Source organism: Myotis yumanensis, unplaced genomic scaffold (assembly GCF_028538775.1).
Source record: "Myotis yumanensis isolate MYYU_CA2020_CCGP unplaced genomic scaffold, mMyoYum1.0.hap1 SCAF_17, whole genome shotgun sequence".
Taxonomy (NCBI): domain Eukaryota; kingdom Metazoa; phylum Chordata; class Mammalia; order Chiroptera; family Vespertilionidae; genus Myotis; species Myotis yumanensis.
The window spans coordinates 2995015-3139193 of record NW_027223768.1 but is presented as its reverse complement, the minus strand read 5'-3'; the positions used below and the strand labels follow the sequence as shown (position 1 = coordinate 3139193).

Here is a 144179-nt window from a genome sequence, read left to right as displayed (position 1 = left end):
GGAACACCTGGCCCGCAGGCTGTCTAAGGCCCTTGAAATCATTTGGTCTGGCCCTGCCAAGGCATGAGGGGTGAGTTCATTAAATGTTTGACCAAATAGAGTAGGCTAATTTTTAAGTAGATAATTGTGTATGGCCTGCGGATGATGTTATAAATATCCATATGACCCCTGGCGGTAAAAAGGCTCCCACCCCTGGTTTAAAGCGTAACCTGGCAGCAGCAGGCATGGCACGCCGGACTCCATCTGCGGGCTTCACCGTGCTAATGGGCAGGTGCCATCACTCGCAAGATGGTCAGAGCCCACGCGAGTGACACGGGCACCAGATGGGACCTACTCAAGGACAAGTCCCAAAAGCTTTCTCCTTCTGTCTCTCTAAAAAATTACCAACAATATTTATTGTACGAAATAGAACCAGAGGCATGGATTCATGGAACAGACTGCAGATGCCAGAGGGGAGGGGAGGAGGGAACTGGATGAAAGAAAGTGATTAGCCAAAGAATATATATATTCCTGCACAGCCCATGGACGCAGACAACAGGATGGTGAAGGCCAGGGGAGAGGGGGGCAGGGCTGTGTAGAGGTGGGCAAAAGGGGAAGTAGGAAATGGGGAACATTTGTAATAGTGTCAACAATTATATATATATATATATATATATATATATATATATATATTGAAATGGTATTTGTTATAGTGATGGAAAGTACATGAATTGGAAAGGAATTGGAAACACACACACACACACACACACACACAGCATACAGCCCATTTAAACTTCCCAGAATTTTTAATCCTTGCACTGGCCTAAAACTGTCATATCATCGAAGACACAACATGACCTACTGACTTGGTCCTAACCAGCAGGCGAGGATATACCTCTCTTATACTTTATCTTTTGTCCCCCATCTGCCGCAAACACTGACTCCTGTCACTAGCTCATTAAAGCAATATGCATTATCTTCAGTGTTTTGATGATTTTCATCATAGTTTCAAATTGTGTGCTGCAATTTTTACGTAACTCAAAATAGCATCTGCAATTTCTATTTTTAACATCTATTTGCAATGTGTTCTTTCGTAAAAATCCCCTGTTGGCGCTACCCGTCTTTCCTTGCATGTTGCCTGCTTTTTCCATCGGAGACCTCAACATATTCATCTTCGTTATTTTAAATGTCTGACAATGACAAAGTCTGTGTCACATCCAAGTTCAGCTCACTTTGGGTCTTCACTTTCTTGCTTTTTGGCAAGACTTGACAATTTTTTTATTGAATGGTGGATGTGATATGTCAGGAAATGTACTAACTATATATATTTTTCAGCATGTGGAATTGTCCACAGCATTTTAATCACCCTGTTTCATCATATGACAACAAAATAATCTATACTTAGTTTGTTTTATTATTAAGTTTTATATGCATGTAAAATCAACATTGTAAAATATCCTTCTTGCTTAAAAGCATATATAAATGCTATTACACTGCTTTTTAAAATGATAGGCTATTAAAGTAAGATGGGCTGGTATAGCTAATGAATTTATAGCTTAGAAACAGGTAAATAGAAACAGCCCAGGTCATTTGGTTTACCACTCAGAAGAATAAACCCCACTAAATATGAGAGTGGGCTAGAATTATAAAAGCTTTACAAAGGAAATTTCCTTCAGCTTCGCTGTTCTCTAAGCAATTTCAATGTGCTTTGGAGTCCATTACGCCAGCATTTACATCATGTGGATCATAAATACACCTTGCTGTCGAGCAAGTTTATGAACAGAATAAACTAAGGAACAAAATAGATTCGGAGACACAGAAGCATGGAACAGACTGACGAATCTCAGAGGGAAGGGGTGGGGGTGGGGTGAGGTTACCCAGGGAACTTAGATGCATATATGCATAGCCCATGGACACAGGCAATAGTGTGGTGAAGGCCTGGAAGGGGTGGTGCAGGGTAGAAGGGGTCAGTGAGAGAAAAGGGGGACATCTGTAGTACTTTCAATAATAAAGATAACATTTTTAAAAGCTTATGGAATTGAGTGTGGCATTGCTGTCCAGTGTCTTAACTTGAGTTTATTTCAGGATCTTAGTACTATAAATCTTTTTTACTTACAAAATAATAAAACAAGCTACCTAAGTTGTGAAATATATGGCAAGCTATCTATGAAAAAAGCAACTCATAAAACTGTTCAAGTACTTAACATGACAAAAAAAAAAAAAGAGTCAATCTTCTAACATCAAATGTAATGTAAGAAAAGATCACTTTTCCTGAACTTGAACATGGCATTGAAACGTGAGAAACTATCATCGCTCCGATTGTCTTTATGAGGATAAAATGAGCTTCAGGGGATGTGGAAATAGCTCCTCAAAGTCTGAAATATCTCTAGACGTTGAGAGACGATGGGAAAAACAAGCGCGCACTGACGCTGCCGGTCACTTTTCTCTATTGGATATCAATGCTATTTCATCCCAGAACATTACAGTTCAATTACTTTGACTTTTATGAATTGTACAGACATTGTTATAAATTTTGACAACTACAGCTTCTGTTTCATTGGCAAAATATTACAACTTGTTTAGATGTAATGATAGATTATATGCCTTCCATACCAAGAATATTTCTGTTGTATAGATTTCATAATTTAGTCACTTAACTGTCACATCTTATACTTTTCAATCTCTCAGTTCTGACACAGTTCTGGGCAAATTACTGTCATTCAATAAAGGTTGACACAGTATGCCATTTATATTTCTGAAAAATGACAACTGGGAATAAGAAAATGAAGAACAGAGACATGCGGGTACAGTTGTACACCTGAGAACCTAGCAATTGAGTTTGTACATCCTATTCAAACATTCAGTGAAGAAACTGAGAAAGAGATTAGTGTTTATGTGATGGATGAGGTGGTTAGGCAGTCAGATGTTTGGCTTGAATAAGATCAGTGTATCTCCACAGTTGCATCTCCGCAGCAAAGAGAAGATGGTAACAAGATAAAGGATGGTAGGGATCAGGAGAGATCTCAGTCACAGCCTGCGAGGAGGGTATGTAAGAAAAAGCAGGAGCAAGGGAGAACACCAGAGCAGGGGATTAAGGCCTGAAAGTTGGAGGCCACTAACGCTGTGAAGTCATATATATATATATAAAGGGAGAGGGAGATAGAAACATCAATGATGAGAGAGAATCATTGATTGGCTGCCTCCTGCATGCCCCACACTGGGGATTAAGCCTGTCACCTGGGCATGTGTTCTGACCAGGAACGGAACCTTAACCTCCTGGTTCGTGGGTCGACGCTCAACCTGAGCCACACCAGCCGGGCAAAGTCAGGTTCTTAATGTAGGTTGGAGGGATGACAGGTGCTGCAGATCAGTACAGGTATCTCACCTAAGGTGACAGCTCGGACACTGAAGTCAGGCAGCGTGAAAAGAAAGTTTAGCAGGTGCTCCTGAAGCCAGGCCAGGTGCCTGGGACATGAGGGTGAGTTCCCGAGCACAAAGTTCAAGTGGCAGGTGACAGGTGCAGGAGAGCAAGGCCCTCAGAGGCGAATCCATTCCTGACCTTGAGAAGGGAGGTTCACATATCATGATGGCTGACTGTCAACACTGCAAAGCCCGGGGTCTGCAAACACTGGGATGTCTTCAATTATTCCAACGGAACCCACATACTGTTCCTCTTCAGTAGGAACATACCGGGGAGATGTGGGCATGCAGTCGGCGGCAAGCACACTAGTAAAATACAGTAAACATAACTATTTTTAGGATATCAGCTTATTTTAACACTTGTATTATGACCAGGCGTCATATGCCTAGAAAAGCTGGCCAGTTACATAGCTCATATTAAATAGTTACTGTCTACAGAGAACTACTTTCATATTTCAAGACAATAATTAAAGAGTGGTCGGAAAAATTAATTGTAGAATGAGAGACCAATGGAAAAGTAAAATTTGATGTCCTGAGAGAATTAGAAAGACATACTATTGTGTAATTATGTTATGTAATAAAAGTGTCTAATTAAAGGGTTCAAGATCAATATTGCATCAAATGTGTCCAGGTACATGTTCCAACATTTCCAATTAAATGCCTCAGCTAAGTCTTGACCTTAAAGCAGTAGGCTACATTATAAATGTATTCATCTTGAGATTATAAAATAGCATATTGATTTTTTCAAAAAGTTACATAATTAATCCCAACTAATTGCAATTGATGACACCAAATTGGCCATTCCAATTTCATCTGTAATTTGGAGGGTTACTTCACTACTTTATAGTTGTAATTTTATATTATCCCAATCCCTTTAAAAACTCATGAACGGCTGACATAGATTGTCAATGTCAAAATAGTGAAGTCCAAAGTGCAGTGCTACTCACGCCCTCGAGTTTGTACTTGTGTGTTTCCAATATCAACATCCTCTTACCATTGCTCATCTACTATATCAGAAGACGATCCTAGCAACTCTAGTTATGCAAAATATGTCCATGTTAACAGTCCAAGAGCCTTTAGCTGCATGTGACCTCTTTTGAAATTCTATGTCCCTATTGCTCCTGTATCCATGTAACGTGTTTGTTTTCTTTGGCCATGTGACATCTCCAATATTTTTAAAAGTCTGGTCAATAAATGACTTCACAGTGTCTTGTTCTGAGGTCATTTTTCTCCCCTGCCCCCTAGACCATTTTTAATTTTACATTCCATGGACACAGCTCGCATAATAATGTGTATTCTTTTACTTGCTGGACCGAAATGTGATAATTATCAACACCCTCTTATAGAACTTTCCCTTAGTATGCGTTCCATTCCATTCATGTACATCAGCCTAGTGGCTTACAAAAAGCAACCATTTCTATTGGCCCACGCCCAATGGGCTTCGGAAGACACATATAGGGACCAAGTGCAATGAAATGGAGAACTGTTTCCAAGGCCATGACGAAGGGCTTCATTTGGTACCTGGATGTGACATCTACTGTCTTTGTCACGGAGCTTGCAGCACTTGGAGCTCCTCCATCTCTCCTGTCATGTACAGTAAATGTTAGGTTCTGGAATATGTGAGATATACACGTGATTTTGAACGAACTGTTGGTTTGCTGTCAGAGTCTCTCTTTCTCACTGTGGTCCTACACATACCTAGTACTGACCTTCAGATGTTTTTGAAATAGTTTTTAAAAAATAACACTATTTTATTTAAAAAGGTAAGCTAGAATTTTAAGCTATAGATCCAAGGAAATGAATATGAAGAGTAGCATGTTTGGTGGTAACAGTAGTTCAAGGAAATAAATGATACTTCGACCAGTTTTGTGCAGCCTTAAATTCTGACCAACTTGGATTTGCTGCTAGTTCAAATGCGATGCATTTTTTTAACATAAAGCAAAATTATTCCGCATTAGCTATAGTAATGGACTGTTTGCCTGTCGATGCCATATGTTGTTGAAATACTAAACAAACCTGGAACTTGGGATAAGCTGTCTACCATCGTTATTTTTAGCAATGCCCTTGGGAGATACACAGCACATGAGAAAACCACACACGCGTATCAAACGGAGCTGATCAGAATCGAGTACAGAATCTTAGTGGTCTTGACTAGGCCAACTTTTTCCACGTCTGGAACCAGGTAAAGCTCAGTTAGAGATGGAACAATACAAGGCAAAGGGAGACACGAACTCCTACTGCTACTTGGTAGCTAATAAGCCTGAGCTCATCTGCAAGTGGCTCTTCTCTCTTATTCCTAGTTGGACTTGGCATGATTTTCAGACGATCATTTCAGCCAATAGATAAGCAATTACCCGGGGGGAGCCCAAGTAGGACAGTATAACTGGGGAGCGGGGTGGCACAGGGCTTTTTCCAGAAGGCATGACTGAAGCCTTATTAAGTTTATCTTCATGGAAAAAATACTCTATCAATGTCTTTCGTGTACACACTTGAACAGGAACATCACTGCACTTTCCTCTTTGATAGTGATCAATTATAAAAGCTATTAGTAAACATTTTGTGCAAAGTGGCACATTCTGCCATTCGTGTACTTATTTCCACTGTCTTCTGGGAAGAAACCCCTTATCTAAAAGTGTTTACAAATTCTCCTTCTATAGAGCTTGAATTTGTCATATATTTTAAATGTCATGAAAACGCCCTTTTTTAACCCTTGATTTTTCTCCTGCCTCACTACTGTGACTATGAAGCCTCAATTAAAGGGCAGAATTTGAATAGAGGCAAGTGAGTGTATGTCTACAATTCGACAGATTTGGAAAACAACGTGTGCGTGTGTGTGTGTGTGTGTGTGTGTGTACATCTGCACATGAGTTGAGAAAGAGAGGAGAAAACGAGAATGCAGAAAAGATGAAACAAAAGCAAATATGACAAAATGACAACTTTGAGGCAATCTGGTTGAAGGCTAGGCAGAATTCTTTGTACTGTTCTAGCAACTTTTCTGTAAGCCTGAAATCACATCGAAATAAAAAGATAAAAGAAGGAAAATAAAAGGCCCACTTCCTAAAATTCCGGGACTCCGCTGAGCTGTCGGGTAGGAAGATAAAAGCAGACACGATTTTCGTGACATTTTAAAAATATGACAAATCCAAGCTCTGTACAAGGAGAATTTGTAAACACTTTTAGATAATGGGTTTCTTGCCAGAACACAGTGGAAATAAGTACACGAATACCAGGATCTGCCACTTTGCACCTAATATTTACTAATCGCTGTTTCTTCTGAGCAGAATGCTGTTCTCCGATGCTCCAATCTAGGAAATGCGTGAGCAATAGCAGCCCTTAAATCTGTCTCCGTCATGAAAAACAGAACATGGATTCTTGTGCTTTTCTCCTGGAGAACAGAAGTATTCCTCCTCTAGCATCGCTCTATAAAACAAGCGTAAGACCTTAATTAGATTCACATAATAGGAAGGGTGAGACATACAACACAAGGAAGTCAACGTCCATTTACCCTCCTGCTCTGTGATTGCCAGAACATTCAGTATCATCTATGCATGAGGAACTGGACGGTGTCACCTACACACTCTCTTGCTTGATTGTATTTCAGCTGATTGATTTTTTTTTAATCTATAGAAAAGCGGGGGATTTTTTGTTGTTCTTTGGTATTATGCATGGTTACTAGTAAACGTGTCATGTAGTAGAATAATCTTGATCTGCTGATAACAGAAACTCTAATAAATGAGAAACGGACCCTCAGAGTCTGTGTATGCTCACGAACATCCCAGTAAAGCCATCGAATCATTTACCAGCACTGACCATCCCATCATTCAAACAGGAGTCCATAAGCCATTCATCCTTTCATGTATTCATTCAACAAACATTTATTGACCCTCTCTTATGTGTCAAAGATTCTTGTAGGCACCAGGAATTTGGTAATAAAGCAGAAAAAAGTAAAACACCTGCCTTTTATTGAGCTTACATTTGAACAGAGGCAAACAGAATAAATTAATGATTAAATACAATATAGTCTATATAAAATTATGATGATGATGGATTTTAAAAATTACACAGCATACAGGGAAAGGATATGCAACACACGTGAAGGCTGCTACAGTACATGAGTGGCGAGGAAGGCCCTCACTGTAAAGTGACAGCTCCTGTCACTGAAGGAGGGATCCATGAAGATATCTGCAGAGAGAGCTTTGCAGGGCAAAGGCCTCAACACACATAGGAATCCTAAGAGGTAACCAAGAAGTAGGTGCAGGAGGAGGAGCGAGAGAAGGTAAGAAGATTGTGAGATCCCAGGAGCAGAGAGGGGGAGATCATGGAGTGACTTCAGGAGCTTTGGTTGCAACTCAGAATGAAGTGGGAAAGCCATTGGGAGGTTTTGAGCAAAGAAGTGACCTTACTCTGCCTGCTAAGTTGAGTCTAGTTCTCTGCAGTCACAGGTGGGAGAAAGATCACCTGAAAGGTTCTGGTTGCCATGGAGGAGCCAGAGCTAGGGGATTGGATCTGCCAAATGCCTATCAACTACTGCAGCCATGGTTGGGAACACAAAGTCCCTCCCAGTTTCCCCACCTAGAAAGTAAGTGAATTAGATTTGATGGCCTCGTAAGTTGTTTCAAGTCTTAGTCCCGCAATGGCCTGAGTGCTCTAAGATGGAAGTCACAGCCAATGAGAGAGGAAAATAAGTTCAATAAAACAAGCAATTTATTATTATGTATATGAAGATGCCCAGTCCTCCTCCTCCCCCTCCTCTTCCTCCTCCACCTAATATTTGTATTTGTCATTGCAGCACAGCAGTGAAATTAATAGTATATCTGTTACCATCAAAACAGAAGACAGATGGCTCACACAATTAGGATAATCTGAAGAGGGTTTATAAGTGATGTCTGAAATGCAGTATACTGTAAAATGTAATTACACTTTGCCATGGGTAGTCCCCACTGAGGGCTTGCCTTTGTATACATTCCCTGGCACAGACTTATTGCAGAATCAGAGGTAGGTACAGGGGGTGGGGGGGTGAGTGAGCTGCTGTTGGAGTGCCACCCTATCTCTATGGTTTCATTGGCCTCGAGGGTGATGCTGCATCAAGGTTTTGGAGAGCGATTCTAGTGTACAATCAAGCAACCAAAGCTACTGCTCCAGGGGATGTCCTGTTAGAGATATTTGAAATGTAAGATTCACCATAGCTTCCTTAATTAACAAACTTTATACTCCCACTACAATGAAGCAACAAGGCTATCTGCTCTCTTGGATGTTACTGCTGCTTCACACATCATTTTTGTAAGTCCATAAAATTTTCTTAAAATAATATGAATGAGGAATTAAATACAGTAATTTTAAACATATTGTTTTCCTATATGGAACTTCTCAGCTTATGTGATGGTTGAAAATATTAAAAGGTCTGAGGAAGTCGTTTTGAGGAGGATTTTCCTGAGACTCTGCCTGTCTATTATTTCATTTTGAAAATGAGACCCTTTCCCTATGTCCTACGCTGCCAAGGAGTGAAATGTAGGAAAAATTGATACTCATTGTTCTTCCTCATCATTGCACATAGAATCCAAGAAGCTTCACAATAATCTCTAGGGATATTTATGGAAAGCAGCTGTCATACTAAACCAGGGTAACCAAGTCAACTGTGCATGGTCTACCTGGCCACAGGGAAAGTCCATAAAGTATCAGACCACCTGGGGACGTTCTGTAGACAAGGGGGCAGAGCCACGGAGGGCATTTTCACTGATGGTAGAATCAGTAAAAACAGGACTGGCAGTGACAACTCTTTTTGTCTAACAGAGTTTTGTGTATTTGTTAACAGTGCACCATTTATTTTAATCCTTCAAATGTCCTTGGGATATAACTAAGCAATATCACACAGAGAGAGACGTAAGCTCGGGAAGGCTTAATAATTTGCCCCAATTCTCATAACTTGTCTCAGCCTAAAAGACTGGCTGCAGTAACCGACAAAACCAGACTACAGCATGCGTAGGAAGATGCTCTGCACTCAGTGAGACTTTTCTGATGGTAGTATAGAGACCAATGCCTGATGAGTCACTACACAGCATTCCACACCATCAGCACATCAAGACTCACCTGCAGAACTGGTTGAAAGAAATAACTCATTAAATTATAATCATACTTTTGTTTCCAGGAAAATGAAATGCTAGGTTGGTGGGGTTTTTTAAAAGATATTTTTATTGATTTCAGAGAGGAAGGGAGAGGGAGAGAGAGAGAAAAACATCAATAATGAGAGAGTCAATGATAATTGACTGCCTCCTGCACGCCCCACACTGTAGATCAAGCCCACAACCCAGACATGTACCCTGACTGGAAATTGAAGCATGACCTCCTGGTTCATAGGTCAACACTCATTCACTGAGCCACGCCGGCCGGGCTACACTGGTGCTTTTCATGTGTCTCCAACGTGTGCACGTTGGTCTACTTTGACACCAAGGACAACTTGCAAGAAATGTGATCGTTTCTCCCAGGATTTCATTTAGAGATCACAGATGTGTTCTCCGTTTTTTATTATTCCATTATTTCAACAGTCAATTCCCGATGAGTTAAGAGCACATGTGATGGCCCTCAACCTTAACACTTCTCGTGGGGTTATAGCTCCTGCCTCCGATGAGTCCAGGAGCCTGGAGACGGGGTCGCCAGCTGTGAATGTGCAGTCTCTCCCTCCTCCGCACTCCACACCCTCCCCTCGGCCTTTGTCCTCCTCACCAGCAAGCTTGAAGTTACACAGCATTTAACAGAACCGGCTGCTTTCTCTCTGAACATTCGTTTTATTTATTTGCTCCATCTCAAATGTGTGGCAGGATATTATCCTCGCTGCTATCTTCACTTGGATCCACTCCAGAGAGAAGCCGGCATTTCCAGTGGTTTTGGAAGCAGTATTTCAGATCTCGGAGTTAATTTTAAGAACCATTAAACCCATTAAAGTAAAGTACTTCAAGCATTTACCTTTGCTATGTTCTACCTCCCCCACTCATCATCTGCATGCTTTTTCTTCTTCGTGTAAAGTGGGGAAAGGACTTCGTAATCTACCCGTGGAATATTCTGGAACACTTCCATGTTGAGTGCTGTCTTCCTTCCCCAAGTCCCTACATCACTAAAGGATCACAATGGAATCATGCTATTCTACACAGTGTTCTGTATTGTGTGTGGCTCTGTGTGCCTGCATTTACACTTCCGAACAAACTACAGCCTCAAGAGAAAATGGCATGCTTTGCTTTATTTCATCTTCCTCTGGACAAAGAATGCTGCCTCCTCCGTGTGAAGTTTTTATTCAGACGCTGACAATAGCATGTCACCCCGTGTGACTGCTTGATACTCCTCTGGTGCCCAGCCCCGCCAGGCCTCCCTGCCTGCTTCCGGAAGCGAGAACTGTGCTCGGGTTCAGTGAGGGAATAAACAAACACCTCTGTGAAACCGTGACAATACCCTGGGTCAGTCATGAACTTTACAAATGTTCTCCATGTGAAGGTTTACAGTTGTTCTCACAGGACGGTAGTTCACTTTCTTTCCCTTGTGATAATCACTGCAGTTCTGGCAGCTGCACATGTAAAATAAGGACAATTGTTGGCATCTGATTTTTTTTTAACCAAGGGAAGGTTTTCCATCTTTTGTATCACATCGGAGAAATTGTGTGTCTTGCTAGATCTAAGAGTCTTTACTTCTCCACGCATTGAATTTTCATGCTTGATGGATTTGAGAGAGAGAGAGGAAGAGAAAAAACATCCACTTGTTGTCCACTCTTTTATGCATTCATCCATTGATTCCTGAATGTGCGCTAACCAGGGATTAAACCCACAACCTCTCCCTGCTCCCTAGAGTTCCGCCAATCCAGAAATGTCTAATGCGTGAAGAATCCTGAGGCTGAATCAGAATGGATGATAAAGATTAGGGTCATGGACAAAACTAAAGCAGCCACTCCCAAGGCCTGGCCAGTGGCCCTGGACATCCTCCCAGGACCGCCGAGGGGGCAGTTGGCAGCCTGGCCACCGTGGTCCTTTCACAACCGACTCATCTCCGTGGGTGCCCTTGATCCTCCTGTCAGATGATGGGATAAATAAATAGTAAAGAAAGACATCTTTTTGATGCTCATTTATTTTTTATCAACAGAAAACTGGACTCACAAAGGAGAAAGGAAGGATGCTGGAGTGTGTTTGGTGGTGGTGGGCGCAGCTGGCACAGAAGAGATGCAACTGGTCGGAGATGAGACCTGTAGTGGGCAGCGAGTCCAAGCTGGTTTTGGCCAATAGCCCTGACGGCTGAGGCTGCAGGCTGAGCCCATGTCTGCATCCTGGCGGGTGCACGACTGTGCCCTCTACTCCTGAGCACACGCCGGGCGAGGACAATAGGGTCGCCATCAGACACACGGGCGGCTTTGTTCCCAGGATGTGTTGTTTGGGATTATTTTCCACGTGACTCCTTGCCAGGCAAGGCTGAGTCTGAGACGGATGCTGTGCAGGCAGAGGTCTGCAGTGTGAATGGTGCTGCATTCACTTTTATTGACGGTCGCTGCTAAAATGAATGATTTCTGCTATTTTCTCTACAAAGCAGCAGATCTATCAGCGAAGACTCGGGGATGTATATACACACACAGGCTGTGACCGAAAGGCGGTTTATTCTGGTGAAAAACTGGGAACAGATGTCCAACAAAGGAGGCGGTAAGATGGTTAAAAACCGGCACTGTGTACGCACCCTTCCAGTCCCAGGAGACACAGCAGCTCTGCCTACTGCATGGAAGCAAACACCGGGAAGCAGCCAAAATGCGGAGACAAAGAAACATGTCCCAAAGGAAAGGAAGGGAAGCCGGCAAACTACTGCGCACAGAGTTCACACCCACGGCAGCACCAGGTCCCGGAGATGGTCTAAGAGGAGCCCTCGCCCTCCCGGGAGCTGAAGCTGAAATCCCTCTACCACCATGTGCTGACCTCTTCCAAACATCGCCTCCTGCAACAACAGTGTTCACCTGCAGGATTCCTCCCCCGCCTGCCGCACCGAGAAGAGGTGGGGGTCCCACACAAAGAGCGTCTGGGGCACCCCGGGAGGTCAGGGGACAGGTTTCTGCACAAAATGGCCTTTGTTTCACGTTTCAGGCGCAGCCCCAGGAAACGGCCACAGGAATCTCCTACTCGGAGCAAAGGCTGAGCCCTTGGTCCCCACTCCAGGTGGCCACCGGAATCACTGCGCAACCAGAACTTTCTGGTGGCGATCCCACAGTTCACCACCAAACCCCGTGTGGCTCACACTTCCAGCAGAGTCACAATTCACAGATCCTCAAACCAAACTGGGCTGTGGGTGGGCTACCAGAATGCGCCAGTGCAGCCGCCGAAGGCAGGTCTCCGCATTCCTGTTAGTTTCAGTGGAAATGTCTCAGTTCGCCTTAGAGCAGCGGTTCTCAACCTGTGGGTCGCGACCCCTTTGGCGGTCGAACGACCCTTTCACAGGGGTCGCCTAAGACCATCCTGCATATCAGATATTTACATGACGATTCATAACTGTAGCAACATTACAGTTATGAAGTAGCAATGAAAATAATTTTATGGTTGGGTCACAACATGAGGAACTGTACTTAAAGGGCCAGAAGATTGAGAACCACTGCCTTAGAGAGATGCCTCCTGAGAAAAGTCATGGACGCGCCCAGTGTCCTGTAACGCACACTGCCCTTTGGTAGCAGCGAAATGAACACAGAGCAGAGCTGCAGGCTGTAATGATGGAGCATCTTATCGGAAACTCCTCATTTCCACATCATCTCATCTGTTCTGAGTTTTAATGTCATCCCAAGAAGCAAGCAGAGCGAAGTTATTTGAGGTGATTGCTGATGGGGAGATTTGTAAAGATGTTGAGTGAAATCTTCCTTAAATTGTCTAAGTAGTTTCAGAATTCAACCACCGGTTTCAAAGTCCCTTATGTTGGAAATCAACATAAGGCCCCAAATGCCTAAGTAGTCAAGTACTGCAACCTTAAATTTCAATATTAATCTTTTCAATACAGTTTTGGAGTTTTATTTTATAATCTAAAACACTTGAGAGGAGCTTACAGTATTAGTTTATAAATTCACTCCATGTGAAGGTTGGAAAAAAATCTGTTGCAATATTCATATCTGATGGGAGGCCCAAGAGTATGATGAAAAAAAAACCTCTTAAAATATAGAAAGATAATTACTTGATACTCATATATTGGTTTAACTATTTAACTTTTTTTTAAAAAAAATCACTTTCTATGCCAATATGCATGAATTTCATCATTTTGCATGGCACATTAAATTGCTTTCACGTATTAAAAACCAATTTTTAGAAAAATCTCTCCATTGCAACACTCCACAAGAGGCAGCTAAACCGTGAAAATTCATTGAGCATGACTTTATAATTAACAATATTTACAACTGGCTTTGAAATCTATGGAGAACACAAAGTTGCTAAACAATATTACATTTTCTCACGTTCACTACCTACAGAAGCTGGTGCAGTGTTCTGAAATCCAATGAAGTGAGCAGCACACTGGAAGTCATTGATTATTCATAGCAAAGTGTGATTGGCATGGGCTAAGACACACCTGCTACAATATACATGGAAGATACTCATTAGCCTGGTGGATTATCGTTGCTAAGGACAGTGTTCTCAGTGAAGCTGAAGCTAACACTATTCTTCGAGGACAAAAGAGAAATAACTTCACATTTAGATTTAGCATGAAAAACTTAACTCGCTCTTTCAATCTAAGACAATCTACAATGGTTTCTACAATTTTACAGTTACGGCGGAATGAAAAACAATTGAACTAGATGCCTGAGAGTCACACAGGCATAGAAGTGCCCAACCTCCTGGGTTCTGGCACAGGCAGCTGAAGAAACAGGGTAACTTGATATGTGCAGCCACAGACACATCCATGGTATGGACTGCAGGCAGTGACGTCATCACTTTTAATCACGTTCTATTGGCTACATCTCAGTTGCCTGGTTGCTACTACTAAGTGCAGGGAATCTGGAAAATGTAGTTACCTGGGCTCCCTTTTCATAGGGATGGTCCTGTATTCCACACATCCAATCAAATATTCTCCTCCTCTTAGAGACTATGATTTTTCATGGCTGAGACCTTGACAGATCGCTAAGTTGGCAGGCTGGGTATAAATGTGAGCAGGATCAAATTGCTTTTCTTTTTCTTGAAATATCTTATGTTCTAAAGGCGATGTGCTCGTGGAAGACTGCATCTTGCCATCATTGAGAGTAAAACTAAGTAGAGGCAGAAGATTCTGAGAAAGCCCAGTGACCTCCCGGACTGACCCCAGCCTGGCTAAGGAGAACCGATACCTTTGCTGTGTGTGTTGGTAGGTGGTTTAACTGACTTCGGTCATCGGCAATGAAATCATTACCAGGAATCCCAGATAATTCTAGCATCTTGTGTGATGGAACTCCAGATGTCTGGCGTTAAGATTACATGCAGCAATTCTTCAATCTCCCCCAAGACATTTCCTAGCCATGGTGTTCAATGTCGTCACCAACCTTCACTGATTCACTACTGCAGGGTAATGGGAAATACAACGATCTTGGTTGTGAGCAAAAAAGTTGAGTTTTTCATCCTCACTCAGCTGACCTGATGGTCAATGACTCCAATGGAAAACATCATGAGGGGTGTGCTTTGGTCAAACTGAACACCCCGAAAGCATACCTGTTCCTCACCTGTGACCAGGCAGCCTGGTGGAGTACCACGCGGCATGAATACATTTCTCACTCCGGATTAGCAGGGCTGAGGAGGAGGTGATAGGCACTTGCTTGCCTCTACGCCATGCTGAGGCTTATTAAATCTGAAATGCTGAAGTGGACACTGAGGATTGAAAGTGAGGTTGAGGTTTCACTGAACAGTTACTTTCCAAACCAATGCCTTCGTGAGCACTTTGAAATATTGGAGTAACTCGAAGAATAAAAGTCAACCTGTTTGCTACCCCGTGATGACCTCATTCTCCCTCCATATTGCATCTTTTGGCTACGAGAGGATGTCATCTCTGTGTTCCTAAAAGCAGCCATAGGCATCACCCTGAGCTACACACAAGATGGGAACTCAGCCTCTCTAGTACTGGTTATATCATCTCTAGTACTAGTTAGATCAAAGAACATGAGATTCTTAAGGAATTCCTCTTTTTAAAAATGTTTATTCCCTGAAACCTACATAATTTTATTAACCAAGGCCACTACAATAAAAAAAAATTACTCCCGGCAGCAGAAACTGATGCAGACAGGGTGCCAGCCAGAAGTACAGGTGTAGGAATGTCATCCAAACTCTTGCCAACAATGTGCTGAGGGTTGAACACTGGAGGGAGCCATTGTGTTGTGAGAGGCTGAGTGACACTCCTCAGCCCTTGTCCTGCCCTGAGAGTGTGTGTGTGAAGCCTGCACAGGTAGAAGCACAGGGCTTTTCTATTGTTTGGGTCAAATCACTGAAGGCAGCAGAGAGCTGGGCTTGTTGTTTCTTACACGGAAGCTGTCTACAGGGTGTGGTGTCCTTGCCTGTAGTTTCAGAGAGCACAGCCTACAGTGTAATGATAACAGGACATCGTAGGAGTGTTTACCTATTCATATTGGTAAACATATTGGGTGTTTCTTATTCTCTCAAGTGTTCTTATAGATTCCAGAGATACACAGCCATTGCCCTCTAACTTATTCTATTAGTTCCCTTGGTGTGGAATGGTAGGCGGTAAGGTTTTGAAAGGGGGCAATCGTTTAAGGACGGAAGTAAAAGGGGCAGAAAGAAAACCACCATCTCCCCCAGGGCATCACCCAGAAGTGACTGAAGCCAGGCACAGTCCATTTCAGGGCTGAGGCGGGTAGTGAATGGCCAGCACCACAGCTTCATGAATAGACAATAGTTTCAGCCAACACTTTGGGAAACAAAGTCATGAGCAGATAATACAGGTTGAAAGCAGGGGCCTAAGTGGAAACAGTGAATGTCAGCACAGCAGAATCTAAGAAGGGAGCAGAGCACCCAGGAATGGGACATGGTCTCGAGTGTGTAGGGAGGAATTTAGGAGGTTTTCGGGGTGACGTCCCAATTCCTCAAGTAGCATCTTGCTTCTGCTTTCTCTTACCTCTGTTGTGGGTCAATCCCATGTAACAACAACAACAACAACGACAACAAAGCAACAACAACAAAACAGTCTTCTTGCATCTCGAAGGCTCCATTCCTCACCTGACATCTAAGGACATCATTAGAGAATCTAGTCACCTGGTTTCTATTCATTCTGAAGCATCGATGAAACACCTGGCAGATGTGGCATGACGAGCCAGGTGCCACAGGTGTGGTTATGACAAACTATCCAATGAGAGAGCCATCTGTGAAAGCCCCTTCCCCTGGACTTTTCGGTGTACTTCCTGAATACTGCTCAGGGCCTCTGTTACATCCTAGATATTTCCAAAGAGTTCCTGAACTCAAAGTCCAACAGAAAAAAGAGAAATTTTAGAAAGAGCAAAACCCAGTATGTCTTACCACAGAGAAGCAAATTCAAAGGGTGATCAACTCATAAACGATCCAGTATTCTACTTGTGCTGTGATAGAAACCATTTATCATTCTATGGTATCTAGATCTTTTTATGACTATGATCCTGGACAGTACCGGAGCTTGCCACATGCTTGGACAAAAGACATGAAGATGATGAGGAGAGTGATATGGAAACGTGCTAACCACTTCGACACACAGCCACACAGAGAGGCATCCACAAATGCTTAAGCTCGGTTACACTTACCCAACAGCTGTGTTTATAAAGACAAACTAAGTTTTAGATTCTTTAAAGGTATTAAAGTCAGCTACTGATGTTGATATTCAGCTTAGTGAATTACTAATGTGAATCCGAGTAAGAGTTATCGCCTGAAATTCTTTTTATTAGAAAAGTCAAGGTCTCCTGATAGTTCTGATTTCAAATAATCGCTCACCATCAATTTAGCTTCCCCATTGTCATATCTGAAAATGGACTCTCTGAAGAGGGGGATAGATCTTTTTAAAATTATTTGTCTTTTTTCAAAGAATTCTTCTGCAGTTTTTATTCATGATTGGATATTCGTTCTTCTATCTTTGAAAGATAATATATGCATATTATGAAGACTACAAATTCCATGAGAGAATACACAATAGAAAAATAAGACCCAATTTATTTTACACTCACAATTCTCAGTCCTGATCCCCAAAGAAAACCACAGTAATCTGACTCCTGGATATCTACTCTTTTCTATTATCTTCAACAATATATTTAGTAAATTATTTCATGTGAGGCTTTCATCAGTCTCTTAAATTTGGATAAACTAAGTCATATATTGAGCCACTGGAAAGAGTGATCAATTATATTACAGGCCAAAAATATTGAAAAGATCATTTTTCTAATTGATATCATGGTCTTGTTAATCAATTGGTTTCACTATTTCCCTGCTTGTTTGATGTTCTGTGTGTCAATTAAGTGGTCTGAATACGTAATTTTCTCCAAAGAATTGTTATTCTGTGTGTGTTGGCGGGGGGGGAGAAGGGAGGAGCGTGGGGTGGAGGAATGCATCTACTGAAAGTATTTCTACTTCTGTGACTAAAATCGGTTGATTCGTAGAGTAGGAGGATTGGCACAGATCTGAGCTGAGATCACCGGACAGATGATTAATGGGTGCAAGAAAGGGGGAGCAGACAGAGGCCGGGGCTGCTTGGAACCGGAGGCTTCCCTGACCCAGGTTTCTCTAGCCGAGCCGCCCAAGAACATCTCTCTTTGGTAACATGCCTACTGCGGTCTGTTTTTATGGCCCGAGAGACGGTACTTCTGACCACTTCACTTAATAGGCTGTTTCACCGTCCGTCTGATTTCATCATTTGGATATTGCTTCCCTGATCGTCAGCCTAACATTTTCTTTACTCGATTTTATCTGATCTCCTTTATTTTTCCTCTCTTCTCACATTATTCCAGAGAACGGGGACGGGCAGGCTTCCATGGATGTACCTTGATGCATGCTCTTAATTTGGGGCATTAAAATGATTAGGAAATTAAAACCATACAATTATTTATTACGTCTCATTAAGTGTCTTAAACATTCCCCTTACGGTTTCACACTGGTCCCCTGAGTAATGACACAAGGAAGAACTCGTTATGTGACGGGGGAACCTACACATTTATTAGATTTATTCTTGTGGGTCAGAGTCCACCGCGATATTAGCCCTGATTAATACTATTTCACTTCCCTGAGTTGCAATTAAGCTCCGAGTAATGGGTGCTCAGAATTCCGTTCCATAAAGGAGTCGTGGAGGTCGTGGCTGAACAAGTGGGATGTGGTGAGTAATAGCTCTGAGGCCTGGCGGATCTTTCACGTGGACTCCATTATTTTCCTAATGTCCGTGTCCTTCTCCTTATCTAGAAATCAGGACAGTGTTAATGCTCGGTGACGTCATGCTTCTCCCACCCCAGGGGAGCCCGAGACCTGTCCGGGCCAGGCGGGAGGGGTGGAAGCAGTGGGCTCTGAGCATCATTAAAAGCCTCCCATGGCGTGAAAAGTTAGATTTGAATTGGAGTCAGATAAGAGACCCTAAGGCACACATCTCTGCAATCCCTCCCTGCTGCTCCGTTTCACTGATCAACGTGGCCCATTTCTAGAAGAAATAAGAAAGTGTAACTTTCAGTCCATGCACAGAAAGCAGCCTGGAAGAACGTATCCCCGCTCTGGCTCGTACCCGGGTTAGCTGAGTGTTCCCAGAACACGCCTCTCTTTTCAGGAGCAGATGAAAGTCGGGGAACCGTGGGAGCCCTGATCTCTAAGCACAGCTTCTCTCTCTCTGGCGGCCTGAGTGACTACGCGCTTAGAAAACACATTGGAAGCCCAAGAGGGAAACAAGGAAAAGAGCCTATGATTTCATCCTGGGACAAGGTGTCATGGACTTTATCAGGACAGAAGATTCTCAAAAAGAAATCTAAGCCTATGAGTCACAGGAGGGAGGCAGGAACCAGAAGACATTCCAGAAGAACCTCCCTGTAGGGCAGTGGTTCTCAACCTTCCTAATGCCGCGACCCTTGAATACAGTTCCTCATGTTGTGGTGACCCCCAACCATAAAATTATTTTCGTTGCTACTTCATCACTGTAATTTTGCTACTGTTATGGATCATCATGTAAATATCTGATATGCAGGATGTATTGTCATTGTTACAAATTGAACATAATTAAAGCATAGTGATTAATCACAAGAACAATATGTAATTATATAGGTGTTTTCCAGTGGTCTTAGGCGACCCCTGTGAAAGGGTCCTTCGACCCCCAAAGGGGTCGAAACCCACAGGTTGAGAACCGCTGCTGTAGGGTCTTAGGAGAGAGTGACACCTTGCTTTCCCGGACTCGTCCATGGAGAGTTCCTGGTGTCTCCCAAATGCAGGTTTAGATCTACTACGTTCTAAGCTAGTCCAGGCACAGCCAGAAAAGAAATGGGCGACTTTACTAGTAGATGTGGTGACTAAGAGGACAAGAAGTTACCGTACTCCTCTTTGTTAGCTGGTGATCTCTCCTGCCTTTTCCCTACCCAGAGTTAGTTCTTGAATGTCTGAATCTTTGTGTCTCCCCCAAAGCCCTGTGTTGAAATCTTAATGCCCAATGTGAGGGATAGACAATTGATGGGGCGGGGGGAGGGGGGAGGGGAGGGCGGGGGTGGGGGGTGGGGGGGAGTGATTGAGCAAAACAGAAACAAGTAAGAGAACTCATGGACATGGACAACAGTGTGGTTGTGGAGGGGAGGGGTAGAGGTAGAAGAGGGCAGAGAGGGGATAAATGGTGATGGAAAAAAAGATAATAAAATAAGTTAAATAAAAAAATAAATAAATAAAAGAGCAAAATATAAAGAAAGAAATAGAATGGGCCTGAGAGAGCTCCTTTTCCTCCCCCGCAGGTGAGACACACGACACCAGGGACCTGGGAGAGGCCTCGTCTGACCACCAGGCACTCTGCCCGCAGCCTTCAGGCCTGCAGAACTGTCAAGATTTCATGAGCCACCCGCGCTGTGACACTCTGTCAGGACAGCCTGAAGATGGCTCCTATGGACAGCAGCTCCGCCGTTAAGCCCAGTCCCCTCGGCAACCCCGCTGCTGGCCAGCCAGGCACTTTCTGATCTCGGGGCGTTCACTCTTGCTCCCTGTACCTCGAGTCCCAGCTGCCCTTGTGATCACTGAAAAGGCCGTCTCAAACCATGAAGCTGTTTTTCACCCGCATCTGACCTGCTCCAGAGGTCCATGGTGGTCATTACTACCCCCTTGCCCAGCGCGAGGTGTCTGTGATCAGCCAACACGCACCTGAACTGCTCTGCCCGCGTGGGTATCTCCCCTGGAAGTCTCTGCCGTCCCTCAGGCACCCGCAGCTACTTAACGCATTTACAGCCTCTCCTACCGCGGAGGCTGCGCTGTCTTGTCTGGGCTCCCTCCCGGGTGACAGCGGTAGTGTTCTCCTAACACTGAGACCGACGTACATGCTTATTTTCATTTAGCAAGTCTTTTCCACGTCACGTGCTTGGGATGTTTCCAGGCGCAGAGCATGGGGGAGATCCCTCACTCCCTGCAGGTTACCTGGTCAATCTCAGTGCTCATTGATTTGAGTGGGCATCCGTTTCTTGCCAAACAGAAAACCTCAGGATGGGCAAAAGCTGTTGTCAGGGCGCTCCCATAACGTATTGGATGCCCTGGGGTCCTCCTCAGAGTGAAAGGATGGGGGACAGATGTGAACCTCACAGGATGCTCAGGACCCCAGGCAGAAACCAGGGAAAGGCGTTTACAATCAGTCTAGCCACGAGCTGCCTGATACCGGAACCAGGGATACGTTCTGGCACACTTGTATTCATTGCTGCTTTAAATGACGGTAAGACCTGAGGTTACCTGGAGATTAAGGAAGACATAATTGTGGCCTTCGTGAACCTTGTAATCTAATAGTGAAAACAACTGAATAATTTCGAGTATAATGAGGACTGCAAAACCCATGGAGAAATCTGACGGGGGCATATAACTACAGACCTCGCCTGGTTTTGGAGATGAGAAAGAGAAACTTGGGAAATGGACACAACAAAGCTGAGTAGGATGTCGCTAGGGAGCAGGTAGGAAAAATGTATAGAAAGAGGAGGAAAAAGTGTGGAAAACTACCAAGACGGCCTTTGCATGACCCCGGCTTGCCTAACTCCTGAGGGGCTCCTTCCCAAGGCCACACATCAAGGCCCCTGCCACGCAAACCTGTATTAAATAAACGTGTGTGCCTCTCTCCTGTTGGTGTGTTTGTCGATTTAACGCTCAGGCCCAATCAAAGAGAAAAAAAACCTCGGAGAAGGTAAAGTAAAAATTCGCCTCCACTATAAAACCGTTCTTCCCCTTTCTGTCCTTGGATTGTCAATGTCATGACATCAGTGGTGTGTTGGTCAGAGGCAACATTTACTTTTCCAAATGTTAGACCTTTTGCACTTAAGCAGAATGGCAGAATCTATCAAAAGGAATTAATTTTTCCCCAAGACACTGGCAATTTAATTGTAGGCAGAACCTGAAGATGAAAGGTGTGTGAACAACTACCATTTGAAGAAACTAAGGGAAGAATCTGACAATTACTGTTTTATGTTATGAACCTCTTCCTTCCCTGTCTATATTCATTCATGGCACCGACTAGGTGCCGATCATTGTTCTAGGTATCAGGGGAACCAGAGTGAAAGGAAACTGGGTGTTATGATACTAAAACCAAGTAAAATACAAATGTCACATAATGCAATACTTGGACTAAGGGAGGTAATAAGAAGATTATCAGCGAGACAGGGAAATGCATAGAAAGTTTGCCGTCCTGACTCTGTGCGAAAAACTATTGGGGAAGTGAGAAAGGGTTTTCCCCGAGAAATCTTCCTAGAGGAGGAATTTTGATAAGATGATTTTGGCAAATTGATTTTGGGTTGATAAATAACATTTCACTGCACTCGAAGGCACATCACTAAGAGGCATGCTGTAATAGGAGGAGATATGTAATAGCTTAAAGGAATCAGCGAAGCAAGAAGTGAACGCAGTTCTTAATGGCTGGACCAAACGCTGCAGGAAGGGAGGACGGTGGAGATGAAGGCAGAGGGAGCCTTGGTTACCTACATGCCACCAGCTTGCCGTGCTAGGGTGCCTTAGACTTACTGAACATCCTTAGTCTCCTCGGGGGGACCCCAAGGATATTAGGAGAGACAGTGAGATGATCAGGTTTAGATTTTCAGATGATAGCAGCAATAAAGAGAAACACTCGGAGGGTCACACGGAGTGGACCAGAAGTAAAAGAGGATGGAAGATATATAACAAGAGTCTGCAGCCAGAGGACCAAGGAGGGAGATGAAAGAGATGTTAAGGAAACAGAATCAAAGATCTTAGTGGACAACAGGATGGACTGATGATGGGGGGAGGAATGAGGTAGTGATGTCGCCCCTGGTTCTGGTTGGGCAATAGGTGGAATGATATCAACTGGGAGGGGAAATTGTAAAAAAAAAAAATGATCTGTAAAAGTGGTGGGAAAAGTCCAATTTTGAACTGGTTAAAGCTGAGTACAAGATATCTGTTATAATTAACAGGCATTTAATATTTTTATTTAATACTCAAGAGAATGATTTAGGTGAATGTATTTAATATGCATCAGCTCACCACCAGTACATCTTAAATAGATATAATCAAGAAAAATTGTGTTCAGAATAATTTAAAACTAGGAGGAGGGCTACCTCAGTAGGCTATTGCCACAATGCTGCTGCTCGTAAATACTTTAGTGGCACGCAACGATCCGCATTTATTTTGGCTCTTGCATCTATGGGTAAGCTGGGTTTCAGCTGATATAGGCTGTGCCCTGCTGGGATTGGTTCCAACCTGCCCGATGGGTCCAGGTTTGCTAATATAATGTGATAATTAGAATAGGGGAGGTCATCACAAGATGAGTGGCTAACTGAGCCAGGTGTGCCACTCTGCGAAAGGAATCCAGGGGTAGGACCAAACACGCGAGCATGTTTCAAGCCTGTGCTCTGATCAAATCTCTAAGCATCACGATGGCCACAGCAAGTCCTATGGCCAAGCTGGACATCAGGGACAAGACGAGGAGGGACACTGTGAACTCCAGGTGCTTACAGCGCGGAAGGCCCAGGTGATTCATCGCAGGCGATCTCTACATTCTGAGTCACTTCCATGGGGCGTAAGAAGTGAGGTAGTTGAATGGGTTTCAAAAGAGTGGTCAAGCCTGAAGAGGAAAAACATTGTTTTTCAAGAGAAGAGCTTTCAGAAGGATTTCCAGAAAATCTGGGGGAACAGGAGACAGGTGGGGAAATGAGAATTTATTGTAGCACTGAAGGCAAACGCGACGTGGATCCTCGAATCCTTCCCTGATCTCGGCAAATATTTATAACTTTAAACTCTTATCATTGCTGGTGTTTCCTTAACTGCTATTCTTCCAGCACTTTGCAGAGACTAATTTGTATTATTTGTGGTTTTATGTCAATATTCTCCCGTTCCAACCATATTATAGGCCTCTTGATAGTTGAGACCGAGTTTTATAGCTGCTTGTAAACCCATCAGCAACTTAAGTCTTTATTCTTAATGATGCTCAGTAGCATGGCATTAAAATATAATGTGATAATGTAAACGAAGTGCTTAGCACAATGCCTGGCCCCAAACAACTGTCCAATCCTTCCTGCTTTTACCCCGCAGTGTGCCTCTACATACTCATTCAAAGACTAAATGGAGGAGAGCACAGTGAACAATCAAACCGATGCCAATTTGCTTTTCCTATAAGTGAAGAGATTTGGTGGCTATGGATGCTATTGAAGCTAGAATCCTTCACCGAACACTAAGTCCAGAGCAATCCAGTTGCATAAAAAATGGGTCTGATTTTTGTTTCATTCACTCCTAAACTTTTGTCTGGTTGTTGTTATTTAGCAATTGGACTCTCCCTCCCTCTCCTGCATCCACTCTGAGGCTCCCTCACCCATTGCACCTGCTGGGGCGATCTGCCCAGTGTTTCCCCAGGGTTTCAGGCCTGATGGGGGGTTTTTCAAATGTGTGACACTTGCTACCGATAAACACCCGTGCGGGTCCAGTACCTGACAGCCCAGCAGCCTTACTACAGACATCGCTAAAGAAATCATGGTGCATCGTCTAGGCGATTTAGGTAAATCTGCAATTGCTGCTTCGTCATTTACTTCAGTTATGTGAGAGACACTCCACATGCCCGGGTCTAATGTAGACATCCAGTCAATTCCTGTTGGATGGCGCATGGAAAGCAGATTAGTATAACCTGTGTGACTTGATACAGCTAGTTTCTAAAGCCCATTTCCTGACATTCTGTGCTTAAAGAATTCCGAGAAAATACTGTCAGGATGAATCAAAGAAACCATTTGGTGATGAAGTCAACTTGGGGTAAAACTGTTCTACATTATCAGTTAGTTGGATTGCTCAGCAATACCAATCAGATCAGCCACAATACTTAACGACGATGAACATCAACCTGAATCTGTGTACTGATGACATCACACATGTATGCCTGTTAATACACACACCCCCACATAGGCATGCATGTATGTGTTCCTGTAAACCTTGAAATATGGAGCAGCAGGACATGGTCTCTGGGTGTTGAGTTAATACACTTTCTTTTCGTTACCTTAATGATATTTTTTAACAACCTACTAAGCATTGCTGTATTAACTAAAAACTGAAACAAAGAAGATACCTAACATTTTTAAACACTAACACGTGATTATTAAAGAAAGATATGGTACAAACTACTGTACTTAATTAAATAAAAAATGTATATACCAACATGGAAGTAATTGATTTGAAATTTTAAGAGAAAAAAAGTATGAGGCTGAAATGAAACACCAAGAACATAATCTTCCATATTCTTTGATCATTTCATTCTTTAATCATACCTAGAATATCTGCAAGAAAGGAACTAATTTTACCTGATTAAAAAAACTCTAGAGAGGTTCCAAAATGTGTTTGTGTTTTTAGGAAGATGAAGAACATTCAATGACTAACAATTCCGAGATTTTGCTCATTAGGCATACGGTCACGGGAGCTCCCCAGGGTAGCGTGAAACTGTGGGAAATTCACTGTCCACCTCCTCCCTGGCCGGAGGCCCTGCAGGAGTGTGTACAGCCAGGCTAGTAACAATTAGCAGGAAGATATCCTATGTTCTAATTTTCTGGGACTTGAAGAAAAGAGGCTACAAGAAGATATATTTGACTTTATAGTTGAGAAGACAGAAACCCAGGAGGGAAAGATGGTGGGTTTTTGTTGCTGTTGTTGTGCTTTTTACTGTAGAAAGAAGAAAACGGGACGTTAAATCTCTATGACAAATGAGACTTATGGAGAAAACATCCTGAGTGGGAGAAACGGGTCCTTTTTTGGGGAAAGAACAACTGCCCTCCTTATCGTCACTCTACCACCCGCTCCAAATGTTCCACTACTGAAATGAGACCTACCCGGGGCTACCAGGCAACTCCCACCTCCTGTCTCTGTTATCGGTGGTCACCCGGTGGCCTGGCTGGTGGCCTGCCTGGTTTCCTCACACAGTGAAGTCCCTAGTGGCATTGGCCCTTAGTAGGGCATTCACTCCTCCGTCCCACACCATTAAAGAGGACAGACAAGTGTCATGAATAGGGCTGAATTTGCACTCGCCTCCATCTCCTTTACACACACTTCTCTAAAAGCAAATTCTTGATTTTTTTTTCAAAAAAAAAAACACCTGTCAGATGGCAAATTAAGCAAAGTTGAGAATCCTTTTCCTCAGATATTTCTAAAAACAGTGAAAAGTGAAGGCCCACTCCAAAATTCCCTTATTCACCTATCATGTCTTTGATTTGTTTAATCAAATGCAAATATATTTAAAAACTCTCAATATGAGTCATAATTTTTTTTTACCATGACCAGAAAAATAACCATAAGCTCTCCAGTTAAACAATTCATAAAATTCAAGAGGTATAACTGATGATGTGGTGGGCTCCTCTGGCTCACCTATCAATAGTATTAAATGCAAACTAAATGATATTAAAAATTATTCTGTTTGATTGGCATTGTCTTTCTTCGTGAATGTATAGTGACTCCTCACCTATGCTCTTGTTCCCTAGGTGCTGTCACCAGCCTAGATTTCTGTCAAAGGTTCACCTCACACTGGTTTCCAGTTTGTGATTTTGTCGCTTCTTTATACGAGGAGAGGCACTGACTCATTTACCGGTATCTCCAGTCTCGCGACAACTGATTTTTTTTTATAGCTTCTCAGACATAAACACGGTGGCCCCATAGTGACGTGGAAAGCTCTACCCTCGCCGGGGTATGTGATTCATTGTGTTTGACTATAAACTACTTGTAAATGACTATGCTTCCCCCTACTCTTTATCACTTAATTAAGCATTAATCATCTCTGCTTGAAATGAACCCTTTTTTCTGTTGCTTAGGAACAGAAAAAAACTATCTAAAGGACCATCCTAAATTCTCTGAGAGAAAAGTGTGGAGCCTAAAGCCAGAGGTCCATGCCTCAAATCTTATTTCTGCCACAGTCAGCTGTGTAACCTGGGACCAGTTACCTAAGTGCTCTATGCCTTAGGCCTCTCTTTTATAAAAAGGAGAGTAGTGACATGGCACATCTCCAAGTGTTGAGAGAATATAAGGATGTAATAAAATGCTTCATATACATCATTCTTACCATTTTATATCAACACTAGAGGCCCGGTGCACAAAATTCATGCACTGGGGATAGGGGGAGTCCCTCAGCCCAGCCTGCACCCTCTCCAATCTGGGACCCCTTGGGGAATGTCCAACTGCTGGTTTAGGCCTAAACCGTCAATTGAACATCCCTCTCACAACCTGGGACTGCTGGCTCCCAATTGCTCGCCTGCCTGCCTGCCTGCCTGCCTGCCTGATTGCCCCTAACTGCTTCTGACTGCTAGCCTGATTGCCCCTAATCGCTTCTGACTACCAGCCTGATCACCCCCTCACCACTCCCCTGCCAGCCTGATCGCTCCCAACTGCCCTCCCCTGCCGGCATGGTCACCCCCAACTGCCCTCCTTTGCTGGCCCGGTCACCCCTAACTGCCCTCCCCTGCAGGTCCAGTTGCCACAACTGCCCTATCCTGCCAGCCATCTTGTGGCAGCCTGCTTGTGACCACATGGGGGTGGCCATCTTGTGCGAGGGTGTGACAGTCGATTTGCATATTACCTTTTTTTATATAGGATTATAGACTTTACCCCCAAGCTGTTTTCCTATTTCAATTTTAATCAAGCATAGTTTTTAATACTCCTTTTACATATTTAGTATTTACATATAATAAAATTAGTTAGCCTTTGTGTTGTGTGTTGACTTATCACACAAATAGTAGGCATTATTATAAACTATTTGAAACAATTCTATCAGGCATTGTCTCACACTCCCTGGCGTGTCTTTTGGACATGTGCCTTAACATTGACCTGATTAGGGAGCTAACCAAAATTTCCCTTTTTATTCATCATCAATGTTAATTATGGTTTGCATAATCAGAATTGCATCTTATAATATTGCTTCTCAGATTCAGTGCAATAATTCTATGCAGAGCCCACTGACCTCTCAATAACAATCTAAATAAAACCTATGGCTTGGCATGAGTAAGCAGATTTTTTTCAGTGTAAGTGAATTCATCTATTTCCCTTACAGTGCTCTTTATTAGGATTAGAGCTTCAGGTATAATCTATTCATCACTTAAACTAATTGCATTGTATATGTTTTTATAAGTCAAGCTGTTACAAATACGATGCTTAACTACTTTTAAAGAATTTTTGTTTTTTCTCTCCATTAACCAAATTCCTCAAAATATCATAAAATTTAACAAAGTATAATAAATGAAAATAATTTAGTGACATCAGAATAGCAAGAAAGGATGGCTTCAGGAAATTCCAGTTTGGTAAGTGCAATGAGTGTAGAAAACTCATTGGATGAAATTGAAGGAGGCACAAATTCAGAGAATTCTAGATCCTAAGATACACATAAACAAAATACGTGTAAAAAATTCCACAAAGGTAACAGCAGTTTCAGAAATTATTCAGATTCGGGAAGTCTGAGTGCAAGGGGCTCAAGAGGCTGTCAGTATAAGGAGACCAAGAACTATGAGAATGAAGCCAAATGGCTCCCAAGAGGGTCACCCCTTGCCTTTCCCCTCCCCATTGCTAACAGCACCGCAAATAATATTTTTAAAGATGTTTTATTATTAATAACTGTAGAGAGAGATAAAGGGAGATGGAGAGAGAACACTGATGTGAAAGAAAACATGCATCGACAGCCTCCTGCACGCCCCCTACCAGGGACTGAGCCTGCAACCCAGGCATGTGCCCTGACCAGGAATTGAACCAGCAACACTTTAGTGAGTGCATGGGACGATACCCAACCAACTGAGCCACACCAGCCAGGGCACAAATCCTATCTTTAGAGAGTGAAAGACCTGATAGAAATAGCATCTTGGTGGCATGCTAGGGTTGGAGAGGACAGCATACTACGAGTTCTCCCGAGAATCCACAAGACGTCTATAAATGAAACTCATAGGCAACGGGCTGACTTGTTTCTTGTCTGAGGTTCTGAGGGCTGTTTTCCGAGAGGGAGAGACTTTAAGAGTTTTTCCAAAGGCACCCTCTTCTTTCAATCCAGACTGTATCCCTTTCAATGTCACCCATCACCTCCGCATCACCCCATATGATATTCAATTATTCATCTGCTCAGCCCCATTTGAATAAATTAATCATAATCACTGCCTCCTGCTGGAGACATTCCCTTCACTTGACTTCTGAGGTACTCAGCATCCCTGCTTTTCTTACCCTATGGTGTCCCTTCCCGGAGCCTTTTCCCTTCTCTGACTACAGTCATTTGCTGGGTGAATCAGTCCATCTCCTGACTTTAAATGCCAACGGAATGACAATGACAATGTCAGGTCTATGTCCACCTGAGACCCTCACCCTCAATTCCAGGCTTGGATACCTCACAGTCTACAGGAGAGCTACACGTGGATGTGTCTAGTAGGCATCACACTTACGACCCGCAAAGCCAAGACATGAATTGTCCCCCATAAACCTCTTTCTACCTGAGCGTGTTTCTAATGTTGGTCAGGAATCCCAACTTTAACACAAGTTGCTTCAGCAGAGAACTTGGGATCATACTAGTGGACTCCTCTTCCTCTTTCACACTCCCATCCAACCAACTAGGAAGTCCTGCTCTCTCCATCCAAATGTGACTACCCAAATAGCTCACAATTCCGCTGTCACTATTTCACTAAAGGAGCAGATGCACATAATTAACAAGTATCGCTAGATATTGAAGAGCAAATAATATTCTGAGACTCAGTGGCCTCATCTGTGAAATGGGAACGATGAAGGTGGTTGTGATGATTAAATGCGCACCTTGCCTTATTCAACTCACTTAATGGTTTTATAAATCTCTCCCCTTCATTCCTCTGGTCCCAGCATATGAATGTGTAACCACTGAAAGCATTTCATGATGGGGCTATCCAGGGCCTATTTCTTTCCTCTGCTCTGGAGGGGAAGAAATCCGAGAAAGCTTTAAGAAACATCATTTGGTCAGAACTTGGAAGAATACAGAGGCTTTCCCCACAGAAACGCTAGAGGAAAAGTAACCAGGCTCCCGAAAGGCATTTTCCTTCACTTGGGGAATTCAACCTACACAGTTTTTGCTCTTGCACAACTAATTTATCTTTAATCTTTTTGACTGAAAATGTTAATTTAAGGTTATTTTCATATTTCTGGTTCATTGAAGGTTACAAGGGGTTAGAACAACAATTGCAGGGGCTGCATTTTCTTCCAGACACACCCCTCGTTAAACTTTTTGAAAAAGCCTCCGCCTATTCATGGCTTTGCTTTGTGAAAACTGAGTTTGAACGCAACAGTCATCGAGGCTCCGATGATTAGGCTTCTGTCGCTTTCAGTCTGGGTGGAAGCTGTTTTTTATTCTTTGGAAGAATAAAAAACAATGCTATTTCAAAAATACTTTTGCATATTGTGTTACTGTAAACATTATTTTCCTTGTGCATTTTCAGACTGATGTTTTAAAATCATGTTTTCCTTTTTTCCCCTTATATTTTATTATTGACATGATTACAAATGTCCCTATTCAACACCTACCTTCTTTGCCCACCTCCACCCAGACCTCACCCGCCCCCCCCCCTCACCCCGCCACCATCACATCACTATTGTCTCTGTCTACGGGTTATTATGCATAAGTCACAGCTTTTCTACAGTACAAATGTTCCCCCTTAGAATACAGTGGTATTTTAAGCTAAAAAATTTGATAACGTTAGGAATCACAAATCAACCATAATCATTTGTAAAGTTATTCATTTTAATGTGTCACGCAATGTATTTTTAAAATTCTTGCTATGAAATTATTAAGGTTCCTCGCCATCATTCTGTATACCAAAAAGATAATCTGCCATATATACTGAGATTTAGTTCATGTTCAAATAATCTTAAATACAATGAATTACCTCCGTGAATTGTTTTGGATTCTGTATGCTCTTTTCCTTGAGATGTCCCCTGTTACAAATACATTAATGCTTACTGAATTAATTCTTAGATCATAAACACTCTTTCATGGGAAAAGATTTAAAATATAAAAAACTTGTAGCATTTTAGTTGAAATCTCTTGAATTAAACATTTACTTTTTTGTTTCAATTTGTTGTTTTTTCTTTCTTTGTCAAGTGAGCCACATGGTTTTAGTCTTGATTTGGGAGATGGTACTTCATGAGATTTTAGTGGGTACATCAATATTCTTATTCAGAATTTTCCCACTTGATAACAAAATGCCTTTACTTTTCCATTTTCCTATTAGTCTCTTAGATTTGAAATAATTGGTTAATGAGTGAAGGAAATAAGAAGATATTATGGTTCAAAGGCGGGGTGTTCACGGCCACATGAAAGGGGAATGCTAGGGTAAGATTGACGAGTTACATATAAAGCTATTTAATGTAGAACAGGCCATAAGCTCCTGGGATTATCTGTAACACTGCACAGACACTATTTGCATCTATACTGGATAAATATCTACAATTTAACAAATAACTCCCTGTACCTGGAACTTCTGATCAATAGTAACAAAGGAATTTAGTCCTTTCCCCAACAGTCCTTGTGTAGTCTGTCCTCTTATGCTATTGAAGGCACGCGGCCCACCTTTTTTTGTCTCATTTTCAAGATGTGGATAATTTTTCTACACTGATAACTCTTTTAGTGCCTAAGACAGTTGCAAAACTTCGAGTTTTGCTGAAAAATTGAGGGCATTTTCATATTTTTCTTTCCTATACTGTTATTACTCTTTCATTTTCCCAAAGACCAGGGAGTGCCCCGAACAATGAACAAATCCCAACTGCCCTTTTCTTCTTAATTTCAGGACTTATTATTTTCATGTGTCTTTTTAAAATTGAATTTATTGGGGTGACATTAACAAAATCACAAAGGTTTCAGGTGTGCAGTTCTATAATGTGTCATCTGTATGTTGCACTAAGTGTTCACCACCCCAGTCACGTCTCCTTCCATCACCATTCATGCCCCCTCTCCCTCTTCTGTCTCACTCTGCTCCCCTACCCTCTTGTAGTTTTCTACTTTACGAACCCAAATCCTTTATTGTACTGTCTTACTCTAAAATTTTTCTGTGGTAATTTCATTGCAGCAAGAATTGTCTTATTGATCACAAAGGCATCAGGCCAAGAGTTTTGTGTTTGTTTGGCTGGTTTGGGTTAATGTTTTGCTTTTTAACCAGAGAGTAATAACATCCCAATTAAAATTAGAGATTATATCTTATTCCTTCTCTCTGAAGTTGAACTTCTATCAGAATTCTTTAAAACGTTTCTGCTTGGGTTGAACCCAATGGAATCGCATTGGCCGTCATTAGTAGAGAACCCTCATGTGGAACCTTGTTAGAAATGGGAGGTTGTGCTTCTAATGGAAGAGATTAGTCCAGTCTTTCTTCCTACTTCCTTTCAATTGACAAAAGCGGTCTCTGCAGTATCTCCTACCTATATGCTTGCTCATGTCTGCCCATTTAGCAAATATCAGAAACGTTTCTCATTTCATAAAGAAAAAAGAAGAGACTCGTGGTAATATGATGACTTAATTAAAAACAACTGAATGCGGAGTAAGGGGGTGTTGAAAGGAGCCTGGAGGAGTTACCTGGCAAGCGATCAAGGTGCTTTGTCTCGGAAGACAATAGTCGCATAAAAATAGCTCATCAATCTGCAAGGCCGACTGCGTTAGCAGCGCTGGGAAAATTTTACAAAAGAAATTACATGAAGGAGAAAGGGATTTCGAATGCGACTGAAATGCAGCATTGCCGAGCTTTTCCTCGTAGGTATCCCTGTGTGGCTCCCAGGAATGTTTATCGCAGGTGTTTAAAGAGTCAAGAAGAACCCCCCTCGGGGCATCTCCGGAGTATTTTAAAAACTAAAGAACTTCAGTAAGGAGACAAACCGTAAATACCCAAATAGCTTTAGGCATTTTTGCAGTGGCCTGCCTTTAATACACATAACAGCGTTGTGTGTTAGCTCTTATTCACCATGGGGATAGAAATTAATTGAGTCTTGAAGCCATGGAAAATGATGTGGCTTCAGGAGTCCCTGGCAGTCTTCGGAAGCACCAGGAGGACACACGTAGTAGCCAGATTGATGTTGACTTTCTTCATATAATCAATGACCCAGTTTAACTGAAGAACATACATTCAATATACATCCGAAATGTGACCGATTTTAGTCCGACGGCCTGAGCAGACCACCCTAGGGTATGCTGCACTCCTCTGAAGATGGGGATATACTTTTCCTTTGAACTAAAAATTATAAAACTTCACACAATAAGAAATATGCCAGGTGGACACTTTTAAGGGCCATTAGTGCCCTCGGTCAATGGAACCAGGTCTTTTATGACACTGTGTGGTCCTCAGAAATGATGAGTCGTGTAATGGTGTGCATAAACAAAGATCCCCCCTCCCCCAAACAGTATTAATGGGCTTGATGCTAGTGGAATCAAAGGAGATTCTTTCCCCAAACTTGTGTCCACGTGACCTAAATCTATCAATCAATCTATCATCTATCTATCTATCTATCTATCTATCATCTATCTATCATCTACTCATCCATCCATCCACCTAACATCTACATATCCATCCAAATAATAAAGCTGAAAATAGTTCCATAATTGTTAACATTTTGATGTGTCTTGTATCACCCGATTTCAGAACTAATCTATGACATTTTTACAGAAATAATGCAGTAGAATATCATTTGCCATCTTGCCAGAGATAATGATACCTCAGGCACATTAAGTTATATATCAATTTATGACACAGAAAGGAAAGGGCAGCATGGACTTGCAAATCAATTCCCAAATTCAATAACCCAGAAATGTCTCTTAATAATAGTGTGAGAAAGTACGATGTAAGTCCTTTCTGACAATTTTGTGGGAAAACAAGACAAGTCCTTGTCATATAATTGCTGGACTATTTTAACAAAGTAACTTCCGAAAATAATGAATAAAAGTAATACTATTGCCAGGATTTATTGCATGACAGGAAAGGGGTGCAGGGCTGGGCCAAGTCACAGGTTATAGTCCCAGCATCGACCAATGGAGGCTAAAACGTTACAGGGACCCTTTCTAAAGTTGATGCCATGAGGGGGTGGGGAGGAAATCAATAAATATTCCCATGAAGAACACGTTGGATTTACATAATAACCTATTCATGTAAAACAGAATGTTTTTCTGTAGGAAAAAACCACCCTTGAGTGAGGTTGTAGGAAAATATGCCGGTGGAGAAATGTCTTTAAGACCTTGCTTTCTGCACCTACTTCCATGCCGAGCACAGGTGAGGCATGTGGCAAGGGCACTGGAGAAAGAATGAAGCTTCCGTGGCAAAGGTAAGGCCATTCCTGGTCTAAAGGAAGCAATGGCAATGACTCGGCTCCTGTGGCACCACCTCTCCAGCCCTTCTATACGGAGGACGCTGGCATGAGTGTGTACCTTCAACCCCTTCAGTCTCCTTCATCTCCTTCTATGCAGAAGGTGACCACGGAAGCTAGTGACTCCCCATCGTGTCGACACGTTCCAAGGGCAAATCACTAGGACAAATACATGTTTATTAATGCAGCAAAATGGGTCAAGAGTATTTATCTTTTCGATTGCCCGGTTTGCATTCTGTTATGTGTGCCCCCCCCATATTATCCTGATTTTAATTTTCTTTGCTCTTAATTTATCCCACACAGCTAATCTACTTAATTACAGTTCCGAAAGAGGCTTCCTTTTAATGATTGTTCTTTGTGTATTTCACTTCCTTCAATTACAGTTGCCTAAGGAATTTCACTGGGATAGGAGCGACTATAGCCCTTAGTGGAGACCGTGTTCAATTTCAAGGGTGGCAGAAATGCGCAGAGTTCTTTCCTTGTTTTTAAGCCGATAGTGTTTTGAGAGCAAAAGAAATATTAGTCGAGACAAGCAATAAAAATTTTATATGATTTAAGAGCGCAACGCCTTCTCTACAGAATTACTGTGGTCTGCAGCAAATTCCACATCAACTCTGAAATATAAGAGAGACCTGTTACTATGTACCGTTATACTCACATTGCTTCCAAATAGAATAGATATTAATTCAGACACCTGACATTGCTTGACACCAGCACGCCATGACCTCCCTCCTGAGTCCCTTGCTTCTGTTTCTTTTAACCAAAATAGAGACGCGTTTTCTGTACATCCTCAGATGCTGATAACAGCAACCGTGAGAGGCAATTAACCTCTTGGAAAGAGTCTCTTTATCACACCCGAGAAAGGATAACGGGCCCAGGTACTGTGTGTAACCCTTTAATCATAATGTTTGAAAGATAAAACGGGGCTTTCTGTGGCCAGTGTGTTGCTATTGTACCTACAGCGTTCCTATATGTTCAAGGAGAATATTTTTAGATTGTAAGAAATTCAAGGAAATCCGCAGTAAGTTTGTGTTTGATACAAAAATAAGGGTCTTTCAACATCATTATTTTATTTGCGTCACCCAGAAATTCTCTCCATGCAGGTACGATACCTGCCCATGCCTATGGACACTTAAAGCGCTCCATAAAAATTCATTGTTCGAAAATGCCTTCCAACCAGTCAAGGTGTTGGAAAAATTTTAGACATATATCTTCCCGCCTGTAGTAAAATGAGCACTTTTAATAAAACTGAGCCTAGAATTTATGTAAGTGTAGAAAAGAGTTAAAAGTCAGTCGTTCACAAACCTTATTTCTTGCCATAATATTCTTAGGTGCAAAGCATGAACCAAGTGTAAAGGTCTATTCTATTTCCAAGATCAGAGGGCAAATTATATTTTAAAGGGAGGGAATCTTGACAAATAATCCACATTTTTTCCCCCAAATGATAATATAGCAACATTCAACTACATCTGAATAACAAACAGGATTGCTTTCATTAACATATGCACATGCAAATCACTGTCCTCCCGTGGGTCATCTCATGTAATTTTTTTAGAAGGCTCATGTCACTTGGATTTCTAGTGGGAGTGGCAGGTTTGGCTCTAGGCTGGTCACTCACAGTTCAGGGACAGCAAGGACTCACTAGGATGGGCACTTGCAACCATAATTTATTGAGGTCTTTGTTGATCAGACAGGAGATCTTGAAAAAGGACTGATGTTTAATTAGTACACGGTGACACGACACGGATTGTTTTCTGTGGGATGGGTGTCGCCGTTTGGAATCTGCAGAAGCAGACCTGTGCCCACGGTCCGTGAGCATCAGAAAACCTGTCAGCGAGCGGGTTTTGAAAACAGCCATCAGGACACGTTTCTGAAATGCTCCGCTGCAAGGCTGATTTCCGTTCCCAAACCAAGTTTTTATAGATGCTCCTGCCTGGCGTGAGCAGTCACTGCTTCCTAATTCCTCAAAAATTGTATGTTAAAATATTGGATTTCTATTATGTAAATAAAGCACCGTGAAGGACAATAAATCAGCGTGCTTTGAAATGATTAAAATACACTCTCTCTGTATCATTGAGTGAATAATTTGCTTAACTTTAGAGGGGAAAAAAGGGGAAAGTAGCCTTCTTAGTCTGGGTGGGAGATGTTAGCATAAAGTATAGGAGCAGAGACAGTCTCCCTCAGCATTTCCTCCTCTTGCTCACAGGTGAGCTGGGCTTTGAGTGTGGATGACAAAGCGATCGCCTGATGGGCCACCAAGCCAGTGGTCTTCCTGGCAGAGAGTCAGGTCATCTGAATGACACGTGGGCAAATCAGTAAGTGGCTTCTTTGACCTAACTGACTGTTTTCTCTTTTTTTTCAGAATTTATTGGGTTCTATCACTTCAGCCACCCACTGAATGATCTTCCCCGTCTCGCGCTGTCCACTGAGCGGTGTCCACTCGGACCTATGAAGTGTTCTTTTCCCTGTGCTGCTGTGACCACCTTAACTGGCGCCACAGATGCCACACACAATGTAAGAATAGCCCCTGATTGGTCCTTTGGATGATCATAAATTTGGGCCAAATGTGTGATAGGAGAGGATCCAGCTTAACTGGGCATAGAAAAATTCCAGTGTTCACCTGTGATGAGCTACATGACAATTTTAATATGTATTGGTGTAAGTCTCATAAACACAAAAAGGTGTTCAATCACTGCATGTGGTGAGTTAGGAGGTGACCATGGGAGTCTTAGGTTGGCCAAAAACTCCAGAGAGAACAACTACCAAGCAGAAAATCACTATAAAGTCTGAACAAAATATTTATTTAAAAAATCAAAAACCACAATAGCTACCTGAATGCACCAGAGGGTGAGCAGGTATAGGCAGAACAGCAGAGCAGCTGAGACTTGTGAAGAGAACAGAGCTTGGGAATTTCATGTTTTCACCACATTTAGCCAAATGATAGGCCCCCCAGTGGACACCACGTGGGTGGGCCAAGCCTCTGGTGGGAAGTAGAGGTCACCCTGGCTGGCAGAATGAGAGGGCAGTGCCAGGCGCCACAGCCACTAGAGAGGGAAGCTGGGAGTCCTTGAAAAGAGGGCACGCCGAAAGGGAAGGTCAAATGACGGGGTTGGCCAGATATCTGACTGACCTTTGAACCACACATGCACAGGGCAGACTCCAAGCAGCCATAGGTCAGAGACTGTACTTCTGTTTATGAAAGTTAAATGCTGCTTTATAAATTATTCTTTGGCAGAACCTAACTTAATTCAAATTTGCTACAATGCAGAATTAATTCACATTGTCCAAGATGACTTTTGATATTACATATCATAGGGAGAAACAAGAAAGCATGACCCATTCTTCAGATAAAAAACAAATCAATGCAATAGCGACCAACACCAGAGGTAGCCAATAATAAAATGACACAGAAAGAATTTAAGACATAATTATAACTGCTTGAGGAAGACAGAAAATGGCAAGATGGATAGATATACCAAAACAGATTGTGTTAAAAAATGTTAACTGTAAAATCAAGATTATGTTCAGTTAATATTTCTTTCAATGTTTATGGATGTTTAAAAGGTTTTCATAATTAAAATATGAAAAATAAATACTTTACAAGAATGAAAAGTATTAGAACCCTGAAGAGAAATAGTATTTGTCTATGCTACTGAAATAAAATATATTTTACTAAATTAGCCGTGTGCATATAAACAGCTTTGCTCAATCGTCCTCGTCAATGCTATTTGCTAATGGAGAGAAGGATGTATGAGTATAACTAAATTCATGTTTATATGCAAACAATTGCCTATTATCAGGATAAAGAAAAGCTATGCATAGAGTGAATGTGTACAAGCTTTGAAAGTTAAAAAATAGTTGTTTGTCTCTTCCCAACTGACACTGTTAAGGCAATTTTCTCTGAGTGTGCATTTCTTTAATTGATAAATGTAACGTTACACATCCGCTATAATCTTTGTAATAATCATTGCCTCTATTTCCCAACTGTCAGAGTCACCCCAGGACACAATGCTTTACTTCCGTTTTCCTTCATCCCAATGCATCATATGGGAGAGCTATGGGGATTGCAAAGGTAGAGTGCATCCCAGGGGTTTTCAACACCCCACTTAACAGTAGCACGTTTCTTACTGTCACATGAACGATTAGTCATCCACCCACAACATTCTTGCTTCCTGGGCAACGCAGGTGCCACTGTCAACCTGAGTTTCCCAACAAAACAAAGCCTAAAATGGAAGTCTGGGTACAAGTAATCCACTGGGGAGTGTGATCCAGGAGGCACAAATGAGGGGGAGGAGGGGGTGGGGGAACCAAAACAGGTGAGCACGTTGGAGATGGCACACAGCAGTGGTTGACGGCAGAAAAGGGTAAACAAGAAACAAAACACAGCACCCAGTCTGGTAGGTAGACTGTGGTAAGTGCTACGGAGCAGAAATGAGACAAGAAAGGGGACAGACATAGGAAAGGGTGAGTGGATTTTACAGAGAATGAACAGGGAGGTAAAACATGAAAGGATCAGGGAGGGCTGTGAGAGACATTTAAAGAAATCTGGCTCAAGTGAGATGGGAAGGAAGCTTTGGGGAGATTTTGAGAGATGTGGAATGCCCTGACTTAGGTTTTTTAAAAACAGCTTTGCCTGTCGTTTAATAGACCAGCTCTGGGGAGAGAGCAAAAGCAGGGACTACCCTGAGGTCACCCAGGGACCCTGGGGAGAGGAGGGAAGTCTTGGACCACATGGCAGTGGTGGAGACGGCCAGAAGCCATCCAACGATGGACAGACATGCAAGGCAGACCGACATGACTTCCTGACAGGTTTTATGTGGGGTCTAAGACCATGGACTTGAACAACCCAAAGGATTGAAATGGGAAGGAAAACATATTGTATGACTAGAGGCCCAGTGCACGAATTCGTGTACGGGTGGGGTCCCTCAGCCTGGCCAGCAATTGGGACCCATCAGGGCCGATTGGGACTGATCAGGGTGGCCAACCGGGGAAAGGGGCCACGGGAGGTTGGCCGGCCATGGGAGTGCACTGACCACCAGGGGGCAGCTCCTGCATTGAGTGTCTGCTGCCCCCTGGTGGTCAGTACATGTCATAGCTACCAGCCAGTCATTCAGTCATCTGGTCATAACAGCCGCTTAGGCATATATATATATCTACACTAATAAAAGAGAAAAATGGTAATTGGCGTACGACCGCTACCCTTCCCATTGGCTAATCAGCGTATCCTTATGCAAATTAACTGTCAGCCAAGATGGTGGCCGGCAGCCAGGCAGCTGGAAGCGAACATGAGGTTTGCTTGCTCCAGTGACTGCGAATTCCAACGTTCCCCCGCCTGCGCTGCCGGCCTCTGAGCTGGCAGTTTGAAACATTCTAACAAATATAGCCGGCTGGGATCTCAGAGCTGAAGTTATACATTGTTTCAATTATAGAACGGCAAACAAACCAGCAGCGGAAGCCTCAGAGCTAGAGCCAGAGCTAAAGCTGGCCCAGAAGAAAAAAAGAAAAGAAAAAAAGGAGTGGTTGGGAGCTTCCCGACAGCCTGAAAGCAGTCAAAACCGCCAGCCTGAAAGCAGCCCTCAGCCCCTCACCCAGACTGGCCAGGCACCCCAGTGGGGACCCCCACCCTGATCCAGGACACCCTTCAGGGCAAACCAGCCGGCCCCCAGGCCTCTATCCTATATAGTAAAAGGGTAATATGCCTCCCAGCACCGGGATCAGCGGAGCCGAGAGGCCTCCTGGCACCAGATCAGCATGACAGGGGGCAGCGCCCAAACCCCCTGATCGTCCTGCGGCTCTGTGTGTGACAGGGTGTGGCGTCCCAACCCCTTGATCAGCCCTGCTCTGTGTGTGACAGGGGGTGGCGCCCCAACCCCCCCCCCCCCCCACGGGCCCTGCTCTGTGTGTGACAGGGTAGAGCCATAACCTCCCCATCGGCCCTGCCCTGAGTGTGACAGTGGCATCGCCCCAACCCCCTGATCCGCCCTGCTCTGTGGGTGATAGAGGGCGGCGCCCCAACCCCCTGATCCGCCCTGCTGTGTGTGTGACAGGGGGCGGTGCCCTAACTCCCCTATCGGCCCTACTCTGTGAGTGACAGGGGGGAGCTCCCCAACCCCCTGATGGGCCCTGCTCTGTATGTGACGGGGGGGGGGGGGGGGTGCACTGCCCCAACCCCCTGATTGGCCCTGCTCTGTGTGTGACAGGGGGCAGCGCCCCAACCCCCTGATTGGCCCTGCTCTGTGCATCACAGGGGGTGGCGCCGCAACCTCCCCATTGACCCTGCCTTGAGTGTGATAGGGGGTGGTGCCCCAACCCCCCAATCAGCCCTATCCGGAGCATGACTAGGGTGGCATCGCAACCTCCCAATCCGCCCTGCTCTGTGCATGACGGGGCGGCGCCCCAACTCCCCAATCAGCCCTGCTCTGAGCCCCACCAGGGGCTGCACCTAGGGATTGGGCCTGCCCTCTGCCACCCAGGAGCAGGCCTAAGCCAGCAGGTCATTATCTCCTGAGGGGTCCCAGACTGCGAGAGGGCACAGGCCGGGCTGAGGGACCCCCTTCCCCCCCGAGTGCACAAATTTTTGTGCACCGGGCCTCTAGTATATATATATATATATATATATATATATATATATATATATATATATATATATATAAATAAATATAAAATATATAAAATGTTTCACTGACTCCCCACACCAATGGTATGGTTACCACCATCGTGGGGATGATGAAAACAGGTTGGAGAGAAGTTAAGGGGAAAGTCCAAGGCACCTGGAAAGAGGTCCACTCTTTCCTCCAAGCCAATGCCTTTCTCCCTGACTTGATACTTCCTTCTCAAAGGTCATTCCTGGGAATGGGACACAGTGGCTGGCTATTTTGGATCTTACAACATTGAATTAGAGACCCTTCTACTCTGCTTGCTTAACCACAGGATTTGGGAAGGGAAGAACTGCTGAGTATGGATGAAGTGACCTCAGTTGTGCTGGGAGTGGAGAAGCCTTACACTTATTTTGACATTAGGAGAAGTGAAGCCTGAAACTCTCAGAACTGTCAATCAAATCACCATCTTCACAACCCAAATCGTTCAAACCGATGAGTAGCTCTGCAGCTATGGGAGCCCTGGAGAAACTGGAGAGTTGTCAAGTCCTCAAAAGGACGCCTCTTACTCCCTCCTTTAAGCGACAAGTGTATCCTCCGATGAAAGAGGACACCTCCATGCACAACCATCTTGAAGGAAAGGGGAACGATCCTGGGAGGGCCAACACCCGACTTCTTGGTTTGGCAGGAGGATAGGAAGGAATCCATCCGTGTCTGAGAAACAGACCTGGGAGGATGCACCATCTGCCTTTCCTCAGGAAGTCCGTCTAGCTGCAGCGCCCACTAACCTCCGGAGGAACTCTCAGCCTTCGCTCGGCACCCCTAGGAATGCGGATCACAGGGAAATGGGAAATGCCTTGACGTGGGGTTTTTCATTCTCCGTAACCCTAAGCATTCCACAGCCTGAATGGGTACAAAGAAGGTGAATATGAAAATAAAATAAAGACTGATACCAAATTTGATGAAATAATGCCACTTGACACTGAACTCTGTTAGCTGCCTTTTAAATAAAAAGTTTTTATCTTAGTAATTAGTCACTGATTTGTGGATTGAACTCCACTGAGTCATTAAAACACAACCAAAGGTCTAAAGTCTATTACAATATGTCCTGTGCTGTTAGATATTTGTTAAGATGAGAACTTAATTTCAACTGCATTAGAAAGTCTCAGTCTTTGATTGTATTTTGAGTTTAAATCTACAATATTGTTACTTAGCCTCATCGAGACTTCTGAAAAAGAGAATTACTAATTATATTAAAATAGGGCAATATACATAGACTATTGTAACTGGGTAAATTTTTGAAGTTTCCAAATCTGTGAATTTAATAAACACTTATTACATATGACGTACATAGACAATTTATAAGACTCAACACTGATCTATAAAATAATTTATACAATATAAGAGCTATACAGTAAAAATTTTTATTTAATATGATGTGCATAATGTAGTAACATAGTACTATGTAAATACACATATAAAAAACAAAAGGATCTTTTCCCTCAGTATCTGATAGTTTAAATGAAGACGGGTACATAAATAATTAAAATTCTAGGATTAAACTGACATGGGTCATTACAGAGGTGCAGATAAAATGCTAAAGGATTTCAGAGGAAATTCTCCTCCCAGCTATGAGAAGAACAGGCACCAATCTATAGCTAAAGGCCTGGTATCCAGTGACTAGAAGTAAATGAAGTCATTTAGTAACATGTAAAGTAGCATCTTGGCAATGCAAAATCCTTCCTTAATGACTCACTTGAGATGCTGGGGAGAGAGCATGGCCAAATCCACTATACATTTCCTTCTCTTCCTCAGAGGAAGTCCAAATAACTTAGGGTAGCTTTATGCTGTGCTTTATAATTCAGTGTCTGCAGTAAGGTTAGCCATCCTTGTATACGCCAACGGGTCATTATGTAATGGCTCAGCTAAAAATGGTCCTGTCGTGAGGTTAAAAGTAAGGCAACTACACAAAAACTGGAACTTGATTTCTTTAAAAAGATGCCAACCTATCTTTTTTTTTTGAACTTGTGTCTTCAAGATGTCAATTGAAGGATGTGTGTAGTTGCTTGTATTCCTAAGTTTTATAGAATAGTTGTGTGTGTGTGTGTGTGTGTGTGTGTGTATTCTATCAGGTTAAATTCATCAAAGGCCAATGCTGTCTTTCTCCAAATGGCTTTCTCAAATGTTCTTAAACTCTTTAGCACCATTCAAAAGAGTATTAGGCCTGACTGGAATAGCTCAGTGGTTGAGCATTAAACTATGAACCAGGAGGTCACAAGTTCAATTCCCGGTCAGGGCACTTGCCTGGGGTTGTGGGCTTGATCCCCAGTGTGGGGTGTGCGAGAGGCAGCCGATCCATAATTCTTTCTTATCATTGATGTTCCCATCTCTTTCTCCCTCTCCCTTCCTCTCTGCAATATATATATATATATATATATATATATATATATTTTTTTTTTTTTTTAAAGCATCAGACTTACACACCCCGTGTAAAAAACAAGCTCCTTCGCATGAGCCTGCACCCATCATTCTAGGTCCCTTGAAACACGTCTGACCATCGTTTTGAAGAAGTGGGAGCTCACCTTTTCAAGAACGGGTGCTGCCTTCCATGTGCCCTCCCGGCTCGAGTGCCCACCCCGCCCGCCGCACCAGACACACCTCCTGCCTGTGCAACCCCGGTTTGTGCTTGAGAACCTGGTCCTTGTCCGACATCGTCTGTGAGGCTCCCCTGACCTTAGGAAAAAACTTTCTTTTTAAATCTGTGACAGGGGCAGCACTCATAGAAATGGAACAGGAAATAAGAGAGTTGGGAAATGTGATTAATGTTCTTGGTTTTACTAATTGTATGAACTTAAATATACACACTGCCTTGTAGTTCATAATAATTACTCAGCGTAACATCCGGTTCTATTTCGAGCTTCAAAAGAGCTACAGGGCTTTGAATTGGTGACATGAAAATAAATATTTGAAAGTTTTCAAGTGTTTCTTACAAAGGCTCTGTTTCCTAATGACACATTTGCTTGGCGTCACTGTGTTTTGGATGTTATGCCGTCCTCAAGGGCTTATCGGGACAAAGGCCGTCCCCACCACTCAGCGAGCCCCAATGCTTGTGTACGTGCCCCCTCTGCACTCCTCTGGGCAACAAGCTGCAGGGGTGGGCCTCACAGCTGGGGGGTTTCCCTCTCTCCTTCCCTCCCTCTCTCCCTCCCTCCCAGAGCTCGGGCCTGAGCCGCCTGCTGCCCGTATCTGAGAGCTGGTATTACACCCCATACATTTCGCCTAGATTCCTAGTTGTGTAAGTGGAAGAGTCGAGTCAGTCTTTCAGATCCCATGTGGCCCAACGTGGACATGCTTATCACAGTGTTTTACACACAATAATACCAAGAAGCATTTACTTAAGTAACGGAGGCAGAAACCTGACGCCCGCCCTGAATGTCTGAGTTATTGATTTGGGGCTGTCTTACCCTCCACGAACCAAAATAATTCTTTGGCTGAAATTTCCTGTGGGTGAGACAGATGCAAGAACATCCGGAAGGAAATAAAGATATGGAAGCAAAACTAGAGAGACACATATGAGGAAGTGAGTCAAAAATAAATGTTCAGGTGGATATTGAAGTTTGCCTAGGAGTCCTCATTCTTACATCAGTGTTTTAGGGGAAAAAGAAAAAGAAAGGAGCCTGATCTACTGAAGGGAGGAAAGACTCCTCGGAGCGAGTTTCATTTTCCCACGGGCTGTCATGAGAAATTAAACGTGTGGCCATATGGTTTTTGAGGTTCTGAGGTTTTCAATCGTTCCGATACCACACTTTGGAGTCCTGCCAAGATGAACAATAAGCAAAGCAAATCCAGAGAAGGTGCTGACCGTGCTCTTTCTATTCTAGTTTATAATTCATGAGTATTTTTCTTTCTGGTTTAAATTCTCTCGATTGCAACCTCATAACCAGTTCAATCCCAACCACAACTCTACTTCTCTCTTTCAAAGCCTCAAACGTCACCGTAGAGGGAAAAGGCCTGTGCATAAGAACGTTTAGGCACAGGAATGGAAGACCACAAACTGCTACATTCAGTAGGCAGAGTGGGATGTGTCAGTGTGCTGACATCCTGTCCCGTCTCAAAGCAGACCCGAGAGAGGAGAGGTGCCACATATTCACAGGGGTCAGGAAACCAGCAAACAAAACTTGTTTACAAAGGTTCATAAGACAGAATTAAGGACTTTTTGTACATGGATTTGCTAATATCTGTTTTGGTGTATAATAGAGGTAAATTGAAACTAGCCTAAATATTCGATAACAAAGTCCCGGTTAGGTGTATACTTACAGTAAGTACTACCTGACACCAAACACATGAAGAATGTTTTTAGTCCTTTCCTTTTCTCCACACACAAGATGTGTTGGCTGAGGTAGGCCTGACCTACAGCATGACACTGGTTCAGGTGTTTTTAAGGAGGAGGCGCTATCAGGTCACAAACGGCAGCTCCGCACTTCCGCTCTGGGGCAGGAGCCTAGTCCCCAAACCACTGGTTGCCTAGATCCGTGGTCGGCAAACTGCGGCTCGCGAGCCACATGCGGCTCTTTGGCCCTTTGAGCGTGGCTCTTCCTAAGCCTTAGGAGTACCCTAATTAAGTTAATAACAATGAACCTATATAATTTAAGTTTAATAAATTTGGCTCTCAAAAGAAATTTCAATCGTTGTCCTGTTGATATTTGGCTCTGTTAACTAATGAGTTTGCCGACCACTGGCCTAGGTGATGCTGGATGGGTGGTACTTAACCTCTTACCTCAGGTTCCTTTTCCATGAAATGAGGAAAATCATATGATTTATGTCATGGGCTGCTGTGCGCAATGAATGCAGTATCGCATAGACAGCGGTCACAGTATGCCTGACACAAAACTCAGTCAATAATCTGAGCTCTTGTTATTATTTATATAAAATTAGGATACCCGAATCCATGTGCGCAAAGTACTTAGGAATAGGACTTAATGAATTGCACTAATATGTTGAAATTAGTCATCTTAGAATGGTAAGGTTGTTGCTGTTTTTTTTGTTTTGATATGACTTTTGCTACATTTTCTGCATTTTTATACACTTACGGCTTTTTTATGAAGAAAAAAGTCACTTAATTTTTTATTGTTATTTAAGTTTAAATAAAAAAGAAATCTCTCTGAAAATTTTTGTTGACATCTCTCCTTCTAAATCGGCAGCTCTGTGTCGCCGGGAAAAATGTCAACTGTGTTTCTCAGTTACACATTGGAACTCTAGGCTATAGCTATCCTAATTTGTTAGAGATGAATATATTTTCAAAAGAAATGACGGGGACACAATTTCATATTCTCCTCGCTTCTCAATTAGAGCTCAACAGGTATACCTCTTTTTCTCTCTCTGACGAAAAATGTACACTATATGGCCAGCCATGTAACATTCTACTGGCCATTTTTCAAAGACTTCATTTCAAAACTACATTTCAAAACTAATCAGCACAAATGGAGGAGGAATTCAAATATAAAATGACTTGCTCCATTGAATATGTCTACATTACAATGTGCCCTTTGCTATTCTATTTGTCAACGAATGTCTTCTTTCTTGGTCTTTGTCATTTTATAGTTATTTCTAGTGCCATTTAGAGAGTCTTCACCTTAACTTGTATGTAGGGTTTCCAGCTTAATTGGCCCACAGCGAGGCTGCTCCCTGCAATTACCCCAGCCAGTGTCAATAAGTAATCATTGTCATTTCAGCATCAATGGCAACTTTAATAGGCATGAGCAAAAAGGTTCATAATAGCACTTCATTTCAGAGTGCTGAGTTGTAAAAAAGTGGTTTCACAGAGAGAAAGCAATAGCCTATATTACGTGCAGTAGGCTATCTTCCTCTTATTTTAATCCTTGCTTATTTGATGTGGTATTAATAAGGTTCGACTGGTGTAATGATTCAGTTCGTCCCTGAAACACACACACACACACACACACACACACATCACAACGAAGCATAGTGCTGCTAAGAACTCAAATGAGTGGGAGCGATAAGATCCCAGAAGTAATACTGATGCTGGGAAAGCTCAATATCATGAGATGTATTCGCTTCCATCGGCCTGCAGTCGCTCTAACTCAACCACAGCTCCCGGTGCACTCCATGCCACTCCCCTCCCCTGAGAGGACAGCTTTCAAAATCAAGGACTGCCGATTTTGATAAATCAAAAACAGTCTACTGTGTCTTGCCCTGCTTCCCCATGTGCACCTGTGTTTAGATAAATGAGGTCAAGTTGATTTTTACCCCTAAGGATGGTCATTGACCCCTCTCTTGTGTGTGACTGCCCCCGTTACTGAAGTAAATTCTTGGCATTCTCACTTAGAAAGGACACAGACAGAAGCAAACTGTGGGACAAAACCAAGCCAAACATCCAGGCAAATCTGGGGCCACTGATTGGAATTAGTGGGTATTTGCTGTCCCTTGTTTATCTGCACTTCTATTATTTTGCACATATCCAATATGCTATGAAAATAACATCATTTTGAAAAATAAGAAGGAACTAGGAGAGCAGGGTGTTCCGTGTGCAGCAGCCCCTGGAGGGAGAAAGTGGTTGGCTGTGATCTCGGGGGTGGGGATGGGGGTGTGTGAGGGGCTAAATGGAGGCGGCTCCAATTGATCTCCCCACTTCTTAGGAAGAGAAGTCCCATCGACTCGCCTTTCTCTTGAGATGCTTCTTGGATGTTGAAGACAACACTCTGTTGTTTATTGTTTTCCTGTGGGGACCATCGGCTGCTTTGCTCTGCGGATCGGGGTGTGTGTGAGGAACAGGAAGCAGACCTTCCTCTGCCAAACCTGTAATTGCCCCCCTGGAGTCACCGTCTGCTAGAGCGCCCCTGGGCAGAGCTCCCTCCGTCCATGCCGGAACGGCCCTGGCTCCCCCTCTCGAAGGCTGTGGTCTGCTCTCCTGTTTTCCGTCATTCACACTCTCTCTCCTAACTCTTACCTTGCACAATTTTGCTGAAACCTCATTTCCTTGATATCTCTGCTCCCCTGACTTTATACAGCATCCTTAACAATTCATAGTCTACAGAGTTAAGAGGATCACTAGAGGGAGAAGCAATAAACAGACGCCCAGTCTGCTATCTTGACCGTCTATCATTATTTCCCACTGTCAACATACACATGCAGAAGAAAAAAATACCAAATCCAACTAGACACGATGTGTTGGAGAATGAGCTGTTTGAGCTACTATACTTTTCTCTTGACTCACTAGTGGTTCAGAATGCTTACAGTTTCTGCCTAGGCCTTTTAGAATGCCAGCTCGCGGGCTGTTTGCTCAGAACCGCGCTGCTCTTCTGAAAAAAAAACATGAGCCACACAGAGAGATGACATGGCGGTCAACCATGTCACCTGAGCAACTAGTGACAGCCAAGAACAACTGCAGCCATGTGGGTAAGCCACTTGGACATCAAGCCAGGTCTAGGGTGAGATGACTCCAGTCTCCTGCATCAGAAACTCTCACTGAGAATTATCACAGATCCATGAGAGTTCATGATATATTTTTGTTTTAAACCACCACCCGTTGGAAGGGTTAGTTATGCAGCAACTGATAACCTAAACATCTTCAAGAGTTTTACAATCAGGTGAAGAACAAACACACACAGGTAGATTCTAATAATCCAATATAGTACATATGTAAATGATAAAAGTGTGCACAAGATGTTAGGGGGGAAAAAACTGAGAAGGGAAACCTTGAGAGAGGGTACTGGGGGCCCAGGAAAGACTTTATAGATAAGATGGCATTTACAAGGAATCTGAAAGGCAGAATAAAAATTGTTCAGGCAAAAGAAAAGCGAGTCATGACCAAGGCGAACAGTATTAAGGGAACTATAAGCATTAAAATTTTACTGGATTCTAATTATTGGGAGACAATGGTCAGAAATGCGATGGAAGGTCGAGGCAAGGGGCCAACTCATTCAGGGCCCTGGATAAGCCATATTGAGAATTCCACACTGGGTCACCTAAAAGACAGGAAGCCACTGAAGGCTTTCAACCTAAGGAGCAACATGACCAAATTAGTCTTTCAATTGAAGGCTGAAAGCAGAAGCAAAACTGGTTGTCCGGCCAGGGGGCGAAAACCACTGTAATAATTCAGATCATGTAAAGCGGGGTCTGATCTGGGTCTGCCTCGAGAAGTGGATGAATTTGGAGATATTATAGAAAAAAAGTCAACAGGACTATTGATAGATTTCAAGCAGGGATGAAGATGGGGGGGGATCAAATGTGACTTTCACGCTTCTTGCTTTCAATGGAGAGAAAAATTGTGCTACAAACTAATGGGATTGAGGAAAAAAATATTGATTTGAAATATTGAGTCTGAGGTGCCTGCAAGAAATTGAGTGACATCTAGCAAACCTTGGGCATATAAATATCCTGCAAGAAGGAATTAGGGTTGGAAATTCACTCATTCATTCATTCATTAAATCATTATTGATTAAGTCACTGCCAGGTGCCAGGCACTACTCTGGGTGATTAGATTACAGCAGAACAGCAAATGGACAAAGGGCCTTCCTCCTAGAAATATATTCTAATACAGGAGGCAGACAGAAAATAACCAACCTTCTTGAAATAATAAATAGATAGAAGATGATAGGGGGTGTTATTTTAGACAGGGTAGTTCTGAGAGGTAGGGGAGCTCAATGGGCATGGCTTAAAAGCCAGCAAGAGAGAAAAGTCGCCTCCAGTGAAAACTGAAGAAGAACAAATAAAAGAAAGTGTGGCAGGTCAAGGACATGAGAAAATAAATCAAAAACTATCCTGACTTATATAACAAAAGATGAAAATGTATTCAAGAGTTTATATAACCTGCTGGATAATCTTTTTTTTTCTAAAATAACTAAGTCCATCAGTGTTAAATGATTGATGGAAATCAAAATAAGCAACAGCATTTTTTAACAAAATGGAACATCCCTCGGATACTGGTGCAGTATGAAATATGTAAAGAAGAATGCCATACAGTCTTTTATCAAAAGAAGATGAGCACACACTCAACACAGTCAGCTAAAATAGAATTCATTATACATTTAAGTACTTACGTTTGTAATACCTGGCATAAATGTTTTAAAAAGTTACATCCTTTGTTGTAGGTGTGTTTGTATATGTACACCATTTCATATCAGCTTATTTTTCTGCATGCCTCTGTAGGTAGTGCTGGCTAAAATTTGTGCAGGACTTTATAAATTTCAAAGCAATTTTGTACCCATTATAGGCCTAGAAGGCTAACTTTAATTAGATACATAAATTTCAAATACTTTCTCATACATGTATTGGAAAACGCAATACAGTAGGTCCTCGGGTTACATCAGAGATCTGTTCCTACGGCGTGACAACGCAACTGTTGCCTAAGTTGGAACCCACCTACATAAGCAACTACATCACTCACATGGAGCACATACACAGCAGTAATGAAGTGAAACAGTAAAAAAAAATTAAAAGAAAGATAATGATTCCTGACCTTTACTTGTGGTAAATAAATAAAAAACATAAAGCACATATGTACACACGTCGAAATGACGGAACTTTTTTAAAATAAATGGGAGATGGCGACGTAACCACGAAATGACATATGCTGAGTCCAACGTAACCTGAGGACTGCCAGTATTTCTAAATTTTTGCTATGCATCACTTTTTTTTTTTCATTTTGTTCTAAGTTGCAATCACCAATCTAAGTAGTGAACACAAAAGGAGGCACACCATTTCCTTTCTATGATAGAACTCTTTGGAATGGCTAATACAGGCCACAAGTTGCAAAGAGCTTGATGGACTTTCTTCCCAGGGGAAAGGTTGTGTAAATGGCAATGTACAGATAAGGTATGCTGTGGTCCATAATCTCATCAAGTTGATTGTATGCAAATATAAGACAGTTTTACTGTAAGACAAATGGCTACCTGCACACACTGTCAGAATTATGTTTCAGAAAAACTGTGCAATCTTATTTTATTTTCTAAGAGCAACAGAGGAAGTATTAGGGTATTGGTGAATTTGTGCTGTTATTGCTTTTGCTTTTCAGTGGCCTGTATATATGAGTTTCTTTGGTTTATTACTAAACTTGATTATTCTCTACAAATGACTAAGCTTTTCTTAGGGCAAGTAGGTTGTAAGTATTCGAAGATCATCTGTTTCCATTTGTAGCATAATTACCATACATTGCTTACTTCAGTATTTAAGTATGATCATCCATCACGTTTCTCTGGCCACGTTTCATAGAATTTGTCCTCTTATTAATTCACACATATAATAGCAGGCTAAAATAGATGCAATCTGATGCAAATACTTGGCAATTGTAACTTTCAGAAGTCTTGAATCCTAATTGAGATTTCTTGCATTAAAACTATGAAGTTTTCAGTGAGAGATGGGTAGAGATTTTATACACAGAATGTGTCTGATATCTCAAGCAATGTATCATCTTTTTAATATGGAAGCAATGTTTATAGCTCCAAATCACACATTTGAATCCTTGGAAAATATCATTTCCAGAAAAATCAACAGAAGACATAACTCAGAAAGTACTAAAAGCCATCACTGTACGAGAGGGAGGTGTCAGGGTGGCTGCCAACTCCTGCCCACCTTGTCATCTTGCAGAACACTTGCATTTTCCAGCTTCAAAGAAATAAAGTTGCTTGAGAATAGTTAAATGGTGCAGGGCCTAGGTTCGCCGTTCACTCTTCCTCTGCTCTTAGGAGGCAGCTATTCTGCCTCCTTTCCTGAACTCTAGAAAACAGAAGCATTTGGGAGCTTAGGATAATCATTTTTCCCATTCCACTGTCCATCCATCACTGCATTCCCCCTCGGGCGTAAACAGGAGTCAAATCGACAGGGAAATTATATTTCTGGGTATCGCGGTGTGTGAGGGGAGAGATCTCAGCTGTGGGGAGTCGCTAATGCAATATCCCATTTATAAGGAAAAAAGGCAAGCCTCTTCATTTACGTATGCATACCGCATTTTCAGATGCTCCCACGCCCTAGGTGGATAAGTGCACATTTATACTAACCGAATAGTTATTCCAGTGGGCTATGCATACATGACAGTGCATCTATGCCAACAGAAGAGCTCTGGACCGGGTGCCTCGGACAGAAAACACACATGGAGAGTCTGCACTGCAAACTTTGTTGAAAGCGATCATCAATAGGGTATCAAGTCCTCTGTCAATGACGGCAGAAGGTTCCAGGCGCTGTTGGTTTCATAAGCCTGTGTCCTGCTGAAGCTTACTTCCCTGCGGCTCCAGGTACCAGCACAGGCTACTCCGGAGCTGAGAGTCTATCCTCGTTTGGTTAACAAATTCCCAGCAAAATACCCCCCCCCCCCCGCCCCCCGCCTGCCCCGCCCCGAGCCCCCAGGAGCTGTAGTGATGTCATATCCGTCGTCCAGGTCTCCACACCTCTCTGGGCGCCTACTCCCTGGGTCTCTTTCTTGGGTCCAAACTTTTGAGGTGGACGGGCAAGGAGAGGAGGGCAGAGGGGCGGCGCGCAGCTGGGAGGCGCTTCAGCACCGCGGTCAGCGCCCGCTGCAGACGCCCCGCCAGGAGCTGCGGGCTGCGCGCCGGGAGCGTGAGCAGCGTGGACGCCCCGCTCCGAGATGCCTGCGGAATGATCGCCCCCCAGGGCGGCTGCTGGGGCTGCCGCTGTCTCGGTCTCCGCTCGGCTCTGACCCGCGGGCGGAAAGTGCAACGGGAGGGGAAGGTCTCGGTCTCCGCAGTGACACTGGAGCGGCGACACAAGAGAGAGTGAAGAGGCGGCACCCAACCCCGGGCAGGATGCAGGCGACGGCGCACCTGCTCAATCTGCTGCTGCTGTCGCTGCTGGCTGGATTCGGTCCTTCCCAGGTATGCGCGATTTGTTAACTCTTGGCTTGAAATCAAGGTGCAATAGGAAACCAACCGACCAAAAATGCAAATACATACCCCCCCCCCCCCCCCCCAAAAAAAAGGCATGCAAGACGGCTGTCCGGGCTACCTTGTGATGCCCAGCCTTTGCCCATGGCTTGGGTGGTAGATAACAAGGTGAACTGCCTGCCGAGGAGGAATAGCGCCTCGAGGTAGAGTCCGGGAAGGGGGGAGGGACCAGGCGCGAAGGGAATGAGGATGGGCAGCGGGCAATGCGGCTCTCGGGGAACGGGCTCATTCTGGGTCCGGGCGCTAAGGTGCTGTTGGGAAGTCGCGGGGGTAATGCCAGGGAGTCAGCGGCGGAAACCATGCAATTTGTAAACACGGATGAGGAGCCGGTGAGCGGAGCCGTTTCTTTGTTGAAAGCAGAGGAGGGCTGTGTGTTTCCCCAGCGGATCCCAGCGAGGAACACTCCCCTAGCAGACGTGCTGCGGTTTGTGGCCGAAAACACTGGCGATGCTGCCTGCAACACGCAGGGCACAGCGGCCGAGCCGGACTCGGGCCCCCTCGGCCGGGAGGCAGGCGTGGGTGAACGGGGCTGGGGTTCCTCTGCTGCTTTCTGTTCATGGAGGGACGAGGGGGCCGAGCAAGTTCTGATCACGGGTGATCAGAGGCAGGAGGGAGAGTCCTGGGAAGGCTGCGGGGTCGCCTGGCTGTCGAACTCTGAAAATCAGCCAGCTCCGGCCACCGGGGTGAACGCTGAGCCCTTGTTATAAAAAGGCAGGAAAATCCGGAGAAAGGCTTGCAGCAGCGAATGAGGAAAGTCTTGATGATAAAGTGAGAGAATTTGAGATCGTCAGCATTGTACGATCATCTTAATTATACTAGATAAGAAATAAGGCGTCTGATTTTTAAAAAAAAAAAAAAAGGAGCAAGAGTTACAATTTTTAAAATGATGTCACTTGTTTAACTGGCCAAGAGCAATTTGACACAACCGGACAGATGATGCCATGTTACAGCCATTTAAAGCTGTATTGGGGGATATTGGGGAGTTATTTATTTAAAGCTTTCCATCATCTCGGTGGTGGAGAGAGATTAATTTTCTTTTCATAATTGAATAAGAACTAATTAAGGTGTAACCAAGCATGATCTAATACTGTGGCTGACCATATTTCTAGGCCCAAGGTAGCACATCGTGAAAAGTTAGAGTCACGTCTTATAGACTCGTAATTATTTGTGTGTTCTTTTCGTGTTTAGAGAGACCTGATGGGAATCAAATCATTTTATCTTAAAGCTCTGGTTGTGGTCATATTGTCCCTGAAATCTTCAGTGTGTGTGAATTCCACCTCAGTGATCTTCATGGACAGCGTTAAAGCATGCTACATCTAACTAAAAAGTGTGGGCTTTATTTTTACATTTTCTAAATCTTATTTTTCTCTTTGCCTCTGGACCTACAGTGACACCACTATATTATGTTGGTTAAAACTTTTAAATGCATTCCATTATGTACCTCACTCGAAATATTCTTAGCAAAATGCCTTTTAAAACTGAACCTAATCACCGAATTACTGCAGGGGAAAAAAAATCACTTGACTTAAAGCGAGTTCTGGCATTCTTTAAAAATGAACTCATGTGAGATTTCTCTGGTATCTTTAATGCATAAGTATCTTCACTTCTTTGTCCTCTGTTCTTTCTCACATTAATAGATAAGCAAGGAAAAGCTTCTGTTAAATATTGAGATGATTCCTCCAAATAATTGATCCACTTTTAGTCAATATGAGCTTTTCTAGTATTAATAAGCTTATTGCTGGGTGTCTGACAATATGAAACTTCTTGTAGATTTAACTGTGGCGGTTTGGTACAAAGGAGTGAGAAATTCAGGGAGGAAAGGCTCACACATTAACTTTTCAAACTGTCCTTTTCAGCTTCTAGATACTGCCCCTCAGTGTGCAAAGAGGAGAAGGCGGCCACTTGTTCTCTGCCACATAGAACATTAGAGAGAATATCCACATGTTCATAAACGGTTCTGGACAGGGGGAGAAAAACACTGCTTAAAAAGCGAATAAAAGCTACATTTGTATGTTTTATCCAACTATTGTTGATCACCAAACCATCACCCCACCCCATCTCCCATCACAAGTGGCACCATTCAATTCTCAAAGTAATCGTCAATCAGGTTATAACCTAGGAATTTTCTCAAATTTTATTGATTATTATACTAACTACTTAAGGGTTTACTTAATAAAATTAATATTGATAATGCAAATTATGCTTAGTAAAACTGCAATTAAAAATCCAATAACACCACGCAAGATCACAGTTTTGGGACAAATAAGTAATAATTATGTGATGACACGTGGATGCACATAATTTTAAACAGCTGGTTTGTTAACACTAATGTTAGGACTGACATATTTCATAATAACATTTTTAAATAAATTTATTCAAGTATTGTGATTACCTTTATGTTTACAGTAAGCATATGTATGTCCACACATGGATACACTGACAAACCAGAAGAGCTCTTAAAATGGAGATTTTTTTATGTGTAGGATTAGACCACATATGCTAAATGTTGGAAATCTAAATCTTAGAGGGTGCACATTGTATATGAATTTACCCGGAAACAAAAAGGCTTTCTAACAACATTACCAGTTCCATTTCATAAACACTATGTAATATTAATGTTTATCATCATTTTACCTGAGATTGAAACTTATAGATCTTATATGACATCTTATAAAGTGCTTAAGTATCGCCATCTTATGGTAAGATAAGTCACTTGAAACTCAATTTTATCTTTAAATTGTTAAAAAAAAAAATGCCCAAACCTCTAGATTGATAGGATGAACTCACTTTCAGCATGTACTGCTTACTTTCTTTCCTCTCATTTAATACATCAGAAAATTGGCAAGATCACTATTTTCTTTCGACAAAGGCAGGCAATTCACCGCTAATTATTTGTATTTTTATGCAGACAGACGATCAATTTTCCTCTCAGGAAAATGATGAGAATTATGTTTTCTTAATTAAAATCTTATTAACGAGTTTCCAGTTCCATTTAGAACTCATGGGTCTATCACTTTGCCTATTGAGGAGATATTAATTAATTCCATTTGTGATGGAGCGTCTGAAGTATAGGCTATGCGCCAAACCACCCTGCTCTCGATAAGTTCTTTTAGAAAGTGAAAGCTTGCTGGAATTCAGTTGTTGCTTTTAGAGAGAGGACGGTTTCTGTGCAGGAAATTGCCGAGGGCAGCTGCTAGATGGCATCTCTGTGCTTTTCAAGGGAAGGAAATGAGTCCAGTAATGACCTTGATAGTAAGAAAGTGAGCCTTGCTCCTTATAAGAGTTTTGGCAGACCATTGTTTGAATGTGATGATAAAATAGTAGCTGCCGTTCATCACAGCCACGCGTTTCTCTGCTCTGCGAGGCTGAACTCAGAAGAAAGGAGGATGCAAACAGGGCCACACAGGTTTCCAAGAGAAAATTTACACCCGAGGCCGACACTTGAGTACCAGTGGCCACCGTCACACGTGGCAGGGCCCGTGAGCTTTAGGAGGTCAGACTTGTGTGAAAACTACCTTACCGAGTGCCCCAGCATGCTCAGACGGAGGGGAGGGCGCATTCATTATCTTCTCGCCTGGAAATAGATGGAAGAACTTCCCACCGCGGTCCTCCCTCCCACTACAGACCTGAACCGTCACCATGACTCGGCAATAATCTTCAGGCACAAACTGCTCTTTCTGAACAAAAGGACCCAGCCACTTAGGACTCACCTTACACGAGACAGTTGCTTTGAAGCCGTATAAACATGACGGGAGCTGAGAGCGCTGCAATCATTATACCGCTAAGGGCTTCGTAATGTAATGCACCGTGTCTCAGTGCCTTCGTGTTAAGAGAATTTGCAAAAGACAATCATCAGACTTACAATGGCTAGAGGTGACTTTGTACACACACCTGGTTAAAGTTCTGACCATTTTGTAATGAAATTGATAAAAAGCAAGAGCAGCGAGAGAAATGAACCGAGGTGGGTACCAGTCTCCTTTAAAATGTGCCTTAAATGGTCTCTCTTCTCCTGAGCCCACTGTGTGCGAGGGAGATCCTCTCTACCTCAGAATCGACTCAAATCGGAACAGCAAGGATGGATGGAGGGCACGTGGTGAGGCCTGCAGGGCTCCCCAGCGAACCCTGATGGGGCAGGAAGCCAGAGCTCAGTGCAGCCCACCCATGTTTTGAAAGAACAAATGAGTTTTTCTACTCTTATTTTCTCCCATCCTCCTGGATCCTATTACATTTGTACTTTGTAGAAAGTAATTATTCTTTTTTCCCCTCTTTCTCTTGGCAACTTGAAAAGGTTAAACTTGTACTGCTTTCCTTTATTGTAAAATTACTATTTCCTGTATTTTGCAACTATTCTCTTTTTAAAAAAAATGTTATTGGGACCATTTATTGATGCTCCACTGAGAGGGAAAGCAGGGTGCAGTCGGTCCCTCGTGTCTCTTCCCTCCTTTGCCGCCAAGACGACACATCCGTGAGCGACTCTGGGAAAGGTGTGATCTCAGTGCCCGCGCCTGGAAGATGAGGGGTCTACCTGTTCTTAAAATTTCTTTGTTAAACTTTAGAATGACTGACTCTGCACCTCCCCTCCCCCACAACTCATATGTCCACCTACTGTCCAAGGTGATGGTATTAAGATATGAGGCCTTTGGGTGATTAGGTCCTGAGGATGGGTCCCTCATGAATGGAATTAGTGCCCTTAGAGAAGAGGCCCCGGAGATCTAGTTCACCCTTTCCACCCCAGTAAATTCAATACAAAAATAAGATAAAAAACAATAAACTGATTCTTCTCTGAGTTCAACCCATGTAGATAATATGAAGGGTAAAAAATAGATGAGAGCAGCTATATAATGTCTAGGATAGACCTTACTCATGAACAACTAATATTTAAGAAATGTATTATCTCAAAACTACTTGCCATGCTATAGTGAGATTTGCCTTATTTTTCTTACTTGCTGAAATTTCTTTAAGGGAGGACTGTCCAAGACACAGGAACAGCTTTAGACCATCTCTAGCGATAATGCCAGTAATTTTGCTAATAAACGTACTCAAAAGTGTTGAAACTATTAAAAGTAGTTTTCTAGGAACATTTATCTCTTTTTTTGCTTTAAAAATAAGGTGTTGTGAAGCATCCATCGCAAAGCTGTGCCTTCTGTCATTGTCAGGGCAAGCTTTCGGAAGCACAGAGATGAGTTCAGAAGGAGGATCCCAGATGCTGGTGTTCCTGCTCTTGCCTCTCCCTGGGAAGCTCTTTCCGTTTCTCCATATGTCGAAAGTCTACCTACATTTTAAATGCAACGCAAATGTCACTTCCCCCGTCTATCCTTCCCTGACACTCCTCACACTTGAGAGGAGGTGACGCTGATAAACTGAGAACTCCTACAAGAAAAGAACCGTGCTCTGTCTTTGCAGCTGCAGCCCCTGGCACTGTGTCTGACAGAGCAGGTGTTCAATGAGCAGCCTGAAGTGGATCTCTTTTCCCCCCAAGTTTGCAAAATACTCTATTTTTAGTCACTCTTATCATACGTATCCCTTTCTTATATTTAATCGGATGTTGAATGTATTGTGTCTCCCCGGCTGCATTATACTGTAGCTGAGGGCAGGCGCTGGGTCTTGATCATCACCTTATTCTTCCCTGCCTAGCAACCAGCACAGCGTCTATTCAGATCAGATTTCTTTTAAAAAATATGTTTTTATTGATTTCACAGAGGAAGGGAGAGAGAGAGAGAAACATCAATGATGAGAGAGAATCATTGATCGGCTGCCTCCCGAATGCCCCCTGCTGGGGATCGAGCCTGCAACCCAGGCATGTGCCCTGAACTGGAATCAAACTATGACCTCCTGGTTCATGGGTTGATGCTCAACCCCTGAGCCACACGGGCCGGGCTCGGGTAAGATTTTTAACAAGCAACGTTGAATGAACAGATGAAGTCAAGGAAGCACTAAAACACTTAAAATTCTGCAATAACTGCTGCATGGGAATAATCTCTGGTTTTGGCCCAGGCTCCCTTCATGTCAAATGAACAGAGAAGAGAAGAAAGACTGATTTTAAGAATCTTGGTTTCAAGGGCTTAAAATGATCCTATCAGGCCATTTGTCTTGAAGAATGCTACAAGATTATGCCTTTTTACATTTTTTGATTACTTTCCTGTCTTCCTTCACCATCCTTAGTGCTGTTGTTTACGTCTGGTAACTCTGGGATGCGAGGACCTTGATCCTCTTGTGAATTACTTGCTGTGTTTCATGGCACTCTGTGGCAAAGTTCATCTTATCCTCGTATTCCTTGCTGTATGGATGTATCCATTTTGCTTGCACAGCTTATAAGTTTGAATATTAATGAGTGCTAACTGTTTCACAACCTTTATTGGATGCCATGTCTTGCCTTATTGGAAAAATTAGAATGTTATCTGTATTGATCTCTTTTTTTAGTGACTGGGTTATTTTTTTTTAAGGATGTAAAATATCCTGTTGAAGTTATTCTCTCAGTAGACATTCTTACACTAGTACCACAGAAAAAGTAATATCGGTTCTGTATGGCATTGCTATATGAGCACACCCCCACCGTACAGAATGACACCCAATGATTAAAAGCAAACACAGGTACAGTGGAGTTAGATTTATCTGAATTCCAACTTCTAAATATAATCCAAAATTCAGAACTTTAATAATTAACTTTGTAGCTTACAATGCTCTGACAAGAAATGTCAGCAATAAAATTGTTTCACCATCTCAAGCAAACAGCTACCGAGATAACCCCCAGGAGAGGGCATACTTGGAGTAGACGACTCTTTTTCTTTTTCAAACTACGTTGACGGTGATTCGGACGCGTTATCCCATGATGATTAACCAGCATTCCTGGAGGACACAAGCCCAGATGCCAGGAATGCCTCAGACAGAGGACATTTCACCGAAGTGTCCCTGGTGAAACACTGCCTTACAAGACGCCGTCACTTCCGGGAAGGATGGGCGTCCATGGCTGCTCGGGGAATTAGCACCGATGGCGAGTTTTTTTACACCTCCATGTACTTTGTGGCAGGATGACTACATCTTTAGTGCCTATCGCCTCAGTACGGAACAAGCTGAAATACTGTATGCCTCGGGACCCACTAGAGACTTTTTATTGGCGGTATCATTGATTATTTACATCCTGCTGCAGATATATTCTACTCTTGACAACAAGCTGAGTGCTAGACCACGTCAGAGAGTGAAAGGACGGCAGTGTGATTGCCATCTACCTAAAAGCACCCTGGGGATATGCAGGAGGAAGCATATAGAGCATCAGAAGCTCATGCCAAAGAGGTAGTGATTGTCACGTGATGGCTCCAAACTGGGCATGTGATGGACTGAATTTACTCAGTCTCTCTCATAGGCAGCAAAGCATCATGAGCTCCCCCCACCCCCAGCCATCCGTCAAAGCAAGAGAAGATTCCATGTCCAAATATTCATCCTAAAACAAAGTGGAGTAATACTTGAAGAAGTGATGGAATTATAAACTAAGTAAGCTTATGATGTGCATCTCAGATGTGAACAAAAGATAGTTAAAAGAAAAAGAAGGGTTGAGAGGAGATAAGTATTTGTTTACATGTAGGGGGTGGGTTGAAGCTTTTAGAGATGGGGCATAACCTCTGGCAATGTATATTGAAGCATCGAAAGTGAAGATTATTCTCCCTCCCAACACCACACGCACACACACACACACACACACACACAGACTGTATTCATTCATCTGAGACCTGGTTACCCTTCTATTACTAACTGTTGTGTTGGGATTCAGTTTTAGAACAAGGCCTCTAATTAGTTCATGAATGTTGAATGTCTTTAGTAAGAAGAACTAGAAGGAAGGAAAAGGCGTAAATAAAGGCATTCATCAGGTCCTTTTCCTTTCTTTACTCGCATCTCAATTTTGCACATGGAGAGGCAATAGAAACCTGATTGCATTCTGTCCATTTGTATGTAATCATTGCTTCTGGAAAAGCTGCCGCTCAAGGGACTCAACCTAATTAATATTACCTTAACATGCAAAATGAAGATAAAGAGAGAAACCATACCAAATCAGGGTAAATTATACCGACATGAGGAAACTGGACAGAGTACTAAATTAGGAGGAAAGCAGGGCCTTAGCATCAGATCCTCAGATGTCCAGTTCTATGGCTTTGGGCAACTCACTAAATTGTTCTACAGAATCAGACGTAGAGAAACACCTAAAAGATGGAGGGAGGGGCCTAAAGCCAAGGGATGTGGGCTGCCTCTAGACATTGGAAAGCCAAGAAAATGGATTCTCTAAAGCCTTCAGAAAGAAATACAGCCTCACTGACACTCATTTTAACGTCACAAGACTTACTTCAGATTTCTGCCCTCCAGACTGTAAGATACAAAACTTGTGTTGTTTTAAACCACTAAGTTTATGGCCACTTGTCACTAATTACTAAAATTCTGCAGCACAACAACAACAATTTCTTTTTTAAAAAAATATATTTTTATTGATTCCAGAGAAGAAGGGAGAGGGATAGAGAGATAGAAACATCAATGATGAGAGAGAATCACTGATAGGCTGCCTCCTGCATGTCCCCCACTGGGGATCAAGCCCGCAACCCAGGCATGTGCCTTGACCAGAACCGAACCCGGGACCCCTCAGTCCGCAGGCCAACGCTCCATCCACTGAGCCAAACCGGCCAGGGCCAAAAAATTTCTTTCTTTCTTTTTTGGTGATTTGATGAAAAAACTGGTATAATTGTGATTCAGTCACACCAACATTGATGTGTTGGCTGTTGACATTTTTTTATCTGACAATCTAAGAGAAAAGAGGTCAGTGCCTATGATTAGTCAGGTATTGCATGTTTTAAAAATTCTCACGGCACACCGGTTGAAAATCGCTGATCTAGATGATAGTAATTAATGTGTAAATAAGCACAGAATTTAAGTTAGCCAAATAACAGTACTGTCCCTGCTTGTCGATATTAAGATTTAAGAGAATAAATCTTAATACCTGGAAATTACAGTGCGGTCTAAAAATTATAAAGATAGGCAAAATAGAAATAAAAATGGCTTATTAAAGACTAATTAAATTCCACATAATTCTAATTGATTTACCTGACAGGGTACAGTGTTCCCTAGGTGACATCTGTAAGATGCAGTGAGTCTTTTGTTGTTTTTGTTAGGTAAGGTCTGCCTAGAGAGCCTCACCATCCATCTAAACGGCTGTCATTTCACTGACTCGCCAGCATGGGACTTCTGAAAGCATTGCATGTCAAATGTTTATACTGGATTAGTAATCGACAGTGAAAATACAAATAAATTGGCTGCTCTGATTCAGTAAAATGACGATGACGGCTCCTTCTTTTTCATCAGTCAAATCTGATCCGCCGAAGGCATTGGCATGTCTTCAGATGAAAGCAATTTCGTTGAGAGAACCAAGGCATGATGCACAATAAAGGTGCCGTCAAACATGATGAGGGCTCGGCGACATTCCATAAAAGATGAGCCGGAGTCACCCCCTTTTGTGTGCAGTAGAGGGGGAAATGTTGGGTTGTTGTGTTTACTTATTTAATTTAAAATAACAGAAATTTGTTCTTAGCTTTACAACAATTTGCAATGTAAAGAAAATAATTAGTCCAAAAAACAGATGATTCCCAATGATCATAATTGTCACCTATGATAGAGTCGTCCATTGACAGTAATACTGTAATAGTTTTTTCAACAAATGCTCATGCCTGGCACTGTGGTTGGAGTTAGAAATAAGAGAATTTTTAAGGAGTCACAGTTATTACTCTCCAAAGCCCTTAGCACTTTCTACTGGAGGACTCATACAGGTATACTTACTATCGTAATGCTGTATGCTGCTCTACAAGACTTGTCTAGGAGACTTGTCTAGGAGGCAAGCAGGGGAGAGGCAATGGACATCTATGGGGGCATAAAAGAACATTTCCTGGGTCAGGTGATGCTTAAAGAAAGATCAGTTTGACAGTGAAGGGAAGAAGGAGTAGCCCATTAAAAGGCAAGAAGTCTCAAAGGAGGACCTATGTAATACTTTCAATAATACAGATTTAAATGTATACATACATATATATGTACATATATATAGCTATATATCTAAGTATCTCTGTATTTTATCTATATACCTATCCTCATCTCTATTTACCTAGGTAGCTTTGTAACCACTACCTATTTTAATAATCTGAACATAAATTACTGAGAAGAATCCCAACACGTATCTTAACACAAGAGCCCTATGATATCACTGTGATTATGTGTCTCTGCCTCATGCACATCATGCTCATTGGGCTCCCATGAAAGTCATGACTGAAGATGTTTTACATTGTGGATTGTATCACCACCATCATATATGAAAAGTTTTACTCAATTACTAAAACTATTGTTATCCTTTGATAGCAAATTTGTGGTTGGAATGGTTTTGCCCAAATAAAAGACCTTCTACTATATCTTCATTGAGTTACAAGATAATCCTGACTTGGTTAAGTTGGCCTAGAATTTGGCATCACCTCAAACTGTTACTCAGATTGCATACTGATTTCAAATTTTATTGACAAGTGGGCTTTTTAATTATGTAAATTTATTCATTTTGGATTAAGAGAAATTTCCTTTTTTGCCTTTCTTAATTTTTCTCTGCCTTCTTTTCTTCCTTCCTTTTTCACGTTTTCTTTCTTCTCTTCATTCAAAATTGCAATAAAATTATATTATAATGTTAAAATCGTAGCCCCAAAGTTCAAACTGCATGAAATGGATAGCCACGTTACAACAAAGATCAAAGAATGATTACTGTAAGCCTGTTATGAAGTCTGGGCCAATCACCAATTAACATGACACCCACATCACTTGGGGAGGATGGTGAAAGATCTTTCCTGTATCTTTCGAATTTCTCCAGATTAGAATAGACAGTGGAAAGGTGTCTCACTCCCCACCTCCTCAGCCTGGGTTTCATTTAACTAAGAAGTCACATCCTACTAGAGGAAGGACTCATCCATTGAGTCTTGGAAATCAATCTATAATAATAAAAGTGTAATATGCTAATTAGACCAGATGTCCTTCCGGACTAAGCCAGGGCTGCAGCTGCCGTGGCTGTGAGGGAGGGATCCAGGCAGCTGCCATGGCTGTGAAGGCCTACTCTTGCATGAATTTTGTGCATTGGGCCTCTAGTGTCATGTAACGAGGAAAGAAGGGTGGGCTGACAGCCAGTGGGATTGTTCATTTTAACCATATTAAGCAAAACTCTACTCTGAGAATTTTTAAAGCAATATAACAAAGTTGTATGCTGACTGACATGGGGCTATCAGTGCCAAACAGCAACTTCCCATGTCCAAGAGAATATAGCATTTCAGCCCCACCGAAGCCGCACAGGAAAAACTGGGTTCCTGTTTTTGCAATTAATCCTGAGATCAAAAGAAAATCTTACTTCAATGCTGTATTAATGAAAAGAAATCTGTAGTTTATTATACTTAGCAATTTATTTGTGTCCAGAATATGCCTAAGGAGATATGGCTCACACGTACAGCTCTCAATCTATTATATGAGGTCTTTCTAATCATCCAACAGATGTAAAAGAAGAAAAATGTTAAGTTTAGTTTTATGAGACAAAAGCAAGAAGAAGAAAAAAGATTTATGTGACTCACATGCTTCTCATTTCCCTGCTATGGGATGACATTATAAGGGAGTAAAAGGAACGTGTGAGCTACTATAACACTGGCATTGAACTAAGAGTCTGGAAATAGAAAAATCAAAGCATGTGCCTGTGTGTGTGTGCGCATGCGTGTGCGTGCACGCGCGCGTGTGTGTGTGTGTGTGTGTGCATGTGAAGGAGGGAAAGTTTCATCTGAAAACTACTAGAGTAAATCTCAACCATCCAAACGAATTATGTTAATTATAGAAGTGAACAGCATGAGCTACAAAATATTTTTAAATGACTCTTATCTCCAAATCACATAAGCTAAGTTTGTCCTACAAATGTATTTGAAAAGTGAAGCCTAATAGAGGTTGTTAGACTTCATTGTAAAAACAGATGAGATGACTTTCAAATTATCTTGTCCATTAAGTGAACATGGATGATTTAAATTTCCCATGAAAATTCAGTTTACACTAAGAAAGCTCATTTCCTTCTTCACTTGCTTCTTTTCTTCCTTTCTGGCTTTTATGCAAAAAAACAAAAAAAAACAAAAAAAAACAAAAAACCCATCGTATTTGACCTCTGTCACAATTAGTATATGGTACAAATGACAAAAAATGCAATACATAACATTTCTTGATTGAAATTATAATAAATCACTTGTCTTGCTTGAAGCATGTTACTTCTATGTGAAATCATGTGGTTCTCAGTAATAAAACAGGGAACATAAGACCTCCCTTCTGGGTCTATGTGAAGTTTAAATAAAGTGACATTTTGAACCATCAAGTACACTGCCTGGCATTTAGATAAATGGCAGCTTATTTTTCAGTAAATTAGTGTTCAAAATATATTGTGTGTGCCATACATCCTAGTTCTTACCTAATGTGCTATTTGTATAACCTGAAATCACTCATTTGGCTCATCTTTCCCAATTTCCCATCATTCCAGAATGCCATCTATATATATAAAAGGCTAATATGCAAAGTGTCCCCTTGGGAGTTCAACCAGGAGACCCCAAGTTCGATAACTCGCTATGATGTATGTTGACCACCAGGGGGTGGCATGGAATAAATGAAGGCCCTAGCCAGCTGCCAGAAGGAAGGCCCCAGCTAGCAACCGGAAGGCCCCAACTCATGCACCAGGCCTCTAGTCTACCTATATATAAAAGCCTAAGCAACTGTCCTACCATTTGACCATTTGTCTGGTAGCTATGATATGCAATGACCACCAGGGGGCAGATGCTCTGACCAGTAGAGGAGGGAGCCTGATTCCTCACGGAATTGACCATGTATTAGGTTGCTGCTGGGGCACCCTCAGCCCTGAATCTGCTTCATCAACATCCCAGACCCCAGAGATCAGTTTTGGCCTGATCCCCACAGGCCAGGCTGAAGGACCCCACTGGTGTACGAATCCATGCACTGGGCCTCTAGTATGAAAATAAAAAAAAATATTCCGCCGAAACTGGTTTGGCTCAGTGGATAGAGCGTCAGCCTGCGGACTGAAAGGTCCCAGGTTCGATTCCGGTCAAAGGGCATGTACCTGGGTTGCGGGCACATCCCCCGTAGGAGATGTGCAGGAGGCAGCTGATCAATGTTTCTCTCTCATCGATGTTTCTAACTCTCTATCTCTCTCCCTTCCTCTCTGTAAAAAATCAATAAAATATATTTTAAAAAAATATTCCTTTCAGAACTCTCTACCTGCTTCTGACCCCTTCCTTTCAAAGTTTTTAATTATCTCTGGAACACTGATGTGAAAGTATTTATATTTAAGGAACTATAAGAAAATGAGAGCAACAATGACCCTTCAAAACAGAAAAGGCTACATCTGTGGGAATAAATCGACAGCACAACTATGTTTTAAAGAAAACCAGTGATTTACCAGGAGGGTTAACAAATGGGGGTGGAAGGTGGCATTTTTCTATGTTCTGTCTTTACTCCCTGACAGATCTTCTCTCATCTCTTGAACGTGATGGGTTGGTGTTGAAAATTCTTTCCCACCGAGTAGAATACAATTGGATGAACAAATGGCCCCTAAAGTCCCTTCCAATTCAGAGATGCTTTTCAGTTCAACAAATCTTTTGCTAAGAATTGTGTTCCAATTTGCTATGCTTTTTGTAATCATGCCCCATTTGGTATTTATCCAGAATCCCAGTAAATGCTCAAGGGAAAGAGAAATACAAACAGATGTAAACTTCAGTTGACTTGTGGTCCAGCTCTTTAGCAACATAAGGTATCTCCAAGAACTAAGAGTCATTCAAAATGCCAGAAGAGAATAAAATCAGTCCATGGATCATCTGAGAACTTTCCATTGTTACAGGAAAAATATTGAGGATGAGGGAACCCCCTTGATTGAAACTCCCAAATGAATGTTACTTAATTTCAAGTCCTTTGGACTCTTCCATTCTGGTAAAAGATGTTAATTCTAGTCCTAGCACAATTGTTAATACACATAGTTTGTATAACCACCACTGAGTTTTCCTGAAAGTGAAATTGCTAGTTTATTGTTACCCAGTTTTTACTGAAAGCATTTTTGAGAGCAAATAATTCAGGGGAAGTTGTTTAAATACAGGGTGTCCCCCAAAATGGATACACACTTTAATAGCTGATAGCTCAATTTTGAAACTGAAATGTATTTTAATAAACACTGCCTTTATAATTATTCAAAGTGTGTATATGCCTTTTGGAGGGACACCCTATATACCAATGTCAAATCAGACTGTCCAGGGGCTAGGGATGTACACTGCTATAGGTAACCTCTACAAGCCTCAGTTTACTTATATATAAACAAGAGGCCCGGCGCATGAAATTTATGCACGGGTATGGTCCCTAGTCCTGGCCTGCGATGAGGGCCATCTTCCCTGGCTGCTGGCAGCCGGCCCCACCCCCAGTTCCTGATTCGCCATCGGGTGATGGGAGTCTGCCGGCTGGGGGAAGGGATTGAGAGGTGGTCAGTGTGCCTCATAATGACTGGTCGAGCGGTTGTTCTGGTCGTTCTGCCATCAGGGTCAATTTGCACATTACCCTTTTATTATATAGGATAACTTCAGGATAAAGCAAAACATAAGACTGTTTGGGGAAGCATAGAATAGGATATTTCCTGGCAGTATCTCGAACACAGTAAGACAGGGACAATCAATACAGATGCTAACACCAATTATAGCCCAATAGCTAATCTATTGTTGGTATTAGTACCTTTGTCTGTGTGTAACTGTCTCTTTTTAGGCTACCGATTACGTAACCCCTCTCCATGTGTGCTTTTTACAAGAGGAAAAAGGCGTGGGTGCAGCTCACAACCAGTGCATCCGCCCAGTGCTGGGCAGCCCTCCAGTGAGCAGATGGCCCTGCGGTGCACCTAGGTGCCTGGGACTTGCCTGCAAGTACCCCCGGGTCAGAGTCCCTCACCTGGGACTTAACCAGGAAACGGAGCCACATGCAACTATCCGAGTACATAGTGGGTACGTTTATTTTAAAAGCTGAATGAGAAGGCCAAACACAAGTCACTCATTGCAAATTGACTATCGTGTCCTCATGTTCAGGGGACTTCTACCTCAATCTTGGTTCTGTCCTCTCCTTATTAATTTTTCAAAGAGCTTAAAATGCCCCACTGGAATCTAAAGATGTCCATTAAACTCTGACAATGCTTTTGTGAACACGTAGCAAATCCTTAAAGCTTGCCTCTCATCCCTCCAGGATTTCCCTTCCTCTGTTGATTTTTTAAATGCTCTTTCTGTCGTTTTTACATGTTGTGGCCCCTCCTTTTTCAGCTCTCTGCATTTGTGTGTTGTGCTGCCTCTTATGCTCTACATGTTTTCACTGGAGACCATGCCCTCTATGCAATGAGGTGCGTTCTGCTGTCTTCCTCGTGCTTGTGATAGCCTCCATCCCTATGGAATAGCAATCTCTCATCTCAAATACTGGTGTTCCTTGTGGTTTTTGCAAACAGTAATAATAAGTGGTTTGCATTTTCTGTGCCAGTGGTCACAAGTGACAAAAAAGGAGCCATTTTTATCCTCAAGAAACCGTGATATTTATTTATTTTTTTTGGCAGGGAGCGGGGAAGGACCTCAAGTCAGAAAGCCACCAGGGGAAGCAAATTATTTCAGATACCTTGTGAACTCCTCCATCTACAGCAAAAATGACGTATTTCAAAAACATAAAGGCTTTAAACATGCTTTTACTATTGATTCTTTAATATCCAGAGAATAATGCTTGTGGTCCCACAGAGTCGAAAGCATCGGTACATAGATAATAAGCTCAAATTCATTTTGAAGACTAAAACCATGTGTGTGGGCAGTCCTTTCTGGCCATGGGACTGGGGAGGTGTGCTGTGTCACTTTAAATATTCATCTGAATGTCATCTGACAATATCCACACCACTGTCCCAAACAGCAACTGTTTGCCTGGGAGAAACCAAGAGATGGTACATTGCCCTGTAACCGAAGCAAGCAGCTACTACCCCCAGCCTAGCAGTTACCCGAATGGAGAGACACACCTGCGGGAGAGGTTCACCCCAAATAAACTGAGACTTGGGGTGAAGGCAGAGAGTTAGAGGAACAAATATATCAACTTTGCTTTCCTCCGGCTCCTGACGTCCTGCCAGTACCTTCTATTGCCCAGATGAGGCCCCTCCCCCAAACACACTGCAGGAGGAGGGAGTGGAGCATGGACCTGGTCGGGCAGCTCAGCTGGTTGGAGCTTTGTCTCATATACCAAAGCGTTGCAGGTTCGATTTCTGGTCAGGGCACATACCTAGGTTGCAGTTCGATCCCGGTTGAGGCGTGTACAGGAAGCAACCGATCGAAGTTTCTCTCTCACATCAATGTTTCTGTCTCTCCCTCTCTCTCTTCCACTCTCTCTAAAATTCAATAAAACATATCTTGGGGTGGGAATTAAAAACAAAACAAAAATGCAGGTGCCGCTATAGTATATGCAGATTAGGGTTATAGTGGAGCGAGGGAGTGCTCTAAATTCATATGTTGTGTTATCTGCACTAATAAGAAAGCACATTGAAACTATCAACATTACCTGAGCTCTTCCCAAGAATGAGATATTTATGGGTTTTGGTGTGATACCCAGTGACTCTCAGCTCTGCGGCACAGACACGGGACATCTGGGCTGGTACGCGTCTGCCAGATGGCGCGGATGCTCCGAGTTCTGAGTGGCTAATTTTATACAATAACTGCTTCTAATAGGAGTTTTACACTGAAACCTCTGACACGCTTTTGCCAGGAGTTGTACTGCCAACTCGGGCTGTAATAAATGTGCCTGATTTAATAGCTAATTCTCCAGAAATATCACCTTTCTTTTTTTTGCTTCCCTTCAAAATCTTTGCCCTGTGCAGCAGCTCCCATTTTAATCCTACAACCTTCATCCTTCTTGAGCATTTTCCTGCCCCAAGTGGTAGTTCCTGTCACCCTGGGCATATACATACCACTGCGCCCACCTGCGTGGCCCAGGCCATCAGTCAGCGGGTACGCTCTGCTGCTTTTAAGGTCATTCATGGTGCAAATTCCAGCCACTGTGAGCTGCCTCCCCAAGTAAGCACTCTGGGTACCAGTTTTTGTTAGTGCTTTGGATACACAATTATGTAGGTTTGGGGTGTCGTCCCAACCCCATTGTCCCCATAGGCACTGTTATTTTTAACTAGGGGCCTGCTGCACTATTCGTCCAGGGCGTGCCCAGCCCATCCCGCCCAGTCCCGATCGGCCAGACCCCAGCAGCAAGCTAACCTACCGGTGGTGGTCACGTCTGCCCCCTGGTGGTCAGTGCGCATCATAGAGGCTGGTCAAATGGTCTAAGGAACAGTTGAACACTTAGCATATTAGGCTTTTATTATATAAGGATACACAGTTTTGCAGAACACAGGGTTCTTCAAGAATCCAGGTATCATGTTACACTACTTTTGGTAACCTCTGTAGAGACTTGCTGGTACATACAGTGGTGTTACTTGAATTATTGACTAAGTCTTTCTTGCTTTGATTTCCTTTGCTTGAAGCAACTTTTGATAATTATTGGATGCAAACATCCAATCCACTTGTCATAGTTCTCATGGGAAATTGTGAATTTTCATTTTTGTTACATATGTTAGTCTCTTGTGAATTTGGTTAACTCTTATCAGCAAACAATAGTTCAATCCATTCTAAGTACTAGTAAGACTGGGTTTCTAAGCTTAAAACAACTGATGACCAGATTCTGAACTCCAAGCAACTAACAGAGATTAAGACCATCCTAGAAGGTCGTGACTCAGCAGCCATCTAGCCTCGTCTGAGACTGGCCTGCCTTTCTATCTCGCGAGGCAACCTTTGTAAATGTCTAATTTCTGAATTGAAACACAATGGAGACTGATCTTGATTCAAACTCCCAACTCTGGACCAATCAGCTAACCTCTCTAAGTCTAATGTTCTGCATGAAGAAATGATGATATTTCGGTACCGTTGACAGGGTTGCTGTGAATGTTTCATAAGCCCAGCACAGTGCTGGGAGTGCCCAAGTGCTTGGTAAAGTACACCCATTAGTCTAATTCTTGATGGCAGTGCATCCCATTTGTGCAGTCTCTTCCCACCAAAATGCCTCCCAAGTCAACAAAGCTTTAAAAAGAAAAAGGGGGGAGGGATGGGGGGAAGGAAGGAAGGATGCATTGGGGATTTAGAAGGGTGTGGTTTTGAAGTCTAAGACCTATCTAGTTCAGCTTTATATTTCTAACTCCTAGCATAATGGACAGTAAATGAAATTTATTTCTGCAGTATTGCTGTAAAAAAAAAAAAGCAGTATCAACAATATGTCTGTACACATTGTAGCCTCAGGTAGTTCCTAGGGGTCCAGAGCACTTCCTGTCGCTATCGTATTGGTAGGAAACTTTATAACTACCTTATCCAAATTTTCATTCTCAAGTTAATTAAAATATGATGCATGCTCTATTCAAGATTTTTAAAAATCACTTTTCTCCAACAATCTACTCTCCTGCCCATAGATTTTAGCCAAGAATCTTCCTATGTCTTCTCCCAATCCAACCTTCAGTGCCTGCCCAGAGCGTGCAAATGGGGCCACATTCTGAACTTGGGATGAGAAAGAGCTGATGTCCTGAGGAAAACCTGAGATGCATGTATTCTTTATGCTCTGCTGACCCCAAGATCTATAATGGAGTCTTCCAAAAGGACTCTGGATTGGTAGGATCATCTTGATATTAACACCGATAAGTTGTCTGAGTTGGGAAAACCATCAGACCTGTCTGAGCCCATTTTCTCTGAGTAAAAGGGGACCAGTAACATCAGGCATGCCTACTACTTAACAGCGTGGCGAAGGTCCACTATGAAAAATGCAATCCATTACGACGGGCTACATAAACGGAAGAGTGTATCCGCGTACTAAAACTGTAACGATTTTTTAATAAGAAATTCAATAAAAAAAATTCCAAGCTAATAAAAGCAGTACATAAAATTAACATGTAGTTCAAATTGTCAGTATTAAATAGAGTATAAAATCTGTTTTTCCCATCAAACTTTTAAAAGTGTCCATGTTTCAGGGAAATCGGGTTGGCTACTGCAGGCTCAAAAATCCAAGGCACAACAGGTCATCTAAACCCTTCGGCCACCAATGCCACCTCCTGAATGGAACAATGTAAACCATTGGCCACCAATGCCGTCACCTGACTGTGACAACACTCTGAAGGCCGTTCATTCAGCCCCATCAATCACCGCCTAATGCCATAGTCACCGTCTCCCTTCCTGCTGGGCGCTCACATCTGATCTGGTTGTCGGTTAAATGCAAGCATTGTGTTACCATCTTCCCTCTCCCCTGGGACGTTTCCTGCATTAAACACAGTTAAGAAGAAAGTGTTGTCTAAAGTTTCTCCAATTTCCATTCTCACTTCCTTACCATTTCTTGATAGATGACGCTTGGAACTGGTGATTTGTCCATGTTAATAGTCTCTACCCTTTTAAGAACCCACAATGTGATCCCTTCTCTTCCTAATTACTCAGCTTCTTCCCAGAGAGACCTCATTTATGTAACATCAAGCCTTTATGATTTTCTTAAATTTCAAAGGGAAAAGAGAGAGAGAGTCCATGAAACCTAAGTATTAACTACTCTTTCGTTTCTGTAGCCATTTTTCGGTGCCATAGCAAGTCAGATGCATTATCTCAGCCATCCTTGGCAATAAAATTAGGGACGATTCGATTTTTAAGTTATGCTCTAACAGACAATCGGGTTGGATTTTTACATTTTATAAAATATAGTTTTACTGATTTCAGAAAGGAAGGGAGAAGGAGAGAGAAACATCAATGATGAGAATCATTGATTGGCTGCCTCCTTCACTCTCTCTACTGGGGATCAAGTCCGAAATCCGGGCATGTACCCTGACAAGGAATCGAAGTGTGACATCCTGGTTCATAGGTCAATGCTCATCCACTGAGCCACACTAGCTGGGCGGATTTTTACATTTGTGACCTATGAGTTCCTCTGTATGGTTTCCTGCGAAGGTGGTGATTTTCATTTGCACTCAGTTGATTGGGTAGCTTTCATACTGTCCTTCGCTGTTTCTTAATCTACTTGCCTCTGGTCGGCACTGTCTCTGGCGCCCGTGTGAAGAGCATTAGTTGGGTATTCCAGTCTAAGTGCTCTCCAAACATCCTCCACAAAACACCAACACCAAAACAGCAACCAAAACACCAAGTAAACGGCTTTACTTCCTGCACTTGGAGTAGAAACTCCGAGTCTGAAACAACATCTGGATCCACCTGCCTCAGGTCTGGAACAACAGCTGGATTGAGCTGCGTCAGGTCTGAAACCACAGCTGGATTGAGCTGCCTCAGGTCTGGAACAACAGCTTCTCAAGAAGGTGATTAGCACTGGAGCTGCCCCACGGATGCACACCTCCGTGTCTTACCTGACCAGGAGGGCATGGATTGCCTGCTGAAAACCAGCTGCTCGGAGGGCACGCCTCCCAGAGCACTACATGGGCCTTTTGTATTGGACACAATGAGACTGCCTAAAACCACAAGGTACTTACGAAGACATAAGTGCATACAATGAAAGGAAATAATTGAGTCTAGAAGCTTATCAACCTATTTTCATGATGAGAGAACTGGTTGAACTGCAAAGTGGGAAGATGGTCGGAAAGAGAAAAGCCGATGGGTAGTGCTCTGAAAGGTTCCTCCTCCCAGCAACCAGAGAAGCAGGAGAAACATCACCCACCTGCTCATATTCCCCCAAAAGGTGTGCCATGAGCTATTGCCTCTGCGAAGGCACTCCCTTTGCTCGCTCAGTTGAGAATGACATTGCTCGCTGCTCTACCAAGACCCAGCTACAGTTTCAGAACTTCTGTTCCACCTCCTAACCCTTATGTTGCAGACTCATCTACCCAACAGAATTATTCGCCTCCTTCCTTGTGGTCTTCTGGCGTTTGGTTTAAACCTCCAGTCTGACACTTACAACATGGCTAAGTAACTACCTATGTGTTTTGCATACGTGTAAATGCCTCTCTGAGTAGATTATGGGCTCTTAAAAAGATGGAATTAGTTTAGCCGTCTTTTACCCCTGACACAGATAAGGTCTCATAAATTTTCAATATCAATCATTTTTCAGTAAATCAATTCAAACATCGGGATGCTATTTTTAATTAGCCAGCTAGCTAATTAATGTGTCATATTTCCTGACTCTGCTCTGAGCGCTAAGCCATCATTTACAACAGCTACTTGACAGCTCCCTGTAGACGTGTCTAAAGTACCTAAGATTTAATAATGTCCGAAAATTCATCCAGGGACTTCTAGTCCCCAACATGGGCTTGGCCTAATAGTTTCTGCCCCTGTGACTGTCACTATCCATCCAATTGAACAAGCCAGAAGCCTGAAAGTCAGTCTCAACACCCTCCTTTACCATCTCTACTTCCTTTCCATCTCCACTTCCCTTCCCTCTCCACTCCTCTCCAGTCTTTGTAGGGTTTTTACTGATGAAAGAAAACATTTTTTTAAAGGACAGGATATGAGGTGGGGCAAACATAGTTATACAGTTGTTCATATGGAAAATAATAGGATAATTAATTAATAATAAGACAAGAATAAACTCTGTTTCACGTACTCACAACTGTAAACTATGTGTGCCCCACCAGGGAGAAAGTTAAAAACAAAACAAAACAGGTAACTATGAACCAGCTAAATATTGGGTATTTAAAACCTTAGACCACTTGAATAAATTTAAATATCTACATATTTTAGTTTTATTTCAAAGAAACAGTCCCAATGGAGACCTCTCAATTTGCAATCTGCCTTCTCTTAAGAAATAGAAAAATGGAAAACAATTGTCCCCATACAATGTAGGTATCTGCTTCAGCAAAGATAATCCTTTTGCTGTTTGGGACAAAGAAGATTGAGTTTGAATGGTTTTGGTGACGTGAAAGACTGGAAGAGCTTGTAATGTACAATCTGACCGAACACTTCAGAGATGCAGAGTATTTCAAACTCTGTCAAGAACAGAGCATGTTTGCTGAAGAAATGGCACCTTTACAGCCTCAAACCTGGATGGCTTTTCCTTTGGGACAAGATAAATGGCTGCAGAGGGTGACTAAGTGTCGGGTAGGAGAGGAAGAAGCCAAGACCCTCCAGAACTCTGAGGCCCTGGTGAGGAGTGCGTCACCTCCTCCTGGTGCAGGAACCCCTGCCAACATCTGATCATCCCGATGACCAGCTCAAATCAATCGTGAAAGATTCATTAAGTCAGGCCCCAGTTTGTTATGAGGCCTGTGTACACCTGGAATGTTGAGATAGGGAAGAAACCATTGTGGCTCATTTACAATCACACATTGCCAGAAATGTAGATTAATACCTCCATTTCCTTATGTCTCTATGCCACTGCATGGATAGACAAACTTCGGTGAAAATAAGTTATAAATCCTCACAGAGAATTCACAGTTATGAATTCAAAATTCACTCACTGGTCTCGCTTGCTCTTCCAAAATATATGTGTGGTGGTCATTATTTTTTATCATTTTAAGCAACTTAGAATGGGAAAAAATTAGGTGCTATGAAGCTGTGCTAATTCAAATATTTCCTGATCCCACTGTCATAGCAATAGAACCCGTCTATCAAGACTTACCGTATGCTTAACTATCTCCATGTCATAGACAGTCATTGGCCCTAAAATAGAGCCTGCAAGTTAGATTTCCTCTCTCCTTGTTTGGCAAAGAGAGAAACTGGAACACAGAGCTTTCATGTAATTTGACCAAGTTGCCTAAGTGGCAGATTGGGAACTCATTTACTTGTTCAGTCAATAAATATCCATTGGGTTCCTGTTCTGAGCTTGACCTTGTTGTGAGGGGCAGAGCAATGAACAGCCCAGACGAAGTCCTTATTCTTACTGAGGACACTCCGGTTGACAGAGGTGTTCAATTAGAAAGAAACACAACTAAATAGTATCAGTAGCAATAGAGGGTGGTCACGTGAGAAATCCATTTGGGTCAAGATCAAGGGGGAAGGGTGTCAGCTGGTCTGGATCTCACACACTGAGGTCATGCTGCATCTTTCTGCTAAAATGACATTTGAGCAGAAATACAAAGGACGTGAGAAGAGTGCCCATCCCAGGACAAAGAAAGATACAGGGGTCTGGTGGCGAGTCCTGCTGGTGTGTTCAAGGAACACCGAAAAGACCAGCATGCTTGGGGGAGAGTGGAGAGTGATCAGAGATGAGAGCAAGCAGGTCAGCGGGACCAGATCCCAAAGGGTCGTAAACATAGTAAGCAGAATTCAGACTCAATTCTCAGCAAAATTGCAGCCATCGGAGGCTTTTAACACAGGAGTGATTTCATCCAAACGTTTCTTCTAAAGGGGAGAACAGAATCTGCAGGGGGCATAGGGGTCAAGGAATAGAAATGCGTGTTAATACAGATTTGTCCAGAGGAATGGCAGGCAAAGTGTGCAGAAGTTTCTGATTTTTAAAAGATTTTGAAGGTAGAGCCAAGATTACAACTAAGAATATAGAATTAATTGAGTAAAGGATTGGCATTTATGATCTCTGTAATGCTGCCTTTCAAAGTAGAGCTACTTTAAAAATAGAGGTGGGATGACTCAGGTAATTTCAGAAGGAAATTTTAATATTTACTTCCTTTCTTGACTGTGTAGTTAGAGGTGTGGCACCAAGTGAAGGACCAGCATTACGGACTTGCTTGACGCCTTTGCAAGCTGCTTCTGCTATGGAAGTTATGTCCCTTTGCCTCTGGGGTTTTTGGAAAAATGGACATCTCCCTTCCATTCACTGTTTCACCCAATTCCCTCTCTGTCACATACATGTATTTGAAGAAGGAACCACATCCTCTCTTATTCTCTTTCTCATCCTCCTCTTTCTCCTATTTCTTTGGAAGACAGCTGGATGCTCAAAATAACAATACAAATGGGCTGACTGGTATACATCAGAAAACAAAAGCCTCACTACTTAAGAACAATGAAAATGGATATTGGGCGGCCTAAGTTCCATTCCCAGTAAAATATTTATCTCAGTCAGAAGCTTAAGGTAGTGACATGATGCAAATGAATTTAGTCTGATATGCTGTTATCAAATCTACCAACATACACTAGCAATTATTCTCCAGGGACATTCTGAGGCAAACACATGTTGAGGATATATATATGTGTGTGTATATATACATACAGATATATATGTGGATATATAATAGATGTTCTATAGATTTATAGATTTAGATACATATACCTATATATTTTATACTTAATAGTATAACTAAGACTGATAATAATCTGTTTGCAAGTTAAGTGAGAATAATTGAAAATGGGATATCTACAATCCAGACCCATTCAATATTTTTGAAAACTACAAGGGAATTATGTTCCCCTCTAACATGGGGTCACCCCTTATGTGGAGTTTGGGTATTTCTCAAAAACTAAGGCGTTACCTGAAGCCATTGCTCTATGTCAGTTGACATATGTATGGAGGGTCCAGGGGCAGTCAGTATTGGAGGTATGCAAGAGATTTATCGCGCATAATTATCTTACACGGTCACGGAGCGGGTCCGCAATCTGTAGGACGTGCTGTGAGGAAGGATAGCCAGACGGGCAGGTGGAAGTTCTCCCGCAGGTAGGCCTCAGCTCTGTGTTTAAGGAAGGCCTTCCCTGCTGACCGATTCGGACCCACCCAGATTATCTGGAATAACCTCCCTACTTAGGTCAATGATGACGAACTCTGATCACATCTACAAGATATCTTCGCAGCCACACCTAGTCCATCAGTGTCTGACTGAAACACGAGGAGGGACCGCAGCCTCCTGAGCTGACACATCGATAGACCATCCAAGGACCCAGGGTCCTGCTCGGGGACACGGGTCAGAAAGCTGAGGGGGCTGCTGGTCCCTGCGTGTCTGAGCCTAGACATCCACAGGCCATGCCGGCCGAAGGTGCTGTGTAGGAATCAGAGCTGTAAATAGCTGTTTGCAGCAGCCACTGCTCCGAACTGAAGAGAAAACCGAGGTCTAATTGCCAGGAGACAAAAGGTCACTCTCGGTTTTCCTTTCCCTCTGTTTTCCTAAGAACAAAGCCCGGATGGAACGGCGGCTCCTTCTAACGCAGTGCTGTTAGTCAAAGAGCACTCTCCAGTAATTCACTCACCCACTGCGGGAGGAAAATAATTTCAGGCCTCATATTCTACCGCACTCATCAAAGCACAGTTCACCCTGTGGCTACCAATTATGACGGGCAATTGTCTAGTCGTGATTGGAAAAAATCACAGCAGGTCCATAAAATAACAGAACTGCAAAGGGCGGTGCCCTATAGTGAGCGAGGATGACTGCCACAGAACAGAGGGGACAGGAAAGACGGACGGGGGGAGGGGGCCTATGCGCACAAGGGACACAGAAGGACACGGGAAACCCCTGGCCCCAGTGTGAGCGAAGTCACATTGGGGGGCAGGACTTAGTAATGGCTCCCTGGAACTCGACATCCCAGACTTGAATTGCAAAATCGCACGTTTCAATTTCAGTCCAGGTGTGTGAGAGCACACAGGTGGGGAAGGGTTTAGAGCTTTTCTGTTGTTTTGTTCTGCTTTCCACATAAACTCCACTTCCGAAAGCTAACGGTTACAGCGCCTCAGCACCTCACTAACCTTAGTCTGCGCTGTTCTCCTAGAGTTTTTAGGTATGTGAGGTCCCCCCTGAAAGCGCTTCAGAGAGAATATTCCACCGCTGCATATGTGCCTGCCTGTGTGGCTTCCTGGGGAGATGGGTCACTGTTTCCTCTAGCTTCCCGAGTATTCTATTGCTCTGAAATGATTCAGATGCATGTGGGCATAAGCCTCTACTCAGAGCTAAGCTGTGATTAGAAACCAAATACTTATGTGATCTAGGGTGTGATTCCATCCCTCTCTCTTTTTGAAATTTGTTACTATGTTTTGTATTGATTTTTAGACAGAGAGGAAAGGAGAGCTATAGAGAGACAGAAACATTGATGGGAGAGAAACATCAGTCGGCCGCCTCCTGCATGCCCCATTTTGGGGATCGAGCCTGAAACCCGGGCATGTGCCCTGACTGGGAATTGAACTGGGGACCTCCTGGTTCATAGGTCGATGCTCAACCACTGAGCCACGCCGGCCGGGCTGGGTTTTTTGTTTGTTTTTTAACATTGCAGCAATTTTACAAAACAAGGTGTACGTTGGCATTATAATTCAAAAGAAACAGTAAAATTGGGACTACAGACCAAAATAAGGACAGGAAGAACCCCCCTCGCCCCAGCCCTCCTCTCCCACAAGGACTCCAGGTGGGTGGGAAGTTTACCCAGATAGAGGACAAGCAGCTGGGGTTTCTCCTTGCCTATGTGCCGATTCTCAGCATGGAGGGCGCGTAGGGGGAGCACTTGAGAGAGATGCTCCAATTCTCTGCAGCCTCGGGGGGGACCTGTAACTCCCCTGAGAGTGTGGCCTCATCAATGTGTCCCCTAATATATGCTGGGGAGGAACTTAAGAACCGGTGAGCGGGAACACTCCGCAGGGGCCCCCATAACCTTTCACAGAAGGGGGCCCAGGCCTCTCTGGGTTCCAGCAGAAGCAGCGGGTGCTGGGATGCGCGCGGCAATGACTCTGATGGGACCAGCAACACTAGGTCGGCACTCAGCCGCCAGGGAAAGGCTGAGCCGCCAAGCAGGCCAGCGGGGAGCAGAGCAGGTAACAGCAGTGAGGCGGGCGTGTGGCGGCGAGCACATGAAGTTATAAAGGGAGTCCAGGACCTCATTTCCCAAGTTCAACCCATCTACCCCCTCCTGACTGGGTAACACTGGGTAAGAGCTTACCTCTGCTCTTCATGTTCTATGAGTAAAGGGGGGGAGGGGGAGGGGGGAGAGCCCCGTGTCATAATGACATACACCAGTTTAAAGTACCTGCACACAGTGGGCACTCAATAAACATTACCTGTTGTTGTTATTATTATGTTAAAGCAACCCAAACCTTCCATTACAGGGACGAAGGTGACCAAAGCGGGTAAAGCAATGCACTGAAATAATAAACATCTGCTAAGATTATACATGCAATAGAGAGTGGGGACATGCCCACCCATCGACCCACCAACTTTTTACATTTAAGTAACTGCTACATGTCAAATATTTAAAATTCTCTATCATAGCTTTCCTTAACCGTTTGAGTCCCAAGCAGCTCCATCGCGCTGCTTGGTATTTCTCGACATAAAATAAAACAAGCGCTATCACGCTGTTTGGGTCTTTTCGTACTCATTTAGAGAAAGCGCGGTTGCGCTGTTTGGGATTCTTCGACAGTGTTTTTTCAATACCCCCTGGGACTCAAATGAATCGTATGTTTTCTCGACATAAAATCTCAGCAGCACGATCAAGCTGCTTGGGACTCAAACGGTTAAATAAAATAACCTGGATTCGTTTCTTCTTCAAACCCTCATCCCCCCCCCCCCCCCCCACCGCCACCTTCCGAGACTAGGGCGTGATTTGGAATGAAAGGAGAACCAAGAGGAAGAAGTATCTTCTCAATAGAGAACCACGACGACATGCATTTGGGAGTTGGCACCCGAGTCCAAGTAGCACGAGAGAGAGGGTGGAGAGACGAGGGATGTGAGATGCACGGCTCCAGAGGGGACGGCCCCAGATGTCCGGAAGCTGAAGCCAAAGGAGATCATGAAACACAAGAGATCCCCCGGGAGCGTAGATGGGCTGCGGGAGTTGAGAGAGAGGAGCTACGTGTCTAATACTCAGCGGTACTGCTCGTTTTGTGTATCGAGGGGTGTGAACTCCACAACCCGCACCCCAGCCTCCCATCAGCACAGCTCTGTGTCCCTGCTGCTCTGAGCAGCTGAAGGGGGTAGGAGTCTGTTCCACGTTAGGATCGAAGGCGCCTAGAGGAGAATGCAGCCCTGGAGAAGGCTGCGAGGAGCCTCAGATCCGAGAAGAGAGGAAGGCTGGAGGGAGCACGCCCCAGGCACACAACAGGCGGGACCGGGGAGCTGCTGGAGTTGCAGCCCTCTGAGTCGTGGGCCTTTGGTTATTGATGAACGGACAGGACCTTCCCCTCCAGCCGGAAGACTAGGGGATATTGGGGAGCACCCAGGGCACGTTTCGCTAAGTCCTCTGTGGAGATGAGCGCAGAGAAATGCTCTTACTCCGGAGGTGAAGGGGGAGTCTCCGGGAATGTGTCCTAAGACACAATGACGTTGGAAATATTTGGGGACATAGGAATTATTCTAACAACAACAACAAAAAGCAGTGTGTTTAGACTGTAAATAACATAAACAAAGGTCCAGAAACCTGAGCAAGCATAAAGGATTTTTGTAGGCGATGCTTTCCATACACAGCTTATAACACGTGATTGTTTTATGGGAAATTCTAGAATGTAAGTCTACTATTGTGAGAGCTCTGTAAGTAGAGGTTACATGGATGAAAATGTGCAGAAAATGACATTCCTGGGAGTAATGGGTTATGTTCTGGCAAGTTATTCTCAGGCCACACTGAAAGGCAGTTTCTCTTGGACCAGGCCACGTGAGGGAGAATGCCCTCGACTAACCCCAGCACCCAGTCTTGGAGCCGAGACCCAGAAATTGTGGGATCCCAATGAAACCTGGAACCTGTCTCCAGGCCTGACCCATAGCAACATGGAAGATAATACATGATGTGACTGGTTTAAGCCGCTAAGTTCTAGGGTAACTTGTCTAAATATTTACAAGGAGGACTAACCAAGAAATCCAGGTGCAATATGGTCACCATATTTGCAAACTATACAGCTATAATAATAAAAGCGTAATATGCTAATTAGACCAGACAGACGAACGAACTTCCGGACGACCTTCCAGACGAAGCCACGGCTGCAAGGGCCGAGCCCCTTGCACGAATTTCATGCATCGGGCCTCTAGTTTATTATATTTGTGCAAAACATAAATAGTCACATGTATTTTCTCATTTAAAGGAATACAATATAGTAAACATAAGCTCCTAATCTGGAATCTAACTGCTTTGGCTTGGAATCTAGCTGGCCACTCATGAGTTCTACGACTGTAGAAGAATTAATTAACCTCTGTGTGTTTGTGGCTTCATCTGTGTAATGGGTGTATTCCCCGTGCCCACCTCGGAGGGTTGTGAGGAAGATAAGGGATATGCAGCATGTCCTCACAACCTGACCCACGTAGTGTAGGCCCCGACTACCTCACCGAGTGCCACCAGGATTAGGGTAGAATTCTTTGATTTGCTCCACAATAGTGTGGGATTAAGGATAAACATCATTCCAACTTTACAGGTAAGAAACTGAAGCTCAGAAATGCGATGTTTGCCCCGGGACACGCAGCCAACAGGCAGCAACGCTCCAGGTCGAATCTGAGCCATGTGACCCTGGATCGCCTTTTAAAATGAGACCCGGACCCTCAGAACAGCCCACTAGCCGGAACTCGGGGTGGGCCGCCAGTCTAATGTCCAGGATGCTGGCAGGTTCGCACCCACCACAGCTAGTCAGTAAGGGGGATGCGGGATTCCCACAAAGGAACAATTAAGAGTCCATTTTTCTTTTTGAAAGCCTTAGAGCAGGAGAAGAGACCCTCTCCGCCTTTCCTGAGTGTAAAGTAATCCATGCAGCACAAGCTGTGCCGTGGGGAGCGTGCGGCCCCCACACACTCCGTCCACCGTGCCCTGTGGAAACGGCCGTCCCACTACCGCAGGCTGCCCTCGGCTGACCACGTGAGAACAAGGGGGTGAGCAGGTCCCCAGGTGACAGGCGGCCCTGCTGCTTTCTGACAAAGATCAGTTGTCCCAAGTGCTGGGAACCTGTTTACCTGGCTGCCCTGGCTGCCAGTGGAGCCACAGAAAGTTTCCTGCACCTGCTCTCCCCCCACCCCCCCAACATGCTGCCCTAGGGTAACCCAGGTGGATTGCTAGTCATCACTAGGAGGCGCCATTAATGACCTTCCCCCCGCCGCCCCCCCCCCCCCCCCCCCCCCAGCTATCCCAGGGGCACAGGCCAAAGCCCCTGCAGGTTCTTTGATCGCTCTCTCACCACGTCTCACTGAGAACCAAGAACCTGCCCCCTGTGGCTAAGGGCACCTTTGCCTGGTTCTCTGTGAGCTCTGACTCTAGGTTTTTTGCTCATTCTGTCTGTGAAGGCCAGTGGCTGACACAGGAGCCTTCTGAGCTGACAGTGGAAGCAGGAGAAGGCAGCTGAGGGGGGAGGCAGCTGAGGGGGGAGGGAGCTGAAGGGGGAGGGAGGCGAGGGGGGTGCATGCTTTGCCCGTGGCCATGATTCCATTCCTCCCTGCCCTGTGTGGTGCCGGAGTTTGCCTTGTACGTGAACGCAATTCAAGGTCCCTCGAGGACAAGGCCTCGCACTGCCAATCCCTGTATTTGTGGGATTGAGAAACAGCTTTCTGCAGAGATTCCATCGAGCCCTGTGGCTGGGTTTCCCTGCGGCTCTCTCTGTGACGAGGGAAGGATTGGCGGAGGCTCAGCAGTGGGGTGATTATGCCTCTTTTACAGCAAAGTGAAGGGCTCCCCCATTCTCTTCCATCCGCCATAAAATTTTATGTTATTTCAGCACAAATACCACCTTTCCCCCTCTATAATTTGTACATTCCATTTTGTCTCTTACTATTGAAGAATTATTGCCAGCTAAGAAATAATTTCTCATAATCGCGTCCTCTGCTGAAGGCTCTTGGCCACAAGTATCTCATAAAGTGTCAGCGCTCGGCCCGCGATCTCAGGGCATTTAGAGCAAACCAAGCGAGAAAGGGTTTGCTTTGAGGATTCCGCAGTCCTCCCTGGTGTGTGCTCCCGGCACAGGGATGCGCCCAGGTGATGGTTTAGATGCATCCAGAGCCGGAGAGGCTGCAGCCAGCGCCGTGCCCCCGAGCCTGGCCCATGCTTGTCCCTGGGTCCGTGTTCTGGTTTAGTTCCTCTAAAAGCCCCCGCATGTGGGCACCCCGTTTTAGACTGTGAGGCTGAGGCTCAACAATACTAAATGGACCCATGAGGCCCACATGGAGGTGATAAGATAGTTTCTTATTTTCAACTCTCTCTGACTTCCTGATAATCTGGGGGTATTCCAGATGCAGCAAAGGAACGGACAGGTGGTGACATGCGAGCGCGGGTGGCCTTTCGCGGTGCCAGGATGAGGGAGGGAGCGCTTGGTGAGTTTCACCTGCGCTGCTGCTGCTCAGAGTTCGGCACTAATGAGCTCAGGCCCCGCTTCCCAGGGGGAGCAGGCACCCAGGCCCCACTGCGCCTTCCCCGGACTCTCCCGGGTGCACGGGGAGGGGCAGCTGGCGAGTGAGGACATACGGCCCTAGAGGATTATTAAAATATAAAACAAGCCTTAGCTGGCGTGGCTCAGTGGCTAGAGCATCAGTCTGGGGATGGGAGGGTCCCAGATTCGATTCCAGTCAAGGACACTTACCTTGGTTGCAGGCTCCTCCCCGGCCTGGGCCCTGGTAGGGGCGAGTGCAGGAGGCAACCAGTCGATGTGTTTCTCCCTGTCTTTCCCTCTCTCTTCCACTCTCCCTAAAAATCAATGGGAAAATCTCCTCGGGTGAGGATTAAAAATAATAACAATAAAAACAACAACAAAGCAGTCTGCTTGGATCTGGACCTGCCAGACTCAGACCCTCAGCTCAGTCACCTCCATGTGGGCCTCATGGGTCCATTTAGTATTGTTGAGCCTCAGCCTCACTGTCTAAAACAGGGTGCCCACATGCGGGGGCTTTTAGAGGAACTAAACCAGAACACGGACCCAGGGACAAGCATGGGCCAGGCTTGGGGGCAGGCGCTGGCTGCATCCTCTCCGGCTGTAGATGCATCTAAACCATCACCTGGGCGCGTCCCTGTGCCGGGAGCACACACCAGGGAGGACTGCGGAATCCTCAACCCCGTGGGTTCTCGCCAGGGCTCACTGTCAGGACGGGGGAAGGCGCCTAGGAGTTTCAGTCCGAGGAGACAGGGGCCGTGCGGATGGCACTGGGCAGCCGTGAGTGAGACAGTCCCGGGAAAGGGAGACGCGGGAGGCGAGGCGAAGGCGGCCTGGCCCTCCCGTTCCATTCCGCGGGTCTTGCCAAGCTCACTGTGTGCTGGGTCGTGCGCCATAAGCCCCCCTAATCCTGCAGAGAGAGCCGTTCCAGCAAACGCCATGGACACGCTTTCTGCTTGTTTCTTCCCCGCCGCCTGGCTGCCTTCCCGAAGGCTTGCACCTGCAGGCGTTTGAACATGTTTACTGCCCAGGGCAATGGCCACAGATGCGGGATTCTGGTCTCACCGTGGCCCTGCGAGCCAAGGTTTTCTGTGGTCTCTAAGGCAGCCTTGAAATTAGTGGCGGCGGCTTCCTTTAATGGTTGTACTTAATCATTCAAGAAAAAGTTACTAAGTGCCTTCTGCGAGGCAGGCGCTGGGAGGCACAATCGCGAACAGGAGACAGACCTGCCTTTTGAGGGGCTGATACCTTCTCCATCTCTCACTCTCTACGTAGGTTGGCCTATGGTTTTTTAATGGCATCTTTTCCTAATTACGGAAGAAAATTATATTCTTGTACAAAATTCAAAAGATGGCCCCTAGCCGGTTTGGCTCAGTCGATAGAGCATCGGCCTGCGGACTAAAGGGTCCCAGGTTTGATTCTAAAGGGCACATGCCCAGGTTGCAGGCTCCATCCCCAGTGGGGTGGGGGGTGCAGGAGGCAGCCAATCAATGATATTCTCTCATCATTGATCTTTCTATCTCTCTCTTCCTCTCTGAAATCAATACAAATATATTTTTAAAAAATTCAAAGGATATAGAATAGAATGAAAATGTCATCCTATTCTCCACAAAATTGCCACCATCCATAGCCTGGTATGTGTTTTTTTTCTAATTTCACTCTCTCTATATATTCATATATCACTACTTTTTTCAAAAGTATTATATTATATAATCTTTAATGTTTAGCATAATGCCTGAGTCACAGTAGTTATTCAATATATTTCCTTGTAATAAAGTTTGCAAGCCCTGAGTTAACTTTAACTTGGAAAAGGGGGGTGGGGGACTGGGAACAAGACTCTAGATTTTAAAAAAGTCGTTGTCTTTGTGGAATCATGAAAGGAAATTTTATGTGGAGCTGCCAGTTCCAACCTGATTATCCTCCTACTGGATGGTCATTACTCCCCAAATCTTGAAAGATGGGCTGACTTGATCAGACGGGTTTTAAGAAGATTCCCAGCGATGTGACGAAGCTTCCTCCATCTCGCCAAGAATGTTAGAATGGATTATTTTTCAAAGGACTTAAAAAAAAAAAAACCACAACCCACTCTAGATTAGTTCCTTTCTGTCTCATTCAAAGGAAATGGAAAGACAAGTCAAAATCATTTTAGAAGAAAAGTGCCATTTTATGTCAAGCCATTGCAGGCGGTTTTTACTCCTTTTCTCACAATTCCTCTCCAGACTTTCACAGCGTTGGGTTAGCGAGGCCTGTCATTTTCGGTCCTTCTAGCTCTTTGTATAAAAATGGAAAAGTGGTTATATGTAAAAAATGAAAGCCATTTTTCCGTGGAAATGAGGCTGCATAATTTTTTAAAGATTTCAGGCTAAGCGTGCCTCTCACATGCCTTTCAATCCAAAGGCACTTGGTGGCTTTCACTTGTCAATGGGCAAAGGGGCTTCAAGCCGGGTTCCAAGTCTCCGGTTCTTGCCCTGTCATCTCGCAGAAGGCGCTGAGGGAACTGAAGGACTTCCTTTTAAAAATGCAATAAAATGGGTGCACTTCCTTTGGATCTAAAGCTGGAAGACGGTGCTCAGCTTCTATTTTTTTTAGGTCCTACCATACTTGAGTTAAATGTCTATCATGTATAAAATGTCAACAGCTAGTTTTAAAACCCATCTTTTTAAAATATATTTTTTATTGATTTCAGGGAGGAAGGAAGAGGGAGGGAGAGATAGAAACATCATGACGAGAGAGAAGCATTGATTGGCTGCCTCCTGCATGCCCCACACTGAGAATGAGCCTGAAACCCGGGCCTGTGCCCTAACCAGGAATCAAACCGTCACCTCCTGGTTCATAGGTTGACGCTCAACCACTGAGCCGGGCCAGACAGACTCAAAACCCATCTTTATAGACTTAGAGATTCACAAAGACCCCAAAATGGTCACAACTAACCCTCATACTTGTGTAAGTGAAGGAACTTGGTGAGGTGCCAGGGGGAGCGGGTGCCCCTAGTGTGGCAGTTACTCTCAGGGCGCTTTCCCTGTTTCACCCCATTTAATCCGCCAACCAGCTTGAAATCGGAGGCTTCGGGCCCAGTGGATGATGACCTGCCCAAGGTCACCAGGTGACTTAATTGCGAAACAGACCTTTTCTGGAGACGTCTATCGTTTTTGTTGCTATTCATCCTCACCCGAGGACATTTTCCCATTGACTTTTAGGGAGAGTGGGAAGGAGACGGCGAGAGAGAAAGAGATGTGAAAGAGGCATGCCAATTGGTTGCAGGGGATCGAGCCTGCACCGGAGGCATGTGTCCTTGAGCGGAATCGAACGCAGGACTCTTTTTAAAATTATGTATGAAAATGTGAAGAGAGAAAATATTTCAGTGTGTAACAGCCGGACAGCACAGTCCCAGCCTCACCTGGAAGGGAAAGCAGCATCACTAGAGCCACTCGTGCTGTGCGTGGGTACAGAAACTGAATTAGAAAATCAAGGGACTAAGGGAACTGCAGGTGGAGAAGACCGAGAGAATTATGTGAAGAACTTTGGTAGTCTTAGATCTTTTTAATAATTGACTCAAGTTCTCTTTTTCTTGTTTATGACTACCTCAAAAATATACGCATTTCATTTGTTAGACTGACAGGGGACTCCCCCCACCCCACCACCAAGTGCTGCTAATTACATAAACTTTAAACAGATTTTCGCCCTGCTTTAATTACCCCGCTCATAAAATGAGGCCGAGAATATATTTCAGACACCCTATTGCCAGGGTGTTCAGCATTCAGAAACGCTGAAATTCCCCTGCAGTTTAGTGCAAGAATAAAGTTAGAAATCAGTCCTTAGACTGAGATTACAAATGCACAGATTTAAAAGGACATGGCCACAGGAGAATCCTGACGGATTTATAAATTCCACCAAGTCTCCTTCTATGATATTCACGAGCAAATATTCAAACATAAAGGAACAGTCGCATAGGAAGGAGTGGATCCTTGTGTAAATTTTAAAATTAGCAATACGCCAAAGAAGTAAAGGGCACTGGCTGCTACATAAGGCGGCTTGGCACCCAGAAGGTACTGGGCAGAACCCTCAGGGTTCATGGTTAAGCCTCAGGGCCCAGTCGTCAGACGGCCTGGGTCATAGTCAGGTTTTATAACTTTGTTTGTTTGGGCCACTTACTTTCAGAACTGCGGGTTTCTCATCTGTAAGTACACACTCGGTAGGTAGGTATACTCAGTATCTGCCTTAATACCTGGTTCATAGTAGGTGCTCAACAATATGCCAATTACTCATATCTCTCAAAAAGTTTTCAACATTAAGGATTTATTTTTAAAAACAAAATTCAATCATATATGACAGCCAGTATAGGTTCAAGCCAATTTGCTCCCTTTGATAGCTTTACCAAAATAATGCAAAATATGAATAAAAGTAACAGTCCTTAGGAATTGAAAGGTAACCATCGTCAACAAAACCCCAGTTGCTCTCAAGATATGTAGTAAAGCAGGAAATTTAACTATGTATTTCTAAAGTATTGTTGACAATCACAAAAACTAGAAGTTCAGCCAGCCAGAATGCCAATTCCCCAACCAGTCTCTCCCTGAGATATGAGCACCCTGAGATCACCTCCAGATTTATAAGAAGAGGTGCACTACACCCACCTCAGAGAGACGGAGAGGGGAGTAAATGGAACACTCTCTCAGAGGGAAGCGTTTGAACTTGAGGTCAGACACAGCCCTCAATTTAGAAGCCATGGGGGCACCTCACTGGGCCTCCGCATCTTGACTTGGAAGAGGACAGCAGTAGCTACCTTTGAAATGTGCTTGAACTTTTGAAGACAAAGGATGCCGAAGTGTCTGAGACAAAGTAAACACACAGTACTCAGCTATTACTATCGGGAGGGGACAGTTACTGCCCAGAACAAATATTTGATAAATACTTCCATCACTTTTTAAATTAGAAAGAGTCTGGGCCTACGGACCCCTGTCTCCAGTGGTGAACCTGCCTACGACCATTCAGTCCTTACAACTCAGGTCCCCGCACCTACAAAGTGGCGGGTAATAACCAGCCCTCTGTACCTCTCGGAGTTGCTGAGAGTCAAATGAGGCAACGCAGATGAAAGCCCTTAGAACACTACTCACGGCTCTGCTAATACCCATAACAATTTTAATAGATCTGGCATTAACTCACCACAACGGGTTGTTTTATTGAGGGCGTTACAATGATCTATTTTCCGGATAGAAAATTCCCAATGAATTGGCAAGTGTGTAGGCCCAGACTTCGCCAAGGCAGCCAAAGCTGGCATAGCCTCGTCTCCTGGCAGTCTCCAGCCACGGGAAGTGAAATCATTCTACCTGGCAAAGATGATCATTATTTTAACATCCATCAATCTCTTCCTGTTCTCAGTATTTGCCAACTTATTTTCTTGGAGGGCCTTTGAGCTGTTTCTAAGAGAAGAGGGTTATTGTATTGTTAGTTCTATCAAATGATTATGATCATTATTCGTTAAGTTCTTCAAGAATAGAGAGTCAAGCTTTAAAGAATAAGCATAGATTTTAAGATAAAGTGCTTCATTGTTTCTACAACATACCTTATCATCTACGTCAAGATAACAACCCTTTTTGCCAGTATCTCTTTTAAAGATGCTTTCTTTTGGGAAGTTCAAATCCTAAGAGAATTACAGTGTAAAAGTTATTCAAAGGAAATTTTAAAAAGCTAAACTAGACCTCATTTAAAAAAAATAATAATTTCAAGTGTTTAAATGAAGGACACCAAAAAATATAACTATTTTTTCTGCATCCTGATAATATATTGGCCTAACTGTATGCAAAATATTGACATTCACTTATATTTCTTGCCACTTAAAATCAAAATTAGCTCTGGCCGGGTAGCTCAGCTGGTTAGAGCACCAGCCCAATACACTCAAAATCAAAATTAACTTTCTTTTAAGCAACTTTGTTCTTTGTATTCTGACAATTCCATACCTTCATCAAGAACATGTGTTGTGCACATAGACTACACTCAACATACCAAGCACTGTGGCCCTAGTTTACATAGTGTTGGTATGTGTGCTTGTGTTGGCACTTCAGTGATTTTGCTTCAGATCCTTTGAAAATCCCATTACTGTTTTGACGACTACAGTAAATTAAAGGTGCAGGCGTCATGCTTTGGCTACCTACAAATTTATTAAAATCCTGCCTCAGCACATTCTCACCCCGAGCAGTTTCTGGCACCCTGGCATTATTTGAAGTGATACCTGTGGTGGCACAGGTCCCTGGATTATCCCTCCAAAGCAATGAGCCAACCCAATTCTATCAAAATTGTATTCTCCAAACTGGGTGGCCAGGAATGGGGAACTGGGTGGTTTAGACCTGAGTGTGTGACTCGGCCCAATTTAAGGATGACTGTGGGGTGTCAGACACTACCACCCAACAAGCAAGACTGACACAGCACACAGAACACGGTCATTACCCTCAATTATGTGCCCCGTGTGCTGGGGAGATGGACACTAAAGAGACAATTTCGAAAACAAGGTTGTAGGTGCTAAGACACCGGGCACGGCAGCAGGCCCTGGGAGCCAGGACGGAGAACCCAACCTGAACGAGGCATTGAGAACAGCATCAGGACGCTGCCCGGGCGGGCAGGCTTGCAGAGTGACTTAGAGCTGGTAGATGTTCCTTCACCACCATCTGTAAGAAGCAATTTATTTCATTCTGTACGCAGATCCCATGTTTTTTGGAAATAACCTAGTATACAGCTTACGTGGGAAATATTGACAAAAATTCATTGGACATCTTTGTGAGAGCAAATATTTCATTTTATATGTTTGCTTTTCAGTTTGTGCCTCAAGCATAGCATTAATTAACCCCAAATACAAGGAATAAATATATCTAGAGTTCCACAATGAGTCCTGTGAGCAATGTCTAAACTTAGTCATCTTTTGACCTTTCCTAGCCCCTTTCATTTTACATTATTTACCCAATTCATTTTTTCTCTTCTCGTGAAGCATGGAGATTATCTTATTCTGGTGATAAATTTTCAGTGGATCTCCAATTCCAATGATTATGGAAATCACTGTTTCTACTGCTGCTTCATGGTCTTAGGGTATCAGTGTTTTTGACAGTTGGCTAGTGGGTATTGGTATTTTTTCTGCAGAATTTTTAGGATTGAACTTTGTAACCCCTGGATGCCAATAGCTCCTCCGTGATTGTCCTGCCATCATCTTCTCCACCTGAGAACCCCAAATGGCATTGGCTGCAAAGTGGTGGTAGGTAGGGTCTTTGGTGATCTACATCCCAATCAGCAACAGCAATGAAGTTATACTAAGTTCATGTCTTCTATTTCAACCAGGCTGTAAATATGGTCTTCTTTTTGTAAATATATCTTTATTGATTTCAGAGAGGAAGGGAGAGGGAGAGAGAGATAGAAACATCAATGATGACAGAGAATCATTGATTGGCTGCCTCCTGCACAGATCGAGCACACAAGCCGGGCATATGTCCTGACCAGGAATCAAACCATGACCTCCTAGTTCATAGGTCGACGCTCAACCACTGAGCCACATTGATGGGGCATATAAGCACCTTTTGTCGATTTGTAACATTGGTATGCCATTTCCAAGAAGTGAAATTATTCTTATAAAATTCTTGGCCTCTTGTCCGTGGAGGGGCGTTGAAGTCCCAAATTATCGAATGCAGAATTAGTAACCTCCAACTTTGCTGATCCAGCTTCCTCTTAACCTTTCAATTAAAGTGTCTGATGTAGAAAATCAATCGCTGCAGTTATATAATCTGTAGCCTTTCATGGCAGGGAGGATGGTGCAATTATGAGGACGCCAGACATGTAATTATTTCTTTATATTCTAACTAAAGTTAGAGAGCTAAACTCAGAGCACTGATTTAGAAATCGCTTCGCTCAAATACTTCCAAGACTGTTCAAATGAGAAGGCCTTCCTACTAATTAATCTTCAGATTGGCATTACAGCGTGGGAGGAGGGAGGAGGGAGGAGGGTGAAGGGAGCGCTTTCCGTGGAATCTTTGCTTTGAATTTTCTCTCCCCTATAGTCACTGTTTGGACAAGCCTTAAAGAAGATGAAGGAAAAGGAAATTTGATTTGTAGCTTCCTACTTCCTTTTAGTTTCAGCTCCTTCCTTATGTCCTGGCATCCTGGCCACGCTCTTAAGGATTCCACAGTCTTGCCCTGACCGGTTTGGCTCAGTGGATAGAGCGTTGGCCTGCGGACTCAAGGGTCCCAGGTTCAATTCCAGTCAAGGGCATATACCTTGGTTGCAGGCACATACCCAGTAGGGAGTGTGCAGGAGGCAGCTGATCGATGTTTCTCTCTCATCGATGTTTCTAGCTCTCTATCCCTCTCCCTTCCTTTCTGTAAAAAATCAATAAAATATATATATTTTTTAAAATAGGATTCCACAGTCTCAGAGCTACTGCTCTCAGAGAGCTGACAACTAGCTCCTTGCAGAGATTCATTTGCGATGACTTTCCAAAAGGTACTTGCACTTTAACGCATCTTGATGATCGCATAAATATTTAATGGAGGGAGTACGTATTATCATGGGAGGGGGCAGATGAGAGACTGCAGGTAGAAGGTAGCACCTGGATCTTCTTCAAATTATACCAACTTGGAAGATACAAGATTTGACATACCTAAGCGCAGTTCTCTCTCTCACTGTAGGCGTCCCCGAGGCTTTCTTGACCTCTGCCCTAAGTCCCTTCCGCCAGCGGATTCAGCCCTCCTGCACTGCTTCAGGGGATGACTGTTTACTGTGAAATCAGATAGTCATGGGTTCAAATCCCAGGTTCTCCATTAGGAGACTCTGACTTTGGGCACGTTGCTCTGCATCTCTAACTCCGGTCCCCTCATCTCTGAAGTAGGGGTAATAGTGCAACTTCCCCCATAGGGCTGTTGTCAGGATTAAATCGATGGCGACTGGGACTTCACCTTGCTGGAGCCCCTGGAAGCCATGCTCAATGCACCTCAGAAGCTTACACCAGGGATGGAGCGAGGAGGACCCATCTCACGGCTCGGGTGCCCCATTGGTTTGGATTTGCACATATGTGAGTGCAGATGTCTGGGTGGATCCCGATAGGCGATCCAAACGTGAGGAGCAGAGAAGCCGCAAAGCAGAGAAACCACAGAAGTCACGTGGTAAAGGTGCTGTTGGGCTGTACCCGCACAGCTCACGGTCGGAGGAATAATTAGAATAAACCTGTGGGCCAAGAGAATGCCAGGCAGAGCAAGGAGGTGTGTGATAATCCCTCTCCCGCTCCTGTCATGCCGCGTGGCCAAAGCTTCTCTACTGGTGATATTGTTTAATACTAATAACTTCTATATTCAATATGAAATAACAGAGCACTTTGAATTTATCAGTAACATATCTTCTGAAATTACCTACTTAAGCAAGAGCAGAAAGTCAAAATGTGGGAGAGAACTCAAGGAAGAAATCTGAAATATTAGTGTGTGGACTCAAATAAAACTCGAGACTCGAATGCAGTCCTCCCTCGGCAAGTCACAGACGGGTGTCCTGTGCCAGCTCCTTACTCTGACGTAGACTGTGTTGCCTCCTCTGTGAATTGGGCAATGACATTGCATTATTAGCACCTCAAAATAGTAACCGTCTCTGTATAGCTCACCACTGTCTCTTTACAGTAAATGCCCAATTAGTATTTGGTTCCTCCTTTGACAGCCTTGGAGGGGCTGACGCGAGTTTAAATCGATTAACAGGAGTAAGACTAAAAACCCAGAGCACACTCCTTTCACTTCCTTTCCTCCCACCGTGTCACAGTAAGTGACAGTCAGTCATCAGAGCCTGAGAGGAAGTCCCACCTGTCCTTCCCAAGGCAAGCAGTGCGTCCACACAAGTCCAGTCCCTCCTCTGAACTTGCCAGGAGGCCTCGCCTCACAGTGCCCGGTTTCAGCTTTGGTCTTCTAGTATTGACCACTCTGGTTTCTAAAAGTAATTCTTTGTTTATATTAAAAATCCCATTGGGATACCCTGCCACCCACAAAATATAAGCTTATTTATTTCACATGGCAGGAGATTATGCCCTTGCCATGGCAGAGATCTGATTCCGCTGTGTTAAAGGAGACCACCACCCCCCCCCCCCCAAATTCCTTAGTAAATCATTGACTGGATTTATAACGCCTCTAATCATGGGGCGGCTACACATGAAATAATAATGAGATTCATAAAATATTACCCATAGGAGTTGCTATGCTATTGCACTGTTTTCCTTTCAAATATTTTAACAACACAATGCCAACAATTCTGTAGACGGAACATCCTTTTTGGGTGGTGACTGAGGGGAAAAAAAATCACTCCCTGGAATTCTGAGTTCCCCAAAGACGTCACTGAATCTTAGTTTTTACTAATTGCTCCATTTCAGAAGCTTTAAATACCGCAGTTATGTAATTTGGAAATAGCGGTGATTTCTATCCGGGACTTAGGCATAATTGCACTCCCTCATCAAAAAGAATTGTAAAGTGCTAATTCTGCACTGTGCTATTTCAGGGTTTGTACAAAGAGAATTATTTAAACACGGTCCCAAGCCCTCAGGAGGCCACAGTCTAAGAAACACTGGCAAGAAAAATCATAGAAAGACATGTGAAATATTAACCAGAGGAGAAAGCCCGGAAAGCAATACAAATGGCCATGACGTTAGTCTAGGGTCTGTGTATATGTTTTACAGTTCATGTTGTCAGTAAGTTTTCGAGGGCAGAAGGCGGAACTTATACTATAGTCCAGCCATTTTCAACAGGTGTGCCACGGCACAGCAGTGCGCCACAAGAATGTTTAAAACATGCGCTACTTGACTCTTTAGCCAGGGGCACGGACCTCTTTTCCCTTAGACTGTCAAATAAAAAATAGACAACAGCCAACACAACTATAGCCATCTGGTGTGAATGGCCGGTCTTGAACCTTAAATATATAGGTCATGTAATAGAGTTGAATCTTATTGATCACATCACATATTGAGTTTACGTCTGATTGGTTTACCAGAAATCCTTGTATACAAGTATGTAAGGCATCTGATTTTTTTTTAAAGTCACTTTGGAGCAAGAAGGATAAGTAATTACTATTATTACTTTTGTAAATCAATCAAAATTATACCAATTTTTTCAGATTGGCAAATATATACATATTTTGGTGTGCTGCAGAATTTTGGAAATTAGTTTATTTGCCATGAGATGAAAAAGGTAGAAAATCACTACTATGATCTGTTCAGGATGTATTTTTACATGATAGGTACTCAATAGACACCTAGTGCTGATCAAGAGGATTATTTCATTGTAGAGTTGAAGCTTCTTTGGGACATAGGATAAAAGAAAAAAATCTTAATGACGAGCATGGAGATCAGACTTGATCTAGTCTTCCCCCGGATGTGCTATGTTTCTATGGTACAAAAAATCTTACTGGACAATTCTATATTGTACCCCGACACCAACTCTGCCTTTAAAAACTTCCATCTAGCTCAGGATCTTAACATTTTCCAAACCAACATGTACCCTTCTCATTAGAAATATTTCTAATGCCCCCAAAGCAATGCTTTGAAAAATTTAAAGAATGTAAAAACTCAATATTAATGAGCTGTCTGTATTATAGTTGAGATATATGACAAGTAATGGTAATGGAATAATGGGCCTTTCAATATTAAAAGACATGATTAGGTAATCAAGTGCTTGCTCCTATGGGTATAATATTGCTAAGTATGAAAATTACAATGAAGAGTCACCAAATGTGTGGTATGAACAACTCACATATGTTGTCAACACAACACATTGGATTAGTTAGTGGACAATTTAAAAAATGGTGAAATGACCTTGGTAAAGTTCCAAACCAACTAACAGTCATTCTTTCTCCAATTACATGGTGAATATATTCCTGGAAAATTTGGTTTATATTAAAAACATTTTCCATTTATACTAAAAAAGATTGTGCTTTCTTGGGTCAACTAATCACAAGCAGGAGTTCTTGCCTACGTGAAAGTCTTTTTGAAGGTGTAAATGGTTTGAGGGACCCAGGAAATCATTTTTAACTAGAGGCCCTCGGCCTGGCCTGCGCCCCTGCACAATCTGAGACCCCTCGGGGGATGTCGGGTAGCTGGTTTTGGCCTGATCCCTGCAGGCCCGATCCAGACATGGGGGAGCCCAATCCTGTACGCCGAACGTCTGTCCTCTAGTGGTCAGTGCACGTCATAGCAACCAGTCGACCGGTCGTTCAGTCATTCGGTCACTTAGGCATATGTATTTATTCTGGACTATCCTTCGATCTGCAAGACCCATGGCCCAGCTGCCAGACAGCCACCTGAAGCATCAGCATGAGGAGTGGGACCCACCAGCAGCAGCAGGGAAACCCCAGGGCAACAGGAAATGGATTGTACAGCTGAATGGAGCAGCACATCTAGCCGGCAGCTAAAGAAAGAGGTAGGCAAAGTAGAAAGGGGACCCAGGTTGTCCGCTACCCTCCTATACTGGCTTGCAGTGGCCGCCATCACAAATGGCCACAAACCTGGCAGCTGCAAACAGAAAGGCATTTCCTCCCATGTATGAAACACAGTACCGCTCACACGATCTCCGTGGTAATAGAAAGCACGTGAGAGAAACTCTGAGGACATTAAACCAGGGATGCACAATTGGACATATCAGAACCCACCACATGTATTCAAATACTTAAATTTTCTCACTGTGGCTAGGTTCTGAATTAAACTTGCCCATGTCCCTCTAAATCAGTGGTTCTCAACCTTCTGGCCCTTTAAATACAGTTCCTCATGTTATGACCCAACCATAAAATTATTTTCGTTGCTACTTCATAACTGTAATGTTGCTACTGTTATGAATCGTAATGTAAATATCTGATATGCAGGATGGTCTTAGGCGACCCCTGTGAAAGGGTGGTTCCACCGCCAGAGGGGTCGCGACCCACAGGTTGAGAACCGCTGCTCTGAAAGCACATTCGTTTCAACCAACAGTTTAGCAATGATGTAAGAAAGCAGGCGTATTTTTATAAGTGTGTTGGACACCAAAGTATTAGGAGAAACTGTGGCTATAAGTCATTTCTCCCAGGGGCCTCCGCCCGGTTTCTGTGGGAGGATGTGTCAATCAGGAAAACACCTCTGAGTTAGGGGAGGGAGGGCCCTTTCTCCCCCGGCTGCTCGGGGGAGAAGGGAGAAGGCATCTGACTCAGCCCACCCCCACTCTGCTGACCGATGGAGGAGCTGAGGTCGGGGCTTCCCTCCTCCTCACCGGCCACTCTTGGTCTAACTGGACACAAAGGCAAAGGCAGCCCATGCGAAGCCGCTGTGCTGGGAACAGATCGCCTCCTGGTTGCACTGCCGGGACATGGAGTCCTCCCCTCAAGCCAGAGTCGGAGGATTGCTGGTGCTGAATTATTCATGAACCCTAAAGGGGACCTCAGCCAGCTGTTGAGTGTCCTCGTGGATCCTGGTGGCTCCCTGGGACTCAGCCTGAAGACACTGACTGCAGCTCCGACCGCAGGCATTCATGGCCCGTCTCGGACTCAGTCCTGAACGCCCGTGATCACAGCGCCTATTCCGCCTCCTCCTCCTGGTCCTCAGTGCCAGTTCAGAGGCCGAGTTCCTCTGGGGAAATCGGCTGCTGGCTCCCCGATCACTCCCCACTGAGAAACTAACTTACAGCTTCCTTCAATTCTTGCAGGGGAGCCAGTAGGCTCCCCCCCCCCCACCCCCGCCCCCCCTCCAGTCAACAGATCTAGAGTAAAATAACTCTGGGCAACATAACACCAGGGGAGTTAAGGGCTTCCCATACCCAGTCTGGATGAAATTACACTTGGCCGCAGGCCATCGTTGAGTGTATCTTAAGTGATATTCTCGTTCAGGGGCTGCTGCTAATGAGATTTTGATGTTCCAGGAAGTTTAGCTGCAGTCAGCCGCAACCAGTGACCGCTGGGTGGTCTTCAGGTTCCTCCCAGTTTATAAACTGGGGGAGGTGTTTCCCTCCAGGGTTGCACTCAAGTGTTGCAATAAGGCAGGAGAGGTAGCTGGGTCCAACAGAGAAGAATGTAGACAGCTGAAGGCTGACCAGTGGAAAACAAAACCCCCCAAATATGCCAAGTATTCCTGACGCATGCGCACCATCAAATCCCTTGTTGCCATAGCCTCACAACCAAAACCGTCTTTAGGAACCTTGGGAAAGGTCCTTTTCATCCTCCGGTAGCACGACAATGTTTCACAGACACTTCCTCAGCCCTCCTCCTGCTTTACATTCCCACGTCCACAGACGTGTTTGTGTATGACCACACGCTGCCAGTGAGCTATGGGAGACGTGGCGGGGGCTGGTGGTGATCGGGACGTTGTGGGGAGCAGAGGGAGGCAGGTCCGAGGAGGACTGATGTCAGCAGTTTCATGTTTTCTGGATGGCTGGTCTCCAAAATTGTAAGTTACTTTCAGTCACAGGGAGAAGTCACTTGCCGTGATTTGTTGGCCATCCATTTTCCCCTTCCAAGAAGAGAATCTCTGAGGAGAGTCATTTGTCATCACTGAACTGTGCTGCTGGCCCCTGGCTTTGGGCGATTGCCTTGTGTGATGCTGTTGGCATGCACCAGCTGTGTGCTCGGGGGTGAGCACGGGCTCAGCTTCCCCCCACACATTAAAAGATAAACAATATGTCCCAAGTTGCGTAAAAGTTAGAAATTGGCGAAGTCCCTCCCGCCCACTCTTTCCATGGAACTGAGGCCCAGGTTTCAGTCCAGCACGAGCGGCCAGCAGCTGCACCCTCGGAAATGAGGAATGGAAGGCCCTCTCCTCCTCTCCTGCTCAGGGTCACGGATAACTCCCGACTGGTTCTGAACATCAAGTCAAGATTTTCTCTCTCCTTCCTGACATTAGTTCTGAAGCTCTGTTGCAATTTGCCCCAACCACATCCCCTCCTGTCTTCAGTCACTCAACACTATTTCTTTTCTAAATTCTCCCATTGATTTTTTGATGATCCTAATGGTTTCTTCAAGCAGGTGTGTATGGTGGATTATCCTATCTAATAAAAGGGTGTTATGCAAATTAACTGTCACTACGTCACAAAGATGGCAGTGCCCATAGCCACAAGATGGCAGCGCCCAGTCCCCTCAGCCCCGCTGGAGTCCCCCAGTCCTGGGGGGGGTGGTCAGCCACTGAGAGCAGGCAGCGTGAGCGGCCTGGCGGGATGTTTGCTTTGTCGCCGTGGTGACAAGGCAAGTATCCTGCCCCAGCTGTGGAGGGCCTCTGAACTGCAGAGAGCCTCTGGGCAGCAGGTGCGGAGCAGCCAGGTTCCGCAGAGAGCAGAGAACCACAGGGAGTAGGCCTAAGCCATCAGGGCTCCTGGATTGGAGAGGGCTCCCTGAGGGCTCCCAGACTGGAGAGGGTGCAGGTGGGGCTGAGGAACCCACCCCCCTGTGCACAAATTTAGTGCACCGGGACTCTAGTATAACATAAAGAATGAAAGCTTGGCAAACTATACCGATGCCTGAGTCAACAGTAAAAATACTCCACAATTACCCCTACTCTCTAGCAGGTAACAGTCATTATACAAAGGGGAAGGCTCAAGGAGACATCTTGTTCTTGTTACAGAGCCTGATGAATAACAAAGGAATTTCAATCCAAAGATGTGGCTTAAAAAGTAGATCTGTCCAGTAGCATGCTAATACATAAAGCAATCATATTTCTTTATTGTAACCAGAGAGTCATTTCAAAATAATAACTAGAAATAATTTATTAGGACACATACAAATTATCATTCTAATGATAAAAATTATTGTGAAAAGACTTTTTCTTCATAATATTTTGTTTCAAAGAGTTCTTCGGATATCAAATCCCCTTAAGAAGGGCACATATCAAAATATATCCAACAGTTAAGTTCAAAATTGTTTCCAGAGCTGTTTTGCTTTGATAGGACATGAGCGCATGCATAGATTTTAACAGGAGTTGTAGGCATCACTAAACATCAAGTACTGTATATTCTATCCGACCGTTCCAGACCACGGTCCCTGCCCATCCCTGGTCTCCCGTCCTCAGCTCCAAGGCTGCGGCGACCCCATCTCTGCTCCATCTCAGCACCTTAAGCCCTGCCTCCCAGGGGGCCTTTGGATGCCCAGGGCTCAACACAGGGCTGCCTGTTCGGCAGGTAGATGTTTCAGAAGGAATGAAACTCCTCTTTGAAACCAGTTTTTCCTCCCCTCATCCCTATCAACCCTGAGCCCGTCCTTGGGAAGTTCAAGTCCATGGTGATGCCCTGAGCTTCCAATGAGCGACCCCCATGGGCTTCTCTTCTTTCTCTCCCAAGAAGGGAATTCAGTGTTAGCTGCTTCGAAACAGCTCAGCGCTCACGTCGCAATTTCTGCCTCCTGTGTCTGTGTGCAATGTCTGCCCTGCAAGGAATGCCTCAGATTCTCTGCTGCCTTCCCATCCTGAGGCTGCCAGATTCTGTTGGGCAATGTCACAAAACCAGACTAAATGCAGTGCAGAGCCAGGTTGTCTGCGTGAATCACCAGGGCTGCTGGGAAACTCCTTTGATCCTCCCATTCCCAATCCACCCATCTGGCCTGCAGGTCAAGGTCACAGACTTTGGAGCCAGAGAGTCTTACGTTGGACTCACAGACCTACTTCCCACTGAGACCCTCCAACAAGCTCTGTTCCCTAAAGATTCTGTTCCTGACATTGAAAATGGGAGTGTTTGCAGCCCACCCTGCGCTGAGCTCTTGGAAAGAAGAGATGAGCTCACGTGAACCATTAGGCGCAGCTCCTGGCAAACAGCAGCCCCTAAACAAACAGTAGACGTCCTTTTCATGGATCACTGCCATCAGGACCAAAGGACGCCTCGGTTCTCTCTGGCATCCCCACTTCTCTCTTTGCAACGCTCTCCTTGAATCTGTTCTCTGACCTCTATCTATGCTAAGCTTTCCAGTTCCTCTCAGCTCCATTTCCACCTGCTCTCCTTCCCTCTGTATTACAGGGTCCCTTCCTCTTTGGGTAACAAGCAGCTCCATTTCCTCACTTCCTCTCGGTGATGCCTCTATTTCAAGTTTCTGCACCATCTGCCCCCCTTCCTTGCTGCCAAAATTAAGGAAATAGAGCATATCTTTTTCAGAATTCATTCACTCCTCAAATGTATCCCTGTAATCGGGACAGAACCAAGATGGGAATAAAGTTTAATAAATAAAATGTGAACATATTAAATGTTAAGTAACATACAGGGTGGGGCAAGGTAGGTTGACAGTTGTGAGTACGTGAAATACAGAGTTTACTCTTGAGTTATTTATTATTTTCCATACAAATAACTGTAAACCTACTTTTGCCCCACCTTGTACATAAAAATAAATTTCCAAGTTTAAATTATTTATTGACACATTGAACATATGTGAATGTAATTATTTAATCCATTTTTATTGCAAATTAAATTGTTTTTAATTTTGCAATTAAAAAATATTCTTGGATAGAATTATTTACTTTGGGGAGACTCAAATACATTAAACTCATAAGATAAAAGGTATGCTAATTTGTAAGACTCTTAATTCCTTACGGTAAGGACGTAATTGAAGAGAAACTTGATTTTTGCCTCTTACAAATTCACGCTACTGCTGACTCCGTGAATACTTCAGAAATTCAGAAAATGCATGTACCAAGGGGTCTTTGTATCATTCTTCCATAAATTAAAATTTTTTGAATATGAAATAGAAGATAACTGGCTATTTTCTATTCAGAATTGCATTTATTAAAAGAGCATTCAGTCAGCCCATAGATGAATTTAGCCTTCCATAGAAACCCAAGTTCACTGTGTGAATTAGTAATACTCCAGCCATGATAAAAGATAGAAGAAAAGAATTTTAGAACCAGATGCAGTGTATTGCATCAAAAAGCAAAATAGCTCATTAAAGCCAAGAAAGACATAAAATACCTAACAAATATCAAACAATCTTTTACAAAGAGAAGATGAAATAATAAAGAGCACAACATTAAATAATTAAGACACAGCAAGACAGCTAACATTGAATTCAGTGATTATTTTAAGGACTAGTTTTCCATTTATGTAAGACAGAGATATCATCAAGAATAGGAAGAAATAAGAATAAATTTGGAAGTTCACCACTCCAACTATGTTGTATAGTCAGCAGCACACAAGTAAAACCATGAAACTAAACTCTGAAAGGAAAATACAGTGGTTAATAGATAAATCTTCGTTAAAAATATATTTTTATTGATTTCAGAGAGGGAGAGAGAGATAGAAACATCAAGGATGAGAAAGAATTATCAGTCGGCTGCCTCCTGCATGCCCTCTACTGGAGATCAAACCCGCAGCCTGGGCATGTGCCCTGGAATCCAACCATGACCTCCTGGTTCATAGGTCGACGCCCAACCACTGAGACACACCAGTCGGGCTAATAGATAAATCTTGAGACATACATTCTGTGCTTCAGCCTTTGACAAAAGGAAGGGTTCAGGTCTACCAGGACCCCACATACCTCCGAGGAACTTACATGGCTCCCCTTGAACTGTTAGAACCTCAAGGCAGAGGGGAGAATTCAGCTCATTCCAGATCATTCCTCCACATTTCCCTCCCTCCAGGCCCTTCCTCAGTACTGCACAGTCATTGCTGGGGAATGCGATCAAACCCTACGCCAGTGGTTCTCAACCTTGGCTGCACATTAGAATCACCTGGAAATCTTAAAATCCTGATTTCTGGGCCTCATCCTCTGGAAATTCTGTTTGTTACTAATGTTGTGGCCCCACCCCATAACAAAGAAACAGAATTTCCGGAGGATGAGTCCCAGAAATCAGGATTTTAAAAAGATTCCCAGGTGATTCTAATGTGCAGCCATGGTTGAGAACCACTGCTCTATACAGTATGACTTTCTGCTGCGTCCGGGTTTGCCTCCCAGAACTTTGGGGCCATTGATCGAAAGACAGGCTTAGAAGATGCCTTGCTGTTGACGGCTGGGAGCTCACAGGTAACAGCTTCTGACAGGAGCCCGGGCTGACACTGGAATCTTACCTCCAGTACTCCCACCTCTGATGCTACCTACAACCAGCGACCTCCAGCGATGTCAGAGCCCCAGTGCCCAGGCTGCACCCTGAGTCCTCGTTCTGGTTGGGGCAGGACGCAGTGGGTCAGCCTTGGCAGCCAGCTTCCCTCCGTGTGGCAGCTCAGGGAACGGACCAACACACACAGACGCGTGTGGGCGGGCTCGTGGGCTCTCGGTGGGAACAGTCCACTGCTTCCTCCTGCCCAAGGAGACTCTCAGCAGCACAGTCTTGGGGCTGCTTAGAGTTCCTCAGAGTGTGCCGGACACGTTTCTCTTTAACAAACGGGTTTTCAAGATGTGATAAAAAGCGTCAATAAACTGAACAAATTTAACAGGAACTAAATACGTGCTCTGTACTTCGACCTGCTGATCGCCAGCTTATAAAACACGGGTCCAGGCACCGTAACCATGTCAGGAAGCCTAACAGGACTGAGGAGAGAAGTGGATGAAAAGAGAGGGACCTAGCATTTCCCTAAAGAGCTCTGATGGCCCTGGCCAGTTTGGCTCAGTGGATAGAGTATCAGCCTTCGGACTGTAGGGTCCCAAGTTCGATTCTGGTCAGGGCACATGCCTGGGCTGCAGGCTCGATCCCCAGTGGGGGGCGTGCAGGAGGCAGCCGATCAATGATTATCTCTCATCACTGATGTTTGTATCTCTCTCTCCCTCTCCCTTCCTCTCTGAAGTCAATAAAAATATATATATTTTAAAAAGAGCTCTAATGATGTGTACAGCCCACACTGAAACCCTTAGACAGCCCACCCACGCTATCCCCTAAACCAGTGATGGCGAACCTTTTGAGCTCAGCGTGTCAAAATTTTGAAAAACCCTAACTCTGGTGCCATGTCACATATAGAAATTTTTTGATATTTGCAACCATAGTAAAACAAAGACTTATATTTTTGATATTTATTTTATATATTTAAATGCCATTTAACAAAGAAAAATCAACCAAAAAAATGAGTTCGCGTGTCACCTCTGACACGCGTGTCATAGGTTCGCCATCACTGCCCTAAACAATGCTGACATCCAGCATTAAGGTAGGGCGGTTATGAAAAAATATGGGAAGCCAAACTACAAAACACTTGAATAAACTACACCGATGACAATATTCCATTTGGAATTTTAACGTTAAAATCATTTCTTCCTTTGGCCAGGCTTACACTTGTCTTCATTCTTAAACAAATACAAACGAAAACAACAGAGCTAGTTATTTAATTGCCTGCCCTAACTTCCGGAAGCTACCGTTTAAGTGTCAGCCACTCTTCGTCCCAGAGGACACAGAACTGCTTCAGCCAATGTACGTTTGTAAAAGCATTTTGGAGGGGGTGACATTTGCCAGTGGCCCGGCCGCCATGGTTCCCTTGGTGTTCACTGCCCAGGCGCCTGGGGAGCTGATGGACGAGGGGCGGGGCCCGAGGACCCACCCAACACCGGGCACCAGGCCTGCTGGCCTCCCCAGTCCCCTCTGATCCGCTTTGCACCCTGAGGCTGCTCAGAGCAGGTGGCTCCCGTTGCCAGCAGAGAGTTGTGGGAAGATCCTCATGAAATGAATATTTATGAGCAACCCCAATCCTCATTTTAAGTATAAGGGGAAAGGACATTTTAAACACCGGGAGAACCGCAGGAAGTGCACCATCCTTAAGTACTTACAACCTCCTGTGTTCCTTCTGAATTCCTTTCGTCTGAAGTACAGTAAATACATTAGGAGAAAAACTCTGAATTTGCCAGCAAAGTCTGCTAAATGCTCTTCAGCACGGGAAACCAGTCACTTATGTAAATGGTTTCCTCGTTTTTGCGCAAATTGCTTTGCAAGCTCAGTTAAATCGCTTTGCCATCCAACTCAAACCCGATTTGTGACATTCACTTAAATGATGGGGGTCAAGTTCCCCCTTGTAGTTCTGCATAAGTTGGCAAGACTATTTTCATCGATTATGGGAAGTTAGGCATAAGAATGGAGGACACTTTCTAAATCCCTCCCATGCAAACCATTTTTGGGGGGTGTCTTGTTATAGCTTCAAAATGGGGGCAAATGGTCTAATGACAAAAAACCCCAATATTTGAGATAGTCCTGTTTCATAAATTTCAGGAGAGAGGGTATAAGTGGGTTTTATTGCTGCATGGCTATGTGACAGTGTTTTCAACCTCTCTCAGCCTCCAATTGTTCATTGTGGATGGAGGTTTAACAATACGAACCAACCACAAGACCTGCTGTAAGTGACCAGCAGTACACAGGCTAGCAGGGCCTATAAGTACTGCTGTCCCCATGGCTGCAGGAGGGACAGACAGACCACAGTCCCCACGGACCTAGTCAGCGAAGAGCCGAGTGCTTGAATTTTAAGTGCTTGGTATTCCTCTTCCAACATCATCAAAATGTAATTTCTAGCTTGTTTTCTCTAAGGCACAACACACAGTAAAGCCAAATAAATATTTTATATCCCATACACACACACACACACACACACACAGAGAAGTTAAAATTAGTGGAGCTATATTCCATTACTGAGCTATGTTTATTGTTTATTTAAAAACCTACAAATATTTGAATAAATGATAAGTGATCATTACATATTGCATTTCAATGATTAGCTAACTTGCAAAAATGTTTTATGCAGAACGCATATCCAAAAACATTAATATGAATAGATGAATGTTTATTTGCATAAGCTAACTTAGTTCACATTAAGTACTGTTAAATGTTCTTTAATTCACCACATTCTTTTATGGCTGTTTTAAAAATTACCATTCAGCAGATCTCAAAATGCAGATTGCGTTCCTAATATGCTGGGACATTTAACAAACTACTTACCATTTTATGACGCCAAGCCTTCATATTTAGGTGCTAATCACTATAAGCTAAAGAGATGTGGTCGCATGTACTTTAAATTTTTATTATTTATTGATTCAATGTGCAAATTACAGTGTGTGAACAATGATATTAAAAGTATTTAATTTTGGTAAAATAGAACTAGAATAAATAAAATGTATTCAATTTAATAGCAACACAAAAACACATTTTAATCCAAATCAATGGTTCTACTGAGTAGAACAGAGAAGTACTGAGCTTCTACTTCCGAAAGAGCAATTACATTTTTAAAGTAGAAATAACTTTTATCATATTCACTTATATTTACCAAGCCGCTTAATCGTGTTTCCTTAAATGCATTTGGCCGATGAAGCAATTTCCTGAGAACTAGGGACACTCTGTTTCATCTGGCTATATTTTAAATAAGCAAATTAGCGCTCTACATATGGATAGATTTCTTCGGCTGATGAAATATGATTGTGTTTCTTCTTATGTGTGCATCTGGAGATGCAAATGGCTTTGTTACATATAATGACAAATCACTGCTCTAACTTTCTCTTTGAGAACAATTCTGACCGAATAAACACTGAGCTGACTAGAAATGGCGTGTGAATTCTTAAAGACTCGACTGCAAGCTCTTCATTTTCTTTCTAAAAGCACATCTGCTAGAGCTGAATGTTTCCAAGTTCCGTAATTTGACCTGCTCGTCCTTGAACCTGCCCACCTTGAGTCCACATGCCAATGGCCCTGGACCAATGGCACCGCAGCCAGAGGCTCCGGGGCTTCCCGGCTGTGACTCTGTGGGGCTTGTTGGATCCACAGGACAAATACTAATGATCTTAAATACCACAGACAGCGTTCTATGGCGCAGGGACCCCAGCCCCTCCCGTGACCCGCCCTGAGCTGGAGGAATCATGTGCCTGCCCTTCCATACTGAAACCCTCCCCGTCGAAGCAGAAGATCGCATCCTTGGAGAACCCACCAGGATATAAACACACACACATCCTAATAGAAGACCCGCAGGCCAGGGGTCTGCAGTGCGGACCAAAGTCCCCATGCGCGTACCGAGTGGACAGGGCAGAGCCCTGCTGAAAGTGACAGTGACTGTGAGAGGCTCCCGGGTTCGCAACGTGCCCCCGGGGCAGAGACTTTCCAATTCAACTTCGGAAGGACTGACCGCGGCTCCCGCCAGAGACACGGCTGGCAGAGCAGCCTGGCCGGGAGGGCGCCATGGCACGGGCCTGGGGCAGGGAAGACAGAATCCACAAGGAACCAGCAAGTGAGGCCACGATGCCGACCCGTGAGCGAGAACAACAGGAACCTCGCCAAGCCCGCGGCGAGAGAAGGCGCACGTACTTGAACCGAGATGACTGTCATGAACCCTATAAAGGTAAATGGACCATTTCCATGAGCCTTTTCCTTCCTCCTGAGCTAGAACGACCGGCCCGCCAGGAACGCATCAGAGAACCCCGCTCTGCTCGGGGCAGCACTGACCAACGACAGTGTGTCCAGTGGCCTGGTGGCCCTGGACGCCCGCTGAGAGGGGAACCGCCCCCGGGGCTGGGCATATTCTTGGATAAACACGGGTTCGGGGAGCCTGCCATTGGAAAGGCCATCACATCACAGAGCAGTGCAGCTCCCAGTGGTGCGTTGGAGGCGGGACAAGGACAGCAGACGGAATCCGAGTGACCACAGACTCACTCGTGCTGGGAAATGTCCGATATCAGAGCATCTAGTTGCACGGGGTTGATCTTAGCAACGTGGGGGTAGGTGTCCAAGCTGCAAGATGGATGTCTTGGGTTGGCTGCTGAGCTCGCGTCACCACTGAGCGACGGCTGGACCGGAGGCCCCGAGCCAGGCTCTCTGAGGCCCTACCCCGTCCTCCTCGCCCCTGAACCACACGGAGCACGGGAGGCCTCCGCACACGCCTCTGGCTGCCCACGCGTGTCTGGAATGTGGTTGCCCATCGCAATCGGGGGCTACTGACACGTGAAAACGCACGTTCCACCCCAAGCCCCTGGGGCAGCATTTCTGGTCACGTGGGGCCGGAGAGCTCTGTTCTCAGAGGCAATAGGTGACCCTGTGGCATCCAGACCACGGTGCAGGGGACGGAGCCCGAGTCAGGACAGGGAACTCCGTCCGTCTAGTGCAGTGGTTCTCGACCTTCTGGCCCTTTAAATACTGTTCCTCATGTTGTGACCCAACCATAAAATTATTTTCGTTGCTCCTTCATAACTGTCATGTTGCTACTGTTATGAATCATAATGTAAATATCTGATATGCAGGATGGTCTTAGGCGACCCCTGTGAAAGGGTCGTTCGACCGCCAAAGGGGTCGCGACCCACAGGTTGAGAACCGCTGCTCTAGTGGCTGGTGAGGTCTTCAAAACTGTCCTGTTCAGCGAGTGAAGGCAGGACCCTTACCCCAGCAGCCAGGTAGGTTGTGGGGTGTCTCCTGGTGAGAGGACAGCTGAGCAATATCGCTGCCGGGAGCACCAGCCACAGCCCTGACTGCTGAGTGGGCAGCGCCATGCCCGGCACCGCACGGCCCCGGCTCATGTCATTGGGACAAGGCCTCGGGGCAGCCTCTGGTGCTGCTTTGGTCACTCGACGTGCAGGATGGAGAGAGGTGTTGCCCTCTGCCATCGTCAGTGATCAGAACATCACCGTTGGGAAGCAGACCCGTAAGAATGGACCGGCCCGCTCCTGCCTGGAGGACCGGAGTCACTTTGACGCGGAGACGCGGCCTCCATGTTCAGCGGGTGCCAGCATTCGGATGGGGGCTTTTCGGCATCACGTCCCACATCTCTCTTCACTTTGCAGTTGCCGAGGAGACAGAATCCAGCCTCTATACCACTCGGGCCTGACATCAGTGAACTCCCTGACCTCACAGCCTTGCTCTTCTTGGCGTCCTCAACATCCTGCTCCACATGATGCCAAGCGCCACGCTGCCCCGGCCTGTCTTTAACCCCGTTTCCTCCTTTACTTGCTGAGAAGCTCCGTGGCGCCTCTGGTGTGCGGTTTTCCTGCGGCCACAGGCTCGTCAGGCGGCCCTTGCTGGACCCCAGGGACGTCCCCGGGCTCTTCACCAGATGGACTCTCTGGGGAGGGAGCATATTCCTTCCTCGAAGCATCAGTAACACAAGGCGGGCCAAGAGCCCACCCAGGGCCACAAGGTACTGACAGAAGGAGCCTTCGACCCAGGTTGAGATGACCTCTCAACCCTGAGCACCGAGTCAGGAATGGGGGAGCCGAAGGGAAACGAAGGTGCGAGGAAGTAGGACCGGCATCCAGGTCTCCTGACCTGCCAACCCCATGGCAGGGGGCGTTTTGTTTTTATTCAACTACCAACGGGCAACGTTTCCTGCTTTCCCTGTCGCTCATGCCCTCTGTGGGCCCACCCACCACCGCTGTCCCCCAAGCCCTGCCTGCACCGCCCACACACAGAATGAGCCGTCACCTGTTCATGTCCCATGGCATCTGTACACAGCGCATAGCTCGTTCTATTGGAATTATGTTCACCGACACATTTCTCCCTTGTTTCTGTCAGTGCCCGCCAGAATGCGAGGTGTTGAGTGAGAGTGAATGTTATTCATCGTCACTGGCCTGCATTTAGTGTCCAGCACAGAGAGAATGATCCATAAATCCTCTGAATGCATAAGTGACCCCCATGAAACAAAACCTGCTCCTCAAATAGGGCTAAATCTCATTTTTGTGGGGAAGTACTGACTAACATATTATTGAAAGGCAAACATACATGAGAGGAGCTGATTTTCTCTCACTGACGTATTTATGAATCCGTCTTGAAAGAAAAGCTTTTTGGAGATCCGCACGAGCGGGCGCCAGCATTATCGAGCAGCAGGTCTGAGCAGCCCCAGCGCTAAATCCAGTAACTGCCGAAAACCCCCTGGACAGAGGCTGAGGCAAATCCTAGTCTAAGCATGCCTGCCGGATGCTGGGGAAGGGAGCCTTTGTTTTGCTTTGTTTTCGGTAGCACTGGGTGAGTGGAGAGGGAAGACACAGAATGTGCGTGCGCCCTGTGAGGATGCTCCACGCTCGACCTGCAGTCACACTACTCAGCTACTCGGGCAACATGACAAAGCCCCTGGGAGCTCTGCCACCCCTCTCAGCTCCTAGGAGGGCTCAGCCAGGTTTGCTGGAAGTGAAAGAGATGAGGGAGAGAGAAAAAGAGGGAGGGAGGGAGGGAGGGAGGGAGGGAGGGAGGGAGGGAGGGAGGGAGGATGGAAGGAAGGATGGAAGGAAGGAGAGGAGAGAGAATGAAAAGGGGAGGAAGGGAGAGAGAGGGGGGAGAGAGACAGGAAAGAAGGATGGAAGAAAAGAAGGAAGGAAGGGAGAGAGGAGGGGATGTGGGCTGAGAGAGAGAGAAAGAGGGAATGCATTGCAAAGACAACCCGCCTTCATTAAGGGCACTATCTCAGCCTCCTGCATTAGAACGTGCCCGCACACCTTTGTGCAGAGGCCTGACAGGAAGTGTCTCTGCTGGAATTAGTTTTGACCACATGCCTCCCGCCTCAGATGACGGCTAAATGTTCGCCTTCCCGCTACTCCCTGCTGCTGTGGGCCTGTGCTTGTTGAATGCGGTTTTCTTGGTAAACGCGGGCCCTTCGGGAGCTCCGGTTCTCCTCTCGGCTCCCTTCCTTCCCGAGAAAAGGCTGTTTTCACAGCAACATTCACTTCCTCTCCACAGTCTCCTTACACTCAGCAGCCCGCTACGATCGATCTTATTAATAGAAAGAGAGGTCAACATGGGAAACACGGGGACAGGAGATGACATTCACCCAGAAAGGGCTAAAGAATATAAATCTCTGCCATCGGACGCACAGACCAACTTCCTCACAACCTACATTGTGTCTCACTTAGACCCGTAGTCCAATCCACTGTGCATTGCCCTGAGCGAGTTAAGATGAAGAGAGTTTAGAGCTGAACTTTCACAACCAACTCCAGCACCTTTCCCGATGAAGTCCTTCCCCATCACTTGGCCTTCTCTCGCCCTCCACTGTGCACCCTGTGAGGCTGGGACCGTGCAGCTCAAATGGCCATAGTTGTTTCTGTTCTGTTCCGTTCCCAGACTGAAAACTCCTCAAAAGATGAAGCTGTACCACATGAGCCTTGTGGTTTTCAGTATACTAGTTGCTGGCCCAGCGAACGAACTTCATGAACGTTTCATAGATCAGTGCCTTTATAGGTCAATGGGAGGGTAATGACATACTTCTGCTTATGTTTTTCTAACAGCAAAACACAACACATACCGAAGCTGAAAAATGTGGGGAGAACAAAAGATAGTCAACAGGACAAAAATCATCAATAACGCTAGTCAGCCTTTGTCAAAACGTTTTCCTTTACTTATCCGCTGTCAAGTTCATAATTCTGTATGTCACTGGACCTCTTTCAGGGATTGCTACTTACGTGGTGACTAAAACCATCTTTATAAGGTTAACAGTCCTTCATTGCATGGAAACAAAAAGACAAGGGAACGAGGTGATGAGGTTGCACAGCTTCATCTACGTGGTGGTTCTTTCCTGACCCGGCCGTGACTGTTGCTCCGACTCCCTTTTACGAAACTGTATCCTTCCCACGACCCTTCCAAGGACACAGGTTGCCTGGTCACAAAACCACCCTGACTACCCGTGCTGGCGAGGGGCCGAACGGACAAATAACACAGCTGCGGCTGCTACATGGAACTAACCCTGCAGAGCTAGGCTGTTTCTGTAGATTTGTTCAAAAGCGGGCTACGGACGTCCTCTTCTTCTGTCCTGTGATGTTTGGGGTTATTTACTACCACCAGGTCTTTGGTTCCTGCTACACGTAATTTCAGATTTCACGAGGGAGATCAGCTCTAGCAAACAAATTGTCAGAAAAGTGCACGTTTGAAGCGAGTGTGTCCTTGCGCGCCGCCACGGAGACGGCTCGCTTCCCCATCACCAGGCAATTGGCCCACTGCTTTCAGGTGCCTCTTCCTGAGCAATGTCTTTCAGAAAAGCTTTCGGCAGTAATTTAGCACCGAGGGCCCACCCTGGTGAGGTCGGAAAATCCGAAAACAGGTGCCACTGGAGGTGAAGGGGGGTCCGAGCCCTTACCCGAGACTTGGGGTCTCCCGGTGCCCACTCTGCCCCGTCACAACCAAAGATAAGCTCAGAAACTGAAGACGCATTCCTTCTAGTTTCTGGGCTCAGCTTTAAGCAGCCGAGAGCATGCCAAGGGCTAAGTCATAACGCTTCCCCCAAATAACTCCAATTATTTTACAAAGACAACCTTTCACATTAATATTTGCCATGGTCACATTGTTCTTGTCTGGGTGCCTGTTGTGTGCACATGGGCACGTGAATAAGGAGATTCTGAGAAGGTGACTATTGGGGTTCAGATACTGGCCTTGCCATTGATTAGCTATGTGACCTCAACTAGCCCACTGGACCTCTCAGTGCCTCCTGTATAAATCGTTTGTACCAACAATACCGACTCCTAGGGTTTGGGTGAGAGTTGAATGAGTTCCTACAAGTGAAGTCCTTAGAACATGCTGGGAAGACAGGCTGCAATAGGCCGCTCCCCCAGGCTGGCCTGTGGGAGGGGCATGGCTGAGACCCGCCCTAGGATGCTGTGAGCAGCCAATCCCTATGAACCAACCACATTAGAATCGAGAATATGCTGCACTTGTAAATTCAAGATAAGCCTTTATATTCATAATCCACCCCGAAGCTCGATGGCTTCTTCCTCATCACTCGCAATGTCTCCCTCTCCCCTTTCCACCGCGGTGATGAGAGGGCCCAGACTGCTCCTCGGTGCTGGCCTCATGCCCAACACTGAGGGCCAGACGGCTCCTTACCTGCCGGGGCCTGTGCCAAGCGCTTTATAGGTGGACGTGTTCTCCACCCTGACACATGCCTAAGGAACTGGGTTCTCCTGCTAACCCCAATTTCCACACAGGAACCCGAGGCTCAGGGTGGCTGCAGGGCCAGCAGCGTGTCAGGGCAGAGCGGGAGGTGTCTTTGCGTCTGCAGGGACACAGGTGGGCTCCTCCGGGTGACCCCATAGCAGGGAAAGGGCTACGTAGGAGACTCGGTTTAACAGCTTCATTTTCCCGCTGAAGAACCCAGAGGAAGGCAGGGGCTAAACTGATATCAAGTCTACATCCTCCGCCTTGTGGTCTGAGGGTCTCTCTGTCCCACCACCATCCCCCCCACCCCCTCTCCAGTGTCCCCCTCCATCCCTCTAGCTTAATCCTGAATGTATGTCCTCAACTTGGAGAAGAACTCAGGGGAAAGGAAGAAGCTGTTTATCCTGAATACATTCCTCCCACACACCCGTTTTTCCTCCTTTGAAGCAGCAGCCGCTGCCAACGCAGGATCCCCTGGGCCTCGCAGACGAAGGTGGAGATGAGAAGACAGAAATCCTTCCTGCAAACGTCTCTGTGCATGTTTTTCACTCTAAACTCATTCCTTCATTAGTGAACGCTTTTCAGACACCCCTGAAACCTCAAGGCAGGAAGGCAAAGCACCGCGTTCTAGGAGCTGTCCGTGGTCCCTAATTAGCTGCCCAGGGCCAAACCCGGGGGAGTCTGGTGATTGGACGCACAGCCCCCACCTTCTTCTAACTCCTTTTATTTTAACTCATCCTTCCCATCGCCTGCGGTCCCTTCTGCCTTCCCTCCGTTATTAGAGACAAACTTCAGTTGCCAAAGGCAAGAGGAAGAGCAGACTGCTTCCACGTTTATTTGAGGTTTTGATGACCGGAGGCTCATCAAGAAAACAGAACAAGAGCTGGAGACAGTACTTCTAGGCTTAGACCCCATCTGCTTGCATTCTAACTCTGACGCCTGCAAGGAAAAGCATTCTTAGCCATAAGGAGAATGTTTCCATGTTTTGCATGGACACATACATCCATCAGGCACACACAAAAACACACATGCAAAGTGCACTATATTACACTGGCCCGTTCTGCAAAACATAGGACTATAGTGTAATTTCACGCTGAGAATGGTCTCCTTTTTAAACTGAGGTCAGGTCATGAGCAAAACAGTAACATGTTGATTTAGCCATTAAGTCAATAAATGTTTATCGAGAACCTACTACTAGTATGTGCCAGGCACTCTCCTAGGTATTGAGGACACCCCAGGGAACCGGCCAGGCGAGGTCCCCGCCTTCATGAAGCTCTATGCCTAGAGGAGGAGACAAAGGGTGAACAAGATGAGGAGATGACCGATACAGATTGCTAACTTATCATGGGTGCTGGGGAGGGAAAAAGTAAGGCAGCCAGGCGCAGTGTGAAGCAGCCAGATGAAAAGAGGAGAGACTGGACAATGGGGGATCCTGGAATTCAAACAGAACGGATGTGAGAAGATATTGGGGAGACTGGAATGCCCCCCCCCCCAGAGCAGCAAACCCAAAGGCCGTGAGATGGGAAATTACCTTGCATCAGTGAGAAGCGACAGTGGCTCCAGAGAAGAGTAGTAAGAAATGAGGTCAGAGAAATATGAGGAGGCCAGACTACGTAGAAACTTCCAGTTCATGCTAAATAGTTTGACTCTTACCAAGAGTGAGATGGGATTTGTTAAAGAGTTTTAAGCAGAGAAATGACATGATCTGACTTACACTGTAATAGAACCACTCGGATGGGAGATGACGGGGGGTAAAAACAGACTGAAGTGATACAAGGTCAGTAACTGGTGGCTTCTGCAATAAGCCAGGTGAGAGAGGGTGGTGATTTGGAATAGCATTGTGGCAATGGGGGTGGGGGAAGTGGTGAAAAGCAGGGACTAGAAGACCTGCTGATGGAATAAGTAAGAGATATACAATTTTATTTTATTTTCATTTTTATTGAATTGATTGGGGTGACACTGGTTAACAATATTATATAGGTTTCATCTGTGCACTGTATGGCGTGTTCACTGTCCCAAGCCAAGTCTCCTTCCATCACCGTTATCCCCCCTCTACCCTCCTGCACTACCTCCCTTCTCCTTGGCAATCAGCACCCAGGAGTTTTCTCTTTTTCTGTTTTGCTCAACCCCTCCACCAACATGTGATTTTTTAAAAGGAAAAGTTAAGGTTGAAACTTAACCTTTTGACCTGACCAACTAAACCTTGGTGTTGAAATGGGGAAGATTATGTAGGAATGACTGCATGTATATGGTTTTGGTTTTTGTTTATTTCTTTGGCGTTTTGTTTTGTTTGCTAGAGATGGGGAAGGCATCCTAGGAGCTCAGGTTTTTTTTAACGTGTTCAATTTAAGATGTCTATTAAACATCCAAGCTGGGATGTTAAGTCGATAATTGGATGTACAGGTCTGGATTGATAGAACAGGTCTGAGAGGAAGAAATGAATTTAGAAGTCATTAGCATATAGATGAGGAAAAATCAACAAAAGAGTCGGAGAAAGATGGGTCAGAAAGTCAGGAGGAAACTAAGTGAATGTGGTGTCCTCGAAGCCAAGTGGAGGAATTATTCTGAGGAGCAGAAATAAAAGTCTGATGAATACTGCCCATAGGTCAAGAACGTTGAAGACTGAGAACTGACTGCTAAAGTCAGCCATGTGGGTTGCTGGCAGCCTTGACAAAAGTAGTATCGATTGGTGGAGTAGAGAAGTGTTGACAAAAACCTTGAGTAGGAGGAGAAAAACCAAAGATGGTGAGCATAGACAACTCTTTCCAGAAGGTCTGCTCTAAAGAGACAGTAGAGGAAGAGGTGTCCTTGACGTCACTTTGGTTTAACTGTTCTTTGAGCCCAACCACAATTCATGTCATTATTCTGCCCAATTATTCTCCTCCAATAATTTCTTCAGTTGGTCTCCACAACTACATCTAATATGTCATCTTCCTCTCTTCCTCAAACCAACCACAAAGTGTAAATGTTTTAAACTACAGTAAAGTACAGGTAGATTGTTCCTTCTTTAATATTCTATTGTTTAACAAGTAATCACACTCTCTTTTTCTTGTCTTGCTTAAGGTCAAACTTTGGGATTTTCTACCATATTTTTATGTGGCCATAGGGTCTTTCCATGTATTTGATGTTTTCATATCTGCCTCAGCTGAGTTGCCCCAGAAACCCACAATCATGTACCAACAATAGCCCCTAAACTACAAAGTGCATTGAACATTAGAACAATGTTAAACTTCTGTGCTCCAAATCAAGGGAAAAATGACAGAACATGTCACTATCACATAGGATCACCTATACGTCTCTTTTGGCCATTATTTATTTGCTTACTAATTATTATATAGGTTTGTCATTAAATACTCTCTGGGTAATAGGAAGATAGATTACCATAAGAAAACTAATAAATAAAGGCATTAGTCAATATCTTGCAGCATTCCATTAGCAATAATGCATTTTGTAGGTTTTATAGTTATTGAACAAAGAATAATCACCATCCTATTTGCAAACTAGAACTCAACTTCCAAAATGGAAATTAGAATGATGATCACTTCACTGGAGCCTGGGAGCACCAGACACTATTTAGGTTTTTACAAATGGTAGTTATGTTTATTTCCCACAACTAATACTCATTAGAATGAAAGCTTTTCTATTTCAACATGTGCCATTTAAACCTGCTTCTAAAAACAACACATTATTGCTTTTATGTTGTTCATCAACATCAGCGAATCACAAGCCTTCACTGTTGTTTTCTCTCCGTCTTTAGTGTGGTTATTTGCATCTCTGATCTCTGGGAAATTGCAAGAAGCATTCCCTTTATGTCGGATTTTTATTTCTTCCTTTCTTTTGGATTTGCAATTAAGAGTCTGGTTTCTCCTGACATTAAAGCCTATATTCTTCTAAAGAGACTATTATTTTGTCAACTGACAGTTTCATTAATAAGTAGCATTACCATCTGCCATGTTGCATCTTAAATTATCCAGTAATTGCATGTATATTAGTTTTCAATTTGGGGAATTAATCTCTTGAAAAGATACGCCCCTCCTCTATTAGAGTCAGATAGAGTTACAGGTGTATTTCGACAGAATTAGATTTGTAAGTCCACTTTGCTGTTTTGTTCCTGCCACACTGTAATCCTAAGGTAAAATTTCACAGTCCTTTCTAGGAATACTCTGTTCTTTAATGCCGAGTTCAGTATATAAACGATTGTGCTTTTATCCCTATTGCTTTCTCATATAGGATATGATTTTTGAAAGACAAAAAGAAGTAACATTTTGTTTTCTAGACACTTGGTTAAAAAATAAGAGTCAGCTGAAATCCTTTGGATGTATTTTAAAGGGAAAAGCATAGCCTGGTTCTTATGTATGAACTAGCAAGGAGGATTTGGGGGTATCTCAGCAATCACCCCACTTTAAAGCTGTTGTTAAGAATAAAAGGCACGCACCTCCATAAATATTAAAGCCACTGTCGTTATTCCGCCTGCCAAAACTGTTTAAGAAAAATATATATCTTTGGCTGAAAATTCCAATTACAAACAAGTTCAGAATTCTCTTAAGGAAAACAGTATTTTTTTTCTTTCTGTAACAGATTCCTTTTCATGTAATTTTCATTCAGCCATATTTCCGTATGTCTTATCTCTATTTTTATTTTAAACCATATATATTATGCAGACAATGGCCTCTTCTTCCATTTGGGATCTCAGATTCGGATGTTGGTAATCTTGGGCATTTGTAAAGAACAGAATGAAGTTACCCAGGGGCTCTAATTCCAGCTACACATTTGCTGACAAAACCCTACTGAACAGATCTGAAGGGAGCCTTGGGGAGCAGGGAGACATTGTAGAAAAATAAAAACCTGAAGCCAAGGAAATGCAAGTCACTGGCCAGTCACGCAACGAACTGCAAGTAAATAAAGATTAGGCCGCAAACTCCCTGGTTCCGATTCTGGGCAGTTTCACCAAGTCCCGAGTTCTCTGGGGAGGCAGACTTCTGGCACCCGTGGCCCTGTCCCCAAGGGAGAACGTAGTTAGTGAGCTTGCCTGGTGCCTGAGCATCTCCTGGAAACACACATGAACCTCCCGTAGCAGAGGCTTCCGCTAAGGCTGCCTGTCCCCCACAGGCAACAGCTATTCCCCTTTGAGTATTTTTTCTTTCTTTCTTTTTTTTTTTTTTAGAGGCAACAAAGCTCATTGTAGGTGACTGTTTAAGAAAAATCTCTCAGATCTTGGAACTCCTTTGCAGACTGGCTTCCCTGCCCTGGCTGTGCCCGAAGCACTCGGCAGGTCCCGGTGTGTGTCTGCAGTGGCCCGCTGGCAGCCCTCCCTGTGCAGGTGCATTTTTTATGAGGGATAAAGAGCAGCCCATTACACTCCCGGAGACCCTGGAGGAAACGGACTCCGTGGATGCTCGCTGCCTGGTGGAGGGCAGGACGAGCTCCATTTCCCCTCCCTGCAACCTCTGCTCTGATAAATACCAGCCCAGCCCTCCCCGGAATCCTCCTGGGATTCTAGAGCCCAGTGTCTGGGGAGCAAGGAAAAGGCAGGGCCGGGCACTTCCCGGGCGGGAGGGGAGAGGGCAGCCCATCCCGCATCAGAGCCTGGAGTGGATCTCTTTTCCTGCGGAGATGTGGCTGCTGTGGGCACGCCTCCCCGCTGCCAGCCGGGCACCAGCCTCGCCGCCAGTCCCTGGGAAAACCCCTTAGCTGCACAGCCATGGGCCCGCCCCTGCTGCAGCTGGGCGCGCTGCTCAGCTCCATGGCCATGATCTCAAACTGGATGTCCCAGATGCTCCCCGCCCTGGTGGGGCGCAACACCAGCAGGCTGTGGCCGCCAGACGCCTCAGTAAGTCAGGCCGCGCGGGGTGGGCTGGGCATCGCGGGGAGTGAGTGCACCAACCAGTGGGCTGGCTTCTGCCGCTTGGGAAGCCTGAGGTTTCTGCTTCTCTGGGTGGTGGTAACTTTAGTATTTTTTTTTTAATGAACACTTAAAAATTACATGAAATAAATAGATTTCCCCAGAAATTACCTGCGAAGGGAAAAACTAGACTCCTTGAATGCTTCAGCATAAAGAGCTTTCACTTAACGATATTTACCCGAGGTGTGGAAGGCTATTTAATTTGTTTCTTGTTATTTTAAATCTTCGTTTAATGTCTGTAAAATCCCGTTAATTGTTCCTGCAGAGTCTAGTCTTTCTAACCTAGCTGTGCTATAGCAGGTTCTGCCTTGAACTTGAATTCCTGTGACTTCGCAACGCGTTCAGCCAGAGAAACCAACCTCTTTTAAACATAAATGAATAATAATAAAAAAAACACCTCAGCAATTTAAAGCCTGCCAAGAAGACCTTAAGAAGCTAAGAAACGCCAAGAACAGATAACTTGCCTGATAAAAAGCCTCTTTCTGTGCTGTTTAATTTTTTATAAAGACTTTTCCCATTACAAGTGTAACTCCCGTAGTCTTCCTTCACTGAAATGAATGGCTTCTTAACCCTCCCCAGATTATAGGCAAGTCTCTTCTGATAGCCTGAAGCCCAGTTTAGTTAGCAATACTCTAAAACCTCCCAAACAAAAACAAAAACTATCAGCTTTTCAAACAGAAGTGCATGCATCCAATAGAGGGGGTGTTCTAGAAAGACAACTTCCCTGCTGCTCTGGGAGGTCTTTACGTTTTTATCTGATCTGTTTTTATCACTGGACTCTCGCAGTACAATAAAAGGCCAGTAAAAAAAAGGCAAGTAACCCTCTATTTTCAAGACTTGTTTGCAGCTACTAATAATTAATCTATCCATCAATGTGCAATTAACTGAGTAGAGCCAGGGGGTCAAATTAATTACTTCATTAGCCCGATTCGCCAGGTGCTTGGGCGCCAGCAGAGCACACTGGAGGCGCAGTCTCACCTGCACTTAACGTTCCCTCCGCCCTCCAGTGACTTAAGAAACCTCAGTGCCTTGGGTATTGAGATTCCCCTCCTTGCTTGCATGGTGTGTGTGTGTGGCTGGAGGGATGTAAAGAAGATTGCCGTTAGAAAGAAAGCGTACTAGCTGAGCCAGCGTGGCTCAGTGGTCGAGCATCTTCCCATGAACCAGGGAGGCCACAGTTTGATTCCCAGTTGGGGCACAGGCCCGGGTTGCAGGCCTAACCCCAGTAGGGGGCATTGCAGGAGGCAGCTGATCGGTGTTTCTCTCTCATCATTGATGTTTCTATCCTCTCCCTCACCCTTCCTCTCCGAAATCAATAAAAATATTTTTTTTTTAAAAAAGAAAGCATACTCTGTCACCAACAAACAATTACAAAACAAAGAAACTCACACCACTTCATAATCCCCAAGCCAAACGCTCTCACTGTGCACGTGAATACCGGGGAGGTTCACCAGCTTAGCTGTGTAACAAACTCTGTCTGGGAATGAAACTGAACTGAGAAACTCAGCACCGAGCTCTTCAAACTCCACACCTTGCCTCTGAGGTGGACATCTTGTGTGTAGATAAGACACTGGTTTGGTTATTTCCAATGTTGATGGCGAAGAATTGAATTTCCAAAATAAGGCGTGATTCTCTTAGGATCTCTATTTTGTAATTTTAAAGTAAGTTTATGTTCTTTACTTTCTGGTTGTTAATCTGTGGGTTGAAAAGTGTAAAGCATCGCTATGGTTTATGGATGTGTTGACACAACCAAATATTCCTTTGGATGAAAAAAAAACAACAACTCAGAAAGTTCTGGAAAGTTTCTGCTCTGGTATTTACTAGAACGGATGGAGAGACCAGCTTGCAAAGGTTCTTTTTTCCTTCGGGTAAAGTCGTATACCTTACCCAAGAGCAATGTCAAAGATGGCCTTTCCCCACCTTAATTATTCAAGATAATTGCTCATACTTTAGAGTTCCCGTGGTGAAAAAGAATGAATCTGTATTTCCTAGATTAAGATCATCAAATGTTAATGCTGGAAAGGCTCTTAGGAACCATCCAAGCCAGGAATTTCACACTATTTTTAAGCAGCAATGCCTGGCTCTTAATATATTTTATTGATTTTTTACAGAGAGGAAGGGAGAGAGACAGAGAGTTAGAAACATCGATGAGAGAGAAACATCGATCAGCTGCCTCCTGCACACCCCCCACCGGGGATGTGCCCGCAACCCAGGTACATGCCCTTGACCGGAATCGAACCTGGGACCTTTCAGTCCGCAGACCGACGCTCTATCCACTGAGCCAAACCGGTTTCGGCAATATCTGGCTATTTAAATCCTACATAAGCATACTGAATAAATATAGGGTGTCCCCAAAAATGTATATACACTGTGAATGAGTATAAAGGCAGTGCTTATTAAAACACATTTCATTTTCAAAACTGAGCTTAGCAGCTGTTCACGTGTATATACACCTTTAGGGGGGAGGGCCCTGTATTTGTCACAGGAAACTTGGAGTGGAAATCCAATATGTAAAACAGGTCATTAGTCACACAAATAATTCATGATGGGAGGAGACATTTCCTGGGCCCGCACCCTTTGCCCCCTTCCCCCACCGTCAACCCCTTGGCCCAGTTAAGGTGGGGCCTCCCTCTGCACTTTGAAAAATGCTCAGGCCTAGCCAGGGTGGTGGCTCGGTGGCTTAAGCATCATCCTGTGCCCCAAAGGGTTGCAGCCAGTTTGATTCCCCGTCAGGGCACATGGTTAGGTTGGGGGTTTGATCCCTGCATGGGGCATGTGTGGACGGTACTGTGTCTCTCTCTTTCTCTTTCTCTCTCTCTCTCTCTCTCTCTCTCTCTCTCTCTCCTTTCTCTCTCTCTCTCTCCGTGCCCCCCCTTTCTTTAAGCACGTCCTCAGGTGAAGATTGGGAGAGAGAATGCCCAGAAACCCAGCATAAAACATAAGACCTAGCAATGGTCCACCCACTGATTTTGTTCCCTTCAAAGGATCAGAATCCTGGCCCTTGCCTGGCCCTCCACCTGGGCCCCGATAAATGACTGCCATGCCTCCCACAGAAAACCCACTCATGTCCCAGGACATCACCGCCAGCTTCTCTCTGGGTGGCCAAGGGCCAGGTGCTTCCCTGCTGCTTGGAAAACGCCCTCCACCCCCTAGGGGCGCCTCCCCTGGAGCGCAGCCCTGTCTGGCTACTGACAGATGGACTCAGACCGCCCACCAGCACCTACCTGCAGAGAACGGATGTGATGAGCTCTGGGCTCAAAGCTGGAGAAACCTGACATTTACTAAATGGGTGACTCGCGGGGGTGGCGGGGGGGTTGCTTACATTTTTTGAGTTTCCTGATGAGTAAAATAAGATACGGTCTATTTCTAGTCTATTTCTAAAGGAAGTTGATTCAAAAGAAATGAAGCTAATATAAGGTAGGAAGTTTTCTAAACAGAAAAACCTACTGTCATGCAAGGCATTGTATTAATTTCTATGTTCAGCCTGGTCTCCAGGACCCTTCTTTCCTGGTACAGAGCCCTGAAGTTTAGAGGTAACTCTCGTATAGTAGCTTTATATTTACAAAGGCAGTTTTGCAATTAAATTATAAGCAAAGAATGCAGACTTGACACCCAATTGTTGAAATTATCATTTCATTCTCCTATGTAGAGCACTCTTAAATAGTTCATGACTTTTGTAATATTAAGAGCTGCTAAATAGTTCATTTAGTTCTAATTAACACAGAAGGTTCAAAGGGACTGCATCAGCAATCACTGTGATTAGCAGTGTTTTGGAAGGTAACGGACTACACACACCCTCCAGGTTCAAGTGCAGGGTTTCACAATTGTTAGCGAGGCTACGTTCATGGCACAGGGAAGTTCAGGTCACTGGTGGTTCCCTGTTAAACTTCCAGGCTCTGCTTCAGACCGTGCAAGCACCAATCCCAGCTCTGCTGATCACCCCCCTTGGAGCAGCTTCCTCACCTACAAAATGGGCAGAATAACATCCCCTGGCCTACAAGGTCACTGCCGCATTCACAGGCAACAGCACCGGTGAGCTGCCACGCAATGGCTAGAGCGCCGGGAAAGTCTGCTATCACCTTACACGCGTGTGACCGACACCTGAAGACTTGCTCTTACAAGTTCAGACGGAAGCAATCTTTTCGCAGAACCACCTAGTTACTTCCTTACACGGGAGGTTTTCGTTGTTTTATTTGGATCCTCATTTTAACGCGAGTGTGGGTGCCCTAGAGGAGAACACGGGAGCCATCCATGAAACCTCCTAGAATCATCACTATTCCTGGAACGGGGATCTCCGTCAGACCCCGCAGAGCTGCGGGGACCCCCTCTCTTACTAGCCTTCCTCCCTCTCGAGTCACCTTTTCATGGCCCCGGAGGAAACGTGCTGCATTTGGGATCATTTAGACCAGCGGTTCTCAACCTGTGGGTCGAGACCCTCTTGGCCAGGGGTCCTCAAACTACGGCCCGCGGGCCACATGCAAATACAAATATTGTATTTGTTCCAGTTTTGTTTCTTTACTTCAAAATAAGATAGGTGCAGTGTGCATAGGGATTTGTTCATAGTTTTTTTTAAAACAATAGTCCGGCCCTCCAACGGTCTGAGGGACTGTGAACTGGCCCCCTGTTTAAAAAGTTTGAGGACCCCTGCTCTTGGCGGTCGAACGACCCTTTCACAGGGGTCGCCTAAGACCATCCTGCGTATCAGATATTTACATGACGATTCGTGACAGTAGCAACATGACAGTTATGAAGTAGCAACGAAAATAATTTTATGGTTGGGTCACAGCATGAGGAACTGTATTGAAAGGGCCAGAAGGTTGCGAACCACTGGTTTAGACGAACTCTGCAGCAGAGAGCTCGGGCTCTTCACAATGATCCCTACAGGGAGACGCCTGGGAGTACAGGCGAGGCTGGAGTCTGTGCTTTGATGAGGCGGGTGCTCCGGGGAAATGCGAAGTGAACATCAAACCTTTTCACCTCCCCGCACTCCTCATTCCAGGCAGCACCTGACCCCTGACCCCTGCCCGGCCGTGATCAGCGTCTCACTAGTTAGCCCAACACTTGGCAGGCGGACATCAGCATTAATGCTGCCAGGTTTCATCATCGCTGTTTGCACTGCTGTTAAAGGTGTTTTAATATTATAATTGGGTTGGCCCTTGCTCCTTCATCCGAAAATAAATTTATATTCGAGTGACAAGCCTTAATTTTCTGACATTTTTTGAGATTTGTGTCCCATGTTGGAAGCCCAGCCGCATTGACAAAACCTATGTGTGGATATATTAATCCCATCCTGCTCCTAAGCTTAAACCTTTAATCATATCCTTGAAACCACTGCTAAGCTGTTTCCACCTCCGGTCCGTAGGTAATCTCTTTGCATTGTTTTCTCCTTTAATACAAAAGGAATATTCTTTGAGATCCTCTCTGACTCTAATAATATATAATTCTGAACACATCTTTCTATCCTAATGGGATATTCAGGTATAAATCCTGGGAGGAAGGGCTGAGGGAGGATGAAAAAGATAGAAATAATCATAAATCCAACGCCCCAGAAATAGGCGAGGCCAGAGGAGACTTCTATGAACTACCCAAAAAAGGCGTTTGTGAAAGGAGCCCCAAAAGACGGGTTTGTTGCTAAATCCCTTGAAAAGAGAAAGAACTGTGTGTTGGCTGATGGTACGCGAGGAGCTGGGGCCCAGGACAGAAGAAACTGGAGATGACAGCTGAGAATCCCAGAGACGGAGATGCCGGACCACGGCGGGTCTGTGGGGAGAGGAGTCTGCCTGGTGTGTCCTTTTAAGAACTGGCTTCCAACTCTAGAGGCAAACAGAGCAGCCCAGTAACTCTGGGCGTTTTGCAAGACAGTGCTCTGCTGGCCTCCAGTCACGTCCCGTTCCAAGGCCCATCTCAGCAACCCACCCCAGCCCCTCTCCCAGCCTCCCTGGCCTCGGCCCTCCAGATTCATGTAGACGCCTTCCTTTCTAGACGGCATCCGTCTTCCTCTGCCCTGGCCATAGAAGAAACGCCTCCCTGCCTGCTGAGTCCCGGAACCAGAGAGGGGCGCTGGGGATACCAGGTCCCGGGTGTGGACGTGAGCCAGCACTCACTAAGGCGGCCCAGGGATCTGTGTCCACAGGAAAAACACAGTCAGTACAACTTGGGTGGTCGGTAGCTTTCTACATCCATGTGACTGACCTTCAGAAACAGCTGCCTGGCCCAGCCAGTGTGGCTCAGTGGTTGAGCATCGACCTCTGAACCAGGAGGTCACGTTTTGATTCCTGGTCAGGGCACAGGCCCAGGTTTCGGGCTCAATTCCCAGTGGGGTATGCAGGAAGTAGCTGATGGATGTTGTTTCTCTCTCATTGATGTTTCTATTTCTCTCCTTCGCCCTTCCTCTTTCTCTAAAAATCAATAAAAACCTATTTTAAAAAATAATAATGGGCCCTTAATACACGGGCAACTCCTTGGGATAAAGCTTAGCTTCAGAATATCACACATGAGTAACAATCAGAAAAGAACCTATTGCTAATTGCCACTATGGTTGAGAAAGACAAGCTGTGGGAGCTTACGGAGAAAGACTGGTCGTGTGTGTAAGTGGTTACCGGATGCTCCTAAAGCAGCATTCGTCTGTCCACAGAGCACTGGGGAGGGGCAGGCCGGTGAGTTATCGGTCACACGGAGCCTAGAGGAAGAGAACGGCTAAGGAAGGTGTAACTGCATGAGGCTGTGCCGGCCATGCAACCCGTCTCCTCACTTTCCTTTTAACTGTAAAAATAAAACCAGACTTTGTCAGAAGGATGCTTTGCTGGCCCTCTCCCCGCTCTAACGGGTCTGTGTGTGCTCCCCGTTTCCCCAGACGCAGGTCAGCCCCAAGGAGGGGTGGCAGGTGTACAGCTCCGCGCAGGACCCCGACGGGCGATGCATCTGCACGGTGGTGGCTCCGGAGCAGAACCTGTGCTCTCGGGATGCCAAGAGCAGGCAGCTGCGCCAGCTGCTGGAAAAGGTAGGGTCCCGGTCGCGGGCATGTGTGCACGAAATCCCCCTGCCTTGCAAAGGAAGTGGGGGGAGGTGGGCATGGGGGTCAGGGTCCTCCCAGTGTTTGCTCCCAGAAGGGGTCCCTCACGCTTCCTGCTCTGCTCTGATGTGACTTTTCACTGCTCCCAACCCCGTCTTCTTAGACTGGCTCTCTGTCATCTGTCTTAATGTCCAGTGTGTCTCCTTAAAGGAAAAAAAAGGTAGGAAGTCTTATTCTGCTGCCAGAAATGGAGCCTCGACTCTCAGAATCATACCAGGCTCCTTGAGCTCCTACTTTGGTATTCCATTATGAAGCCTGCAAGGAAGCTAAGCTAATGGCACGCACTGCGCAAGCTCTCAGGACGGATAACGAACAAGTCTGAGTATTTGTCAGCACTCTCCAAGGCAGTGGTTCTCAACCTTGGCTGCACATTAAAATCACCTGGGAATCTTTTTAAAATCCTGATTTCTGGGCCTCAGCCTCCGGAGATTCTGTTTCTTTGTGATGGGGTGGGGTCACAACATTAGTAACAAAGAAACAGAATTTCCGGAGGCTGAGGCCCAGAAATCAGGATTTTAAGAAGATTCCCAGGTGATTCCAATGTGCAGCCAAGGTTGAGAACCACTGCCCTAAGGCATGCCTTTGAGCATCAGGCTCTTCAGTTTCACTCAATAGCATTCGCTCCATATCACGTACTGAAGCCGGTCCCTAACAATCAACTGCTGAATGGCCTTCATTTCCTCTTTTACAGACACCAGTCGGCTCATGAAAGGTTATTGATGTGTGGTGTGGGGAGAACAAAGCAAAACAGAACAACAATGGATGGTTCTTTCCATTCTTCTCATTCAGACTTTGCCTGTGCTGGGCCCTGCGTACAGCAGCACAGCTGGGGTGGCCAGGCTGACGGGGGACTGAAGGTGGGGGGGCAGTGGCGGAAACTACAAGTTTAAATGCCATCGGGGGCCATACGATACATCAGGTGGACATCACTCTCAACAACTCACGCGGTGCCATATCCATCCACGCAATTGGACATCCAATGGGAACTTCACAGAAAGTTCAGAGAAGCTAGAAAAATGAAAGCGTTGAAGCTCTGAGTACAGACATCCCAGTGTATGCCACTCCCAGGTGCCCGGGGCACACAGGACCTGACCTTCACATTCCCCACTGACCAAGCATGTCACGTGGTACGAGAATGCTGTTCCTACCAGCGATGTTCATAACAACAGCTCCTGTCTGTTCTTCTGTGTCCACCCCCTTCCGACCCTCAGAGCAGACATGGTTGCCTCTCTCAGCTCCCCAAGAGGAAGCTGGTGCTTGTTGAGGTGAAACCACCTTGCAAGGTCACTCACTGGCAGGCGGTGTGGCGACCCCACTCCAGTTCTGCATTTTCTCAATGCCCCACGAGTGCCCCGAGAATGCCCCCGGTGGCCCCCATGCCTAATTAAGTGCTGCCCTGCCCAGCAAGCCGAGCAGTGTTTGTATCAGTGAATACTAGGACTGCAAGCGGTTCCACATGCCCCGGGTGTCAGATGCCCAATCTAAAGCTGTCCCCTTAGCCAAGCTTGCCAGCGGTGCAGTCTCCCTGCACAGGTAAACGCGCCTGCGCTGTCCAGCTCGCTCATTCCCCAGGTGTGGCTTTTGGAACAGGCTGCCAGCGACGGACTCGCCGACGAAATGATTGAGAGACACTGCACAGGATTCCTCGCTCTGAAGATTTCCACCATGCAGTTCACACAGAGGCTCTGTGAAGCCCCACAGTAAAGGAAGCTATTTATCTGTGTTAACCCCATGCCATGTGAACATGGGAAACTGCTGGACTTTTCCCCAAGGAGCTGCCGCATTGATGATGAAGGAGAGTGAAATCTAAGTCAATTTGCTCTGACGTTTAAAAGCCCTCACACATTTGATTCACACAAAGAACCAGGAGAGGGAGTTCCAACAAACTATCAACGAAGGGGGACCCCCAGCTTGCCACGCCCTGCGGAGAGGCTGGGGGCACGGGGACACGTGTGGGGAGATGGACAGCAGGGCAGCAGATGGCTCTTTCCCCGGCGCATGGAATCCCGGGGACCCAGTCTCCGGTGTCCCCGGGAAACGGACTCTCCGTGGGTCCCCAAAACCAGTGGGAAACTAACCAGTCCCGGACAGCCAGCGGGAGAGGCCGAAGGCAGCCGAGCAGGTCCTGTCCCAGTGGACAGCTCTGTCTCTAGCCATGACCCACGGCGGCTCCTGAGATCGTACACGATTCTGCCGTGCAGAGGCCAGACCAGGACTCGGCACACATGCTCTCCGGGCATTTTCCCGCAACACAGTCAAGCTGCACCGGAGCTCGAGGGGGCGGGTCAGAGGCAAAGGAGCAGGGAGGATGTGTCCTTCCATCCAGACCCCTCGCCTGCCCTCGCTTCCTCCCTGGGCATGGCCTTCCCGGAATGGAATACTATGCTGCTGTAAAAAAGAAGGAAATCTTACCATTTGCAACAGCATGGATGGAACTGGAGAGCATTATGCTAAGTGAAATAAGCCAGGAAGTGAAAGAAAAATACAACATGATCTCACTCATTTATGGATAATAAAGACCATTATAAACTAATGAACAAAAATAGATACAGAGGTAGAGCAGCATTGAACAGACTGTCAGACTACAGCGGGAAGGCCAAGGAGGGTTGTGCGGGGGGAGGGTAAGGGATCAACCGAAGGACTTGTATGAATGCATATTAAGCATAACCAATGGACACAAGACACTGGGGGGTAAGGGAGGTCGGGGGAAGGTCGGGTGGGGGGGTGGGGAAGGAGACATATTGTAATACTCTTTGTAATACTTTAAGCAATAAAACAAAATTTAAAAAAATAAAAATTAGCCGAAACCGGTTTGGCTCGGTGGATGGAGCGTCGGCCTGCGGACTGAAGGGTCCCGGGTTCGATTCCGGTCAAGGGCATGTACATTGGTTGCGGGCACACCCCCGGTGGGGGATGTGCAGGAGGCAGCTGGTCGATGATGTCTCTCTCTCATCGATGTTTCTAACTCTCTATCCCTCTCCCTTCCTCTCTGTAAAAAATCAATAAAAAATATATATATATAAAAAAATAAAAAATAAAAAAAAAAAAAAATAAAAAAAAAATAAAATAAAAATTAAAAAAAATCTATTTCATAAAACGTATTTTTCTGACATGTTAAGTCCTCGCTTATATCCAGTCATTTCTAATGTTCGGATGCCCGTTGCATTACTTCCTGCCTCGGTCTAACTGTCTCTTGCTGAATTCTTTGACTGTTTATCACGGAGAATTGTCCTTCTAGAAACGTGTCGTGTGGGATTAAGGACCTGGGACCTCAGTTCTCCATGTTCCGGTGGTGACCGCACAGACCTGTGAACAGATGCTAATTGACGGCCACTGTTCTCGTTGAACAGGTTCAGAACATGTCCCAGTCCATCGAAGTCTTAAACCTGAGGACTCAGAGAGATTTCCAGTATGTTCTAAAAATGGAAACCCAGATGAAGGGGCTGAAGGCCAAGTTCCGGCAGATTGAAGACGACCGGAAGACGCTCATGACCAAGCACTTCCAGGTAGGTGCACGCCCTCGAGGGGGTCCAGCCGCGTGCGACGCCGAGTGGGCCGGGCAGCCAGCGTGGCTCGGCTGGAAATCACTGTGCGGCCCCTCCAGGCAAGGTTCAGGGCTCGCTGGGGACGCCCGGCACCCCCCCCCCCGGCCCTGGCCATCAGCTGTGGGTGCACAGGAGACTGGCGACTGGCTATAGCAAAGAGAACCCTGTGAGAGCTCGGGGAGTGTCTGTATAGACTTACAGGCACTTCAATGTCGATGGCAAAGGAGAACCTGAAGGAAAAGTAGTAATTCAATGTAGCAAAGTTTTTTTCCCCTGGTGAAGTTTTTATGCCCTCATATGAGAAATACCAAGAATATAAACTATTAAACGAGGCAGTCCTACCATTATTAACAGCCATAGAAAGAGGGTTGCTTTATGATTTCACCCAAAGACCAGTCTTTAGACGTTCAGTTGTTTATGGGCAATTATTTAGAAACACTGGGAATGGAGAGAAGTGCATGTGGACTTTCATTAACTATGAATCACAGGGTCATCGATGAAAATAAACTGACTGGGATGACGCCGTCTGCACCTCTATTGAAAAGGAACAGTCCGCGTTGCAAAGACAAGGCACGTCGTTTGGGAAACACGCTGTGGTTTTGTAAAGGTCACAGCCCCGTTTCCCAGTCAGGAAGCGGGAGTCGTGCTGGTGGTGAGGGGGCAGGTCTGAGCGCAAGCTCTCGCCGAGCCTCAGAAGCGCTCTCCAGGCGTCAGGGTGAGGGCCGGATGCGGCCCAGGGACACGCAGAGGGCAGAGGAAACAGAATTGCACTGAACCGCATTCAAAATTCCACCTAAAAGAACAGGAGGGCAAAGGCTGAGGGTACTGGCCGGAGAACGGGCTAAAGGGATGAAGCGTGAGGTTTCAGTTGAAGAAAGATGCAAGCAAGGCCCGGGGGGTTAAGGAATTAGAACAAATGAGAGCAAAGCCTAGAAGATACCAGGAATTGAAAGATTGTTGGCAATAAGAGGGAGTGAACTGGGAGAATAGAGAAGGGGTGGGGGGATGGCAAACAGAGAAAGATCCAGGCTGGAGAGCAAATGAATTCATTTTAACCAGCGTTTATTGCACAGGTCCTGTGAGCAAGACAGGGCTGACCCTCTGGAGGGAGTGCAGTACGTAATCTCTGTTCTGTGAAAGACAGCTGACCAACAGGCAGGCGAGACGGACAGCAATTAGAGGCATAAACATTGCTCAGGTGCACAGAGAGAAGAAGAACTTTGTTTAATTTTGTTTAGAGAAGATCAGAGAAGAGTTAGAGGAAATATTCAAGAAAGCCATTCTGGACTAGTGGCTCCCAATGTCACCCCAATAAATTCAATTAAAAAGGAACATAAAATAAAAGTTTAAACCACTAAGTAGGTTTTCTCCTCCCCGCCCTGGAAGGTGACAGTTGTTCTGGGTATCACACTTGAGACTGTCAGTGTCCCGTGAGGAGCTCAGGGTGGGGCAAGAGAGGCAAGCACAGCTCTGCTGTCCGAGCAACACAGTGGGAAGTGCAAGTCTAGGAGGAAGCAGTGAGCACAGATCTACACTCTTCTGCTCCAACCTTTTAGACCTCTGACAGGCATACTGGCTGCTCCCTGACAAATGCACGGAGTTTCCAAACTGACTGCCAGTAATCAAATTATGAATGTTTTTGAAAAGATCCAGAAAGATAAACACTTATTATTATTACTATTATTATTATTTTAGTTCAGGGGGGAAAAACTGCCACCAAACTTGGGACACTGCATTGTTCTCTTTTCAGTGTTTCCACCGTGGAACGGAAAACCCTTCACTGCGGCAGCTGCTGCATGTAATCGGCAGCGAGTGGTCCCGACAGAGCGAACTCTCCCTTTAAGGTCCTCATGGGGCGGCAGTGCTCTCCCTGAGGCCAAACATGCGCGGCCCAATGTGCTTCTTCCCAATAAGCCTGGGAAAGGAGCGAGTTCCGTGGCTCCGCCTTTTGGCTGTAATGTGCGTGCATCTTTCTCATCAGGATGGCTCTGCCCGCCCCCCCCCTCCCCCGCAGGGACACAGGCCAGTTCGAAGAATCCCGAGCTGGCAGGGCAGGTAGAAGTTGTCCCCCAAGAAATGTAAGCCCATAAAGCAGGGCAGCAACGGGAGCGCCTGCTACTTTAACGCGTTTATGCTAATGGCATCTCCTCCGAGTCCTTTTAAGAAGCGAATTTTGAATCCCTTGTAACAACCGCCCGTGAGTGTCCCGGGACAGAGCGCGGTGCTGGTGGGTGGGAGCCCGTGGGCGCCAGGCGCTCAGGGCCCGCGCTGTCCCCGCAGGAGCTGAAGGAGAAGATGGATGAGCTCCTGCCGCTGATCCCCGTGCTGGAGCAGTACAAGACGGACGCGCGGCTCATCACCCAGTTCAAGGAGGAGATCCGGAACCTGTCGGCCGTGCTCACCGGGATCCAGGAGGAGCTGGGCGCCTACGACTACGAGGAGCTGCACCTCAGGGTGCTCAGCCTGGAGACCCGGCTCCGCGACTGCATGAAGAAGCTCAGTGAGTAGAGCCGCGGGCCGTCCGCGCCGTGTGTCTCAGTCGGTTCCGTGGAAACCATGTCCCTACGTTGTGGGGGTGGTCAGACGTGCCTCGTGTCGGGGAAACCAGGGCTGGCTTTCCAAGTGCGAGGTAAGTGTTCCTCAATGGCTCACGTGCCCCTGGGAACGGAGTGGCCTGGGACTGACAGTTGCCTAATTCTCCGATTGCCTGTTACATTTGAAATAAACAGCCTGGCGTTAGAGCCGATTCCACTGGCTAATGGAGATGTGTCTTAGTCCAGGCAGATGGTGCGCGATGAGTGATCACTGCTGGGCCAGGGTGGAGGGGAGGCACTGCAGGGAGTGGAGAAAGTCAGAGCCTGCAGGAGAGGGAGTGGCCCTGGGCCAAAATGTGAAGCCGCAGTGCTGAAAGCAAACCCAACAGCTGCCCTTCCTGCAGAGCTGCCTACGGCTGCTCTGACTCACTCAAGGAATCAAAGGAGGCACCTTCCCAAATCGGCAGCTACGCACCGTGAGTGAGGGCCACGCAAGCGTGTGGGTCCTGGACTGCAGTCCCTGACTCAGCCCAGACCAAGGGTGCAAGCCCGTCCGCTGCACTCAGGAGCTAGTGACCCAGCCGGAGCCTCTGGGGACTAGAGTAACCTAACGCGGCATGAGCACATGGTAGGGAACTGACTGAAGAGGTTGCGAGCCCATTCAGGAACAGCTTGTTAGTAGTTGACATGACAGGGCAAGGCGGGGTGGCGGGCGGGGGAGGAGGGTGGGTAGAGGGAGGCAGCTCAGCCACAGAAAAGTGCTCTCTCAAGGTCAAGAACACTTTCTGGAGGAGGAAATACATGGGGAAGAGGAGTAAAGAAGTTGAGAAAAAATAATTTCTGGCCAAGAAAATCTCAAAGGATACATGTAACACTTGAACGGTAGCGTTCAAGTGTTTTAAAAGAAAATCTGCATGAGTGACAAGAACATGTTAGACTCATCAGTTCACTCTGCCACTCCTGCATCTCGCCATCCACCCGAGCCTGGGCTGTGTGGGCTGAGCCCAGGCGTGTGCTGGCCTCCTTGCTCTTCTCTCCCGGACTGTTCACTACACACTGACTCAACCAAAGCAAGGCCAGGCCACGGGAGGTCATACCTGGTGAATTACCGTAAGCCCTCCCTGAAGTGGGCCCGTGGAGTTCTTGTAGGAATAAATGGGAAAACTCTTGGGATTGGCTTCATTTTAGAAATGAACTTCACCTCTAACACATGCAGGGTAGGGCAAAAGTAGGTGGACAGTGGTGAGTATGCGAATTTTAAGATAATTAAAAAACAAATGAGCCTCCTCGCCTGCAGGGTCTCAGTGACTCTACTGGAGAATTAAAGTTTGGGCGAAAAACAGAAATTAAAAAAAAAAAAAATGCTTCCACAGCAGTGCACCGTCGTGGCCTGAATGGGGGACAGACGTGCCCCCCTGAACGCTTGATTTTCTACTCCGAGCGCCGAATAGAGAAGTCCCCTGTGCTTAATTACATCGGACCGTGTTCCCAGACATGCAAACTGTAATTATATGCCTGTGAGAATTTAACTGGAAAAGCACAGGGGAAGCCTCCGCCACCCCGAGGTCACCGACAGGCATTTAACGTCTCTGATAACCAGGCTTCCAGCCCTCTCCCGCCCGCAGTCACTTCTCCCTCAGGGCAACGGTTCAGTGCCATCTAGTGAAGTTCAAGGTGCATCCTTCCCTTAACACAGCCTGCGGAGTATCGGCAGCGTTCAAAACTCAAGATCCCAAGTAACGACGCTTGGCTTGTTGTCTCTGCCATGTTCGTGCCAAATTCCTTTCAAAAGGGAAAACAAAATGTCTAGGTGGTAATAGTCATGTTTGCACATTCAACCAATACTGAATGAGCCCCGGTGTGTGTGGGCACTCGGCCAGGTATTGGGGAGACAAGGCTGAGCGGCAGACAGCCCCCCCCCGCCGTCAGGGAGCTGGCATTCTGTGGGGACACAAGCACACAGCAGAGAATTGCAGCCGTGTTGACAGCCCACTGCACGATGGGCACCATGCCAGCCTCTTCCATGTGGTCGCTCCAATCACCGCGAGAACTCTGGGTGAGGCCTTATTATGCAATTGATTGCAAACAGATTGTTCGGCTTAAACTCATTTGCAATTTATTGGAAAACAGACGGGTTTGGACACATGTTATTCTTGGTCCTGCTTGCCACACACGCACTGCAAACTCATTCTCGTGCCCGTTCCATTATGGCAACCGTTATGTTCACCCTTATCACCACCTTCCCCCGGCACTACAGTTGGTGAGTTAGACATGAAAATAAAAGGTTAAATAATAGAAACAGATTTTACCATCAAATGGATGGTAGAGGTAAACTTATTACAAGTAGCTTCAAAGGACGCACGTTAAAGATCAAATCATATCTCCTTCTCGCCACGCGTTCTCCAATGGCCCTAAGTAAAAAGAAATGAGATTCTGGAGAAATACTCACTATTCCATGTAATTTACTCATATGGACATGGCCTTGGGATTCCGAGTCAGAAGCCATTAGTCCGGGCCATCGCAAGGTACAATGATACATTAAAGAAAGAAACAAGAGAGAAGACAGAAGTCCCCATGCTTTGTTGATCCAAACAACTGCTCTTGCTGCTGAATCCCGTGACACCTTGTCCTGAGCTGCCGTTGGATCAGCATGGGCTGTAGCCGAGATCACAGAGTCCAATGTCTAGAAGGCATGGGAGAAAGACAATGGCCACGATCTTCAACTACCTACTCAGTATATTTTCTGAATAGACAGAACCATACACTCACAATATATTGTAAAATGCTAATGTTTTCACGTGTCTCACTGCCAGTGAGAGCAGAGCGGGAGAGAAATCAATGAAGCAGAACCCTTCACTTCGCTCTTTGCCATCCATTTCTGCCCAACATTTGTCTTCCCAGCGCTTGGGAAAATCACCCTTTCCGTCTGGCTCCCTTCGTCCGCGTGGAGAGTGAGAGTGAAGTGAGAAAGATAATTATGTCTTGGAACCAGAGCCAGTGAGGGGGAGCCAAGACACAGAAATGGCTTCCACTGTTTATTTTACTTCATGTTTACAATCTCTACATTTCATCAGCAGCTGACAAGACCAGTGTTTACTTCACACAGAGACCCACAAAATTATAACTACAAAAACAGCCAGTTTTTATAAATTCATGAAACTTTAATTTCATTTGACGAGATGAATTTTACCTTAGGAGTCCAATAACTATTTGTAAGGAGGAACTTCTCTCAACAATGAGAGACTATTCTGTTTTTTTGCTTCCTGAGAATAAGAGTAGATGATGGTGATGACCATCATCTTATCCTGATGGTGTGTGTGTGTGTGTGTGTGTGTGTTTTACTACCACCACAAATGCCACCTTCTCCCCATCAGCATATTAAAAGTTTGTTGATCCCCCATCCATTCAACGTTTTCTTGGTGAGATTAACAAAATGTCAAGCTCTAGGCTGTCCATCTTACAGATGAGGAAACCATCCCAGAGGAGAACTGCACAATCCAATATTATTGGATGATTGACTGTGGTGCCTTAGATTAGAAACCAGCTCTCCTAACACCCACCTGAGCATTCTAACCTGGACGGATGTACTACACACAGAATATTTCCAGGGAAATTGTGGAAGAACAGAGACAAAAAAATACCATATAAAAGGACAGAGGCGTGGTTACTCATGATTACTAAAATAGATTAAATTACCATCTACTCGTGAGTTCATTTATTTAATTATTCTCTCCTTTACATCATCAGTTTCTCCCTCTCTATTAGATTATTCCTAAAGGCAAACAGTATTTTGTTAAACAATGAGATCAGCACAACGGTTAAATTTTTGCAAAATTGTAATGATTTACTAGATTATAGAGAGCTAGCTTATAGAGATTATAGAAAACTAAACATGGAAAATGGAAGATTAGTTGAACGTGCTTGGTTCTTTCTAGGTTTGACAATTTATGGGTGTGTCTGTAGATGAGTAGGGTAAAGGTGGCTTAAAATACAATAAATCTCAAGTGACCTAAGGATTCAGGCTTCGTCTGAAATAACCTCCTCACTTAACCTTCTGTGCCAGTTGAGTCAAAAAGGAAAAGAAAGAAAGGAATGGAAAGGATGGGCATAAGCAGTAGTAGTTTAAGAAGTTACACCATAAGGACATACAGAAGGCCGAGAGACATATGAAAACATGCTCAAAGTCACTAATCATCCTGAGAGGTGCAAATCAAAACAACAATGAGATACTATCTCACACCTGTCAGAATGGCTATCATCAACAAATCAACAAACGACAAGTGCTGGAGAGGATGCGGAGAAAAAGGAACCCTCGTTCACTGCTGGTGGGAATGTAGACTGGTGCAGCCACTGTGGAAGACAGTATGGAGTTTCCTCAAAAAGTTAAAAATGGAACTCCCATTTGACCCCGTGATCCCACTTCTAGGACTATATCCCAAGAAACCAGAAACACCAATCAGAAAGGATATATGCACCCCTATGTTCAATAGCAGCACAATTCACCATAGCAAAGATTTGGAAACAGCCTAAGTGCGCATCAGCAGATGAGTGGATTATAAAACAGTGGTACATCTACACGATGGAATACTATGCTGCTGTAAAAAAGAAGGAACTCTTACCATTTGCACCAGCATGGACGGAACTGGAGAGCATTATGCTAAGTGAAATAAGCCAGCCAGAGAAAGATAAATATCACATGATCTCATTCATATGTGGGATATAATGATCAACATAAACTGATGAACAAAAATAGATCCAGAGACAAAGGGCAGGGGAGTGGGGGGGGGGGGGTTAGAGATCAATCAAAGGACTTATATGTATGCATATTAGCATAACCAATGGACACAGACACTGGGGCGGTGGGGGCTTGCCCTCAGGGGTGGGAGTGGCTGGAGGGGGGTCAATTTGGGAAAAAGGAGACATATGTAATACTTTAAACAATAAAAAAAAGTTACACTATGTAAACCTATTTTTATATAAACCATAAATGAACCCAGGAGGAGATGGTAATTTAATCTATTTAGTAACCATGCCTCTAGCTGTATAAACCTATTTTGTCAATCTCAACACTTAGCATAGTCCTGATACGGCAGAGCTTCTCAGTAAATGATGGTTCAGTGAATACATGATTTTATTTAAATAGTAACTACTGGTTTCACTGCTGACCTATTTCAGAGGAAATGCCCATCGCTACTAGAAGGAAGCAGAGCCATTCTCAGTTTAGGCACCAGAAGGGCGACACCGCTGGTATAATTCCTGCCTCCATTCCCGGCCTGAACAGCCGGAGGCTCAGCAGCACCCCTCTGCCATATGGTCACACGCTGGATTCTACCCAAACACCACAGAAGCCGAGACACCCACGCCACCCACGTGCTGCCGCTTTTTGGAATTGTTGATTACGTGAGATTCGTGGCACAGATAACTGCCCAAGAGAATTCTGAGGCAGATTTTTAACTAACCCGTCCTACTCAACTCCTGAGGACGTTATGTCTACATAAGCGGGATCCAGAAGATCATTTAAACCCAGGAAACGAAGCAACACCTGAAATATGCACACGTCGAAGGGAAAATGAGTTTTGTCTTCTTGCTAGTTTTTAACTTGATCATTTTGAATGGCCTGAGACTGATGTTATAAATATCCAAATAGCCCTTGGCAGAAAAAAGGTTCCCCACCCCTGATTTAGAGTACTGAGAAAGCAACTCTTCACTGTTCAAACTTCACTATACAACACCCAACATGAGTGATCATTCATTCAGAATGTGTGTTACCAACCCCATGATTCAGTAGCCCTTGCTTTGCTCTTGTGAGTATGTGTGTTGGAATCATTGCCCATGGTCACCTAATGTGTTTATGTTTCTCTAATTTCAGCGTGTGGCAAGTTGATGAAAATCACAGGCCCAATTACAGTCAAGACGTCTGGAACCCGATTCGGTGCCTGGATGACTGATCCTCTAGCATCCGAGAAAAACAACAGAGTATGTGTCCTCCACGATCGCCTTTGCTTAGAATGATGTTTTATTTGTACCTTTTTTGTCTACTGGACTGTTCATTTTCTTTAGGGATAGAGTTTCAACTTGGAAACGGTTACATCGCTGCAAATATTTTCAATTTGATCATAATAACACAGCTACAGAGATATATGGCAAATTTATTTTAGTAAAATGTTCTATCCTATAATTCTCCAATAGAGTGAATCTAGTTTTTATTTGTTTCAGTCTTGTTTTGCACTTCACAGGGCAAAAATTACAAGAGTACAAAATTCTCTTTATATTTCTACTAAAACTTGCTCCATTAATATGAACACACACACACACACACACACACACACACTAAATAAGGGAAAAACTTGAATTTACCAATTCACAAAACAAATTGAAATATTCTTGGAGTCTAGAGTTAACTTTAAGGGAACTAGCACTGAAACTTTGGGGGTGGGGAGGTATTAAGTCAGCAACATCTATATTATGTAAATCAATATACCGCCAACTTACCATCTCTCTGGGCATGTACTATTGCAAAACTTACTATACATTAAGATTCACAGGGTTACATCCAAATGAGATTTGTAGCTAGATTAGTGACATGGTTGTGTTAAGAGGTAGGTGTACCTAGAAGCAGGTTCAATGAACAAGGGTTAGTTAACTAGAAGGTTCTGCGGCATCCATAAAGGAGAAATATGTTCAGTGGTGTAAAGTTAGACCACACATTTTTGCAGAGCGAGTTGCAGAATAAATAAAGTTGCTGAAGGCGGTATTTTTGCCGTTATTGATCGCATGGATCGATCAGGTGACTAAACAAAGTGATGTGATTTGTACTGACACATGTCTGGCTCACTCCGTCATGGGCACTGAATGGTCTAAAAAAGAAAGGACAAGAAGCAAATCAATTTCAAGGCAGCAAATTTAGCTGTTTCCTTTCCGCATAGTCCATGCCACTCGCTTTGCAAAAGCCCGCCGTACCATCGGCCCTAAGATAAGGTGGTCTCCGGCGCCTGGGCATCCTGAGACGGATGTGTGCTGACTCTCAGTGCCTTTATTTTGGAATTCTCAGGGAAGTCCAGAATTTAGGTGCTCCATTTATTTATTCTTTCCTCCCATCTTCCCAGGTCTGGTACATGGACAGTTACACCAACAACAAAATAGTCCGGGAGTACAAATCCATGGCCGACTTTGTCAGCGGGGCTGAATCAAGGACCTACAACCTCCCTTTCAAGTGGGCGGGCACCAACCACGTGGTCTACAACGGCTCTCTCTACTTCAACAAGTACCAGAGCAACATCGTCATCAAGTACAGCTTCGACCTGGGCAGGGTGCTGGCCCAGCGCAGCCTGGAGAACGCCGGCTTCCAGAACGTCTACCCCTATACCTGGGGTGGTTTCTCCGACATCGACCTGATGGCCGACGAAATCGGGCTGTGGGCCGTGTACGCCACCAACCAGAACGCGGGCAACATCGTCATCAGCCAGCTGAACCCCGACACCCTGGAGGTGGCCAAGAGCTGGAACACGGGCTACCCCAAGCGGAGCGCCGGGGAGTCCTTCATGATCTGCGGGACCCTGTATGTCACCAACTCCCACCTGACCGGGGCCAAGGTGTACTATTCCTACTCCACCAAGACCTCCAGCTACGAGTACACGGACATCCCCTTCCACAACCAGTACTTCCACATCTCCATGCTGGACTACAACGCCAGGGACCGGGCGCTCTACGCCTGGAACAACGGCCACCAGGTCCTGTTCAATGTCACCCTCTTCCACATCATCAAGACCGAGGACGACACATAAGCGAGTGTAACCTGTTTCCACCGAGCTACTCCATGTCATTTGTGCTTCATTCCCTAGGACTCCTTTGGTGTTGCTTTTCTTCCTTAGAGCGTCCCCACCCTTTCCCCAAAGCATTTCTATCATCATGTGGGTGTTCCGGAAAAATTCAGCGGGGTCCGCCTCAATGAACCCGTTGGACACACATCGGAACTCCTGCATTCACAAGGCCTATCATGTCCTTGTCATGAAAAGCACTACAGAGAGCTTACGTGGCTAAAGTCATACTTTTGCAAAAGATTAATGGTCTGCCTTATATTAGTGTCAGAGACTAATGGTAGCTTCAATGCATGAATGTCTCTCTCTCTCTCTTTTTCTCAACTCTGCCACTTCTTACTATATGTCTCTAGCTCCACATCAGAAAACATTCTGGTAGGAATCAGAAGAAAAAAGGAGGAAAAAGGAAAAAAAGCACTTTCCCCCCATTCATTTCTAAAACAGACGTCAGGATTTCATTTACACGGGGAAGAACACGCCGTCTCGCTGTTCCCCGGTCCTCTGGCGCGGTGCTGTACAGCCATTTTTAAATCTCTTGCTAACATTTGATTGGCAACCTGTATTTCTACCATTGTGACCACCATTGTGCAATTGTATCTCTTCACTTCTGTGACAGTAAGTGATGTTTTTTTATAAATGACACTGAAGTTCAATCTCAGTGATCCTCCTGGGTCCATGTCCAAGTGTGGTCCCTAAGGAAGTATCTTCCCGGCTTCCCCTTCCCATGGTAGTGTAAGCTAAACAGGAAAGCAGACCAGGCCCCTTCCATCCAGTCTTTATTTGACCCCTGACACACAACGGACCACGGACGCGCAAGGCCACACAGACTCGGCACAGGCGAGGCAGTCTGCCCACCCTGCTGAACGCAACCCTTAGTCACACAAATTGGACTCGAGTTGACTATACTCCTTCATGATATGACCAAACAAATTTTGTTCTTCATAATGAAATATCTCAGTGCTTTAACTTATATTTCACACACAACTTGCAATAATGTAATTCCTTGTGCCAGCACTAGAAAAGTACATGAAGCACATATAAAAAGTCTTTAAAAGATTTCTGTAATATCATCTAGATTCCCATGATAAACTCGGGAGCGGTTATTGGCAAGATTTGTGCAAAAGAGAATGATGGGAAGACTTGGGAGTTGTCTGTGCCATTTAAATGTGCAAACGACCAATCTGGAAGGCAACCCCTGGTCACCCAGATTCTTTGTGTGCAGAAACAATGCAACCAAAAAAGACAGCTTTCATCAGATTTGGTGTCACTAACTCCCAAAACATATTCTCAATATATATATATCGAACACATCGTTGAGTTTGGATGGACTTTCCATATCTCAAACATCCTTACCTGATGCCATTTTATGGAAACTAGTATGTGTTGGTTTTAAAATTTAAAAAGTATAGAGTATAATAAATAAGATGTAACTTAAATGGTTGTAAATGCTTAGTTTCACACATACATCCTACTGTAATTTCCTTCGTAAAGTAAGGATATAACCTTTCAGATGAAGCATTGTGTAAAGAAATGCTAGTGCTTAAGAAATTCATTTCCATTGTCACAGGTAAACCATCACCCTCAAATAGCTCACTGTCAAACACGCAGGATAAAAGAACCCAATTTTGTAAGTGTCCAAGTTTAGTGAAGCTTTCTCCCTCCCTCCCTCCCTCCCTCCCTTCCTTCCCTTCTCTTTCCCTCCTTCCCTCCTTCTCTGTCTGCCTGCCTCCTGTGGTCCTTTGGTGATACTGTCCTTCTCTTTGAAAACATTTATCTAATTTCTCCTCTGCTTTTGGGCGTTAGAAAGTTTAGGGGATCTGCTTGTTGTCGTGCACTTGCTACAAAAATAATCAGCCAATACTTTGAATATCAAGAGTTTGAAGAAAAGAAAGTCAACTGCGGAGATGAATGAACTTTGAAGTCGAGGGCCTCTACGGAACAGCCGGGTTGTCGTTACTTGCTTTTGTTTTTAAAGAGATGGACATGGTGCCACGTACATGCCCACCTGGGCTGCGCAGCCTTCTGGGAGACACGCAGCTTGTGAAGCCCTTCGCCTGCCGCGTGCGGCCCGGTCACCTCCCACCCCCGTGCGCGCACTGCCCGGGGACGCACAGGCGCCAGGACTGCGCTGGGACCGGACCGGGAGCGTGAAAATGGATCTGCATTAAACACTCACAGTTCAGAAGCATTTTTCTTCATAAGTTATCAGTTTTGTGCCTGAAATAAATAAGAACTTACTCTCATCACTGTTTTATTTTTAAATCTCAAATAAAATAAATTTTATGAGGGAAATGATGAGCATTTATAAATTGCTCACATAATCCGATCAGTAAAGAAATCCAAGCTCAGAAAGTCTTTTTTTCTTCTTTTATTTTTCCCATCACCATTTATCCCTTCTCTGCCCTCTTCCACCTTCCACTCCCCTTCCCACCCTGCAATCACCACACCATTGTCCATGTCCATGATTTCTCTCTCTCATTTTTGCTCAGATCCTCCACCACCACCCCAACCCAGCCCCCACCAAGCTGTCTGCCTGCGCTGAGTGACTGTCCTCAGATATCCTGGCACAGGGTCCGACACAGAATCATCCCACAGCTAAGACCAATAACCAAAGAAGCATCAGAGTGAGTCGTAGAGTAACCACCACCTTCCCTGTCTAAACACACTACACACTTTGTTCCACTCTGAGGTCATGAGAAATTAACTTTCCCAATGTATTTTATTGGGAATAAATGTCTATCAGCTCCTAGGCTAAGACTCCTAATACACGGACCGGGACTGCCAAGCAGATAAAGACGGGCTTTGCTCTCTTGGATCAGTTGTTCCCGCGGTGATGCAGTCAACTTCATTCCAGAACAAAGTAGCTGAAAGGGGCTACCGTCTTCATTTGCATTGTTTCTCTCCTTGACACCCATTTTTTAAAGAAAAAAAATCTACATTTTTGCCCACCCAACTCTTGGGTCCTTATTTTGCCTTCTTACCCCTGTGAGTAAAGATTGCGCGTAGATATGGACTCTGGTAGATCAGACTGGGTTTTATCCAAGGTGTCTCTCACCTGCCAGCCTCCTCCCTGGCCCTGGGCTTGCAAGGGGTGCGCCCATAAGCAGTGTGATGCTAGTCAATATTTTCCCCTGAGAAAAATGCATCTTGTCACGCCTTCTAACTAACACCAGTGAGGACCCTCGTGTCATATAGCGCAAGAAACTCTTCCGCAAGGCAGTGCATTGTTTCTAAAATTAGGCCTAACTACCCATCTTTGAGCACGTTTCTGTAGATGAGAGTGTTGGCTGGATGGGTAGTTACCCAACGGTCCCCTCTAGAGCTGGAGGTCATTCTAGGGACCCCTCAGAGTCGCCAGAGGGACAGAGGAACGTAAGGGAGGTGGGGCAAGGGCGTCCAACTGTTCCTTACCACCTCCCACAAGAGCAACCTCACTTTTGTCTACTTTCTAGAATGTTTCTGCTACATGCTTTCATTGTCAGAAAGCATTTCTGTTGTTTTAAGTATAAAAACTACTTATCTAGGTGGTCCCCAGGGTCCGGCTCTAACTTCTCTGAACCTGTGATTCTGAAAGTCAATAAAGGGTGTGCATGCATGGGGGCTCAGATGCTTGCATCGCTCAGAATGAAGGGGAAGACACCACAGGGGAAGGGGAGAGGAAAATGAGCTACTAATTGGCTTGAGCTAAGACGAACAGTTCATACCGTTCTATCACTCGACTGAACCCTGCTACCTCACTAGGGATATTCCGCTTGCATAACTCAGTTCAAATCCATGGTTTCTTCCTCCTTACACTCCTGTCAGCAGCTAACTAATGATGCTAAAAGCCCTCCAATGAACCCCACATTTGGACCAGCATTTTACTGCATCAGCTCCCACTGAGTGCTACTCTGGGGGAACCACACAATTTCTAGTGGTTCTGAGAAACAGCGGGAACTAATGAATCCCCAAAGGAAAGTGGAGTATGTATCATGGTATAGACAGGCCTGGACTACGCTGAAATTCCTCCTCGAGTGCGCCGTAGCCTCCCTAGGGCTTTCTCCAGGCTGATTTCAAAGTGTCTTTTGTCCCCCTGAAAACCTAGCATTTCAGTTCCACCAAAACAAGGGAGGCCAGTTCAGATCAGCATGTGGCATGATGGGAGGAGAGAAAGCAGGCGATGTGAGAAGGTGAAGTAAAGCTTTCAGTCAGAAGGCCAGAAGCTCAGGGTGCACAGAGGTTCATCCTGAGCTGGGACGACCGGTTCCTTCGTTGGGCAAATATTTGCAGTGTGACTAGGGAACGCCAGGCGGGCCTGTGAAATCCACTGGGCTGGCTGCTGTGGACAGAAAGTAACTCCGGCCACTCGGGGGCTGTGCTGGGCGCTTGGTAAGAGCGGGGAGCAGGCACTGACCCCTCCTTAAATGCTTCTTGATGGGACTTGGCTGCAAGAGTCAATGTCATGCCCTTGAACCTGCTTACTCATGCCCAACAGCCGGTAAGC

The 144179-nt window shown here is 44.9% G+C and overlaps 1 protein-coding gene across 2 annotated transcripts; it reads left to right on the top strand.

Annotated features, from left to right (window-relative positions):
- The first annotated feature begins 52375 nt into the window (after positions 1-52375).
- On the top strand, positions 52376-141355 carry OLFM3 (olfactomedin 3). 2 transcript variants are annotated; one of them, XM_070396695.1, is made up of 6 exons: positions 52376-52782; positions 125582-125728; positions 129151-129306; positions 131626-131845; positions 137749-137855; positions 138986-141355. In XM_070396695.1, the coding sequence occupies exons 1-6, from the start codon at positions 52714-52716 to the stop codon at positions 139661-139663; spliced, it is 1377 nt and encodes a 458-aa protein (XP_070252796.1). In that variant the 5' UTR covers positions 52376-52713; the 3' UTR covers positions 139664-141355. The 2 variants fall into 2 exon arrangements, with proteins under 2 accessions (XP_070252796.1, XP_070252795.1); XM_070396694.1 differs by lacking the exon at positions 52376-52782 and adding an exon at positions 118528-118656.
- The last annotated feature ends 2824 nt before the right edge of the window (positions 141356-144179 follow it).

Coding starts and splice junctions, on each gene's coding strand:
- OLFM3 (XM_070396694.1), top strand. CDS start 118,528: ATGGGCCCGCCCCTGCTGCAGCTGGGCGCGCTGCTCAGCTCCATGGCC. Junction 131,846..137,748: donor CGACTGCATGAAGAAGCTCA/GTGAGTAGAGCC, acceptor CTCTAATTTCAG/CGTGTGGCAAGTTGATGAAA. Junction 137,856..138,985: donor CATCCGAGAAAAACAACAGA/GTATGTGTCCTC, acceptor CCATCTTCCCAG/GTCTGGTACATGGACAGTTA.